The sequence below is a fragment of the Podarcis gaigeae genome (genome assembly GCF_964106915.1).
Source record: "Podarcis gaigeae genome assembly, chromosome: 15".
Taxonomy (NCBI): Eukaryota; Metazoa; Chordata; class Lepidosauria; order Squamata; family Lacertidae; genus Podarcis; species Podarcis gaigeae.
The window spans coordinates 30,539,009-30,648,337 of NC_139692.1; the positions used below are offsets into that span (position 1 = coordinate 30,539,009).

At 45.4% G+C, this 109,329-nt stretch overlaps 6 protein-coding genes and 1 long non-coding RNA gene across 11 annotated transcripts; 3 read left to right on the top strand and 4 right to left on the bottom strand.

Moving 5' to 3' along the window:
* Window positions 1-4,487: 4,487 nt before the first annotated feature.
* Window positions 4,488-19,420, bottom strand: NIPSNAP2 (nipsnap homolog 2). Its single transcript, XM_083714822.1, has 10 exons — window positions 19,290-19,420; window positions 13,320-13,459; window positions 13,187-13,232; window positions 11,329-11,423; window positions 9,846-9,916; window positions 9,439-9,579; window positions 8,784-8,815; window positions 7,092-7,186; window positions 6,520-6,603; window positions 4,488-5,644 (listed from the first exon to the last, which is right to left on the bottom strand). The coding sequence occupies exons 1-10, from the start codon at window positions 19,391-19,393 to the stop codon at window positions 5,580-5,582; spliced, it is 873 nt and encodes a 290-aa protein (XP_083570948.1). The 5' UTR covers window positions 19,394-19,420; the 3' UTR covers window positions 4,488-5,579.
* A 2,495-nt stretch (window positions 19,421-21,915) lies between these two features.
* MRPS17 (mitochondrial ribosomal protein S17) lies at window positions 21,916-24,181 on the bottom strand. The gene is made up of 3 exons (XM_083714903.1): window positions 24,086-24,181; window positions 22,529-22,669; window positions 21,916-22,357 (listed from the first exon to the last, which is right to left on the bottom strand). Exons 2-3 carry the CDS (start codon window positions 22,649-22,651, stop codon window positions 22,067-22,069), a joined length of 414 nt encoding a protein of 137 aa, XP_083571029.1. The 5' UTR covers window positions 22,652-22,669; window positions 24,086-24,181; the 3' UTR covers window positions 21,916-22,066.
* A 6,372-nt stretch (window positions 24,182-30,553) lies between these two features.
* Window positions 30,554-58,616, top strand: LOC310832559 (merlin-like). Of its 3 annotated transcripts, XM_083714541.1 has the most exons (18): window positions 30,555-30,865; window positions 34,355-34,505; window positions 35,124-35,249; window positions 36,649-36,771; window positions 38,537-38,620; window positions 41,115-41,183; window positions 41,994-42,076; window positions 42,494-42,569; window positions 44,579-44,716; window positions 47,070-47,144; window positions 48,770-48,883; window positions 49,400-49,522; window positions 49,854-50,071; window positions 50,738-50,843; window positions 52,144-52,271; window positions 53,704-53,863; window positions 55,726-55,908; window positions 56,685-58,616. In XM_083714541.1, the coding sequence occupies exons 2-18, from the start codon at window positions 34,416-34,418 to the stop codon at window positions 56,718-56,720; spliced, it is 1,932 nt and encodes a 643-aa protein (XP_083570667.1). In that variant the 5' UTR covers window positions 30,555-30,865; window positions 34,355-34,415; the 3' UTR covers window positions 56,721-58,616. The 3 variants fall into 3 exon arrangements, with proteins under 3 accessions (XP_083570666.1, XP_083570667.1, XP_083570665.1); XM_083714540.1 differs by having other exon boundaries at window positions 30,554-30,865; window positions 41,994-42,049; window positions 55,726-58,616; XM_083714539.1 differs by having other exon boundaries at window positions 55,726-58,616.
* LOC310832783 lies at window positions 41,767-47,215 on the bottom strand. Its single transcript, XR_014558437.1, has 2 exons — window positions 47,035-47,215; window positions 41,767-42,378 (listed from the first exon to the last, which is right to left on the bottom strand). It is a non-coding gene; the product is annotated as an uncharacterized lncRNA (long non-coding RNA).
* On the bottom strand, window positions 57,717-66,296 carry SBDS (SBDS ribosome maturation factor). 2 transcript variants are annotated; one of them, XR_014558359.1, is made up of 5 exons: window positions 64,884-65,101; window positions 63,746-63,875; window positions 62,989-63,189; window positions 59,821-60,545; window positions 57,717-59,680 (listed from the first exon to the last, which is right to left on the bottom strand). XR_014558359.1 is itself a non-coding variant. In XM_083714853.1 (5 exons), exons 1-5 carry the CDS (start codon window positions 65,009-65,011, stop codon window positions 59,323-59,325), a joined length of 753 nt encoding a protein of 250 aa, XP_083570979.1. In that variant the 5' UTR covers window positions 65,012-66,296; the 3' UTR covers window positions 57,717-59,322. The 2 variants fall into 2 exon arrangements, 1 of the variants encoding a protein (XP_083570979.1); XM_083714853.1 differs by having other exon boundaries at window positions 57,717-59,451; window positions 60,381-60,545; window positions 64,884-66,296.
* Window positions 66,297-66,553: 257 nt separating this feature from the next.
* LOC310832549 (S-adenosyl-L-methionine-dependent tRNA 4-demethylwyosine synthase TYW1-like) lies at window positions 66,554-89,999 on the top strand. The gene is made up of 18 exons (XM_083714521.1): window positions 66,554-66,681; window positions 67,918-68,057; window positions 69,203-69,343; window positions 69,974-70,075; window positions 72,314-72,508; window positions 73,856-74,116; window positions 75,643-75,777; window positions 77,183-77,297; window positions 78,898-78,950; window positions 79,238-79,356; window positions 80,797-80,906; window positions 81,212-81,389; window positions 82,746-82,881; window positions 84,039-84,149; window positions 86,177-86,344; window positions 87,003-88,211; window positions 88,717-88,921; window positions 89,121-89,999. Exons 1-16 carry the CDS (start codon window positions 66,678-66,680, stop codon window positions 87,222-87,224), a joined length of 2,190 nt encoding a protein of 729 aa, XP_083570647.1. The 5' UTR covers window positions 66,554-66,677; the 3' UTR covers window positions 87,225-88,211; window positions 88,717-88,921; window positions 89,121-89,999.
* Window positions 90,000-91,957: 1,958 nt separating this feature from the next.
* PIMREG (PICALM interacting mitotic regulator) lies at window positions 91,958-99,564 on the top strand. 2 transcript variants are annotated; one of them, XM_083714244.1, is made up of 5 exons: window positions 91,958-92,081; window positions 93,955-94,265; window positions 95,087-95,403; window positions 96,730-96,825; window positions 99,116-99,564. In XM_083714244.1, exons 2-5 carry the CDS (start codon window positions 93,981-93,983, stop codon window positions 99,267-99,269), a joined length of 852 nt encoding a protein of 283 aa, XP_083570370.1. In that variant the 5' UTR covers window positions 91,958-92,081; window positions 93,955-93,980; the 3' UTR covers window positions 99,270-99,564. The 2 variants fall into 2 exon arrangements, with proteins under 2 accessions (XP_083570370.1, XP_083570369.1); XM_083714243.1 differs by lacking the exon at window positions 91,958-92,081 and adding an exon at window positions 98,330-98,383 and having other exon boundaries at window positions 93,727-94,265; window positions 99,116-99,249.
* The last annotated feature ends 9,765 nt before the right edge of the window (window positions 99,565-109,329 follow it).

The window sequence follows — 109,329 nt, forward strand, 5'->3', positions numbered from 1 at the left end:
TTCTGAAGCAATGCATGTACCAAAAAATAGCCATCCTTTGAAATTATGCAATGCAGTTTGTCTGCAAAGTAATGTACAAAAATGCATATACTAGACTAGACCAACACATTGAAAGCAACATAAATAAAATTTCTTACATCCCCAGAGTTAAAACACAAGTTTTCAAAATGGAGCAATTATCTAAAGCGCCTGTGTTTAGAACCCTCACAAATTCACTCCATAAGTGGTAACCTTGGATTGTTGTGCTGAGCTTCTCACCACAAAATTTAGGTATCCCCTAGCCTGCTCCATTAACTCCTGGGTGCTACTGCCCAAACATACCATCTCCCAGGATGGGGAGCCCTTCTTTCCCTCATCTAGCCCCCATGTTTCCCAACAACGCCTCGGTTGGGGGATGGGGGAAACACAGCGTACATTATAAGTTCCTTTCTAGGACCACTTCTGACTTGATAAAAGGCAGCTATATATGTTCATTCACACACATCATATTGGATGAGCCCAATGCCCATTGGTAGAGCAGGGTGGAAGAGTGCAGAAATCTAAGTTTAGAGTGATGTGTACAGATTCCCCTGCAGTCTGTTCCTCAGGAAATCTGACAATTTGCTGCTGAACTTTGAAAAATAAGAAGACCCAACTTTTCTAGTGGAGAACAGCAATTAGTGGAGAATTCCAATTAGGGTTTCAGGGGATGCACCCCTCAACTCAAAAGAAGTATTTGGCAACTATATCCTCAGAGATATCCAAATCAGTACACTTTGGAATGGTTCATTCCGCCATCTTGAATCAAAATGCCATCCAACAGTTTCCAAGCAGAGATGAAAACCAGCTCCTCCATATCAGGAGGTGATGTGCAAATTGGGCAGTGATATCTCAAGAGGCGTCCAAATGCATACAGAACTAGCAGAAAGACAAACAGCTTTCCGAAACAGAGAGCAGAAGAAAAAACTATTGTAATCCAATAGTGTACAATAGCAAGTTCATAGCCCAGCCCATGAAGGGCTTGAGAGGTCACTGACTGCAAGGCACAAACTCTTGAAAAAAACTTCAGTTTTTTACAATCCACTCCCAAACCTTTCTTGCATTTCTACCCCTTGCTCTTCACCAACAATATTTGAGCAACAGTCACACACACACAACCAATACATATGCAGCAGCATGAATCTGCAAAGGGGACCAACCACATCTTCAGGTCCCAGAAGAATTCCTAAAGAGAGTGGCGGCAACAGTGACTTGGGGGGGGAGAGGGGAAACTCGCCCAGGGAACCGTCTCTTGCTGAACTCAAGGGTTCAAGGCAGAAACAATAGCCGTATTGTGCCAGAGCCAGGGAGCTCAGGACGTGCCAGGATTTCTGTTCGAGGGAATGTGAAAAGAGGCTCTCGTTCACTCACTCTTGCTCTTTTGTTTCCACACAATCAAGTACCGCAGATGAGTTTTAGCTAACAATTTCAATCAAAGCTCAGCCCCAGAACATGTTCTAAATGTTGGGGCTCAGTCCCAGAAGAAATCAAGTAGAAAAGCTAATTAAGAAAGCTGTTACCAAGCTACCCTGCTTCACTGCCACCCTGAGCGTAGCCCCCTAGCAAATAATAATAATAATAATAATAATAATAATAATAATAATACTCCATCCAGCTGACTGGGTTGCCCTAGCAATTCCAGGCAGCTTCCAGCAAATTATAACACTTACTGTGGTTTTATTACATTAAAAAAATCACTATACAGGACTGCCTTCAGATGTATTATTTATTTCATGAATTTTTACACCGCTTGTTAAAAAACAAACAAACCTTCAGTTGATTTTTCTTCTGAAATTTTATACCCCATCCCAATTTTGCTCCTGGGGCAACAGCCCCTCTGCCCCCCTCCAGGCTATGCCGCTGCCCTCAGGATCCCATATGATTCGAATCATAAGAGATTCTAATCTGATTCAGGAAGGCAATTCATATCTTCCTCTTCTGCTTGACCCTCACATCCATTGAACATTGTGACCCCTTTGGAACCTCAAAACCAGAGGTAGCTTCAGGTCAGAGTGTGTGTTTGAGGTCTAGTTAATCAGTTCCATCCAGCTTAAAACAGGGCGGTTGTTTTTTTAAGAAAGTCCATGCACATATTTGGCGGCTGCTGCTTTTGTGCCTCCTGCTGTTCTGAGAATTGTTTTGCCAAAACTCACAATGTTGCATTTGTGAATATATCCCTACTATGTAGGGGAAACAGCATCAGTGTTTACACAAACCTGGTGGTTTAAACTTTTCTTTATAGCCTCTAGCAACACCTCTAGGATTGCATCAGCTTTTTGTACGCAGTATCTTACTGCTTCAGATGCATGAACAGTGCAAGGGTTGGAGATTATACATGCATAGGTATATATTAAGACAACACTGAGCATTTATAGCACGTTCAAAGTGCTCAGTGCTTCATGTGCACTTAGTATCTTAGTAATTGTTACAACACTCACATGCTGGTCAGAGAGAAGTCCCAAACCATAGTTAGTATACTATCCACTTTGTGACTGCCCCCTGTGCCCCATGCCAGCCATTTTATGATGGTACCCATGATACTTGCTAAAAATTTCAAACAGGCCCATGGGCCCCCTAAAATTGCTCACCTTGCTCTCCTATATGTACTCAGAAGGAACTCCTACTAAATTCAGTGGGGCTTTCTCCAAGGTAAATGGGGTGAGGATGCCAGCCATGGCTGCTCTTTTGCAGAGAAACTTAATTTTGTGTGCATACACAAACACACATCCTGGTGACATATTAAGGAAGCTTATTTGTTTTCTCGGTTCATCCTCCTCATGAAGTTGCTTACAGTCCAAGATGGACAACAGAGAAAGATGAGGGATGTGGATGAAACACTGGCAAGTACTGCTGAGATGCAGTGCCTGAAGTGACTATTGAGTTGCTGGCAAATGGAAGGTCACCCCACCAAACATTAAGGCTTGGTTAGGGTTGAGGATGAGAATCTAGGGTAAACCAAGGCACTCAGGCCTTTGAGGAGGGTTTTGCAAGATAGATGGCACCAGGTGAGTTTTCACTGTGGGAGAATGGACAGTCTTCATCTACACAGCCTGCAAGGCCTCCACTGAAATGCCTCTTAGGACACCTATGACTCCATTTTCCCAACAGCAAATGTGAAAACAAGGCTGCAAAAGGTCTGTGAGAAATCTGTGAAGTTAGCTTATCTGAACCATCGTTATATATCTGATCTGATAATGAAGTTACCACTCAGGAAGAGGGAGACTTGAAAGTTCATGGGGGTCACATGGGAAAATTCCACAATTGACAAATAGAACAAGCAAACACAGGACCATCAGGGTCAGTGCAAAATGTGCTTGGGACACATTTCAGAGGTGTTGCACATGAATGGGGGTTGCTTCCTCAGATGAGGCAACTCAAAGCCTTATTTGAAGGTGGAAAATTCCCAGGAAAAAATGTATTTACAGACCTGGCTTTCAGCAAATACAAACTTCAAAGCAGTCTTTATTTTGTTGAGACAAACTGATCGGTCAGTTAGAAAAAAAATTACAGTGTAGATCCCATTTTTGAGAAGGGCAGGGAAGAGAATAGAAAAGTTTAGGAAAATTCCTTTCGTTTGCTATCTGACACTATGGAGCTGGCTGATTAGTCAATTCTGCCCCAGGCCCATCAAGACAGTCAAATTTGGATCTGAACAAACTGGATCCTTAAAGGCAAATATGGACAGTAGCATGGAACTTCAACTTCCTGTGTCTGAGCAGCGAATGAGTCTTAATTTGCACTGGAAGATTCCCACTTAACTGGAAACTTTACTGTGCAATCCTATAAATGCCAACTCTGAAGAAGTAAGTTCAGAATGTAAGAAGAGCCTTGCTGGATCAGGGCAAAATTCCATGTAGTCTAGCACCCTACTCTCAGTGGCCAATGAGAAGGCTTATTTATTTTTTTCATAAAATTCATACACCACATAATTGTAAAAACAACAACCCTAAAAGTGGTTTATAAAGATAAAACAAGGAAATCAAGGAAAATTCAGATTCATACCTGCTTGTTCTCAATAGGCAGGGGAAGGGAAGCCTGCAAACACAATCTGAGTGAAATGGCAGCACTCTTCCTATTACATTGGAGATAGAACACAGCATAATGAATAGTAACCATTGGTAGCCTTATCCCCCATGGATTTTTCAAGTTCTCTCTTAAAGTATTATTTTTGAGGTGAGGTAACCAGAACTGTACACAGTATTTAAACTGTGGTCTCATCACAGATTTGTATGACATCATGATACTGGCAGTCTTATTTTTCTATCTCTTGGCTAATGAATTCCTAGCAACAGAATTCACCTTTTTCATAATTGCTGCACGCTCATCTGCTTAAATGGGACTTTCTTCCAGGTAAAGGTAAACAGGACTGCAGCCTTAAAATCCCAGTAGACTTTGTGGCCATGCAGGCCATCTCAGCAGAAACTCAGAATTCATCATTATTGAAACAAGTCCAAAAACTCCCCAAAACATGTGAAAATCAATAGGATTTTATTGACACATTCTGCCAGAAAACTCACTGAAATGTATAAAGTGGATGTTTCTTAGGTAATCGGACATACAGTGTATTGCACTGATTTGTTAACTAACAGAATAATTGCTTCAACATACAGGATGTTCACAATGTTACAGACACACACACACATACAAATCCTCTATTTTAAAGTTTAATCAAAAACAGAGAATTGGGCATGGGAAATGAAGTGATTTGTGCCAGTCCTAAATGATTTAATGTGCCTCATCTTGATGCATCTTTTCAGAATTACTTTCTGCAGTTATGTTAGTTAAACCACACAAATGGAGGAAATCATGAATGCTTATTAAATAACAATAATAAAATCCTCACATTCTGTTTCACTGCATAATCCTGGAGTGCTTAACAAATGTTCATGACACTAACTCTTCTTTAGAGCTCATCCCAATGCCATTTATAACCCTTCACCAACCAGATGCCCTCCCAGCTGTTCTGGACTACAACTGCCATCAGCCTCAGCCAGCATGTGTTTACTGGGGCTGATTGGATCTGTAGTCCAAAACAGCTGCCAGTTTGCAAATACTGGCTTAGCTGATTGCTAAGATAAGTTTGGCTAGGCCAAAACAAAGGGCTGCATTCTCTAGCAACTGTTTGTGGCATCAGTGGAAGGCCTTGTAAGCTTGGCATGCCATAATGATTATGAAAGAATGGATAGGAGTGCATGTGACAAATCTCCCCATAATTAAATACTGCATCGTTTAAGGGTTTAAAGCTCGTGCAACTACCACTGAAGCTTGTGCGTTTCCAACAGGGCCTGCCAGCTCTCTGAATGCATGGCTGTGTTTGAAAAAGGCTGTTTCACAGAGAGCTAGACTAGATGGTTGAACAGTAAGACTTATGATGACTCCCAAGCCTCTCCTCAACACAATCCCAAGTGCTCCTGCAGGATCTGAAGAAATGAGGTCACATTCATAAAGCCCCAGCATACAGTACTTTTAGAAGTCAGAGTTTCCATTGTCATACACACATATCAAATTAACTAAAAGACAAATGCTTGTCAATGTAAATCTGCACCGATCAATCAGTGGCTTTACTGAAGGGGAGATATCTGCAATGGTATCATAATTCTGGATTCCATTTCCTGAATAAGGGGCACTGGAAAGGAGAAAGAAATTGTGTTAGCACTTTAAAAAAATGCTAATGCAAGATATTACAAATGAAACATGGGGGGGATTTTGTAGCCATCAAAGCATTAGACTAGGAAGCAGGACCAGTTCTAGGATTTGGGGGACCCCAGAGAAAGGGAAGCTCAACGGGGCCATCTTAACCTAGGAGAGGAAAGACAAGTCTCTCACATTAGCAGGTTTTTGGGTAACTGCCACTGCCACACAGGTAGTAAACTGTTACAGCAAGGTGTTGATACTTTTTCAAGCAAAGGGTTCCATTTCCAACTTGGCAATTTTCTGGGGGCTATATGCTTATGGTGGGTGGGCCCAAAGCCAAAGTGGGCACAGCAATGAATATAAGTTTAATCTTTGTATAGAAGGCAACTTTCTACATATACATATACAGTTGGAGAACAGCCTTTACCAAAGGTGTCATGGGCTTTGAAGACATTTGAACTCAATACGCAAGGGAGAAATGTGCTAAGAGGAAGGCACACTTGGCAAATCCACACCATGATCAACTCCCGCCCGGAAACCTATGTCCCCAATGTGGAAGGACGTGTGGATCCAGAATTGGCCTCCACAGTCACTTACGGATTCATTTTTAAAACCGTTTTTATGGAAGACAATCTTACTCAGCTACGAGTGGTCGCCAAAGAAGAAGAAGGCAATTTTCTACATATACATGCCCCTCTTCACCCTCTATTCAGGCAATCAAGTGTCAAGACCACATTCCAGCCAGGCAAAAACACTCCAAGGTAGTAGGACTGGTGAGGTGTGTGACTAGAAAGGAGTGTGGCCTGGGGAAGAGTTCTGAGGACTGTGTTTGGTCCTTAAGCCTGAGGATCACCACCCCCGTCTTACCTGTATAGTATACCAGCTCATCCCAACCAGGCTTGTGCCATGCGGCGTTCCTGATATCTTCTCTTGTCTGGAGATCTTTGTACGCTGGAAGTGTTTGGGGGGGGGGGGGAATAATTTGGAACTATCAGTGTCTTGATGTCCATCAGCATCCTTCTCTCAAATATAGCAACATACCATAAACAAAGCACCAGAGGGCAAACCTCATTAAAACCCTAAACTGTAATTTACTGCCATGGCTCTATCCACCCTGCTCTAAGGAGCCTTGGAAACTGTACTGCTATGAGGAGGCAAGGGTCATATCAGTTTCACACAATTGCTTGTCCTGTTGGAATGGAGAGCAGATTAAAAGGGAGATAGGAAGCTATCTTAATCCAAGTTAGATCAGTGGTCCACCTATGCTTAATATTTTCAACACTGGGATATAATATTGTCCAGGGTTTTAGGCAGGGGGATTTCATGTTCCCTGCCTGGAGTTGCCAGGGACTGAACCTGAGACCTTTTGCATACAAAACAGGTGCTCTGCCACAGAGCTACAGTCCTTTCCCAGATTTCTCAGGTCCAGGATGACCTACCCCAAAGGTGATGAACCATGTAAAGCTGCCCAATCTGTGAGAAAAAGCCACCAACAGCTTCTTTGTCATCCTGCCGGAAACCAATGGCACGAGCCCTGGAAGGTAGAATATATATGTATTACAAACAAGACATGAGGGCTGGAGCTGAGACAATTACAAAGGTAACTATCAGATGGAACAGTACTAGAAAGAATGCAGCAAGGATCTACTAATTCCATCACTGCACAACATTATAATAACATAACCCCCTTGGTATTCAGAGCTAGAGAAATATTTCAGAGGGCTAGAAGCCTGCATGAATTCTTAATATTACAGCATCTGATATAACTTCACACCAAGAGTAAAGATAGCCCATGTTGGCCCACAGGGAAAATGTGAAAAGGACATTCAAAGTTTAGGCCAATAATAATATCACAAAAAATATTACAAGCTTTTGAGTTTCCCTAAACTCTTTATCAGGCTAGATGGTAAACAAAGTAACAGAAAGAAATTATGATGGTAGTGCCATGTGTCTGTATCTGGTGATAATCTTAAAGACAAAATTTGAGACGAAGTAGCAGGCATTTAAATGAGACCCTTTAGGTGCTGTGGAAGTATCAGGCACTACTTTCCACCTTTGCCAACATAAAAGACTGATTATTTTCTCTTTATTACTGTTTTCCACCTATCAACGGTCCTGTGCATTTCACCTAAGGATAGAGACAGATGTGGACAATGGCCACTTCTTCTGTTTCCAGAGATGGGGAGTCAGACATTGTAATGCTTTACTTGCTCTCTCTCAGCAGATGCAAACTCAATTATCATCAGTCAAAATTCCTGGTGAATTCTCCATTAGATGGTAAATAAAACTTGACTAATGGCCACCACTGTCTGAAAGGAACTTATCAGAGATTATATTATCAGTCATGCTCATTGGGAGGCATATCCTCTGTCCACCCCACCATTTATTCCTGAAAATGTGGAGTCCTGTTTTGTTTCTCCAGAGTGCAACTCTGAAATTTTATTTTCCCATGCATAGGGTGTTCTCTGCCTCCTGGGTGTTCACTGTCCGTATGTGTCAACAAACACAGTTAATCAAACAACAGGCAAGATCGCTGAACAGGAGGACATGACCCTAAACTGGAGTTCCAGTACATCAACTTGCCCATCTACTATGAAAAAGTCCTTTGACTGGGTATGGTATTACAACAACAGTCCCTACTGCCTGTTCCTCTCCAAGGTCAAGCTCCAGGAAAAATGAGCTTTGCAGGTTTTCAGAAGAAGTCAGCTGCGCACCGTGCCAACTGGATGGCTGCTGTGACATCATGAACCAACCTCACCCCTCATCCCCAGTGATTTGAAAAACTTAAAAAACCAACCAGATTCTGTGCCTAGCTAGTGTACCTTTTTATCTGGCCTGCAGCCTCACCTCTTCTGCCCCACTCCACCCTGTCCTCTGCTCTGCCACAATTTCCTCTTCTGCAGATAACACTTTGAATTCAAGTTGGGCTGCAAAGGAAATATCTTCCTTTGCAGATGTGGCTTGAATCCAAACTGATACTGCAAAGGAAGAAATAAAAGAATCCAGAGCACACTTTCATCTGTAATCAACGCACATGGCAAGTCCAAGTGATTGACAAATGGGCAGCTCTATCCATCTCTCAAAATGGTATTTGGAATTGAGGGGAGTCCAGCATAGCAAGGGACACTTACCAGTAGTTGCCCCATTCAATCATTGTTCCAGGCTGGGGGGAATAAAAGAAATAACAGAGCAGGTGACTCTAAGAGAATGATACCCTCCATTCCCTCCCCCGTTGCAATTCAACAGGCTTTCTCTCCTGCCTTCAGAAAGGTTTTTGAATTCTAATCAATAACAAAAAAGACGACTCAGCCCAAAAGACATGGGGCAATTACATAATCACTTTAAGACCAGAATTCCCTCAAATACTTTTTTCAATGTCCCAATTTTCATTTCCATCACCTGTTGACAATGATAGGGAGCATTTCTGTCAGAAATATGATATATACACTGAATATATGTGATAAATACACAAAAAGCTTGCTTCTCAGTAAAAACATATAGGATTGCACTGTTAGTAAATGCAACCTTTTCTGTTCAAAAGGCAGAACTTCCAAGAGAAAAAAGGAAAATCAATGAAAAAGAGTTGCAATGTGCTCTCTGTTATCGATTTCTGGCAGGAATCAACCTGCCAACTTGTCTACCAGATGGATTCTCATAACAAATTTAAAGGCTAGCCTGACAAAGAGTGAATGCAGTCTCACTCTTAAAGGTCTCATGAACCCAAGAACACACACAGAGAGAGGGAGGGAGGGAATGACTATTCTATGAATACATAAAGACGCTCACACGGAGTTGATAAGACCTCAGTTCATAGATATTGGGCCCTGTCCTCGGAACAGGCTCATTCCAAAAACTGAACTCCAACAGCAGCTGATTCTTGCGGGAGAGAAGCATGTTTCCCCTCTCTTTGCGAAACTCCACAAACCCCTAAAAATAAAATGAAAAATCCTTACAATGACAAGGCAAGATCACATGCATTTATTTTTTAACTAGTTTAAGCTTCATCTGTCCAGATATTAAGAGCTTAATACTAGGAGGACACAAAACTTAAAGAGTGTATCCTGGTTTGATACACAAACTCTGGGAGTCCTTGACAATGGAGGGTTTTTTTGCAATAAACTGTTAAGTTTGAGAGGCAAAGTGACTTTTAAGGGTCAGGCTGATGAAGTCCAATCTTTTATGCTAGGACTTACCTTATCATGTCGAAGCTTGCTCATGACCTCTGTAAGAGCTGGATAGCCTCCCTCATACCGCCACAGATGAACTGAAATGAAAAGTGGCATATTTAAGAGTCTCCCTTCCCTACTGGAGATTCAAAACAGACTCCTTAAGCGTCAGCTTCTTCCTGGCCAAATCTTGTATCCCATTGTCATTTCACCTAGCTCTTTCTTTCCAATCCTGGTGGCCACCAGCACCCTTTTCCCAGCACACTTTGAGAATGGTTAGCCCTCTCACTTTCTCTCAGTGCCTAGGAACATGCCTTGTACTGAGTCAGATTATTCATCCATCTAGCTCAATACTGTTTACACTGACTGGTTGCGGCTCTCCAGGATTTATTCACTGGTCACTGTCCTTCCTTAAGCCTATACAGTGGTACCTCGGGTTACAGATGCTTCAGGTTACAGATGCTTCAGGTTACAGGCTCCGCCAACCCAGAAATAGTACCTCGGGTTAAGAACTTTGCTTCAGGATGAGAACAGATATCGCGTGGCGGCAGCGCAGCAGGCCCCATAGTGCTTCAGGTTAAGAACAGGTTAAGAACGGACCTCCAGAACAAATTAAGTTCTTAACCCAAGGTACCACTGTATAATTTTCTTTCTCCACAGCAGAAGTCAGAGGCCAAACAAAAAAGATAAATGACAAAGCCCTGGAGAAGATATCCTACACAAGCCCCACTGAAATGAATGTGTGTGTTTGGGTGGGGGCGGGCAGCAAAGAGTGGCTGTAAACCACCTAGAGGCTTTCTGTTGAGTAAGCAGTATATAAAGTTTGTAAAATGAAAAAAGAAAAGAAAGAACCATAGCTCTACCACGAGCCCACTTTCAAAGATTTTACCAGTCAGAGGAAGGCTGCAAACTGTCATCCAGTCGCTCAGGCCTTTCTGATACAGAATTTGAGCCAGCATCATCTGCCAAGAAGGTCGTGTGGACCATGAAATTGCCCAGTCCCCTGAAAGAACTGCAAGAAGACCCATCTGTGACAGGGAGTGTCTAGACTTGGGAGTGGCATGTCCAGACTTGGGAGTGGCAACTCTGAATGTGTCTGAACCTGCCAGCAATGCAACGGTGCTTATTCTCAGGAGCTGTTGTAGAAGGAAGAAGATGCAATCTGAAACCATTTGATGGTTCTGCAGTGCCTGGGTCTGTGCCAGAGCAGCACCTTTACATTCCCTGCAAGCTTGCCTGAAGGACATTCAGGCAAGGTTACATTGGTTACATTGGGGACATAAGGATTCTGTTGAGGCTCTGAGTTTTGATGGATAAATGTCCATTTTCTCTGGGAATCTTCCTGGGCTTGTTAGAGGCTCTCTGCTCACTGCTGCTGGTGTTGGTTGTCCACTGTCCCCAGACCTTGCCCCACATCCTGCAGGTTCCCATCCTGGCTGGAAGAGGGCCCCTATCACAAGCACACATCATTAGCGCAGTTGTGCATTCTGTTGTACGTCTTATCTCCTACCAGCCTGATCTTGCTCTCCGTACCACGTGTTCCACGTCCCCACCAGTGTACATGGATATTCCTTCCCTTCGTGGATCTTTGGCAGCACCTCTTGACTTTAAAAAAAGCAGAAGCAAAATGGAACATAATTACAATAGCCATTCCATCAAGCTGAAGGAGAGAAAAGAGATGGGATTGCAGGGCCTCAAATGGAACACCAACAACTTTTCCATCTACTTGAAATCTATCCATTCCAGTCTGAATTTGCTTTTTCCTCTTCCCAATTCCTTTTCTTTTTGTGTCATGTCTTTCAGATTTAAGCCTGAGGGCAAGGACAGTCTTATCACTGACATTCACAAGCTGCTCTGGGAACATTTTTTAGCTGATAAAAATGCTTTTATGAAATAAATAACATCCCCATGTGTTTCCTATGTTATGAGTCACCCAAGTGTCATCTAGTCCAACCCCTTGAAACACAGCAATGACAGCTAAAGAATCCCTGACAGATTGCCATCCAACCTGTTTAAAAACCTCCAATGAAGGAGAATCCACCACCTTCCGAGGTAGTCTGTTCCATTGTCAAACAGCCAGTGTTCGAAATCTGCCAGGCATGAGGTGCATTCTGCACGTGGCTATCAGCCATTTGCAACCAAGGACCATCTGGAAATGCATGCCTGTGGATCTTTTAGTCTTGACTGTTTCCAAACACTAGCAATACATCTTGTAGAATTCTATCCATTATATTTTATCTGGACAATCAAAGCTGTCTGGCCCAAAAATGGCAACTAGGCATTCTGTTTTGGTGCTGTAATCCTGATTTAAGGAGCCATTTCATGCCTAGATTATATATCTGAGTTTCTAACACTGTGAACAGCTCTTACTGGCAGGAAGTTCTTCCTAATGTTTAGTCGTTTTCTTGTCATTCAAATCCATCAGTACAGGCCCTACCCTCTGCAACCCTTGCTCCATCTTCCATGTGACAGCCCTTCAGATATTTGAGGATGCCTATCATTTCACCTCTCAGCCTTCTAACCTCCAGACTAAACATACACAACGCTTCTCATAATGTTGGTTTCCAGACACTTTATCATATCAGTCACCCGTTCCAGCTGGTCAATATCCTTCTTCAATTTATATTGCATAAATTTGTAGTACAGAAATTAACAACAAACCCAAGAGATGCACAAATGTTGGTTGGCTCACCAGCCAGCCCTTTTTTTGTTGTGGATGCTAACTTAAGGTTATAAGATGTCTCCATTTCCCGGAGACAGTCCCTGGATTTACAAATCAGTCCTCTGACAAAATCCATCTATTTAATAGGAAGTTGAAAAGTGTCCCCAGATTAATTGAAAAAAATCTGGTAACCTTATGCTAACTCTTCAGTTGCCCTTGAATAGTCTAGCATATATCTGGTGAAGAGGCAGACTTTTCTCTCATTTGCTTAAGGTATGGTATATAAAGGAAGTGAGGGACTGCCAGAGTCTTTACTGAGACTTGGAAGACCCCACCCACCACCGCTGTGTTCTCTCTTCTCCTAACCACAGCATCAGAAAAACTGCCAGGTTGGCAATGACCTGTGTGCTGCTGGGTAGTTGCCATCAATGAGCTTAAAGAGAGCTTTTAAGTACTGCCATCAAGATGAAAGCTACCATAACAAGATGGGCTTAGCAGCAGGGCAAGGGATATGGTGCCAGATTCACCACTTCCCCAGCCCAGTTAGGATTCCTCTGCCCCTTCCTAATCCTATGCAAGTTTACTCAGAAGTAATTCTCGCTGAATCCAGTGAACTGTATACTGAGGTAAGTTTGTATGAGTTTAGTAACTAACAAGGCTCCAGATTTTAACCCCCCAAATGTTCCAGCATAGTATTCAGACTTACCAAAGCTTGTTGTAGGATTCTAGGCATTCTGGTTTGACATTGTGAACTGAAACAGGAAAAGTCATCATTAAATGCTGAGAGAAAGAAAAAAAGAAAGACAGACAAAGGCGAAATATAAAAAACAGCAGCTCACACTGTATTTTATAAAGACTGCTGGTCTCCCGTTTGGCTAAGAGGTTGGAGTGAGCATCTTTCCTGGGATCAACTTTGCGGACAAAAAGTGATTTTAACCAGCTGTCTTCTGCGGATCGGCTGTTTGACGACACAAGGCCCCTGCAAGTGAGCAAGACATACATTGTTCTAGAACTTGTGTAAGCTTCATTCCTGTTTCATTTTTATCAGGACTGAGAAGTGGTGCAGCAAAGAGCAGATTCCTGATTAGCCTCCCAGCTACTGGAAGGTGTTTTTCACATTACTGTATCTCTGGAATACACAAGATTCACCTAGCTTTAATTCAACCTGACTACATTAGTCTTAGTTTACTAATCATAGGCGTTTGAGCTGACTCATCAGTAGATCAACAGACCAATCTTATGAAAGTTTAATCAGAATGAAGTCCCATTATGTTTAGCAGGACTTACCCCAAAGTTAAGATGCATTGGACTTCAGCCAAAATATTTAAAATGTATATATGATAAAGTAGTCATAAATAAAACCAAGACAGTATTTTTAAATAGTTGTTGCTTGCCTCCCCGCTTCTCTCATAGACAACCACGGAGGCCTCATCTTGCCAAGGCCATTTGCTTATACAAGAACTTCTATTATTAGCTACTTTTAAATTTGCCAACCAATTAATCGGGTGGCATCTTTTTAGTCAATCAAAATATTTTTAATCAAATCATTCAACCAATTATTTGAGTACTAAAAGGTAAAGGACCCCTGGACGGTTAAGTCCAGTCAAAGGTGACTATGGGATTGCAGCGCTCATCTCACTTTCAGGTCAAGGGAGCCAGTGTTTGTCTACAGACATGTGGCCAGCATGACTAAACCGCTTCTGGCACAATGGAACACTAAGACGGAAACCAGAGCACATGGAAACGTCGTTTACCTTCCCGCCATAGTGGTACCTATTTGAGTACATGGACTGCTTCTGACCCATATATTGAACACCATTGTCCAGTTCTTCTGACACCACACTCTGTACATGTCAGAATCATAAAATTGTAAAGTTGAAAGAGTTATCTAGTCCAACCCCCCTGCAATGTAGGAACATACAGTTGTCCCATATGTGGATCAAACCTGCAACCTTGGCATTAGCAGCACCATGCTCTAACCAACTGAACTATCCAGGCTGATATATGTAAGTGAGCTCTAGTTCATGAAAGCTTATACCATAATAAAAGTTTGTCAGACTTTAAGGTACTACAGATCTATTTTGTGTAACAGGCTAGCATAGTTACTTCTCTGGAAAATGAAATTAGAGTTTTTCCATTGTGTGGAGCTATGATATACCAGTATAAACTGGAAGTAAAAGTAATCTCAAAAGCTTCATTTTAATTAAGTCTGGGGCAGAAAACAGAGAGCAGTAACAGCTGTTGTTCAGGAGTTTTTGCTTGTCTACTGATTTACTGGGGAGAGGATTAGTTAAAGCTTTCAAGCATGATTATAATACCCAAATATTTGCAGTAACAAAACTGTACTGCGTGACACAACTGAAAATCAAAGATGAAACTGAAATCAAACCCACAAACCTCCAAACTACACTACGTTATCTTGAGGAAGACAGTGTATCTAATTTCCCACCATTTGTGTCCTGGAGTGCATGTATCCTTATCTTCCATGAAAGTCAGGGAGGATTATGTGATGGTTTCAGAGTTTGCTGAAAGTAAAAGTGTTAAGCAAAACCACATCCTTATTCACACGCTAGCAGAACTCTTCCCAAGGGGTGGGAAAATCCTAGGCAACTGAAAAAGTTGATATTGGAGAATAATTAATTTTTCAACCCTAAACAACATTTGCTTCTAGAAACCTAAAGCATTTTTCAATTTACCGGTAGTTTAGTTTGCTGTCTTGACCATGTCATGATACAGCTTTACAGATTGGTTGGAACAGCATACATCAGTTATAGGCAATAAAATCAATGAGCAATCATTTTAACAATTTGCCACATGAGTATTTAAATCTATCTGACTCAATTGAAAGGGCTCATGAAGTGGCAGATATCTCTCCACCTCCAATTAAAAACTTTATTTCTTTTGAATTAAGATAGGAAGGCAGCTGACACAGGAATATACAGTTCTTCCCTCCTGTTAAATGGTACACTAGAATAAACAGCAGGGATCATTATCAGCATAATTATTCATTTAATAACATATATATATATATATATATATATATATATTTGCTTTCGTAGATTTTCACGGGTACAGGAATGCAGGTTTTGGTGTCCTCGGGTGTCTTCCCGTGTAAAAGTTGGGGTGTCTAGGCGACGTTTCGACGAGGTCTCACTCGTCATCTTCAGGCTGGTGCTTTCGGCTTCTTGTTACTGGAACAGAGCGGGATCTCAATGTTTGAGTTCCTATAAATACTGTAGAGGGGGTGTGGTGTCTAGCCTCCAATGTTCTGGGCAGAGAGGAAGTTCCCAGGCTAGTGTGCCTTTTCTTCTTTTGTTCCTTAATTACTTGAGAGATACCTTGAGTGATTTCTTGAGTGATATCCTGAGTACCACTTAGGTGGGTCATTAGGTGTGGATTAGTTGCTAAAGTCTTTGTGTCTTGACCTCTTGAACTTTGTGAAGAGTTTTCCTGAGAAGATGGCTGTATTGCACTTAGTTGTGCTTTGGCTTGGCTTCGTGTATAGGGGCGAGCTGTGGTTTTGTGGCTTGTGTCAGCCAGATCTGTGTAGGGATTGCAGGGGGGTGCAGCATCCGGAGGTGCCACCATGGATTGGCTACTGGATGGTGTCAGTAATTCATCTGTGGAGAGGGTCTGGGTTTGGGTCTGGTGTGGTTGATTGGTGTTGGCGTTCTGTGTGCCTCTGGATCTGGTGTCAGTTTTTGTGGGGAGGGCTAATTTCCAGATGTCTGGCAAGCGGGATGTGTCGTCACGCTTGTTCATGTTGTGAGGGTGTTTCTCTATCTCGATGGCTTCCATGATTATTCTCTTGTGGTGATGTTCCGTGTTAAAGAGCAATTTGGAATCTGCAAAATTAATTTCGTGTCCTGTTTCTTTCATGTGTTGGAAAAGAGAGGAAGTTTTTTCTTCTTTTTTGACGGCATTCTTGTGTTCTGCGATACGTGCATTTATTCGTCTGTTTGTTTGTCCAATGTACGTGGCTGGGCAGACTTTGCAGGGTATTTCATAGATCCCTTGGTTTTCCAACTGGATTTTATCCTTGGGGTTTCTGAGGATATTGGCTATTTTTTGGTTGGTGCAAAAGGCTGTTTTGATATTGTGTTTATGGAGGATTTTGCTAATTTTATCTGTAGTGCCCTTGATATAAGGAAGGAGGGCCATGCCATTGTTTTCTTCTGTGTCTTGGTTTTTGGGGGGTGTTTCCTACTTACATGCACAATCACACCACCACCCTGCACAAATAAACTCCGTAGCCAAGACTCTCATCTCCAGAACCAAACGCCTGGCTGACAAAGACCACTTGACAACTGAGTTACAGAATCTCTCAAATGTGTTAATTGCCAATGGATACCAGCAAAACAGGATTACGAAGCTAATCCAAAAGGAAACACCCCCCAAAAACCAAGACACAGAAGAAAACAATGGCATGGCCCTCCTTCCTTATATCAAGGGCACTACAGATAAAATTAGCAAAATCCTCCATAAACACAATATCAAAACAGCCTTTTGCACCAACCAAAAAATAGCCAATATCCTCAGAAACCCCAAGGATAAAATCCAGTTGGAAAACCAAGGGATCTATGAAATACCCTGCAAAGTCTGCCCAGCCACGTACATTGGACAAACAAACAGACGAATAAATGCACGTATCGCAGAACACAAGAATGCCGTCAAAAAAGAAGAAAAAACTTCCTCTCTTTTCCAACACATGAAAGAAACAGGACACGAAATTAATTTTGCAGATTCCAAATTGCTCTTTAACACGGAACATCACCACAAGAGAATAATCATGGAAGCCATCGAGATAGAGAAACACCCTCACAACATGAACAAGCGTGACGACACATCCCGCTTGCCAGACATCTGGAAATTAGCCCTCCCCACAAAAACTGACACCAGATCCAGAGGCACACAGAACGCCAACACCAATCAACCACACCAGACCCAAACCCAGACCCTCTCCACAGATGAATTACTGACACCATCCAGTAGCCAATCCATGGTGGCACCTCCGGATGCTGCACCCCCCTGCAATCCCTACACAGATCTGGCTGACACAAGCCACAAAACCACAGCTCGCCCCTATACACGAAGCCAAGCCAAAGCACAACTAAGTGCAATACAGCCATCTTCTCAGGAAAACTCTTCACAAAGTTCAAGAGGTCAAGACACAAAGACTTTAGCAACTAATCCACACCTAATGACCCACCTAAGTGGTACTCAGGATATCACTCAAGAAATCACTCAAGGTATCTCTCAAGTAATTAAGGAACAAAAGAAGAAAAGGCACACTAGCCTGGGAACTTCCTCTCTGCCCAGAACATTGGAGGCTAGACACCACACCCCCTCTACAGTATTTATAGGAACTCAAACATTGAGATCCCGCTCTGTTCCAGTAACAAGAAGCCGAAAGCACCAGCCTGAAGATGACGAGTGAGACCTCGTCGAAACGTCGCCTAGACACCCCAACTTTTACACGGGAAGACACCCGAGGACACCAAAACCTGCATATATATATATATATATATATATATATATATATATATATATATCTTGATTGTTAAAAACAACAACAACCTCAACATGTTTTACAAACATAGGGAGTGTTCCTGTTAACATTTGTCCAGAACACAGAAGGCATTTTCTAGAATCTTTAATTGCATTTGTTTATTTTATCTATTAGAGTGATTTTTACCACCACCCCTTGAAGCAAGTTCCCAGGCCACATACGTAAATTTGGTTGAGGTCCTTAAAAAAATAAAAATCAATCTATTCCTATCTTGTCCTTCCTCCTCAAAGAACCCAGGGTGGCTCATTATCATTATTATTTAGGACCCAAAGGAAAGCGAAAAAAACCCCATTGAATAAATAAAGCTACCGTTATTATAATTTTGTTATTATAATTTCAATTGGCATTATTTCAGTCCCAAAAATAACCTCTTAAGACTAATAACCAACAATAACAATATATTTAGTCTCCAGGCAAAAACATTATTTTCTCATCAAACCTTTGGCTTTTAATTAATTACCTGAGGCCTTTTTGCATGGGTGGGATGTTTTAATCCATCTTAAAAAAACAGAATTGTCTTTATTTTTATTTTCCCCCATATGCATAAAATATTACAAGTCCGTTTGTGCGGCCGTGGCAAAAAAGCAGCTAATAAATTTAATAAATAACAATGATCATACAAGATGGCTTACAACAACAGTAATAATACAATGTGAGAAATGAAAAGGGGTGTGGGGGGTCTCTCCGTCCCCCATAATTTAGATGGGTGTGTGTAGAGGATTAGCAAAGAGATTAATGGAGTGACCCCCTACAATGGGGTGGGGACAAGGGTTAATAATAGGTGGCGGCTCCGAGGTAGAAAGAACACACCGTAAAATATGTGGAGGCGGATATCTATGAGGCGACCTCCCCATTATTAATAGTTGGGGGGCTTCTGCGTGAGGTGGGCTGAGCCAATGTACACACCCCCTCCTCCGTGTGGAGACGGAGGGTGTGTGTAAGTATATATCTATATTTATACAGTATATATGTGTGTGTGTAAAATACGCTGTTTATTGAATAATATGAACGGGGAAGACAAGAAACGATGAGACCCCCCCCCCCCATTCCCACAATTGATTACTCTGAAGCGCTGTTGGGGGAGGAAGCAATAAACCACCTGACCAGGCCGTGACCTTGAGCCGCGAGGGGGGGAGGAAAGAGCGCGCGCCAAAAAGAAAAGGCTCTCCTCTCCCCCTCACCCGTCGCTCGACCTTCCCGCCACTTTTCACCCCTCCCTCCCCGGCAGCTTCCCCCTCACCTGAGAAAAAAAAGGCGGGAACGGCCCCCTTGGGCTGGGAAGGCGCTGAGGCGGAGGCGGCCGCCGCTCCCCCGCCGCAGCAGCAGCAGCGCCCCGGCCGCCATCTTGACCACCTCAACCTGAGGGGACGGCGCGGGGGAAAAGGAAGGGGAAATGGGGCGCAGTGCCCCCCAGTAGCCACTAGAGGGAGCCTTCCCACCCCTCACCGTGAGGGAGGGAGTTGAGGAGGGGGACACGGAAAGGTTTCTCTCTCCCCCCCCCCCCCAACGCCGCACATTTCTCCGACGGTCTCAAAAGCGCAGCGCCATTAAGCTGAGGCGACTCTGCCCAAGGTGCAACCCCAGAACCTTGCTGGGGGGTTGAACAGTGTGAGGGATTGAAAAATAAACGGTTTAGTTCCCCTCGAGGGGGGCTGCCCTACGTGGATCCTAAAGTGCCATCTTGCTCCTCTTAGAACAATTTAAATGAATAGGCTCTAATAGACCTGAGGAAAAGCCCCTTCTGAACATGGGCAGAGTGCATTTTTTGTTCCCAAAGGGCACCACAGACTAGACCTACAGAGAGCTCCTGTGGTTGTGTAGAGGGCGCTCACCCCCACCAAAAGAAAGCATTTTTTAATGTAATTATTTTTCAAATCCAGTGCAAAACATGAAAACCATTGCAGATTAAGGAAGTGGCACTTGTATACCATTTGCACAAAAACCTCAGCCTGAGGAAGGTCTAAAGAAGACATTCTGGTCCAGAACAAAAGTTTGCATAATCCATAAATTTGGAAAGACATTGAATACCCTTCTGATGTCAGATTTATCTGTAGATGTAATAATAGATGCCCAACCAGCTGTAAATGCATGTTTTGTGTTTTTCTCCAGCCATGCACAATGTTTGCATACTTTTTTCAATTAAGGCAATTATCATACTGATGCCAAACATACTGCGAACACACGATCAGCATAGCCACAGCAGTCCACACTATTAAACTAGTACAGTACAGTAAGTCAAAATGGCCCCTTTTTGGCCCTTCCAAAATTTGCAGGTAGCTGCTGCAACAAAGAAGTATCATATTAAAGTCTTGCTTTGTAAACCTGCACTCTCCACTGTAATAAATTTAGTAAAAAGGAAGTATTTTTAAAACATATTTTGACAGATTTCCTCCCCACCTCCCAGAAGAACCCATTAGTTTTCTAATACATGGAACAGGAAAAAACCAATGAACATTTACCCACTGGTTTGCATCCAAGTTCTATACATGTGAATGAAACTCTGGCCAGAAAAATTATAGCCAGCTGGCAACTACCGGTAATTCTAAAATTTGGACAATATTGGTTTGGGAAATCAAGTTTTCTTTTTGGGTGACCCCCTGATAATCCACACTTTTAAAAAAATAAAAAGCAGTAAAAGCAATATTACTCCCATAAAATTAATTTTATTAGGAGTATATTGTATTATATTCTACAGGCCTACTTAGATGTAAATTCCAGAGATCAATAGGATTGCCTGTCTTTACCAGGGAGTAAATTCCATTGAGCTCAGTAAAACATTAAAGTAAGCATGTTTAGGATCAGGCAGTTGTTTTTGTGATACTTTCAGCCCAATTCTTGTATAATTATAATTATTAGGATTATCCTATATAGTTTTATGATTATGTAGTGTGCTGGGTTGGGAACATTTAATAGAAGAGCAGAGCATAATATATCATTTTTACCAGCAGAAAGTGCCCAACATTGCTTGGGAATTATAAGAAACCAAAAATATCAGTAGTTTTGAAACCAGTACATAAGGAATAGCCTGCTGAATTTACCCTTGGCACATTTAGTCCAGCATTCTGTTCTCACAGTGGCCAACGAGATGCCTATGCGAAACAAGCAAGCAGAACATGGATATAAGAGCCCTCTCCCTTCCATGAAGGGGCAAAGTCCTCTGGGATGTTTGCCTGTACAAGCAGCACTAACAGGAACTTGAGCTGTGCAAGAACATGGAAGAGTGTTTGCTAAGGTTACCAGATTTTTTTCAATGAATCCAGGGATACTTTTCAACTTCAATGGATTTTGTATGGGGACTGATTTGTAAATCTGGGGACTGTCACCGGGAAACGGGGACGTTTGGTAATCTTAGTGTTTGCACCATTTCCATTCTTGTGCATATCCCAGGGGACTATTCCCATGGATCAGATCAGTCTTCCACTGTTTTTAATGGTGCCCAGAAACTTACACCCAGAGGCAATTCTCACAGTAGTGCCTGATCCTAAACGTTGTCTGATACCAGCTGAAGTGTTTGAAAAGGTGGTGGGCTCCATCTACCCTGTGCCATAGGAACCAACTCCTAGAGGCCAAGGTCCCTTCGCCCCCCCCCATAAAATATTTGAGGGGGCTGGAGCCCCCAAAGTTAATGGGCATTGCCATTCAAATGGTGTGTGTGTGTGTCACATCTTGTGATCAATGATGTGGGGTGGGGCTTACCTGTCCGTCCGTCCGTCCCCCAATATTGGATTTCATTGCTTTGCTGCACTGTGAAGTATTAAACATTGTGTATTGTTTTTGGATACCATCAAGCAGAGAGGCCACTTATAAATATTGTAGCAGACCAACTTACACTCACTACTTGAAAGATTTTAAAAGTAAACTGAATGTTTCTGTTGTCCTGTGAGCAGGTTAATTCAAGTTTATTATGAATCATGACAATTTCAGAAAGAACACATAAACATTGTGTTACATACAAGCTCATCCACAGAAGCACATGGAAAGTCTCAGATTATGCTGCCTACCCTGTCCTCACCCCCATCATTTATCTGAAGAAGAAACAGTTAGTTCTTGGAGCTTTTCACTAAGGTAACTGGTATCTCTATCGGTCAGGTTTTCTGAGTCCGTTACACTTTCCAGTAGCCTACTGCCTGCACAAGGCTTCCCCGTCACTGGATCAATGATTTTCCCAACCTTGTACACAATCTCAGCCAGTTCGTGTTTCACGTGCTTGCTCCTCCGTTCAGGCAAAGCTTTTAAGAGAACGATGTCTCCCTCAATGCACTGCTGCTGGGGGTCATGAGCAAAGTATGTTTTCCGCTTGTTATAGAACTGTGGGAGAAGAGAGGAAAGAGCACATGGATTATTCAGTGGTAGGCAAATGATTCAGAAAAACCTGAGTGCCAGCAAGACTGAACCAGGATAGAATTTAGCTGCTCAGCCCTAACATTGACTGAAGTTCTCCATCATACTGGTGTAACTCAACCCCAAAGCAAAGTTTACCTTTAACAAGTAAGGATCCAGCACCAGCCGCGTCACTCTCACTTTGGCTGTTTTACGCATTTTGGTCCCAATGACTTTCCCTATGATCCATTTTGCGTGGACAGCACCACGCAATGCAGACATGGCTCAGTTACAAACACCCTGAGAAGCAAGAACAAGGTATCATTTTAACAGCCAGTGTCAAGGTACAGCCAAACCAACACACCTATTATTATTTATAATAACAAGCCTACCTAGATATTTAGAATGCTGATGTGTTTTTAGTTCATTCCTGGTTTTAATTTTCTGAATGTTTTAATTGTTTTTAGTAATAATTTTGTTGTTTTATTCTTTTTATAAACCTATCTGATGGGGTTTTTTTAAACAATCAAACAGTAAATAAATTTCATGAAATAAACAAATGAAACAAATAATAAATGTATCTGTTTGGCTTATTTCCTACCCTTCACCACCAAGTCCCAGGACAGATCACAGCAATTAAAAAATATAATATCAAAAACACTTTAAATCTAAACAACCTTCTTCAGAAATAGCATTTCCCTTTACATTCTAGCCATAAGAAAGGCAGAGGAACACCCCAGGTTTGCTAGTCTTGAAAACCCAGGCTCCCCAAAGTATTAATTCTAGATGCTAGTAAAAATGCTTTAAGCCCAGTGCACATCAACACCACATACTAATTGAGAAAGCAGGACAAAATTGTCGCTGTGGAAAAGCTGGTACTGCCAGTGTGTGATGCCTAGATCTTAATCATGAGAAAGGTGTGTTGCAGTTCTTTATCTTGATGGCTGTGCTCTGCTTCCACAGTCAGAGGCAGCAATGCTTCTGAACACCAGCTGCTGGAAACTACAAGAGGGGAGAGTGCTCTTATGCTTGAAATCCGCTTGCACGTTTCCCAGAGCCACTGTAAGAACAGGATGCTGGACTAGATGCCCTCCCCCCTTTGGTCTGATCCAGCAGGTGGTTCTTATGTTCTTAACATATTTATTGTGGTGTAAAATTTCAGACCTGGAGGACCACGAACTCCCCACCCCTTGATAAAGGAAGTATCTCACAAGCAGGGATGAGAAAATCCCTCTATGTCTGAGATTCTGGAAAACTGCTGGAGAATAGTGCCACAAAATGATGAACAACCTGACACTACATCCACTTTTGTTTTTTTAAAGTTACTAGTCAATAAACAAATAAGCATTGCAGCTGACAGTTTAGGGCGGCTGCACTGGTACACAGCTGTCTGTCAAATATATCCCCATTAAGTGACCTTGCTCCTGAAAACTTGGGGTGCAATTTACGCTTCCACCATAGGATGAAAAAAAAGGTGAGAGGAAATTAGGGGGGTTGCACGCGGACTGGATGAAGATAAGTAGCCCTCCTGCCTCCTAGAATTATAGGGGAGTTTTAGAGGAGCAGAAGCGGCCTTTCCCCTCCGCAGCCCTACGTGAATCTCCACTAGATCGTCCACCTCTGCCTTTGTACCTCAACCAGGTCTCTGCCCCGCAGAGACAGTAAAGCTCTCCACCCCCGCGCCCTCCGCCCCATAAATCCGTTGGAAACTCTTACTGGGTCTCTGTCTCCAGGCTGGAAACGGAAGCCGGGGCCAAGAGAAGGAAAAGGCGGAGTCAGTACCGGAAGTTCCGCGATAGCCCATCTAGGAAGGGAGAGTGGTGTGTGTTTGTAGCCTCCGAGGCCCTTCTGGGATTTGCCTGCGTGGTTTAGCGGGTAAAGCACCGGCGTGGGGAGCAAGAGGATTGTTGGTTCGAGGACCAAGCAGGGTTGACGCTAGTAGCTTCTTGTGTTCGGTCTCTATTAATCAGCCGCATATTTTATTCTTCTTAGAGTTGCATTAGTTCATTTGACAGTAGCATCAGAAATAAAATAAAATTAAAATGGTCATTCTTCACAATGGAAAGGGATAGGCTCTTTATGTTGGATTTCTGTCTGTTCTGTTCGGGTTGGTTTTTTACAGCAAAGAAGTTGTGCCAGGGTGGAGGTGTTGGAAGAAATGACAAACGTCTATACAAATATCACATCTGTTTTAAGGCTGCCATGGCAGGATTTCCCTGCCTTTCAAAGTTCCACAACAGGCAGAAATACGAAAAACGCAGCATTGCCGGCGCTGAGTTTTCATATTTGGGGGAAAAGCACATGCCAGATTTCTGTCGGCTGGAGGTGCAGTGATAGGGAAAACAGTACATACCTGCAAAAAAAAGGAAAGGAAATAGCTGCCTTCCTGTTCACTTTCCCACCATCTTAAAAACACAACATTAAACTCACTGGCTGCTTAAAAGGTTAGAAATTAAATGACTGCAAAGGCCTGTCTGCATTTTTTAAATGCAGATTTAGCATACTGTACGCCCCTTTGGTGGTTTTGTGTTGCAAAGTGCTTTTAAAATCTGAAAATAAATAAATAAAATATCCTCCAGCGTATCAGAGGATATTTGGGGTGCCCTGATGTTCCATGGGGAGGGGTTCGATGGGGAGAACTCCTCGTGCCCCTGCACCCCCACTAGCCCATCAGGCATTGCTGGGTGTTCTACTAAATCATGAGGTGGCCTCAGTATTGAAGCCTCAGCTTCAGGATCTGTCCTTCCAGTGAGCACTCGGGGCTGATTTCCTTAAGAATGGAGAGGTTTGATCTTCTTGCAGTCCATGGGACTCTCAAGAGTCTCCTCCAGCACCATAATTCAAAAGCATCCATTCTTCGGCGATCAGCCTTCTTTATGGTTCAGCTCTCACTTCCATACATCACTACTGGGAAAACCATAGCTTTAACTATACGGACCTTTGTTGGCAAGGTGATGTCTCTGCTTTTTAAGATGCTGTCTAGGTTTGTCATTGCTTTTCTCCCAAGAAGCAGGCGTCTTTTAATTTCGTGACTGCTGTCACCATCTGCAGTGATCATGGAGCCCTAGAAAGTAAAATCTCTCACTGCTCCATTTCTTCCCCTTCCATTTGCCAGGAGGAAAGAGGGGGAAAGCAATCCCAGGTTCCAATTCTTAAACAATTGTTCCTGTAATGACCACGGTGAATATTGGGTAGGAAATGCCTGCTGCAGCTGGTCTTTTAACAGAGCTGATGTAGAGAGCCCTGCTTCCCATCTCTCCCCCTGGTGGAATTTTAACAATCTGCATCAATGTGTCAGTACAGTAAATGGTCTTGATGGTTGTTTTATGTGTGTGTGTTTTGTAATGAAATGTTTATGATCTTGAAATATACTCAGAGTCGCAAAGTGATTTCATGCTCTTTATTCAGCTCATAGTGGTGAGGAGGAATGAATCAATGTCCCCTCAAAGTATCTGCTTTATATACATTATTTACACAATGGGCTGCACATGATTGGCTAATTCTGGAATTCTACTGTAAGCCAATCAGGTTGTGGATTCACTTATATCTGGAGCATGATTGGGTGGTTCCTGCCAACCAATCATATTGCTGCATTGTTCTAGGACCAATCAGACTGCTGCATTCTGAATCCTATTGTTCTAGGACCAATCAGACTACTGCAATTTGGATCCTATTCAACTCAGTACATAACAGATCTATTGTAATTCTATTACATTTTTGTGCACCTTTATATAATTGGATGTTTTGTATACAATTTGTTTTTTGTAGTTCTTAGTCCTTTTCTTTATGTGCATATTTATTTAATTACATAACTTAAAATGTGGACTTCTGATTGTAACTATTAGTAGCCGTTGGTTTTGAATGTGGAAATCGTGCTGTGTTTCTTTTATTGAATTACTTTTTGTTGGAATTTGTAAATTGTTTTGAGATTTCTTTTGAAATATGAAGTGGTACGTAAATTGACTAGCTGAAAAATTACCGGTAAATCTCTCATCAGGAGCACAAAATGAGCCTCTCAGGGCACACTCCTCATGGTGCCCTAATTTTTTTTTCATTAGCCATATTTTTATGGCAGCCCTGTATCACATGTTCAATGGGTGACTCACAATTTTTTAACGCTATAAAATACAGGACTACTACTATTATTTATTTGATTTGTCATTTGCTTACTACAAAAAATCTCCAAGTGGTTTACAGAAAAAGGCACTGCCTTGGTGACTAGCAGTGCCTTATTTCAGCTCCAGCTGGTTTTGCCACCAGTGACGCCTTTTGGACAGAGATGACTTGGCCACTGTACTCCATGCTCTGCTAGCTTCCAGATTTGCTTATTGCAATGTGCTCTGTACAGTGGCGTAGCATGGGTTGTCAGCACCCGGGGCAAGGCAAGTAATTTGCACCCCCTAACCCGTGGATTTGCGCCCCCTAACCCGTGGATTTGCGCCCTCTAACCCTAACCCCCAGATGTTGCGCCCGGTGCGGCCGGCCCCCCCTGCACCCCCCACACTACACCACTGGCTCTGTGTGCAGCTGCCCTTGAAGACAACTTGGAAACTTCAGTTGGTCCATGATGCACGCACAGCAGACAGATTACTGTCTGGGGTTCCATTTAGATCCCATATACAACCCCTGTTTTAAAACAGCTGCATTGGTTGCCAGTTTGTTTCCAGGCCCAATTCAAGGTCTCACGTTGGTCTTTAAAGCCTTAAATGACTCAGGCCCCAAATATCTGAAATACCACCTTCTTCCCTAAAGACTCTCGTAGGTGCTGAGATCTGCAGAGGGGCCTTCTTGGTATAATAATAATAATAATAATAATAATAATAATAATAATAATATATTATTTATACCCTGCCCATCTGGCTGAGTTTCCCCAGCCACTCTGGGTGGCTCCCAATCAAGTGTTAAAAACAGTACAGCATTAAATATTAAAAACTTCCTTGAACAGGGCTGCCTTCAGATGTCTTTTAAAGATAGGATAGCTGCTTATTTCCTTCACATCTGAAGGGAGGGTGTTCCACAGGGTGGGCACCACTACCGAGAAGGCCCTCTGTCTGGTTCCCTGTAACCTCACTTCTCGCAAATGAGGGAACTGCCAGAAGACCCTCGCCGCTGGATCTCAGTGTCTGGGCTGAACGATGGGGGTGGAGACGCTCCTTCAGGTATACAGGACCGAGGCAGTCACCAGTCTAGCTGCTGCATTCTGGATTAATTGCAGTTTCTGGGTCACCTTCAAAGGTAGCCCCACGTAAAGCGCATTGCAGTAGTCCAAGCAGGAGATAACTAGAGCATGCACCACTCTGGCAAGACAGTCCACAGGCAGGGAGGGTCTTAGCCTGCGTACCAGGTGGAGCTGGTAGGCAACCGCCCTGGACACAGAATTAACCTGTGCCTCCATGGACAGCTGTGAGTCCAAAATGACTCCCAGGCTGCGCACCTGGTCCTTCAGGGGCACAGTTACCCCATTCAGGACCAGGGAATCCCCCACACCCGCCCGCCCCCTGTCCCCCCAAAACAATACTTCTGTCTTGTCAGGATTCAACCTCAATCTGTTAGCCGCCATCCATCCTCCATCCTCCAACTGCCTCCACGCAGAACCTTCGCTGGTTCTGATTTAAAGGAGAGGTAGAGCTGGATGTCATCACTCCACCCTCAGAAGCTCAAGGAGAGGGCTTTCTCTGTGGCAGCTCCTACATTGTGGAACTCCCCTCCCCAAAGATTCCAGTGAATGCTGAAGATGCCCCTCTCTGTCCTGGTTTTTAACACTTGAGGTGTACGTTTTTAGGACCCACCTTATTTTTATGGTTGCAAGCTGTTGTAAATTGTTTTTAATACTGCAACCCATCCTGGGACTTGTGGGCACCATTGGTCCCTTCTCGGGCAAATAATGTGTGCGAGTCCAACCTTTGCATGCACCCACCCACTCTCCTCTTCCCTCAGGGAATGTTTGATCAAGACAGAACATGCCCCCTTTTAGATAAGTGTGTCTTCCTCCAGAAATTTAATCACTGAGGAATCTGTGATAAGCCTCCAAGGCGCCTCGGGATCCATCTTCATTTGAAAATCCACTGCTTTAAAGAACTGGGGTGGGTGGGCTGAGTTTTTAATTAAGCACAAACATTGGAAACTCAGTTCCGGCAGCTCTCAGGTGGGCTCCATTGCCATGATATGAGAACAAGGGAGGTGTTCATGGTGAGTTCTGGCACCTCTTCTTCTAGAAAAATGGCACTGGATAAGAACATAAAAAGAGCCTGCTGGATCAGGCCAATGGCACATCTAGTCTAGCATCCTGTTCTCCAACCAGATGCCCTTAATGGGAAACCCCCAATCAGGATTCGAGCACAAGAACACCCCCCTGTTGTTTCCAGCATTGCTGCCTCCAGCTGTGGAGGCAGAGCAAAGCCATCCTGGCTGGTAGTCATTGATAGCTTTGTTGCCCTCCATGAATTTGTCCAATCCCTATTTTAAAGCCATCTAGGTTGATAGCCGGGGATGCGGGTGGCGCTGTGGGTTAAACCACAGAGCCTAGGACTTGCCGACCAGAAGGTCGGCAGTTTGAATCCCCGCGACGGGCTAAGCTCCCGTTGCTTGGTCCCTGCTCCTGCCAACCTAGCAGTTCGAAAGCACGTCAAAGTGCAAGTAGATAAATAGGTACTGCTCCGGCGGGAAGGTAAACAGCGTTTCCGTGCGCTGCTCTGGTTCGCCAGAAGCGGCTTAGTCATGCTGGCCACATGACCCGGAAGCTGTATGCCGGCTCCCTCGGCCAGTAAAGCGAGATGAGCGCCGTAACCCCAGAGTCGGCCACGACTGGACCTAATGGTCAGGGGTCCCTTTACCTTTACCTAGGTTGATAGCCACCACTGCCTCCTGGGGGAGCAAGTTCCATAGTTTAACTGTGCTCTGAACTTTCTTTATATATTGATCACTGGCTTCCTCCAAGGGCTTTCTTCATCTCTCTTTCACACGACAACTCTGTGAGGTGGTGAATACAGCAAAGAGTCTTGAGGCACCTCAAAGCCTAACAAATGCATTACACAACATGAGCGTTCCTGAGCCAGGAAGATATCAGAAGAGGACAAACAGGACAAAGGAAATTGCCTTACACTGAGTCAGACCATCTAGCTCAGTGCTGGAATCAGCCCTCCAAAATTTGAGGACATTCCCAGCCCTACTGAGAGATGGAACCCAGGACTTTCCGCTGCCTTATACTGATCCATTCTGTACTGTTTCAGACCCTTCAGAATAATAGCATCCCCCCCGCAAAGTGCCAAACAGCCAAAGAACACCAGATATAGTACTACTGTGCAAAGTGCAACAAGATTGCTTTTGTTGTTGTTGTTATTTCTGCACTATCAATACACACGACGCTTCACACAGTAGATGAGTAGAAGAGAACAGATCTCTGCCCCAAGGACCTTCCACATTTCCCATGAGAGGAGTGGGATTGACAAAATACACATTTATTTCAGTCATGCATATTTTCTGGTGTGTGGTCAGGCTAAGGAAGATAGCCAGTGTCCAAGCTGAATCTCTAGTGGCAGCATGTTCCACAGGACTGGGCTAATGATATTAAGGCTCCACTCCTAGTTGTTGTCAAATGACCCTTGCCAACTCAGGGAATGACCCATGACGCTCCTTCAGAATATCTTGGTGACCAGGCTGGGATGTAAGGGTTCAGGCGATCCTTGGAACTAATTTGTTAATGGCTTTGTAAATTAATACTGTACAGTACTAGGACCTTAAACCCAGCTCAGTAGCATTCTGCAGCAGCTTGGGCTGGCAAACCAGGCCCAAGGACCGCCCCACACACAACACTTTGCAGTGGTACCAAAGAGAGCGTCAAAAAATAGCAAGCTTTTGAGATCTGCAGAGATCTTCATCACGCAATACCCTACACAGGGTGCTAAGAGAGTAGAGGAAAAATAATATTAATGTTCTCCCTTTCTACCTCCTGCTTTATGTTACCTGACGAAGAACTCTGCAGAACTTGAAAGCTTACGCATCGTCTTCTGATGTTTTGGTTAATACAGTATAATGGTGAAATTGATTTCTCCACCGCACAAATGCACTAGATCCCAGCGGGTTATGATGAGAGGTTTATGTTTTTCTCTCCCTGCAGTGTCTGCTGTTTAGAAATCCCCAGCGCGGGAGGAGGAGGAGTCTCGCAGGCACCCAGGCAGGAAACTGCTCGACGTCTTTTGCCATCACCTGGGAAAGTAAATTCTTCGCTTTCTCCCCGGCAGCTGAGCTGACATGCTCCAGCGTGGAGGAGACAAAGGGAAGGGAAGCCCCTTGCTAGATCAGCCCTTGGCTATGATTTTTGCAATGTGGTGATGTGAACGTGCGCTGTGCAAAATGCAACCTTTAGAAATAAACAAACAAACAAATGCTTCTTTTTAATTTTTTTTTAAAAAAACGTTGATTCCGAGAAGAAATTCAGAATCCGATTTGACTCTCCTGCTGTGGAATTGCAGCCTCCAGGAATAAGAAGAGAGAGAGGTAAGCAAGCGGCTGTTTGGATCTGGGAAGTCATTCAAATCGCTAAATTGTTTGCAAATCCTTGTAATTGAATCAAAGCAAAGCGGAAAGGAAAAGAAAAAGATTTAAGAAGCAACATAATAAAAGTGTAGAGGGGTGTGTGGGGTGTGTGTGTGTGTGTGTGTAATCATGTATTTTTCAGCGTGTGATTTATGCATTAAAAAAAATGTGTTTGGTTCCAGTTTAATCCTGTCCACGTCTACTTTAAAGTAAGCCTCATAGATTTCTATGGGTCCAACTCCGCAGCTGATGTCTAGGATGGCAGAGGGCTAGATTTCTCTGGGTTGAAAACAGGCAGTGACCAGCAATGCAGGAGGACAAGGAAATAAGTGAGGGAAGTCTAGCTGTGAAAGAGGCTGGTCACTGTATTAATTTATTTAAAATATTTATTAACCACTGTTCATTGAAGGATTTCGGGGTGGTGTACAGAACCTGGGAATAGAATCCACATGCCATAGAAATGCAACTGGTATTCCAGCAAGAAAACGTGGCAAAACCAAAATCTGCCTTACAAAATCACAATAAAACAATATATCTATCTATCTATCTATCTATCTATCTATCTATCTATCTATCTATCTATAGATATAGATATATATATAATAAAACTAAAAAGCACCTCCAGATGCTTTGAACTACAACTGCTGTTGGTTCTTGTCACATTTAGATCTTCAATATCTATTCTACTAAAGCAAAAAATAAAAATAAAAATCACACGTTGCATGTTTCCTCTTTGCATTAATACTCCCCCCTCCCCTGTGTTCTGGGTATTGGATGTGCTTGCACTGGTAGTGTTGCTGTTGCAGCATCTCTATTGCCAACCTGGTGTCATCCAGTTGCTTTGAACTACAACTCCCATCAGCCCTTGCAGCCAGAAAAGCCATGGAAACCGGCAGCCACTACACCTGGAGGGCACCACATTGGCTATCCTTGTTCCATTGCAAGCTAAGGCTGGTCCATTAGAGTGAACGGGCACTTCCTTACCAGTCTCAGTCTGCCCTCAGCCTACCTCCTGCCTGCTTTCCTGCTTACACCCAGCCCAGGAGATGGCAGGACTACTCTGAAGGCTGAGCCGAGCCATTATGGCTAGTAGCCATCAATAGCCCTCCATGTCACCTTCCTCCAGTCTCTGCATTTTCCCTGTAGAACTCAGCAGGGAGGAGGATGGGGACAAAACTAGGTTTAGTTGACTTTGTCTGTCGTTGGTTTTGGCTCTACCTCCTGTTTGACTCCCTGCCTTAGGTCCTACCAACTCTCACTGGGTACCAGACATCACTGTCCACTGCTTGCAGAGTTGGAAGGGACCACGAGGGTCATCTGGTCCAACCCCCTGTGGCGCAGGAATCTTGGACCAACATGGGGCAAAATGATTAAGAGCCTCACGCTGAACCAACTGAGCTGAGGAGTTTGTCCTTATCCTGAGATAGCTGTTCCAAATTATCCTTGGGAAGTCCAGTCCCCAGTGCCCTAGGGATGCTTGAAGGAGATAGATTGTTTACAGCTCTGCAATAATGTGTCATCTCCCCACCCCCAAATACAGTGGTACCTCGGGTTACAGACGCTTCAGGCTACATACACTTCAGGTTACAGACTCTGCTAACCCAGAAATAGTACCTCTGGTTAAGAACTTTGCTTCAGCATGAGAACAGAAATCGTGCTCTGGCAGCGGGAGGCCCCATTAGCTAAAGTGGTGCTTCAATTTAAGAACAGTTTCAGGTTAAGAAAGGGTCTTCGGAACAAATTAAGTTCTTAACCCGAGGTACTACTGTATAATTTTCTTTCTCCACCAGCAGAAGTCAGAGGCCAAACAAACGAGGTACCACTGTAATAGAAAACCTCCAGGGCAGCAATATTTTGGCTGGAGCACCTTTTTTCTCCCTCCTGTGGCTTCCAGCTACAGAAACATTACTTGCCTCCAGTAATGTGGAAGAAGAGCATAGCCAACATGGCCCAGATGAACACAGCAAAACGTTTTGATGCATTGTAATTCATGTTCATAGTTTGGTCGATGTTATTTATGTTCTGATTTTCAAACTTGTTTTTAACTTTGGCCTTTGCTGGCAATTGTAACAATGCATTTTCACAAGGACTCCCTCCCCCCCCAAACAAACAAACAAACAACCCACCCACCCTCAAAGTGATTTGGAAATGAGGAGAACTGATCTTAAGACTGGGACAATGAAAATGGGGGAAACTGACAGGCTCGCCCAACTTTAGTAGCAACAAGCAACTGGGGATGGGGATAACAGCCATGTCTCCCTCAGGCCTTGAACTCCTTTGGCAAAGGCTTTGACAAAAATATGTTTTCCAAGACTGCTCATAGAAAGGCAAAGCAAATGGCCCTTGGGGGCAAGGTGTGGTGTAAGAAGAGGTAGAGAAACTAAATGGCTTTCTGCTTCATTGAGCTATTCAGCTGTCCTAGCAGACTAGGGTTATCCTCTTCTTCATTTGAATAGAAAGGCAAACCTTAAATCAATCAGTTGCCACCACCGACCACACCAGGGGCTGGTCAGCTTGAGGGCACCGGGACAGAGCCCTCCCATGAAGTCATTTTAAAACCTGGCTCCTGGCAGCCCTTCCAAATTATAAATTGGGACGTGATTCACCTTTTGCCTACACTTGAAAGGGAGGCAGCATTGCTCCTATGGCAAATTCTCTGTGAAGTGCATCTGCTGTTCATCTCTCATTACCTTGGCCCACGGGCCGAGACATTTTGATGCTGAGAGGCAGAACATTTAAATGTCACCCCCTGTGCGGGCAAGAATAGGATAGGCAATTATTTCTTGCCTTATCGGCTGCCCTTTAGTGCTGCTCTGAAATTTGCTGCCTGAGGTACACGGATTTGCCGTGCCAATTTCATTCTCCCCCACCTTTCATCCACTGTCGCCTTCCAGAGAGGACATGATTAAAGTTTATAAAAGTATGCAGTGTGGAGAAAGGAGAGAGAAATACCCCCCCAAAAAAACCCTATTTATTTATTTATTTATTGCATTTCTGCCCTCCCTTATCCTCCAAAAAGCTCAAGGTGGTGTATGTGGTATTTTCCCTATCTCATTTCATCCTCACCACAACCCTCTGCGTTAGGTTATGCTGAGAGGCAGTGACTGTTTGTAAGAGCTGTTTGACAATGGAACGGACTCCCTCAGATAGTGGTGGACTCTCCTTCATTTAAGCAGAAGTCAGACGGCCATCTTTTCAGGGAGTCTTTAGCTGTGAATCCTGCATTGCAGGGGGTTGGACTATGACCCTGAGGCCCCTTCCAACTCTGTGATTCTGTGACCAGCCCAAGGTCACCAAATGTGCTTCATGACCCAGTGGGGATTCAAACCCTGGTCTCTGCCAGGCCCTAGTCCAACACACTAACCACTACAGTGCACTCTTATTAGGGAGTCAAGAGCCAGGCTAGGGCTGCCCTGATGTTGATGCTGTTTATCTGTTCTTTTCATGCAGCTGCTTGTTTGCACTGGATTGCAGGCATCCTTTGTGTGGCTTTCCCTGCAGGCATAAAAATATGTCCATCACGGGGCTGAAGAGGAAGCAGCCAAAAACGTTTAAGGTGAAAGTTATAACGATGGAAATCGAAATGGAGTTTAGTTGCGAGGTAAGTGGCTTTTCTTTTTTTTAAGGCCAAAATTAAGGTGCAGAAATGCTTCCATCGGTACTTTAGGGTTTGCATATAAAATTGGGCTTTGGAGAAAGCGGATAGAGATCCCCCCCACCACTTCTCCCATAATGCTAGAACTTGTGGAGAAGCTAGGTGCTGGAAGATTCAGGACAGGCAAAATAAAGGGTTTCTTCAGGCAATGTAAACTATGGAACTCACTCCTGCAGGAGGACGTGAAGGCCGCTAGGTTGGAGGGTATAATCTTATACACATCTATCAAGTCCCCCCCCCCTTGTCTTTTTTCTTCATCCAAGCAGCTCCAAATATTGTAATCTTTTCTTCTAAGGGAGTTGCTGCAGCCCTTTGACCAATATGGTTGCCCTTTCTGGGCTTCTGGCATTGGCCACACACTTTCAACAATAAGGGCTAGGAAATTGATCTTTCCACAGAGCTGAATTCTGCACCCCACACTACAAGATATGCCTCTTCTTTGCTTGCACAGTTTGAGTTCTCTCATCTTAGGCCAGCAGCGGAATGGGTCATCCCTTTCTGAAAACCAGGCTGTCGAGTTTCTCTTGGTTTTCCCCACTGATGTTCTGTCTTTCTTCCTTGTAGATGAAATGGAAGGGGAAGGACCTTTTTGACCAGGCGTGTCGCGCGCTGGGCCTGCGGGAATCCTGGTTCTTTGGCTTGCAGTACTCTATCAAAGGAATGAACACCTGGTTGAAGATGGATAAAAAGGTCTGGAGGCTAAACTTTAGCTTGCAAAAGAGCTTGCATGGCAATCGAGAAAGTCTTAGCAAACTTGATTCGTGCTGCTCCAGATGATAGGACCCGATTCAGTGGATTCAAATGGCAAGAAATGAAATTCCGTCTAAGTATTAGGAAGAATGAATAAAAAAAACTGTTTGATAGAGGAACGGACAACCCCAGAACATGGTGGACTGTTCTTTATTGGAGGAGGTTTTTAAGCAAAGGTTGGATGGCCATCTGTCAGGGATTATTTAGCTGTGATTCCTGCATTGCAGGGGGTTGGACTAGAGGACCCTAGGAGGTCCCTTCCAACTTTACAATTCTATGATTCCATACTTGGGAATGCTGCCAGGAAGTGAACTTTGGACTTTCTGCTTAGAAGGCAAATGCTCTGTCATTGAGTTACAATAGCCCTTTCCTGTTGCATCTCACTATGTAGCCATAGAAAAGCCTCCAAACTTTCTGACCTTAGCTGCAAACTGGGCCAGTATATATTGCAGAAGGGTGAGTGGGTTTCTCAAAGAGAGCAGGGCTTTGCCTAAAGCAAACAAATGTGTTCCTGGCAAATTATTGCCATTTCACAGTGGCTCAGCTACTCATCTTTCTTTCTGTCTGTCTGTCCATCTTTCTCTCTCAGAAAGGAGTTCTAATACTCTAAAATACTTTAAAACACAGAGAAGGAAAAGGAAGTTGAAAAAGCACACGTGTAACTAATTCTTCTCTCTTTCACCATGTAATGCTATATATATGTGCTATATATTAGGTCTGGGGCACCTTAATCCCTCCAGATGTAGCTGAACTACAGTTCCCATCACCTCCAGCAGGCAGGGCCAATGGGATGCTCAGGAACATATCTGATGATTCCCACACTATCTTTATCTCTACCTATAATCCCTAAAGTGGTAAATACATTAAATCTATTAATATAAAATGTTTAAGTTCATAAATATTCTAAATATTGGAATACAGTATTACCAACATTATCCTCTATAAATACAGTTGTACCTTGGTTTTCAAACAGCTTAGTTCTCAAAGGTTTTGGCTCCCAAACACCGCAAACCCAGAAGTGAGTGTTCCGATTTGTGAACTATTTTTGGAAGCTGAACGTCCGATAGGGCTATCATGGCTTCTGATTGGCTGCAGGAGCTTCCTGCAGCCAATCAGAAGCCACACTTTGGTTTCCGAATGTTTTGGAAGTAGAACGGACTTCCAGAACGGATTCCATTCTACTTCCAATGTATGACTGTATAATCAAACCCAATATTTAAAATACACATGTATACTAAAAGTCCATAAATTTACAAATATATAAACATTATAAAGAACAATATAAGATTTCATTTATTTTAAATGTTCTTTAAAACTGATTCCCTTTGTTCTTCAACAGGTTCTGGATCAGGAAATTCCCAAGGAAGATCCCATCAGATTTTGTTTCTTAGCAAAATTTTACCCTGAGAAAGTTGAAGAGGAACTTCTGCAGGAGATCACCCAACACCTCTTTTTCCTGCAGGTCAGAAGGTATTTCTTTTATTTTAAAGTTGACTTTTGAATTGTTGTAGTTACCTTCTGGGCGTTTGGTGTGTCTGGCCCCTAGGTTTTGGAATCACTGTCTGCTTATTCTTTCACACTGTGCCTCCTGTCAGTGGCGAAAGCTTGTGAAGAGTTAATTTTCTGGGTTGAGCAGGTTTCCTTGTGAAAGGTTTTTCTTCTGTTGCTGTTATATATTTTTTTCAAGATCACCTTGACAATTATTTGTGTTGAGCTGTTTTGTAAAGGCGAAGGCACTAAAGGCTGCCTCCCCCCCCGGTTCCTTTCATCTCTGAAAACCTGCACTTTCATTTTCTTCTCTTTCAAACCAGCCTTGGCTTGCCTTGACTTTGAGGAATGCAATTCGCCTATAATTTTTTTTTCCTGTTCGAAAAGAAATGCAAAATGGGGAGCAGGGTGAGGAAATCGACGCATTAGAACTTGCAGAGGTTCCTGACGGTTAAGAATCAGACATCGCACCTGCAGCAGAATAATTGGGGACTGGGAGCGGGGGCAGAGAGAGCGTGTATAGGCAGCTGGGTGCTTCAAGGCATTCAAATGAACAGATTAAATTAAAGCAGGGAGTGGGAAGTCTTGCCACACTTCCTCTGCAGCCACACCTCTCAGTGGGGTTTCCACCCTCCTCGAGTGTTTTCGCTTGGCGGTGTCCTTGAACTCTGATCGTGCACTTTTGAATGGAGGAGAAAGACTGATGTGTGCTTAGAGAAACTAATATTTTAAAACCGCAAGAAGTGCCTGCTGGATCAGGCCCAGGGCCCATCTAGTCCAGCATCCTGTTTTCCCAGTGGCCAGCCAGATGGCTGTTGGAAACTTGCAAGAAGGACACAAACATAAGAGCCCTCTGCCCTCCTGAGGTTTCCAGAAACTGGTATTCAGAAGCGTGGCTACCTCCGGCCATGGCCAATAGCCATTGATAGCCCTCTCCTCCTCCATGAATTTCTCCAATCCTCTTTTAAAGCTGTCAGAATTGGTGGCCATCACTGCCTCATGTGGGAGGGAGTTCCACAGTTTAACCCTGACCTGCCTTTCTTTGGTCTGTCCTGAATCTTACAGCTTTCAGCATTGTTTCATGTCCATGAGTTCTAATGTCCTGCGCGAGGAAGGAAAACCATCTAGCCACTCCATGTTGAGCTAGATGGACCCTTCTTGGTTTAACGCATGGATAGGCAAACTAAGGCCCGGGGGCCAGATCTGGCCCAATCGCCCTTTAAATCTAGCCCCTGAACGCTCCAGGAATCAGCGTGTTTTTACATGAGTAGAATGTGTGCTTTTATTTAAAATGCATCTCTGGGTTCTTTGTGGGGCATAGGAATTCGTTCATCCCCCCCCCCATGATAGTCCAGCCCCCCAAAAGGTCTTCGGGACAGTAGACCGGGCCCCTGCTGAAAAAGTTTGCCGACCCCTGGTTTAACGCTTCACAGGAGTGCTTATTTTCTAACTGCCAGCAGCTTTGTATGTGGCGAGAGGGTAGCATTTGAACGTTCCTTAGTTAGCAATGATGCTTTTAAAAAAAGGGTAATTGACAGCCTGAAATGTTCTTGGGTACAGCTCACAAGTCTGCAGTTGCTGCCAGAGATTCTTTTCTTTCCCACTTATAACTCGGCTAACGGTTACTTTTCATGTGCCAAGACAAAGTCTGGGCATGTATTGCTTTGTTTTCAAGCTTGTCTAAGCCTTGGATTTCTCTCTCTCCTCTCCACCCTCCCTCTTCCGCCTCCACCCCCCAGGTTAAGAAACAAATACTGGATGAAGAAATCTACTGCTCTCCTGAGGCTACAATTTTGTTAGCGTCCTATGCTGTTCAAGCCAAGGTGAGACTTTGAAATTGCTTGGTTGTCACCTTCTATTGCTTGCAGAACAACATTAAAAAAAAAAAAACCCTTTTGCTTAATCACACAGTGCTAATTAATGCAGGAAAGCACCCATTAAAAAGCAGTGCTGGAAAACAGGATTGGGTGATTTTGGCACCTTGTTTTCTTCTCTTTTGGGTGTTGGCTGGTTTTTTAGCTTGTTTATGCAAGAAGGTATATGAACATATCCTAATTCAAAGAGCTTGCAGGAGGGCGAAAAACAGAGCAGTTCTTTTTTAAAATTTATTTTCTTGGTTTACAAAAGTACATGCTTTGTCTCTTTTTTCAGGTTGTACGGTCTATCTTACAAATCATCTACATTTGTTGTGAGGCATTAGGGATGAATACAGGATAAGGTTGGGGAAGAAGAGGGGGGAGAGCAGGCGTGGGTTGGGGAGGCTTATATTCTTTTGCATAGTGTACTTGTGGGGTTTTGTGTCAGCGTCAACTAGGTAGGTTCTCTTTCTCTTCGTTTATTACATTTCCTTGGTCGTGAGAGGTGTTGGGGCAGGGTGTGGTTGGTTGTCTGTGGCTGGCTGCAGTGGGGTTTGTTTGCATTTGTGAGGGGGGGAAGACTTGTTGGGTCAGGTAACCCAGATTGATTCGTACGGTGGATTCTTGTTGTGTTGGGCTGTGTATGTGATAAAGGGGGGGCCATACTGGGGTGAAGGCGTCCTCTTCTGTTTGTCCCCGTGTCAGTTCCAGTTTGTTGGTTAGCTTTTCTAGTAAGGCCGTTTCCCATACAGTTTGATACCATTGGTCCATGTTTACTCCTGACAGGTCTCTCCAGTGTTTGGCTCTGGGGCTTCTGGCTGCTGAGAGTAGGTGGGTTATAAGCTCTGTATAATGTTGAGTGTTCAAGATTCTGATCTTGGAAGATGTTCAGTAGGGCCAGTTCTGGGGTGAGCTCTAATACCTGTTTAGTTATTTTGCATATCTCTCGTAGGACTGCTATCCAGAAGGGTTGGATTTTAGGGCATCCCCACCACATGTGGAAGTATGTGCATGTGGAGGTACAACCTCTCCAACATCTTGGTGAGGTACCTGGGCATATCAGTGCCAGTTTCTGTGGTGTTAAGTACCACCTGTGAGTTTCAGAGTGAGTCCCTTTCTTTTAGCTGATATGGACTTAAAGGGAGGTTTAGACCACATTCTAATCCATTGGGTGGGGTTTATTTCATAGGCTCTGTCATGCTCCCATTGTTCTTTGATTGCATCAAGGAGGTTTGTGGGGTTTTGGAACAGTATTTTGTATATTATGGATACCATCCCTTTGCCATGTCCCTCTGCTGTCAGGAGAAGGTTTTTGAAGGTGGTCAAGGGCCTAGTGGCTAGTGATTTTACTGCTGGATTGTTTAAGAAGGCATGTAGTTGATTGTGTGTTATCAAACTAGTCTCCTAGTTTGTCTTGTATTTCTTGTGTTGGTATGGGTTTGTTGTTTTTGTAGAAGAGCTTAAGGAGTTTTTAGGCTCCTGTTTGTAGTGTGGTGAGAGGGTTGTAATGTCTTGTTATAATTTACCAATTTTTGATGTTGGTTTTTTAAGGGATGCCCTCTACTTTATGCAGGCTCCTCTGGTGACGGCTTTCATTGTGTCCTACAGGAGGGGGGTTGTTATATCGTTGTCCTTAAAGTAGTTTTGGAGAGTTTTCAAGAGACTCTCTCTAGCTAGTTGGTTTGTGGCAGAGCAGTTCTTTTGCAGACACTTCTGGTTTTGCAGATAAGGATTTCTGCAGGCTCCAAAGACATGGAAGTCTGGTGCAGCCTCCTCTCTGACTGTGATTTCACTGGGCGTTGGTCACCTCAGCTTCTCTGAGATTAAATTTACATATTTTCTACCTTGATGTAGTATTTTTTTTTCAGTCAGTGTATTTAGGCCTCTACACTAGTCATTTAAAGCAGCATAATACCACTTTAAGAAGCCATATATCACTTTAAAAAGTACCATATTGGCCCAAATATAAGCCACACGTTTTTCCAAATTCAGACAGTAAAAAGTGTAGCTTATATTTGCGACCTTCCCTTTCCCCTGACAGCTGTGGGGAGGCTTGGGAGCAGTGGGGGACTGTGTTGTATAACCTTCTTTCTTTTGTTTTATTTTTTTAATACATTGTAAGAAACCTGCTGGATCAAGCCAAAGGGGACCCATCTATTCCAGCATCCTTTTCCCACAGTGGCCAACCCCAAAAGCCTGAGGGAAGGTTCACTGGAAGTGTGATGTCCTGCTGCACCAGTTCATATCTGTTGGGTTTAATATGCTTGCTGGGGAATGTGTTGGGATTGAAGATGAATATCATTTCACTTGTTGCCGTGAACTGCCTTCATCCTCTCCTCCTGCTGAGGATTCTGTTACCCTTTTGGCAAGCTTTTTCCTCCTAGCTGGCTACTTCCTTCATGGCATGTTCTGTGAAAGGGTCACCACCTTTCCTGATCTCTTTCTCTTCTTTGCGTTACAGTATGGTGACTACGACCCAAACCTGCACAAGCCGGGCTTCCTGGCTCCAGAGGAGCTTTTACCAAAGAGAGTAAGTTGCCTTTTTTAAAGAAAAAAGACAACCACCACCACCACCAACAGCAGCAGCCAGAGTAGGCTGGTGGAGTTGGGCAGGTAGGGGGGCAGACTGGAATTTCAGGACCTGGGACAGTTCTGAGATAGCCACTTGCTGCAACAAGAACTTGATCTACACGCTGGAACTCTTTGCCTATTGACACCAGGAAAGTGCCTTCACTGTACTCTTTCTAGCACCCGCAAAATATTGATTTATGTTTTGATCCGCTGTTAGTTTATTGCCAGAATTATTTTTAAATAGTTGCTTTTATAATTTTATTGTTTTATACTCTTTGTACACTGCAGACAAGGTCTGTCCCTAGTCACAATGTGGCTTTAGAGCTCAGAGGTCAATAGCCAACATGACTTTCTCACTGCGTCAGCTGCAGGAGAAATATCAAGAGCAGAGACTCCTCTTGTACATCACCTTCATAGTCCTGACGAAGACACTCATCTTTAACCAGGCCTTTGATTGGATTGATTGATTGATTGATTGATTGATTGATTGACATTCAGTGCCTTTTAAAATGTGTTCGGGTGGGATTATTGGGTGGTTCTTGTTTTTATTTTATGTCTTTTGTGTTTTTATATTGTGATTTTATTCTGTGAACCGTCCTGAGACTTGCTGGTATGGGGCGGTATACAATTATTATTATTATTATTATTATTATTATTATTATTATTATTATTGTTATTTTAAAAAGATGGGGATTTGGGGGCTCCTGAGAAGACCAGCTTTGGGATTTGGAGAAGGGAACAGCTTCACTCATTTCCTTTTCCTTTCCAGGTCCTCCGCCAATATCAGATGACACCTGACATGTGGGAAGAGAGGATTACAGCCTGGTACGCTGGGCACCGGGGCATAGCCAGGTACTGGGGCACCTGTGTCTGAGGCCATAGCATGGGGCAGGAGGAGGCAGCTGAGCAGCTGATGCGTCTTCACTGTCCTATCAAACGTTGCTGGAGCAACTGAGAAGTGATGCTGCTTCTTAGGTGCTTCTTTTTCGTACTAGAATGCAAGGGCAGGAAAACACAACAAGCAGTGGGTGGAGCCATGAAGATAAATTTTGCCTTTCTTACAGCAGGCTGGTTTCCACATGCCTTTTCATATAGTCTTGCTGCAGCTTGTAAGTTGTTTTGATTGGTGCCAATGGAAAAGCAGAATAGAAATCCTACAAAATAATTAAATGTTGCTCACTAGCGTGTTGCAGGGGGTTGGGCTGGATGACTCTTTAGGTCCCCTTTGACTGTAAAATTCTATGTTTCTATATTGTCCTCTTCTCTTAGGTATGAAGCTGAGATGAACTATCTTAAAATTGCACAAGACTTGGAGATGTATGGGGTCAATTATTTTCCTATAGCTGTAAGTGTCTATGTTGTTGTTTTTAAATGTAGCTATATTTTTCTGGATGCATGAAGTTTACTCCTTTAAAATTGGCAGCAGGGTGTGGGGAGCTGGGGGGAGAAGGTGGCTCAGTCTGCTATAGAGAAAGTCAGGGCAGAGCAGCAGTGGATTTGAGTGGATTTGAGCTGGGAGAGGCTTAACCCCATCTCCTCTGTATCTCAGGGTGCAGCTAGGACCCCTTTATAAAGATCTGAGGAATGAGATCATTACCCCACTCTTACTTACCATCCCAGGCCGCCCATCTGAGGCCACATTGTGCTTTCTTTTATCAGATCAAAATGATCAGACAACAGCAAAGGTTGCTAGGTTTATCGAGGGTGCAGTGAGATTAAGGGCCACTATCTGAACGATAATCTTGGCCATTTGATTGCGAATAAAGTTTATCTTATCTAGGACCATCAGACAGTTAGGAAGTGTATAGAGTAAATTGCCAGTATGATCCCTCTCCTCCAAATTGGATCAGGGCCCTAGAGTGGGAGAAATAGGGGTGCTTTCACCCTTGGCCTTCTGCTGTGGTGCCAATCCAGATCAAGCTTCCTGTGACTGTTTTGTGCATTTTTTTGCGTGGGGGCAGGGGAAGGCTCCCACTGGAAACGCAATTAGCAGGCCTGCGTGGGTCCATCCAGATCTGGATTGCAGCAAGGGGGCAAAGCATTGGAGTGTCTCCTGCTGGAAACCAATGCCCCATGTGGCTAGCTGCACAACTGCAGCTTCTTAGGGGAGAAGACCTGCTGGGACAGGCCAATGGCTGACCTAGTCTAGCATCCTGTTCTGACAGGGACTCTCCAGATGCCTTAATGGGAACCAGCAAGCAGATTAAAAGCACAAGAGCACTCCCCTCCCCGTGTAGTTTCCGGCAAGTGGTATTCAGAAGCATTGCTTCCTCCAACTGTGGAGGCAGAGCCATCATGGCTAACAGCCATCGAGAGCCCTGTCCTCTTTGAATTTGGCCAGTCGTCTTTTCAAGTCATCCAAGTTGGCAGCCACCACTGCCTCCTGTGGGAGGGAGTTCCATAGTTTAACTTTGCACTGCATGAAGAAGCCCTTCTTTTTATCTGCCCTGAATCTTCCAACATTCAGCTTTGATGGGAGCCAGTGTGGTGTAGTGGTTAAGAGTGGTGGACTCGTAATCTGGTGAACCGGGTTCGCTTCCCCGCTCCTCCACATGCAGCTGCTGGGTGACCTTGGGCTAGTCACACTTCTCTGAAATCTCTCAGCCTCACTCACCTCAAAGAGTGTTTGTTGTGGGGGAGGAAGGGAAAAGGAGATTGTTAGCTGCTTTGAGACTCCTTAGGGTAGTGATAAAGTGGGATATCAAATCCAAACTTCTTCTTCTTCTTCTTTGCTGGATGTTCCCAAATTCTAATGTTATGAGAGGGAGAAAATATTCTCTGTGTACACTCTCTCCATACCATGCATAGATATTTTGTCATGACACCTCTTATTTGCCTTTTCCCTAAACTTAAAAAGTCCCAAATACTTCCAGAATGACTCCACCTAGGCTGACCTTTGGCTCCCATTGGGTAGGAAGGAGCTTGTAAGGGATTGGCTTTGCCACTGAGCCTTGCTTGAACCGCCAGGTCTACCTGATCTCTGCTGTGACTTGTGTTCCATCGTGCTCTTTTGTACTGAATCTTGGTTTCCCTGTGATCTGCTCTGATCTAGATGCTTCTTCAGTTCTGACTCCCACTTCTAGGCTCCTGATTCACTCCCATGGCCCAGCCCTAATCTGGATGGAATCCCCAGCAATTTATTTGAAGAAGCCACTTGTGTGATTGCTAATTTTGTGTGTAGTGCCTCACTTAGTTTGCTATCTGGGTTCAGGCTCCAGCAGCCAACTTTCAGCCTCCTGCCTGGCCCATTCTCAGGCTGTGTCTGAGAATTGATGCCTGAGAATCAGTCAAGCCTTGGCTAAAGAGATTTTTTTCTTCACTCTGGACATTTGCCTCCAACATCTGTTCCTGCAGCAAAAGAAGAATTGTACAGACTTTCTGCTTGGCGTCGATGCCAAAGGGATCCATGTCTACAGCATCAACAACCGCTTCTCTCCAAACAAATCTTTTGAATGGAGCAGCATCAGGAACATTTCCTACAGCGAGAAAGAGGTAGGTAAAGGTAAAGGGACCCCTGACCATTAGGTTCAGTCGTGACCGACTCTGGGGTTGCAGCACTCATCTCGCTTTACTGGCCGAGGGAGCCGGCATACAGCTTCTGGGTCATGTGGCCAACATGACTAAGCTGCTTCTGGCGAACCAGAGCAGCGCACGGAAACGCCGTTTACCTTCCCACCGGAGCGGTACTTATTTATTTACTTGCACTTTGACGTGCTTTCGAACTGCTAGGTTGGCAGGAGCAGGGACCGAGCAATGGGAGCTCACCCCGTCGCGGGGATTCGAACCGCCGACCTTTGAATCAGCAAGTCCTAGGCTCTGTGGTTTAACCCAGTGTCACCCGTGTCCCTTAGGTAGGTAGGTAGGTAGGTGGGTGTTTTATTAAGGGGTGGCAGAACTGGAGAAGGTTGGGTTTTGCCTTTATGTTCTGGCTCCACTTATGTCTATGAAATTCATTTAATTTTCCACTTTTCCACAAGAACTTAACCGACAGCTGAGAAGGTATGGCAACTGATAGAAGGATCTCAGCTATGGGGATATGCACTTCAGGATAGTCTAGAGCAGTGTTTCCCAACTTTTTTTGGCCACTGTCCCCTTGGTTCCATAAACTCATTCTCAGAGCCCCCTACCCTATCCAATGGAAAAGCATCATTCCAAAAAGTGGTTTGCATGACCCACTAAGGAAGATAATAACACAATAAAATTCAGCAAATAATATATAACATGAAAAAATATTTTTATGCTTTCTGACTGATGTAAAAATTGTGTTATTCAATTGAATATTGGATATAGATAAAGATTTTGTTCTAACTCTCGCAATATTAATTGCATTTAACCTTTTAGGTAGAATGCATTAGGCTTGATTTTTGTGTGCATTTTGCGGCTCTCATATGCTGCATTCCACCTCTCCTTATTTGACCACAGAGAGGCACAAATGAAATGGTCACTCAGGAGGTTTGGCTATGCCTGTTTTGAGTTAGCACTGAGTTGTTGATCTCTCCTTGAAGCTCTTTGACATGTTTTGGGAACAGGGAAGTAAGACAGGAGATTGAAGTGTCAATAGCTCCTACTGAAGGCATGGCTGTCAAGGTAACAGAGGTTAAAGTGCGAAAGCTGAGAGCAGATGCTTTGGGGCACCCCAGAGTAATTGTGGGGGAGCATATATCAGTATGGAGCTATACGTGTTTTACATCCCATGACCTGCAACCTTTCCTAATGTAGGGAGAACAATGTTTTAAAGTTTATAACACTTTGTGTGCTATGTATATAAGTTTTCTTCTAATGTGCCTCATGGCAGTTTTTCTATCTAGAAGTTCTGCTGAGCAGCTGGTTAGCAGGGCTGGCCTATAGTTTTAGGCAGTGCTTTTTTCTAAAAATACCGTTTAGGGGTACTCTCGTTTTGACTCAAGAAAAATCACCATTTTATAGTTCAAATCGGGGAAAATAAATACAGTAAATGGACAAAAGTACAAAGATTAACAAAATGTTTAGGGGGATGCACTGGTTTTAGGGATATTTTTGCAATAGTTTTAATAAACCAGGTCCCTACAGCAGGCATAGGCAAACTTGGCCCTCCAGATGTTTTGGGACTACAACTCCCATCATCCCTAGCTAACAGGACCAGTGGTCAGGGATGATGGGAGTTGTAGTCCCAAAACATCTGGAGGGCTGAATTTCCCTATGCCTGCCCTACAGGATGCTGAGATTATTGTTAGTCTCTTGGTCTCATGTTTTATTTAAAAGGTGTTCCCTCACCTGTGTAACGAATTGGTGGTGTAGAAGTAAATTCTTATCACATGACTAACAAAGACGTAAGGGTGAAGGAATTTTATAGCATAACATATTTATATATAACTACTCACCAAACATGTGCAAACCTTCACCTACCACAGACGCATGGCAACAAAAAAATTAAGAAAACCAGTAGCTATTATTATCAATCTTGTGGCTTGTGAAAACTCAGCATCATCAGTATAAACGAATGTGACCAATGGAAATAGCTTGGAAAGCAGTAAGAAAAGTAAAACTTTATATACGAAGCGAGGGAAGTGTTTCGTTCTGGTGAATCATAAATAAGCGATCAACGTGTTCAGAGGGGCTCCTCTTCAGCCCCCCCCTGTCTCTTAGTGCCCCCAGGTAACCCCACTGAGCCGCCAGGGGGCAGTACCACCCACTCTGGGAATCGCTGGTCTAGCACTATGGTAAATGCTGTGTGGACCCTCTTTTTTATTATTCCACTTGCATCTAATTATGGGAAAGCAGTGCTTCAGCCACATAAAGGCTTTGCATGTGAATGAAGTGATGAAGATCACCTGTATATCCTTTTGCTCTCGCTCTCTCTCTCTAGCTCACAATTAAGCCCATTGACAAGAAGGCCGAAGTCTTTAAGTTCTTCTCCTCACAGCCAAAAGTCAACAAACAGGTGAGGGTTTCCTTTTGGCTGTCTCCTTCAGGATGGTTCCCTCTGTAGGAAGGAAGTTGGTCTCTTAGTGCCTATGGAAGGGTGGGAGGGACAGAGATAAATTCAGGCTCATCAGGGGAGTCGTGAGCTTAGAACTGGCCTGTAAGCATGTGGTCACATATGCCTCTGTCTCGCTGTCTCATCAGGATCCTTTAGTCCAGTGGTTCGCAACCTTTTTTTGGCCATGCCCTAGCTAAGCATCTTTAAAATCCTGACACTCCCCCCCATTGACATATAATTTTATTATTCAAAATGTGAACTCTTATTCATGTGGAGGGAGCCTGAAAGGCCATTTACTGTTAATAACTCATTCTTGAATTGCACTCCCCCTTAAAAATCAAATTGCCCCCCTGTGGGGCGTGTGCCCTACGTTGGGAACCACGGCTTAGGGCAATAAGAACTACATGCATGGTGAGGTCTAATGAGATGGCCATCACCTTTGAGCCCGGCCTGTGCACTTCCCTGAGGCATCAGGATGATGGCTGTTGGAAACCCAATAAATGCGGAATTAGATGGATCTCTAGTTAGGGTTGCCATATTTCAAAAAGTGAAAATATGGGCACAAAAGTTTTTCACCCAGACACTGTTTCCGATGACCGAATCCCAGCTATGCCCAGGAAATTACGAATGTATGGCAACCCTAGTTTAGCTCAACTGAGCTTCCAAGCACCTCTGAATGGTGGGGCTGTAGAACCACCAACAGGGTATTGTGTGCCATTAGGGTTGGGTCTCACAGGAGAAGCAAAAGCTGTCAAACCTGTTTCTTCTTCACGCAGTGCATAGTTAAACTGTGGAACTCCCTCCCACAGGAGGCAATGATGGCCACCAGCCTAGACGGCTTTAAAAGATTAGACAAATTCAGGGAGGAGAGGTCTATTGATGGCTACTAGCCATGATAGTTGTGTCCTGGCTCTACAGTCAGAGGCAGCCATGCTTCTGAATACCAGTTGTTGGAAACCACAGGAGGGAAGAATGCTCTTGTGCTCAAATCCTGCTTCTAGGCTTCCCACAATAGGCATCTGATTGGTCCCTGTGAGAACAGGATGCTGGAGTAGATGGGCCCTTCTGATGCTTTTACGTTATATTCTTCTGGGCTTGCTGAGCTGGGTAAAGTCAGGACCACAGCCAGCTCCCAGCGGGCCTTGCGAGCCGAGCGCTTGGGAGACATTGTCTCAGCAGAGTGTTGAGGCCACCTGGAGCCTGGAGCAAGCTGGGAAAGCCTGTCCTGTAACCAGAACAACACTTCCTCGGAGGAGCTGGCTATGCTGTCTTGAAGGGCCCTTGTCTGCAAGGAAGCCCTGGCTTTCATGATGTGGAAGGGATGGTTAGTGGAGACTCATCCTCTGACTGAGGAAGGCAGGTAGGCAACCTCTTCAGACCAGAATAGGGGGTGCTAAGGTTCGCTCACTGAATGGGGCAGCCTGTGGGGTGTGGTTCAGGGATCACAACATGGAGGGGGGGAGTCAGTTGCATTTGCACCCTGCTTGTGAGCTTCCCAGATGTATCTCCAGCTGGCCATTGTGAAAATCAGGATGCTGGCTGAGGTCGGATCCAGCGAGGGTTATACTTGCCTTCCTTTCCCACAGATCATGCAGCTGTTCATCGGAAACCACGACTTGTTTATGAGGAGGAGGCGAGTGGACCCCATTGAGATCCAGCAAATGAAAGCACAAGCTCGGGAGGAGAAAGCAAGGAAGAAGGTGAGCTTTGGGGGGAACATCTGCTTCAAACGTTGTCACAAAGCTTCTACCCACTGCCTCTTTGTGGAGATCTTTCCTGGGCTGGAAATCTCATTGGTTGACCATGAGAAGGTCACACCCTTCACCCACCCCTTCTCTCTCTCTCTCTCTCTCTCTCTCTCTCTCTCTCTCTCTCTGTTTTGCCTACCTCACAGGGTGGTTGGGAGGGTAGAATGAGCAGGTGGGAACCACGTGGGGCATCTTGGTTGGAAGAATACTGGAACAGAAAAACTGAAAGAAGTCAAATATGGCAACCACCTTTTGTGGACTTATTTGCAAGGAGGCTTTCATGATATATTACAGTTCATAGCATGGAATCCATTCTGGCATACAGACGGTATATAAATGAATAAACAATGTAGTGTTTGGTAGGGGAGAGGCAAGATTAAGATGGGCCTTGTAGCTGTTGGCTCAGGGGGCTGCACAGTGTTCCTGCGAAGCGGCTCTGCTCATGGCCAGCCTTGCCTATTTCCCCAGATGGAGCACCAGCGCCTGGCCAGGGAGAAGCAGCTGCGGGAGGAGGCTGAGCGGGCGAAGGAGGAGTTGGAGCGGCGCCTTTTTGAGGTGGAAGACAAGGCCCGGCAAGCCAATGAGGCTTTGGTGAGCATTGCCATGGCAATGGGGCCTAGGGTTGCCATATTTCGAGAAGTAAAAATCTGGACAATTGGTGGCTCAACGTAAGTTGTTGAGCTTTTTTCGGGCGATTGCCATGAGCTATTGACCTTTTTTGGGGGGGTGAGCAGGTATCATTGTCCACTGTCTGCCACCACTGATTCCCCCAATCGCCATGCCGATTGCCCAATAGGCAGAGGAGCAGCTATGGGCGCTTAGTGGGTTCAGGCATCTTCAGTCCCAGTGCGACTCCTGAATGCCCAGATCTCTTGTCATTACTGAGTTCATTTTATCTTTTCAATTCAAAATCCCTCTTCAGCGCCGTTCGGAGGCAGCGGCAGAGCTGTTGGCTGAGAAGGCCCAGATCGCTGAGGAGGAGGCCAAGCTCCTGGCCCAGAATGCCGCCGAGGCTGAACAGGAGCGTCATCGCTTGGAGATGGCCGCCTTGAAAACCAAGGAAGAGAAGCTTCTGATGGAGCACAAAATGCGGGAGGCAGAACTGATTGCCATGAAGCTGGTGAAAGAATCGGACCGAAGGTGATGAGGCCTGGGGTGGGATGCTCAGTGGGCTTTGGGGCTTCTGGGGCTGGCTGGACGCTGCTTAGAATGGCCTCCAACACGTTTTTCTGTCTTTGGAGGGCATTTCCTTGAGTCCTTCTTTCAGATTTGATCAGGTTTGTTTGTGATGGCCCCTTGAAAAGTACAGAGAGAGGAAGGAGGAAGTTGGAGGAGTGGCACTCTTTCCCACTTCCTCTTTCAGCTCGATGTCTTTCTCAGGATTAATTCAGCTGACCCAGCCTGCTTTTTTAAAACGAATAGTGCTAATTCTCACCTCCCAGACTAATACATGGATTGGAATGTCATTAGCCTTTGGATTTTGCACTTCTCCGAATTTTGCAACTCTCTTCCTGGCTCCAGGAAATGTACCAAAATGCATTAAAAACACATGTTTTTCAATAAAATACATCTAGAAAGGCATACATTCAGATAAAATATGTACTTAAATAACTTAGTGATAAAATCTGTATTTTGATATTATTGTTATTTCATACAAATTCTGCACCGCTTAGGCAGCTGACAGAATTATGAATATTTATCAATAAAAGCATTGAAAATTAGTTAAGGCCCGTGGCAATTTCCAGTGCATCAGTTTAGCATTATGGGGTTGCTTGAGCACTGATGGTGGTGGTTCTTGGTCGGCAGAGCTCAGGAAGCTGAACATCTGAAACAGGACCTGCAGGAAGCCAGAAATGCAGAGGAAAAAGCCAGGCAGAAACTCCAGGATGTTGGCAAGCTCAATCCTCCTTCTGTAAGTCTCTCTCTTGGTAGGGAAGTGTGGGGTTTGCTAAGGGGCCTGCAATGGCTTTTATTGCCCCCCTGGGCAGGTTCCCAAGATTTTGCGTTTTTTTTTTTTTTAACATTTCCTTTATTACCATTATTAACAATGCAAAAGTTTGGGTGCAGGGTATTGCATCATACCATATACAAAGCAAACAAGCAATAAATAATAAGAGAAAGAAATGGCTGTGCACTATCTAAATTGAGACATCCATATTTCCTGAGCTGGTGAAGACATTTGAAGCCAGCCCTATATAGGGAAGTTTTTAATGTTTGATGTTTTATTGAGTTTTTATATTTTGCTGGAAGCCACTAGTAAATCATCATCATCATCATCATCATCATCATCATCATCATCATCTAAGTCCGAAGCAGAGGAAATACAATCCCACCAGATGACATAAAAGCATTCTGGATCCTCCATCCTCCCCCTGGAAACATGCAGTTTATGTGCAGTTCTTTCCACAATAGCCACAAGTTCTTATACTACACAGAAAAATGCAGATTTTTTTTCAACGTCTTTCCTTGCTGGGCTATTGAAATACTAGCTGCAGCTAGCATCCATGTCAAAATCTCAGTGTTCTCATTTTTAAAAAGTAATTCTGTAGCCATATTAGCAAAATATGCAGGTAGCCCTCTAAGCAATTTTTATGAAACGAGCCAACCTGGCTGCTCCCTCTTATCAGTGTTTATAGCCAATGTATGTGCAAGAAGTTAACTTGTTCGGACAGCAGGCAAAAGGCCAGTCCTGCAGATCAAAGTGGCTGAGGTGCCTTGTATGTTCCTAAGCCAGTCTCTGTCCATCCAGCGGGTCTTAAGGCCCCTTTGCAGGCCAGAACTGGAGCCTGTCCCTGGACTTGGCACCAGGTTCCAGGCACAAGTGCCACAGATGGGGCATTATGAGTCTGAATCAGAATTTCCATCACCCAAGACTGTCTTTCCTAGAAGATGTTCTGTGCCCACTCGGTGTATTTTTATTTATTGCATTTATATCAAAACTTTTTTGCAAAGGAGCTCAAGGTGGGGTCCATGGTTCTACCTCCTCCTCATTTAATCCCCACCACAACCCTGTGAGGTAGGTTAGGCTGAGAGACTGTGACTGGACCAAGGTCACCCAGTGAACTTCATGGCTCAGTGGGGATCTGAGCCTTGGTCTCCCAGGTCCTAGTCGAATGCCATAACCCCTACTGTCCCCTTAACAACTGTTCTGTCTAAAAGCCTTCTGGGTTTCAGATGATGTTTCAAACCCTTCCTCTCTGTTTTGTCACCAGAATGCTGCCAAGGGCACCCAGCCCTCCTCCGCTGATGCCAGGGATGCCTGCCCTGACAAAGTATCCATAAAACTGGATTTAAGGGACATTGACTTGAAGAGGCTTTCCTTGGAGATAGAGCGAGAGAGGTAGGAACTGAAAATAATTATAATAAATAATAATAAATTTTACTTATACCCTGCCCTCCCCGGCCAGAGCCAGGCTCAGGGTGGCTAACACGAATAACATTTCAGTAAAAACATAATAAGAAAAAAAATTAAAATACAGGTTAAAATGCAATTTAAAATGCAGCCTCATTTTAAAAGTCAAAACCATAAGGGGAGGGAAACATAAGGGTCAGACTGAGTCCAAACCAAAGGCCAGGCGGAACAGCTCTGTCTTGCAGGCCCTGCGGAAAGATGTCAAGTCCCGCAGGGCCCTAGTCTCTTGTGACAGAGCATTCCACCAAGTTGGGACCAGTACCGAAAAGGCCCTGGCCCTAGTTGAGACCAACCTAACCACCTTGTGGCTTGGGACCTCCAAAATGTTGTCATTAAGGTCCTCTGCGGGGCATCCCAGGAGAGGTGGTCCCGTAGGTACGTGGGTCCTAGGCCGCATAGAGCTTTAAAGGTCAAAACCAGCACCAGTACTCCACCGGGAGCCAGTGCAGTTGGTAAAGCACTGGATGAATGTGATCCTGCAGCAAGGACCCCATAAGGAGCCTCGCCGTGGCATTCTGCACCTGCTGGAGTTTCTGGGTCAGCTTCAAGGGCAGCTGGCGAGGTTTTGTGAGCTCCCAATCAAGATGCTGCCACCAGAAGCAGAAGCACTCTGCATCAGCTCAACCAGGCCAAAGGGGTCCCAAAGGAAAGCTTGTGAGCATCAGCTGAATGCAACAGCAGCACTCTCCCCACTTGTGATTTCCAGCAACTGGTACTCGAAGGCATACTGCCTCCAACAGGGGCGGGAGAACACAGCCATTGTGTCTAGTTGCCTTGGATAGCAGTATCCCCTCCATGAACTTGTCTACCCACCTGTTTGAAGCTGTCAGAGTTGGTGGCTGTCACTACATCTTGCGGCAGAGAATCCCCTAGTTTCACAATGCTCTTTGTCAAGGAGTTCTTTTGTTTGCCCTGAAGCTTCTGACATTCAGCTTCACTGACTGCCCTTTATTTTATTAGAATCTATTCCGGAAGTCCATTTGACTTCCGAAATGTTCAGCTTCCAAAGAGCAGCTTCTGATTGGCTGCAGTAAGCTCCTGCAGCCAATCAGAAGCTGCGGAAGCCCTGTTGAACGTTCGGCTTCCATAACACTCAAGTCTGGTTTTCGATTGTTTGGGAGCCGGAATGTTAGACTCCCAAGGCGTTTGGGAGCCGAGATACAACAATTAGTATTAATTGCAGGGGTTGGACTAGATTACCATTCGGGTCCCTTCCAACTTTATGATTTTAAGAGTGGGAGTGCACTTTCTCCAGACTTTTGTCCTCCCCTTTTACTTACCAAATATTGTCAACCAAACAGACAGATGCAGGCAGTCCTAAACTTTTTGTGTTTTTCTATTCCCCTCCACCACCACCCAGATTAGATTACCTGGATAAGAGCAGGAAGTTTGAGGATCGGCTGAAAGAACTCAAGTCCGAAATCCACGCCCTGAAAGTCGAAGAGAGACACGCAGGCTTCCTCTCGCACTGGAGCGAAGTCCTTGGGTCGCTGGGCCGTTCCTCGGGGAAGATGTGCAAGGTTGGACTGCAGCCAAGCGTTTTATTTCCCAGATTTCTCTAATGTATAAGAGGTCTCTTGGGCCTGGTGCTTGGCAGTCACCAGTGGTGATGGTGGTGAGCTGCCTGCAGCGAGCAGGATGCCGGGCAAAACAGAAACAGCTCAGGCATCCTTAATTTCCAGAGGGGTAGCCTGTTGCAGCAAAATCAAGAAGAGTCTTGCGGCACCTTAACAAATTGTGTCTTGTGGACTAGAGTCTACTTTGTGCATCTTATAAAGCAGGGGTGTCCAACTTTCAAGAGACTACGATCTACTCCCACTATAAAATAACTGGCGGTGATCTACCTGTCAAAGTTGCTGATCTTTTTTTTAGGGGATGATGACCCAAAGTTGTTGAGCTTTTTAAATATATTTTTGGAATGGGGGGGCCATCGGGGGATCACAATCACTGGATCGCAATCACCCCGCGATCAATCACTAGATTGCAATCAACCTGTTGGATACCCCTGTTATAAAGTGTCGTTCATGATGTGGACATGGTTCTAAGAGATAGGATTGTGTGTGAGAGAAAGCAGTAAAACCAGGAAGGAATGAAATGCAAGATTATTTATTATTATTATTATTTATTACCTGCCCTTCACCCTAAGGTCCCAGGGCAGGCAACAGCATTAAAACACAGCATTAAAAACAAATTAAAAAATATAATTAAATTGTATGCAAAATATAGCACAGTAACTTGTTACCACAAGGCTGGGAAACCTCTGGTCTGTGGGCCAATCTTGGCACACGAAGGGGTCCAGCCCACGAAGGTTAGCCCCGCTCCCCAAGCCATGCTCACCAGTCCACCAGCTGGAATCACTGGGAAGGTGGAAGAATCCAGCTCTGAGCTGGTAATGTAGCAGGGACAGTGAGCGCTATTATCTGCATTCTTTTTGAGCTGCTGCTAAGTGAGCCCCCAGGGACAGTTTGGTGGTAGCTTATGGGGCTTAATCCCAGAATTTGTTTGCACTGAGGCCCAAATCGCCTGCACTTCCCCTGCTCTTTTTAACCATTTTAAAAGCTTTGCTTTTAAGAGTGACAGGGATGCACTGCAGAGAGCAGCGCCTGAGTCCTTGCTTCATACTGCCTTAAGATGCTCAGAGTCAATTTTGTGTCGGGTGACTTGACCTGAGCCTTTTAAGTATCTAGCAATGTCAGCTGCATTTATACTGAGAACTAATATTGCAGCCTCTTTATGGCACTTAGTGGCACTGATGTGCTTTTGAGAGAGGTATTCCAGGGAAAGACACCAACTTGGTCCCTAGCAGGACCTGGCTGAGACCTAACCATGGACTCCTTGAACATTGGGGAAGAAGTCATTTTAAAGGGACAGGTCCATAGCTCACTGGTAGAGCATCGGCTTTGCATGCAGAAGATCCCAGGTTTAATCCCCATTGTCTCTAGGTATAGTTGGGAATTCACTTCTCTGAAACCCTGAAGAGCCGTTGCCACATTGTCTGTGTAGACAATGCAGAGCTAGATGGGCCAAAGGTCTTATATTCAGTATAAGGCAACTTCCTGGGTTCCTATTTTGGCTTCCCTACTCTTTGAACACAGGAAGCTGCCATACAGAGTGAGATACTTGGTCCATCCAGCCCTGTAGCATCTACATTGACTGGTAGAAACTTTCCAGGGTTTGAACCTACTTGTGAAGGAGCTGAGCATCTCTTTTGTAGAAAATTGAGTGCTTGGTGCCTTCACGGAACTACCGTTCCTTGAAGTCTTTTTTTGAGCAGGGGGTCATGAGGATCAAACAGACTAAAATGGTTCAAAATGGATGCAGTATAGATGCACCCTGATTTTAGCAGGATGTTAATGGCCAATGTGTGTGTTGTTTTTCTAAGACTCCTTTGTGGATGAACCCCTTTGAAGCGGACTTGTTGGACAGCCTGCAGCAGCCTTTTGTGCCGTGCCCGCTCAACGTGACCAATGGCTCTCTGCCCAGAACGCCAGCGGAAAAACCCTCTTTTGAGATAGACGCCCTGGCTGCCAGTAATGTGGGCACAGGAATAAGGAAGCACATTAAGGTAACTGAGCTTGGCGACCTTCTACACTTCCTGGTTCAAATTGTGTCTTTTTTGCCAGCTGCTCTCTTGGGCTGCTTATGTGCTATTTTGACTTGAGATATTTACACAAAACCTGGTGCGCAGAATCAGAGCGCAAATTCCAATGGAGTGTGACACTATTTCCAATGAAAGCTTTTGGGCAGGTGCTGCTGAGTGCTCAAGTGTCAGGCCTGAAGATCATGGCTCACCCTCTTGTGTGGTTCCAGCACATGGGCACTCAGGTATATTGCCTCTGAACATGAAGGTACCACTTACTGTAGCTCTTGTGGTTAACAGCCATTGATAGGCCTGTCCTCTATGGATTTGGCTGGAGAACTTGTTGGTTTCATGAGATCAAATGTAGGGAACCTTTGGCACTCCAGATGTTGCTGAACCACAACTCCCATCATCCCTGGCAATTGGCCACACTTGTAGTTTGCGGATGTAGTCTGGCAACATTTGGAGGGCCAAAGGCTTCCCTCACTTGCTGTAGATGTTGCTGGCCTTCAGCTCCCTTCATCCTTAAACACTGGCCATGCCACCTGAAGAGTGATGGGAGTTTGAGTCCTACAACATCCAGAGGTCCCCAGGTTCTCCATCCCTCATCCATCCCTTCCTTAAAGCCATCTAGTGGCTATCTCTGTGTACATAACATTACCTGCGGCTTTCAAAAGTGTTTCTATGTCTTTTCAGTTCCAAATCCTGTCCTACACCTGCTTTTTCAAGCTGAAATAACTTTATTTTCTATCTCCACTCAGGTACAACAACACAAAACAGACGTGATCTATATCTGAAGCACCTTAAGGCGACTGTCTGCAGCTTGGTCACCATTTGTTTTGAGGAAGTCTAAAGGCTACTCTCAGATCCTAGACTGTTGTAGAAACCTGCCACATCTGTGCCCTACTTTGGTTCCCAGGATGTGTTTCTTGCATTCAAAAGCAGATCTGGTGATACTGGATGCACCAGAGGTGGGTAGGGCTCCCCACCACACCTCAGGTATCAACCTGAAGGTATAATAAAACTTCATGTATTTAGTGGTGACTCAGCATTTCAATAGGTACACTTACGCACAGTTTTATAATAATTAAGGTATGGCCCCAATTTGGCTAAAGTTAGTTGCCACTAAATCAGCAATTAAGCTTACTTGGAAATAAGTCCCACTGAACATAGTGGGACTTACCTTCTAAGAACTGAAAGCTGTTTGTTGTGACCAGCTCCGTGTTCCACTGAAAAGAAATGGGGCTGTAATCAGAACTTAACTGAATCAGGTCCTGTGCATTTAGGAATCTGTGTGGATGGTTATGTTCACAAGTATTGTGATGAATGTAGAGAATTCTGCAGCTATTATTAATGCCTTTTTTAAAAAAAATTAAAAGATGACAAAGGGCTTTGAATTAAGGGGCAAAACTTGAAATGCAAAAATCTCCTAGTTAACTAAAAGCGGTTTAAAACGACTATGCCATATGTATTCCCAAGCTGATGTGGGCTTTAACGTATGTTTTAGAAATCTTGCTTGGAATGGGAGTTTAAGCCCCTATCATAGAGGGGACCAGATTGTGAGAAGGCTGATCCTATGCGTGCCCACTTAGAAGTAACTCCCATTCTTTTCTGTGGGGCTTACTTGGGAGTAAGCATCCAGGATTATAGAAACACACCACGACCTGTCCTTGAGTAAACATGCACAGGGAACTGCTTAGTTAGAATCTGCGTATCAGCCATTCGGTCAAGGGTTAGGGTTTGTAAACAGTCACAAAGAAAGAGGCTTGAAACAAAAGACGGAGGAAGAGGAGTCAGCAGAAAGCTAATTTTAATGTCAGTATCCAATGTGAAGATTCTGCATTTTATATTTTGTAAAGGCCAAAATAACACAAGTCTCTCATCAGAAGCCCCCCTCTGCACTCAAACAATGCAACGTGGTGGAACCAGTTCTCTTTCTAGCCAGCGTCTGCCCCCCCCCTCCAAAAGCTGGGGAGCTGTGTCTGTGTTCCTTAAGAGCAGGCAGGGATGGAGAAACTGCAGCCCTTCAGGAGTCGCTGGACAACTCTCTGCATCTTTGACCTTACTTGGCAATGATGGCTGAGGCTCACGGGGACCAACCAGCACAGCATCATCATATGGAGGCCCGCAGGTGTTCCCTATTCAGCAGCACCCATAACAGGGATGGGGGACGGATGACATCAGGGTGACTCTTCCCTATTTCATGCATAAAACATAGTTTCATGGCATCTCATCAGTGCAACATTAGAAGGAAAAAACAATGTCTTGCCTTATAAAGTTCTCTTTCTTAGTGTCTAGTATCTGAGGTTAAAGGTGCAGCAGCTCCCAAAGAGGTGCCTGCAAATAGTCTGCATTTCGTTCTCTGCAGAGAGCTAGAGAACGACATGACCTCAGGCAGGAAATGCTTTTTTTTTTGGGGGGGGGGGAGAATCTGACTGTAACCCCAAACTTATCTACAGGAAATTAAGGGCCTCCTGGCATTTTCTACTTGGCACCTGAATTGTCTTCACCAAACCATCAATTGGTACAATGAATGGAAAGAACTCAAGGGAAGGGTAGAGAGTCACTGGAGCCCAGGCTGGGCCTTTTGCATAGATCAAGAGGCTGATCTATGAAATAAATACTGATTTCTATATTTTAAGTTATTGTAAATATAATTTTCTTTTTTCCAAAATAAATTATCTGAAGAATTATTTCTGGAGCTTGGCTTTTCTGTGTCTGGTCAGTGCTTTGACGGGTCCCTCAACATGAACAATGACTCCGCAGCCACTAAAAGCATACGGTGGTGCTGCTGGAACTCAAAACCAGCTGCAGAAGGCTGGGCACACAGATCTTCCTCCTGGCCCAGCAACCCACAAGCTGGTTCCAAGGCACACACACAGAAGACCGCGTTCAACATTCTCTTGTCACTGCCCTTCACAGCAGGCAACGAAAAGGCAACTGGGAAGGGGGGCTGCATACTAAGGCTGTGGCAGGATCAGGCCTGCCAATGCTTGCTTTTCCATTTATTTATTTTTAGTGGCTATGGTCAGTTTCTTCTCTGACAAGTGGCCATCCCAGCCCACAGCCTGCTGCAGTTCTTCAGTCTTTAAGGAAAGACGTTTTGGCATTTTGTGGACCCTCGACCCCCTGCAACTAAGCACTCAAAGAACGAGGAAATAGTCCCAGCAGAACCAACCCGACTAGGGAGGGCTTCCCACCTTTCGACTCAAATGAGAAGCTTCTTATTCTCCAAGTTGCCTTCAAATGCAACCACTCACCAAGGTTGGGGTGGGATTAACACCCAAAGAAAAGCTCAAACAAGAATTGGAAAAATAGCAAAGGTCAACCCACAAACAGGCGACATGAGGGAGCCTTTAATACAGTTCTTGCTGGGGTTGGGGTGGGATTGGTCGGTGGCTATTCCAGGCGCTCATCCCCTTCTTCCACATCTTTCAGGCTGAGCACTTCAAGGGTCCCTTTGCCTTTAGTCTCACACCGGATCAACTCGTCAATCTCCCGGAAGCAGCCTGGATCCACAAGGCACACCTGTAACATTGGCATTTGCATCAGACCGGACAGGTTGCATCTCATGGAGAAATGCTTGGCTGGGTCAGATCCAGGTGCCTTCACCTAGCCATCCACCCTGTGTCTGACAGCAGCCAGCCAGATGCCTCCAAGAATCCCACACAAAGGGCAAGAGGCCTCTGAGCAGAAGCTTCCATTCAGCCACCTGCAGAATCCTCCTCAAATATGTTTCAAAGGGAATTAAAGTCATCTAAGCCAGTGTTTCCCAACCTTGGGCCTCCAGCTGTTTTTGAACTACAATTCCCATCATCCCTGACCACTGGTCTTGCTAGCTAGGGATGATGGGAGTTGTAGGCCAAAAACATCTGAAGGCCCAAGGTTGGGAAACACTGATCTAAGCCACTAGCCATCCATCACCCACATTTAGCAGCCGTGAATTTCACACAGTATGAAGGACTAGATGGGGCTGATGGGAATTGTAGTCTAACAACACCTGAAGGGCAGGCACCAATAGTGACTTCGGCACCCAATGATGCCTCTGCTCTGCCACCACAGTTGAAGGCAGCAATGCTTCTGAACACCAGTTGCTGGAAACCGCAGGAGACGAAAAATGCTCTTGGGCTCAAATCCTGCTTGCTGGTATCTCACAGGCACCTGGCTGGCCACCGTGGGAATGGGATGCTGGACTAGATGCACCACAGGCTTGATCCAGCAGGCCTCTTCTAACATTTATTTGCTAAAAATCTTCACAACCGTTCATTGATTGGTATGGCCTATGGATGCAATCCTACACTGATTTACCCAGCAGAAGGCCCTACTGCATCCCCTGGGCCCCCTCACAAGCCAAGATGCATATGGCTAGGCTGTAAAGGTGACTCCTTGCATGTGATCAGGGATCCCAGAGGAATCACTCCCCTCCCCTCCCCCTCCAGAAAATGTCTCTGACTTACAATTTCCAGCTGCTCGTCAAAATCCTCACTCTCGATTACTTTGATCAGGGGCTTCAGCTTCTCTTTCAGCCTCTTCCCCTCTTTCCGGGGGAGGACAAAGCGGAGACGCATGTGCGCCCGCTCAATCTGCATAGTCTCCTTCAGCTGCTTGATTACCTCCAAGGCCTGCGGGGAAAATCAAGAGGCTTACTTGTCCAGCTGAGGGACGGTGGGCTCTGACACTTCAAAAGCAAGGCCTTTGCACAAGCCACACAGAATACAGTCATACCTTGTGTTGTGTTAGGTTCATGCTGCATCTTTTTGGCTTGCGAACGTGGCAAACCTGGAAGTGTATACTTCTGGTTTTCGCAGTGCGCACACACGCAGAAGTGTTCTGTGTGCTTTGCACATGCGCAGAAGCGCTCTATTGTGCTCCGTGCTTGCACAGAAGCACCGCTCTAGTTACGGACTTTTCGGGGTGCGAATGGCACCCCGGAACATATCGTGTCCACAACTAGAGGTACCACTGTACAAAATATACAGCAGAGATCACACATCCTATAGCAATCTGATCTGAAGCCAATAAACCATAATTAAAAACATGACTTTAAAATAAATACCGTATTTTTCGCTCTATAACACGCACCTGACCATAACACGCACATTGTTTTTAGAGGAGGAAAACAAGGGAAAAAACATTCTGAATGAAACAGTGGATGTATCATTTTTGGGCTTCATGCTGTGGCCAGAGACATGTGATCTGATGGTGAATTTGGGATGACCCAATGCAAAGATCCTGAGAATCCCTGTGGATCCATGCTCTGTAACCACGTTTTTGCACCATTGCAGCCCCAGGCCACAGTGGGTGCGTGATTTTTGGGGGGCAGGCTGTAGCCATGGACATGCTATGTGCTCTGATGGTGAATTTGGGGTGACCCAATGCAAGGATCCTGAGAATCCCTGTGGATCCATGCTTTTTAACCACGTTTTTGCACCATTGCAGCCCCAGGCAACAGTGGGTGCGTGATTTTTTTGGTGCAGGCTGTAGCCATGGACATGCTATGTGATCTGATGGTGAATTTGGGGTGACCCAATGCAAAGATCCTGAGGATCCATGTGGATCCATGCTTTTTAACCACATTTTTGCACCATTGCAGCCCCAGGCAACAGTGGGTGCGTGATTTTGGGGGGGCAGGCTGTAGCCATGGACATGCTATGTGATCTGATGGTGAATTTGGGGTGACCCAATGCAAAGATCCTGAGGATCTATGCTTTGTAACCACATTTTAAGTGGGGAGGGAAGGAAAAACACAGAAGGGACAAGGAGCAGGAGAGGGGTGTGCAGAGAAGCAGCCGGCTAAGAATGCAGGAGAGGGGTAGGGAGGAAAGGAAGGCAAAAGTTTTCCCCCACCCAAGCCAGCCAGCCAGCCAGCCATATCTCTCTCTCTCTCTCTCTCTCTCTCTCTCTCTCTCCCTCCCTCCCTCCCTCCCTCCCTCCCCCCTCTCTCTCTCCCTCCCCCCCTCTCTCTCTCCCTTCCCCCCTCTCTCTCCCTCTCCCCCAGCAGCACCGGAGCTTGCCTGGAGGGAAGGGGCTTTCCCTGCTCTTTGTTCCGTTTCAGCAAACACAGCAAGGAAACAGAGAAGGGTGGGCAGTAAGACCCTGAGGCAGAATGCAGGAAAGCAGCCGCTTCCTCTTTTCAAGTTTCGCTTCTCTGTGCAGCGTGCAGCCTCGCGATTTGATTTTTGCTTGATTTTTCGGCTCCAGGGACCACACATTCACTCTATAACACGCACAGACATTTCCCCTTCCTTTTTAGGAGAAAAAATCTGCGTGTTATAGAGCGAAATTTACGGTAACTTATATCAAGTGAAGAAACATTCAGTAATCCATTTAGAATGTAACCTTACACAATAAAATTCTCTCTCAAAATATCAGCAAATAATAATTAAACAGAAATTCATTCTAAGCAATTACAGTGAATCGTTACTAGACTGTAATCAATAAAAATAACAGCAAAGTTACAATATGTAAAATTCCACGATATATAAAATTACAAAATGGACTGGTTCCCTGGCCCACGTCCAATATCTCTTCCTTATGCTGCCCTAACTCACACCTGGCACCTGCAGCTCTCCTCTGCCCCTTTTCTCTTCCAATCAGACCTGATATAAAGGGACTGGCTGGCTTTGCAGGGAACTGAACCTGGATGTTCTGAGTCCTAGTTCAAAACTTAACCACTTAACCACTGTTTCTAGTTAAGCTCCATTAACTGTGACTACTGTCTGGCCCCCCAGGAAGAGTAGAAGGTAAATCACTTCCAGCGGGCTTCCTTCTCCAGCTCAGAAGCAGCAAGAGAGAGATCGCTGCACTGGTCCTATTCTTCCATTCTTCCAAAGGAAGCTGCTTTATACAAATTCAACCTTTGGTCTACAATGACTGACAGTGGGTCTCCAGGGTTTCTGGCAGGATAACTACCTGGAGAAGTTGGAGCAGGAATATGGGTACTTCCTATGGGCTTGCCCCCCCAAAGGCTAATATAAAATACTCTTAAATAAAAATAAAACTGATTCAGGAGCTTAGAATGGCACACCACTAGAGATAAGATGGTCTCCTGTGGGAGTCACTTACCTGCTGCTTGGTGCTTTTTCCAGGTTTGACTGAGTAGTGAATATCCTTCATAGCTCTTTCAATGAGGATGACTGTGTACGGCCTCTTTGTTTCTGGGTTCACGCATTTCTCTGCCACAATGGTTGCAATGTCACGAAACATCTGCTCCAGCTGCGTGTGCCGCTCTTTATCTGACACTTGCAGCTCTCCCTTGGCCAGAATCTGAAAGCAAGAGAAGTTTTGTCTTTGGATGCTGCCTTTTTTCTGATTCAAAGGATGCAAAAATCTGGTCCAGTCTTCTGAAATTTTCAGGTACAGCTAGACAGGTTACCCCAGGCAGCAGGCCCTGGAAGAATGACTAGCTTGAATTTTTTGAGGGGGAATTGCAAGTCTGTATTAGGGTAGTGGTGGGAGGACTTCTAGCCTATGGGCCTAATTTGGCCTACCAGTTCTCCCCATTTAGTCCACGAGGCCATTTCAGCCCTATACCTGCCACATACGATGTCAGATGTGGAACATGTACATGTACAGATGGGGCCTGGCTGGCTGAAAGTGGGGCTGCTGATGCCGCCAATTATGTGTTGTCAGGTCTTGCAAAACACGATGCCTTTTCGCACACAATTTGACTTGAAACCAAGTTGCTTGACATTACAGCTATCAAACTTGGCCTGACCACTGTGCGTACTCATTGTGGCATTAAAGGATGACCCAAAGGCATTTTAACAAGAGAAAGAGAGGGGAGGTTGTCTGCCTGCCAACAGACACCTTGAGAGCCTACCATCTTGCAGATTTCTGTCTGGTCTTCCATGCCAAAGGCTTTGACCAGCTCTTCCTTCTTTGCCACTTGGCCCTTGGAGACATTCACAAAGACGGTGTGTGTCTGCAGGACTTCATCAAGGTCCTTTTCCCTAAGAAATATTTTTTTAAAAAAATTAGTAAAGCACATTCTGGAATAATCGCACAAGGACTGGGGATGCAAATACTAAGAACATTATGGTCAGTCATTTGCCAGCACTTTAAGGTGGCAACTACTACAAAACTGCCTAAGAACCTAAGAGGAACTCTGCTGGATGAGGCCAAAGGCATGAGATCAGCATCTCGATCTCATCAGATGCCCTAATAGAAAGCAGGACCTGAGTGCAACAGGAGTGCTCTCTCCACTTGTGATCCCCAGCAACTGGTTCTCAGAGGCATACTGCCTCCAACAGTGGATACAAAACATAGCTTTGTGGCTGGTAGTCCCTGGCTATCTTATCCTCCATGAGCTTGTCCAACCCTCATTTAAAGCCATCCAAGTTGGTGATCATCACTACATCTTATTATGTATTTATTACATTTATATCCCACCTGTTTTTCCAGGGAGCTCATGTACATAGTTCTCCCCTTCTCCTTTTTATCCTCACAATAACCCTGTGAGGTGGGTTAGGCTGAGAGACCGTGACTGGCTCCCGCACAGTGAGTTTCATGGCTGAATGGGGATTTAAACTCTGGTCTCCCAGGTCCTTGTCCAATGCTCCAACCACTACACTACACTTGCGGATATAAATTCCAATTTTACCCATACCAAGATTAGGCATTTGCATATTAGGCTTGCTTTGACAGCACTGGCTGCTGTTACTTTAATTAATAAGCTGTATGTTGTTTTAAACTGTTTTTAATATTGAGCTTTAATGCTGCTAACCTGCCCTGGAACCTTAGGGTGAAGGGTGGGTAATAAACGATCAATGTAACAGTACACCACTATCGAAAAATTATGTGGGTAAGCAGGTACAGGAATTTAGCCTTGCACTCTGTGCATGCTCAGAAACCCTCTGTTTTAACCATTAGGTCAAGAAAACTCTGGGAGGCTGTTTATCTGCGAATCTCAATCTCTTCGTTTCCGGCCCATGCCCCGCCCCCGCTTCCGGTCAACTTACGTGCCGCTCCGCCAGCCCATGACCTTGTTCCGGTAGCAAGCGATCTCGAAGCGCTTCCCTGCCCTCTTGACCCGCACCACGGCCACATTAGTCAGGCGGATCTGGTTGGTGGGTGTGAAGATCGACATGATGGCGACGGATGAGCCCGCAGTTTCTGTCAGAAGCAATGGCCACTCCGCGCCTGCGCACCAACCGCTCTCCCCTTCCTAGCTCCGCCCACGGACGCCAACCAGGGCCAATGAACGAGCCTTTTCCTCCTCCGCCTTATTGTGGCGAAGGTAACGTCGGAGCTCGCGAGAGACGAGAGCGCCTGGTGTGGGTGCTTTCCGATTTCCGTCCGAGTGGGAAATCAAACCCCGTGATGACTTGTTCCGGCGCACCCTTCCTAGATGGGTTTACCTGAGAGTTTACTTGGCCCATTGAAACCAAAGGGGGCACTTCCTAGTTGATGCTGTTTCCTAGTCCCCCCTTTTAAAAAACCCAAAACATTTATTAACTTTACAAACCGGGACTCGAGGTGGCTTACACAAAGTAAAACAACGCAGATAAAATACCCAATGTTAAAACATATACAAGGCACTCCTGTCTTCAGATAATCCTTTAAAAGCAATTAAAACAATTAAAAAGAACTCTATTCAAACCGTAATTTAACAGATTTAGGGTTGTTGTTGTTATTGCTGAGACTCCCCGTCATAACATGCCCCAATGAAATCAATTATGTGCTAAAAGAATGATGTGCGGGAGACCAGGGTTCAAATCCCCACTTGGTCATAAAGCTCACTGGGTGACCTTGGGCCAGTCACTCACTGCCTTCCAGTCTATCCTCCCTCACAGGGTTGTTGTGGGAATTAACTGAGGAGGGGGAGAACCATGGTCGACAATGAGCACCTTGGAGAAAAAGACAGGATATAAATATAATACATAATAATAATAAAATAGACTTAATACTGATACAGAAGAGGAAATTCAGAAGGTGTGGATATGAAAATGTCAACAAGACCAGCTTTTCATCATCATACATACTTAGCAGGTTCGATGTGATTTTAATTTCTGAGTTTCATGTTTTGGCAAGTTCACCCTCCTCCCAATTGCCTTTTTACACGAGTGAAATAATCAGAAGTCTGACACAAGACCATAGATTCCGTCAGAAATTATAGACTTCTGGTTGTTTTGCTCTGATTGTTTTACATGTTTTACAATGACACGGAATTTCTCTGCTGCCTCCAAGCTCCGTCTTTAGCTAAAACAAGACATCTTCAGGAAAATTGTACAGTACTGAGTGTTTTGCTTTCTCATTCAGAAAAATGAAAACAAATTCCTTGTCAGGGACACTATCAGGGGAGCTTATGCTTTTATTGTCTTTAAATCGCTTTGCGTTGTTTCCTGGGAAGCGATTCGTAAATAAAGTGCAGTACAGTAAATAATAAAATTGGGTGGGGGAGGAGGAGGAGGGTATTGCAAAATTAGCCGCCCAAATCCTTGACACGATTTACTCCAAAGTAACCCCCTTCTGAGTTCAATGGGGCTTAAAGGTCGGGCGAGGTAGAGGAAAACTTTCCTGCCCGCGATCCGCCATCGAAATCTTTTAACAACCGTGGAGGGGAAAGATAAGGGGCGAGACGGTTGCAGAAGCTGCCACCTCGAAGGGGTTAATGCAACCTTCCCAGAATCCCGCGGGGTGGGCAAGATGGCCCCTTCCAGGAGCTCGTGGGGCTGCTCCTCGAGAGTAAACCTCTTTTCCGCCCGCTAGGCTGGAAGCCGCTGTGGTTGTTGCTGCCGCTCGATTGCCTAGAGATGGGTAAGGACTGCGTGCCTGCTCGGGAAACAGCCCTGAGATCGTTTTCAAGCTGAATTGGCATTGGGGTTTTTGGGAAGGAACCGAACAGATTCTGTGTGTGCTTAACCCAGTGGTTGCTATTATGGTCTGTTTGATTTTTTACCCACCCTTCGCCCTCGTGTCCTAGAATGGTCCGCAACAATTTCACATAATTCCTGCGCCGCAGTTGTGAGAATTTGATCTTTTAGTGTGGCAGCACCTGTCCTCCCCTCAGCACCTGAAAAAACTTTGTTTTTAGCCTACCCGATGTTTAAAAAGTTTATGCGAGCTTTAAGCTGTTTTTAGTTTTGGTAATTTTATTGTTTTATCTTTTTTGTAAACAGCTTTAAGGGTTTTGATTTGGATTTTTTACCATCAAGCTGTACTGTATATAAATTTTATGAAATAAACAATAAGTAAAGGTAAAGGGACCCCTGACCCTTAGGTCCAGTCATCCAGTCGTGGCCGACTCTGGGGTTGCGGCGCTCATCTCGCTTTACTGGCCAAGGGAGCCGGCATACAGCTGGTCATGTAGCCAGCATGACTAAGCCACTTCTGGCAAACCAGAGCAGCACACAGAAATGATGTTTACCTTCCCGCCGGAGCGGTACCTATTTATCTACAGTACTTGCACTTTGACGTGCTTTGGAACTGCTAGGTTGGCAGGAGCAGGGACCAAGCAATGGGAGCTCACCCCGTCACAGGGATTCGAACCGCCGACCAAGTCCTAGGCCCTGTGGTTTAACCCACAGTGGCACCTGCGTCCCTAAACAATAACATTAAAATAGTTGGAAACAATAATCACATGAATATTGATGGAGAAAATAGGGGGGAACTCTGTTGCAACAGAAAAATAAAGAACCGCCTTGCTTTCACTGCCTCCTGCCTCCATCCATCCATCTCTGACCCATCGTGGACTCAGGGGACTCAGTCCCTTGGGGAGTTGGGCAGCAAAAGCCAACTCTCTATTTTCTGTATATTATTGCAAACTGCTTAGACTGCAAATTGCAGTCTGTTTTGCAAACTGCAAACTGTTTTGTTTTGTTTTTCACAATCAAGTAGCATATACATTTTGTTAAAGAAAGAAGAATAGTGTGGGTCCTAAAATATATATACTGTACACCTCAAGTGTCAAAGACTGGGGGAAGAGGTTTGTGTTCCGCCGTGATCCTAAACAGGCCTGTTTAACAGGTCCACTGCATTTTTGCTTTCTTCCAGATATGACCATGGAGACGTGGGACAGCCTCTATGCTCACCTGGCCTTCTTGTGGCTGAACAGATTCTACTTGTACTCTGGAGCGGTGTTTGGGATCAGCCTTTGGCTCTGCATCCAGTTTGTCAGTAAGACCAAAAAGCAGGTACTGTACTTTCCCCCACTGTTCCAGCATCTTTGGTGTTCTTGGTGACCTTTCCTGAAGAAGGGGCCTAGCGCATGGTGGCTGCTAAAGAACATATATTATCAGCACTATTCAGTATATATATATATATTTATTAACAATTTTGGTTTACATAGAAGTTACAGTATAACCCCTTTGATCCTGATACTGTATGTACTGTAAGGTAAAGGTAAAGGTACCCCTGCCCGTACGGGCCAGTCTTGCCAGACTCTGGGGTTGGTGCGCCCATCTCACTCAAGAGGCCGGGGGCCAGCGCTGTCCGGAGACACTTCCAGGTCACGTGGCCAGCGTGACATCGCTGCTCTGGCGAGCCAGAGCCGCACACGGAAACGCCGTTTACCTTCCCGCTGGTAAGCGGTCCCTATTTATCTACTTGCACCCGGAGGTGCTTTCGAACTGCTAGGTTGGCAGGCGCTGGGACCGAGCAGCGGGAGTGCACCCCGCCGCAGGGATTCGAACCGCCGACCTTTCGATCGGCAAGTCCTAGGCGCTGAGGCTTTAACCCACAGCGCCACCTGCGTCCCTAATATGTACTGTACTGTACTTTCATAAATAAATATGTAATATTTATTTATATGTATAATATATAACATATAATATATAATATGTAAAATATATAATATTTTGTAATATGTACTGTACTTTCATAAATAAATTGGCACCTACATCCATTTAAAATTAAAAGTTATTAAGTTAGTACAATCCGCACATACATACTGTATCTAGATTGGGGATATCAAATGAAGAACATACACTGATAATCAAAGAACAAGTAAGTAAAAAATAAATATTATGTCAGTTTAATGTAAACATTTATTAAATTCTCAGTATCTCATGCATTCCAAATTGTTGCATACTGTGGTTTGTGGGGGGGGGGAGGTGTTATTTCATTATTTGTATTATACATATGTAATAAAATTAAGCCAAACTTTGACTTAATTAATTTCAACTTTGTTGAAAGACTATGTAAGCTGCAGATGTATAAATTAAAAGTGGAAATGTGGGTCCCATGTTGCAGCCTGGGAGTCAGTGATGTGTCTTGGGTCTGGACTGGTTGAAGACTGATGCTTTAGGACTCCTACAGTTTTATATTTCTTATTTTGCAGAATAGAAATCAACTCAGAAAATCAAGCCTTCCCCAAATTGCTACAGAAGGGCTTGTAGGAGAGCAGAAAGGCCCCAGCACTGACAAAGTCCATGTCACCGGGGTGAAGATTTTTTTTGGTTCTCAAACTGGAACAGCAAAGGTCAGTGCTGTGATAAAACCAGTGAGATTAAAAAGTGAGTCTTCTCCTTTGGGTGGGTGGGTGTGGTGGTGGCTGTTATTGTTCAGGGGAAGGCACTCTGTTTGTGCTCAGAGGAACTTAATTCATATCTTCATTTCTCCTTTGAAATAAAAATTTGAAATTCCTCTGATTTAGACCATGGAACCCCTTGCAACCATAGATCACAAGTTCAAATCCCCACTTGTCCATGAAGCTCAGTGGGTGATGCTTTGGGGCCAGTCACTGCCTCTTGGCCTAACTTACCTCACAGAGTTGTTGTGGGGATTATCCATGAATGCCACTTTGATCTCCTTGGAGAAAAAGGTGGAGAATAAGTGCAATAAATAAACAAATACAATAAAAAAGTATTTACTGAAGACACATATACGCACTGCTGTGCTACAAATATCATAGCAGTTTACAGCAATACAAACATAAACACACAGAAACACACTATTTAGAAGCCACCTTATTCTTGCAACTGTGATTCGTTTAAAACTGTTTTTAATTTTGTATTTTCAATTGTTGCAACCTACCCCAGGACTTTAGGGTGAAGTTCAGGTAAGAAATTGAATAAATATTGTTATAATTATTTTCTTTTTCTCCTTGCAGAGATTTGCGTCGATACTTGCTGACTCTGTTGCCTCCCTTAACTTGCCTGCCGAAGTCATCAACATGAAGGATTATGACCCCGAAGACTGTCTAGGAGACGAGGTTGGTGGTTCTCCTCCTCTGCTTCTCATTTTCTTTGGTGGGGGCCAGCATGGAGGCACACCTCAGGCATTGCCAGCTCTCTCCCTTAACTAGGCTCTTGTGCTGTTAACAGCTGTGTGGCAGGGGAAAGTTCCAGAAGTGCAACTTTTCCTGCCGGGTAGATGCAGTGTTGGATAAACAGCTTTCCAGGACAAAGTGTATCTGTAGAAGCCGTTTTCAATGTCCCATCTGTAGGAATCATGTATGGACTCCTCTTAGGAGTTGGCAACCTTCAAAGCTGATTCACACATGCATGGGCCTCAGGAAATGGGTAAACCTGATGAAACTCGTTTTCACCGACTCTGTCTTAATAGCATACCGTATTTTTCGCTCTATAAGACGTACTTTTCCCCTCCTAAAAAGTAAGGGGAAATGTGTGTGCATCTTAAGGAGCGAATGCAAGCTGTGCATCTATCGCGGAAGCCAGAACAGCAAGAGGGATTGCTGCACAGCAATCCTTCTTGCTGTTCTGGCTTCAGGGATAGCCGCACAAAGTCTCTTCAACAACATTTAATTAAGAATTTATTTTTTTCTTGTTTTCCTCCTCTAAAAACTAGGTGTGTCTTATGGTCGGGTGCGTCTTATAGAGCGAAAAATGCAGTATATTGCAGGGGTGTGGACAAGTGTATATGTTTATAACTCTAGTGTGCCAGTGAGGAACCTCTGGCCTGGAATGGGGCCTTGAATGGCTTGCCTGGATAGTATATTGATCGTATGTTGGAAGGGTTGCAGTGCAGCCAAGCTACAAAACTAAGAAGCGCATCCACTGCTCACTTTTGCTTCTGACCACACCCACTCTTTTTGTTGGTTCCCGCCCACCACTGAAGCACTTGATGAATCAGGCCAATGAGGGCCCATCTAGTCTAGCATCCTTGTTTCAAAGTGGCCAATCAGGCACCAGCGGGAAACACCACAAGAAGGATCTGCGTGCAAGAGCACTTCCTGCAACTGGTATTCAGAAAGCATTGCTGCCTCCAGCTGGGGAGGCATTGCATAGCTTTCGTTATGGATAGTAGCCCTTGATAGCCCTCTCCTCCATGTCTAATCCTGTTTTAAAGCCATCCAAGCTGGTGGCCATCAGTGCCTCTTGAGCAGGACTCTTGGGCTGAAAAGGATTCCCCTCTTCTGCTCTGGGCATTCAGAGATGCCACATACTGGTGACTATGGACCGATGGCCAAGAATGTACAAATTGAGTGATGATAACTCTTTAAACTTGCGAATATTTACGGTGTAATTTATTTAAAAACATTTCAATTGGCTTAAAAAGGTGCCCCTGGTGAAATGGGTCAGCAGACATAAAAACTCGAATATGATATTTAAATGCAAGTACAGTACTTCTAAATCTGTAGCTAACAAGGGCCTTTGCCCTGTGTGCAAGAGAAGCAGAAGGGTTTCCTGCAATGGATGTGAGCTTTGTTCAAAGACAGGTTATGCATTTCACTTTAGAAGTCTTCACTTATTTTCTGAGGTGCAAATTTATGCAGATCTAGTGAATTAATCACTTGGGAGAAAAGGTGCATTTTGCTTTAGAGGACTCACTTATTTTTCCGTCTGCCGTTTTATGCCGCTCTACTGTTTACCATATTTTTCGCCCTATAGGACGCACTTTTTCCCCTCCAAAAATGAAGGGGAAATGTGTGTGCGTCCTATGGGGCAAATACAGGCTTCAGGAAGCTCTGTGCAACCCTCGGGAGCCCGGTGCCAAGCCGTGCCGGGCTCCCAAAGATTGTGCAGAGCTGCCTGCATTCCAAAGCCTCCGGTGCGCTGAAGAGTGCGCCCGGGCTTCGTGCAGCTCTGCAAGCCTGGGGAGACCAGCGCGGCTCCCTAGGCTGGCGGATACCAGGCTGTTCTGGGGGCTGGGGTCGGGGGAAGCTCGGGCTTCCCTCTCGCCAGCCCCGTGCCTGGGGGGGGGGAAAATAATCCCCCCCTTTATTCCCCCCCCCCAAAAAAACTAGGTGCGTCCTATAGGGTGGTGCGTCCTATGGGGTGGAAAATACGGTAATTGGTTAGTGAACTAAAACATACAATTGAGAAAACCCATACTCCATGCAGTTAATATTTCTTAGCAGTGATTTCTACATTGCATGGAGTTGGACTCGATGGCTTTTGGGATCCCTTCCAACTTTACAATTCTATGAGGGAGAGGCGTAAAAATAATAACAGAGAATTTTTCCCCCATTTGGTGGGAATCTCTCCAGACAAGCAGCAAGAACATCTGCGTCTTCTTAGTTGCAACTTACACAGATGGGAAGCCGACAGAGAATGCCGTGTGGTTCTGCAAGTGGCTAGAAGAAGCATCCAGTGACTTTCGAGTTGGCAAAACGTACCTGAAGGGCTTGAGATACGCCGTCTTTGGCCTGGGGAATTCTCTCTATGCCGATCACTACAACACAGTGAGTCCCTTTTGTCATTCCTGCTAGAATTGATACTGATAGCTGGTGAGAAACTGAGATGCGGTGGGTGGGTGGGTCACAGGAGGACATCTAGTTTGACCCATTGCCCTCCAAGAGCAGATTCTGCCGCTATGTGAGGCTTCCCTTGCACTTGATCCGGAAGCTGCCATTAGTGCAGAATGCTGCAGCACAATTGCTTACAGGAGTGAGGCCACGTCAGCATATACCACCTGTGCTCAGAGATCTGCACTGCTTGCCACTTTGCTTCCAGGTCAAGTTCAAGCTGTTACTATTAGTATCTTAAAGCCCTTTACAACTTGGGGCCAGTTTACCCAGGAGATCGTCTTACCCCATATAGGCCCCCTTGACCACTTCGATTGGTGAAACTGGTGTTGCCGCAGGTGCCACATAATACCCATTCCCCATTTGGAAGAAATCCATCTTTTTGTGCAGCAGCACCTGCACTTGGGAACTCCCTGCCTATTGATTTCAGGTAGGCGCCTTTGCTGTACTATTTTTGGCGCCTGCTAAAAACGTTCTTGTTTAGAAAATTTACCCAGATGTTTAGAAAGTTGTTGCGAGTTTTAATCTGTTTTTAATTCATTGTTAATTTGACATTTCAAAAGTCTTAAATTATTGTTGATTTTTCTTAGTGAGAATTTGATCTTATTGGTAAACCACTTGGAGGGTTGTTGTTGTTTTTTACAACCGAGCGGTGTATGAATTTTATGAAATAAGTAATTAAATAGTCAATGAGAAACTGAGAAGAGGGGGAGGGCTCAAGGGATCATCTATTCTCACCTGTTACCCTCAGAGAGCAAATTCTGCCCCTAAAGAATCTCCAGGGGATTCCTGTCCAATCTTCCCATAATAGTCATCTTTGACTTGTTGCTGGACTGTCCTGGCTTTTCGGACAGACCTCGTCGTTTTTGAACTAATACCACCCCACCACTTGCATTTGCTTTTACAATATATTTTGTTCTTTCTTTTAAATTGGGTCTATAGCAGGATTCCACCAGCGGGCCAGATCTTTAGCTCCCTACTCCCGGTTGGCTATTTTGACAAGGGTGGCAAGGTACATATTGATGACTTTAGGACTCAATCACCTTAAGGTCTGCCTTCCCCAGGGCTGTATCTCAGTAATAGAGCCCCTGCCTTGCATGCAGAAGGTCCCATGTTCAATCCCCAGCAGCATCTCCTGGTAGGCCTGGGAATGTCCCCCTGTCTGAAACCTTGGAGAGCTGCTGCCAGTCAGTGTAGACAAAACTGAGCTAGACGAACGTCACGGTCTCACTCAGGCAGCTTCCTACATTGCTTACGTGCAGGTCTCTTGTGTTTCTGCCGCAGGTGGGCAGGAGCGTGGACAAATGGCTGTGGATGCTAGGGGCCCGGCGAGTCCTCTCCTGTGCCCTGGGGGACGCCAATGTGGTGAAGAGCAAGCATGGGAGCCTGGAGGCCGACTTTGAGGCCTGGGAGGCCAAGTTCCTGGCCAGGCTCCAGGCCCTCTGCAGAGGGGAGAAGGCGGCCTGCAGAGGGGAGTGTAAGAAGGGCAAGTGCTGCTCCAAGAGGAAGGCTGGGCAGGAGACATCGTTGGAGCAGGAGCAGAGGGTGAGTAGGACTAGGAGTGGACAGTGAGCCAACAGTGTGATGCTGCAGCACAAGGAGCTAATGTGATTCTAGGCTGCATCAAGAGAAGTCCAGTGTCCAGATCAAGGGAGGTCATCACGGTCTCTCAACCTTACCTGCCTTGCAGGAGGCAGGTGGCGTTGTGGTCTAAACCACTGAGCCTCTTGGGCTTGCTGATCAGAAGGTTGGCGGTTCAAATCCCCATGACGGGGCGAGCTCCCGTTGCCCTGTCCCAGCTCTTACCAACCTAGCCGTTCGAAAGCACGCCAGTGCAAGTAGATAAATAGGTACCGCCTTGAGAGAAAATATTATGAAAATGATTTATAGGTGGTACATAACCCCAGTCAAGCTTGCGAAAATCTATCATTCGCCCGAGAACAAATGTTGGAAGTGTAAAGAAAGGGAGGGAACATTCTTTCACCTTTGGTGGACGTGCCCAAGGATTAAGGCTTTCTGGGAACTGATCTATAATGAACTGAAAAAAGTACTTAGGTACACTTTCCCTAAGAAACCAGAGGCCTTTCTCCTGGGCATAGTCGGCCAATTGGTTGTAAAGAAGGATAGAACTTTCTTCATGTATGCAACAACAGCAGCAAGAATACTTATTGCAAAGTACTGGAAGACACAAGATTTACCCACCGTGGAAGAGTGGCAGATGAAAGTGATGGACTACATGGGCTTGGCAGAGATGACGAGCAGAATTCGAGACCAGGGAAGAGCAACGGCGAAAGAAGATTGGAAAAAATTTAAAGACTATTTAAAGAAATATTCAAAAATCAGTGAATGCTAGATTGATGTTGAATGAGAAAAATAGGGGTTAATAGCGATAATGGTCAAGTGGAAGAATTTGAACAATTTGTATAATCAATTTGAAAATAAGGGAGGGATTTGTTAATTAACTAATTCGACATGAGAATGCAGAAAGGGGAGGTATGAGGAAGTCGGGAGAGTAAGGATCATGAAATAGCCTGAAATTATACGTGTTGTATGTTTTCTTTATTGTCTTGTCTTCTTTGTTATGGATGGAAAACTGAATAAAAATTATTTTGAAAAGAAAAAAAAGTAGATAAATAGGTACCGCTTTGGCGGGAAGATAAATGGCGTTTCCTTGCACTCTGGTTTCCGCCATGGTGTTCTGTTGCACCAGAAGCGGTTTAGTCATGCTGGCCACATGACCTGGAAAGCTGTCTATGGGCAAACGCCGGCTCCCTCAGCCTGAAAGCAAGATGAGCGCCGCAACCCTGTAGTCGCCTTTGACTGCACTTAACCATCCAGGGGTCCTTTACCTTTTTTTTTTTTACCTCACAGGATTGTTGTGGGGATTAAATGAGGAGGAGGGAGAACTATGTATGCCACCTTGAGCTCATGGGAGGAGCAAAAGGTGGGATATAAATGTAAAAATAAAGAAATAAATCCAGCCTAGTGGCCTTTTGTGGGGGTGGGTGGGTGGAGGAGAGCAGGGTGCTTTGGGCCGTGTGGCATTTGCAAGCCCTCTTTTGTTTTCACAGGAGGAGGTGGCGGAGGAGGAGCTTTTTGAGACCACAAGCGAAGAGGATTCTGGCAATGAAGAGGGAGAGGGTGCGAACCAGATGGTGGATGTGGAAGACCTGGGCAGAGTCATGGGCCACATGAAGAAAGCCCAGGTAACGGTGAACTCTTATTTTCAGCCCTGTGGCCGTGTGTTCTTGCTGGTTCATTTATTCATTTATAAAAATACTTGTATACAGCTGTTCCTAAATTATTATTAGTATTTGTTAAATTTTAATACCGTACTACATCCAAAGATTACAGGTGGTTTACAACTTAAGAACACAAAATGCATAATATAACAAAGAATATCCCCCCCCCCGGCACACTTAAAAGAACATAGATTGTTTAACAGTCAAAGGTCTGGTTGAGGAGGAATGCGTTCGCCTGGCAGCTAAAGATATGTAATGAAGGCTCCAGGCAAGCTTCCTTGGGGAGAGCATTCTACAAATGGGGAGCCACCGCAGAAAAGGCCCGTTCTTGTGTTGCCGCCCTCCAGAACTCCTGAGAAAGGGCCTCAGATGACAATCACAGGGATCTAAGTCAGGCTTGGAAATCTAATCCTAGACCAGTGGTACAACACAGTTTGGCAGACTCCAGTATTAGAAAAAGAATCTGACAAGTTCAAAATGATGAGAGGGCAAAAGAAATGCGGCAGTTTTCATGCAATTTGATATGGTTTTATTGTTTACACTAATAACAAAGCATGTGGTAGAGAGGTTGTATTCAGTATATGGTGTGGTTTGGCTCATATAAATTTGTTCTCCTTGGTACTAATGAAGATCCGATAAATAAATATCACACTTCCATTTTTTTGATGGAAAGAGTTAATAGTGCAGAAAGCAAGAAAGCAGGCCCCAACACTTTGACATATCCCTGGGCTTGCCAACCTTTTGAGGGTCACTTGGTAAATTTGGAATTCTGATAAAGGGCCCTGGGCACCAGTCACAAAATGGCTGCTGTGAGAGCGGGGTATATCACAAAATGGCTGCCTTTAAGAAGGGTGTTGACAAGCTGGAATGTGTGCCGAGGAGGGTGATCAAGGGTCTGGAAACTAACGTTTATGAGGAACGGTTGAAGGAGTTGTGTATGCTTAGCCTGGAGAAGAGAAGACTGAGAGGAGATGTGATAGCCATCTTCAAATATCTAAAGGACTTTCTCAAGGAAGATGGTGGACTCTCCTGCATTGGGAGGGCTTCAATCAGAGGTTGGGTGGCTTTTTGTCAGGGATTCTCTAGCTGTGATTCCTGCATTGCAGAGGGTTGGACTAGATGACCCTTGGCATTCTATTCCAATTCTACAGTTCCATAACACAAAAAAGCCTCTCCTGATCCAGCAGGCTTCTTATGGAGAGCTGCAGACGTACCTTCATCCTTCTGCTCTAGGACCGACGCTAAAGAGAATGTTTGTGCCTTCCCTGAATTTGATGGGGCTGGCGTTCTGTTTGTTCTGTTGCTCATTAACACTCTGTTGCTTCTGCTAATGAAGAAAGTGAGGCCTGGTTTTGCCATCCCTCTGCAGAGAGAGCGTGAGCTGGACCGAGAGGTCGAGAAGACGGGGCGGCTCCAGCGGAGAGGAGAGGATGCCTTGAGAGAGATGATCACGCCAGCTTTGCGGGATGCCCTCACGAAACAAGGTGATGGGGACTGCAAGGAGGCCCAAGGGGCAGGAGACTCCAGGGTGCAAGGAGACCTGGCGGGGGGGGGGGAGTGCATCTGTCCTAGGCTGAGGAGCTTGCCACCTGTCCCTGGGCTAGAAAAATGGACATGATTGGCAGGAAAAAGCTGGGTGTGATTGGCAGGAATTGTCTCCAGGTTCTCCAGTCTCAGTTTTCCTCTCCTGGTGCTCGCTTCGGCAGCACATATACTAAAAAGTTTTCCTCTCCTGATCAGCAGCCCTTGAACCTAAGGGGAGCTCTGCTGCATCAAACCATCCAGCCCAGCATTCTGTTCTGGCCAAACTAGATTCCCTCAGGGAAGCCCACTAGGTAAAAGGTAAAGGGACCCCTGACCATTAGGTCCAGTCGAGGCCTACTCTGGGGTTGCGGCGTTCATCTCGCTTTACTGTCCGAGGGAGCCGGCGTACAGCTTCTGGGTAATGTGGCCAGCATGACTAAGCCACATTTGGCAAACCAGAGCAGCACACGGAAATGCCGTTTACCTTCCCGCCGGAGCGGTACCTATTTATCTACTTGCACTTTTGACGTGCTTTCGAACTGTTAGGTTGGCAGGAGCAGGGACCGAGCAACAGGAGCTCACCCCGTCACGGGGATTCGAACCACCGACCTTCTGATCGGAAAGCCCTATGCTCTGTGGTGTAACCTGCAGCACCTAACCAGGCACAAATGCAGTTGTGGCATCTTGCCCCTGTTGGTAAAAGGTGCTTGAAAATGGATCCTTTTGAGGCGCATGCCCTTTTCTGTTCTGGTTCTTGTATCTCTCTTTTCTCAAGCAACTGTGCCAACCTCAGGAAAGTGAGGTTGGATATTTGCAAATATATTGTGAGTTTGAGAGTTTCCATCCTAATTAATAAATAATAATAATAATAATAATAATAATAATAATAATAATAATTTTAATATTTGTACCCTGCCCATCTGATTGGGTTGCCTCGGCCACTCTGGGCGTCTTCCAACAAATATAAAAACATGGTAAAACACTGCACATTAGAAAGCTTCCCTATACAGGGCTTCTTTCAGAAGTCTTCTAAAGGTTGCTCATTTCCTTGACATCTGATGGAAGGGTGTTCCAAAGAGTGTGGGTGCCACTACCGAGAAGGCTCTCTGCCTGGTTCACTGTAGCTTCACTTCTCGCACTGAGGGAACCGCCAGAGGACCCTCAGAGGAGGACCTCAGTGTTCGGGCTGAACGATGGGGGTGGAGATGTTCCCTCAGGGATAATTCTACATTCCAGGGGTCACTTGGCAGGGTTGGGGTTAGGTGCTGCTGTTGCTGCCGATTCCCACACCCTCTGACACTGGTTCCCTTATGAGCAGCCTTCAGGGTTGAGCACATGCCGATGAATTTTACCTTTGTACGGTAGGTTCGTTTCTTCACATTCACCCAGCCCTCTCTGTTCTCCATCCAAGCAAGCAAATAGGCATTTCCAGAGTTCAAGGACCTGTTTCCAGCCAGGCTAAAACACAGGATGAGGGTTGGTGCAGGCTCCTTTAGCCATGTGTTTCTGCTAGATCTCCTTACGATCAATAAAACAAACAAATCTCTCTTCTGATTTCAGGCTACAAGTTGATTGGGAGCCACTCTGGAGTGAAGCTCTGTCGGTGGACAAAGGTATTTAATTTCCTTCACTGGGTGGATTCTTGAATCAGTGAAGAGGAATGTCTGTGGCCCTCCAGACCACTTTGGCACGGCCAAGTGGGCAGGAATGGCAGGAGCTGTGATCCATAGATGCTCCTCATCCCTTCCATTGTTCCCTACCTTTTTAAGAGATGCCTTTCCTCTTCCGCAAAGGCCTCCTATAAATAATCTCTGCTAGTTGGATGTGTTTTGATTCCAGTGCATTTTTAGCTTTGGGGATTTTTGTCTAACCGTATTGCTTTCTATTTGCCTCCCACCAGTCGATGCTCCGTGGGAGAGGCGGCTGTTACAAGCACACCTTCTATGGCATTGAGAGCCACCGCTGCCTGGAGACCACGCCCAGCTTGGCTTGCGCCAACAAGTGTGTCTTCTGCTGGAGGTGAGAAACTGGGTAGGGGTTGGGGACACAAACCAAAGCCCGCCCCATCCCCCCTGGTCCAGTCCAGCATTCTCTTTTCCTGCAGTGATCAACTGCAGCCAACTGGTTTTCAGTGGGTGGCCAAGTTTTATATGAGAGAGAGAGAGAGAGAGAGAGAGAGAGAGAGAGAGAGAGAGAGAGGATGTGATCGACTCCCCTTTGAAGAAAGGCTGCAGAGTTTGGGACTTTTTAGTTTAGAGAAAAGGCAAGTAAGAAGCAACATGATAGAGGCATATAAAATTATGCACGGCTTGGAGAAAGGGGATAGAGAAAAGTTTTTCATCCTCTCTCATAGCACTGGAACTTGTGGACATCCAGTGGAGCTGGATATTGGGAGATTCAGGGCAAATAAAAGAAATCCATTCTTAATGCAGCACAAAGTTAAACCGTGGAACTCACTGCCACAGGAGGTCACCAACCTGAAAGAGGATTGGACAAATTAATGCAGGAGGAGAAGGCTGTCAATGATTACTAGCCACAATGGCTTTGCTCTGCCTCCATATTAATGCTTCCGAATACCCGTTGCCAGAAACTACAGGAGAGGAGAGTGCTTTTGCGCTTGAATCCTGCTTGCAGGTTCCCCACAAGCACCTGCTTGGCTACTGTAAGAACAGGATGCTGGGCTAGGTGGGCCGTTGGCCTGATCCAGCAGGTCTCTTATGAATCTGTGGCCACATTCACACTATAGCTAGATAGCACTATGATACCACTTGAAACTGTCTTGGCTTCCCCCAAAGAATCCCGATAGCAGGAGTTTGTTAAGAGCTATTAGGAGGCCCAATATTACCTGCACACGGCTACAGTTCCCAGAATTGTTTAATCGTCCCTTTCCACGGGGAAGCCTGGGAATTGTGGTTCCGGGAGGGGAATGGGGATCTCTCCCAACAACTCTCGGCATCCTTAATGAACTACAGCTCCCAGAATTCTTTGGGGGAAGCCATGACTGCTTAGAGTAGTATCATAGTGCTACGTGAATGTGGCCTAAATCTTACTGTTCACTAATAGGGGCAGAATGCTGAAAACTTGATTTGATTAATTAAGGCTTTTCTTACAGAGGGAAGGAGGGGTGCCTTTTATGTGTGGGAGATAGCTTTGTACAGTGGTACCTCGGGTTACATACGCTTCAGGTTACATACGCTTCAGTTTATAGACGCCGCTAACCTAGAAATAGTGCTTCAGGTTAAGAACTTTGCTTAAGGATGAGAACAGAAATCGTGCTCCGGCGGCGCAGCAGCAGCAGGAGGCCCCATTAGCTAAAGTGTTGCTTCAGGTTAAGAACAATTTCAGGTTAAGAACGGACCTCCGGAACAAATTAAGTACTTAACCCGAGGTACCACAGTACAATCTATTCACAGTGACTATGGTGTGGTGTATATTTAATTCATATTGAATTATTTTCAGGCACCACACAAACCCTGTGGGCACGGAGTGGCGGTGGAAAATGGACCCTCCCGAAATGATCTTGCAGGAGGCCATTGAGAACCACCAAAGCCTGATCAAGCAATTCAAAGGTATTCCAGGGGCTGCCTGTGCTCTTGCTCAGTGGCTTGCAAGGCAGCATCTCCAAGCAGGAGTGGGAGAAACTGCCTGAAACCGCTGCCAGTAGGCCATGTTTGAAATTCCCCAGGTGCCAGGCGCGCTTTGCTAATGGCGCAGATCCAATTGCAAGTACGTGGAGATTTCTGGGTGCCAGGTTCTTACTCCCCCCCCTCCCACCCAGTTGTCAGCTTCTTTCTCCCAGTCCCTCAGTGGGTGGAGCTGTTTAGGCTACATCTGCGCAAGCCCACAAACACCCCTCTTCTCCTCCGTTTTGCAGGCGTCCCGGGCGTGAGGAACGACCGTTTTGAAGAAGGGATGGAACCCAAGCACTGTGCCCTGTCTCTTGTTGGGGAGCCAATCATGTACCCCGAAATCAACCGTTTCCTAAAGCTGCTCCATCGCAAGAACATTTCAAGCTTCCTAGTTACAAATGCACAGTTCCCAGAGGAAATCAGGTGAGGCCCGGAAGAGAAGCTGCTTTTCTCGTTATCCTTCCGTCTCTTTCCCATGGTTTTTCCTCCCAAGAGCTCAAGATGGCACGCGGGGTTCTCTGCCTCCCCGTTTCACCCTCACAGCAGCCCCGTGAGGTAGCTTAGGCTGAGAGACCAGAATTATTGGGGAAAGGTTCAGAAAAGGGCAGCCAGAGGGATCAAGGGGATGCAGTGACCCTTATGAAGAAAGCTTGCAGCGTTTGGGACTTTTTAGTTTAGAGAAAAGGTGAGCAAAAGGTGACATGATACGAGTTTATAAAAGGCATGCATTGCATGGAGAAAGTGGATAGAGAAAAGATTTTCTCCCTCTCTCCTAATACCATGTTGGAAGATTCAGGACAGGAAAAAAGGACTTCAGGAGGGGAGGTTGATCTTGTGCTCAAACCCTGCTTGGGAAGTTTCCTATTGAGGCATCTGGTCAACCACTGTGAAAACAGGATGCTGGACTAAATAATAATAATAATAATAATAATAATAATAATAATAATAATAATAATAAAAATTATTATTATTTATACCCCAGCCACTCTGGGTGGCTCCCAACAGAATGATGATGGTGATGATGAGAAAGATGAAAAAGTGGTAAAACATCAAACATTAAAAACTTCCCTAAACAGGGCTGCCTTCAGATGTCTTCTAAAAGTCAGATACAGTAGTACCTTGTATCAGTAGTATCAAGCGGAACGCAAGATGCGATGGTGCATGCGCTTGCCGTGTTTCGCCGCTACCACGCATGCATGTGACGTCATTTTGAGCGTCTGCGCATGCGCGAGTGGCGAAACCCGGAAGTAACGTGCTCCGTTACTTCCGGGTTGCCGCGGAGCGCAACTCAAACGCGCTCAACCTAAAGCGCATTCAACTCAAGGTATGACTGTAGTTGTTTATTTTCTTGACATCTGATGGGAGGGCGTTCCACAGAGCGGGCGCCACCACCGAGAAGGCCCTCTCCTATTGGCCTGATCCTGCAGAGTTTTTCTTATGTCCTCATGCCTTGCTGAAATGTTTCCTTGACCTGTGACAATTTCTCTTCCTTCCCTGGATATGTCCAGGAACCTTAGACTTTTGCATGTGTGGAATGTAGCTTACTGTACGAAGCATCCATCACTCCACCTGCTTTTTGCTGCAGGCGTGTGGCCCCCAGCAAGTTAATCAGGAGGGCATGTGGCCCTTGGGTTAGAAAAGGGTTCCCTGTCCCTGCTTTAGACTAGCTCTTTTTCCTTTTCGAGGGAGGGGGAAATGTATCTTGATTTTTCTTTGGCTGCAGCGTTCTAAACTCTCTTGGGGTCTTTCCCCCCCTTCCCTTCCCCTCCTGCCGAAAAGGAGCCTCGAACCCGTGACGCAGCTCTACGTCAGCGTCGACGCAGGCACCAGAGACAGCTTGAAGAAGATCGACCGGCCTCTCTTCAAGGATTTCTGGCAGAGGTTTCTGGACAGCTTGCAAGCCCTGGCAGAAAAGGTACCCTGTTCAATTGTTGTCATTCCCTCCCACCCTCCGTTGCTGCAATAAGGTAAGTGAAAGGTTGTGATCAAACTGAAGGCATTTGGATTCTCTAGGCTCAGGTTTTATTACTCTTATTATTATTATTAAATGATTATGCATTTTTATCCCACCTTTCTCCCAAGGTGGCTCAAACGAGTTAAAAGCAGCACAGATACAACAGAAAAAGCTAAAAACATATAAAAGGCAATCATTAAAATGTAATTAAAAATTTTAATACATAGTGAAAACAGCACAGCCTTGTTAAAAGCCCTTTCCTTAAAAAAATAACCAGTCCACAAAGGCCTGTTGGAATAAAACAGTCTTCACTTGCCGGCAGCAGGACAAGAAGGGAGCCAGTCTAGCCTCTCTAGGAGGGAGTTGCAAAGTCTGGGAGCAGCCACTGAGAAGGCCCTGCCCCGCATCCCCACCAAGCGTGCCTGTGAGGGTGGCAGGATTGAGAAAAGGGTCTTCACCAAATACCTCAGAGCCTGGGCAGGTTCATATGGAAGAATATGGTCTTTCAGATAGCCCCTCCACCTCTCCGTGTCAGGCCTGGTACAATATTTCATATTTGCTAGCATTGCCTTTTTAGATCCCAGGGCAGGCATAGGCAAACTCTGGCCCTCCAGATGTTTGGGACTACAATTCCCACCATTCCTGACAACTGATCCTGTTAGCTAGGGATGATGGGAATTGTAGTCCCAAACATCTGGAGGGCCAGAGTTTGCCTATCCCTACCCCAGGGTGACTAAGGATTCACCCCCCCTCCCAATTCTTATTTATGTTCAATTTTGTTTATTTAAATGTTTATCAGCTACACTCTCATATAAAACATCACAATTCTATTAATGTACCCTTAACAAACTATCATTCCCATAATTATTTGGGGGAAGCCATGAGTGCCTAAGTGCATGGTGTTAGTGTGACCTTAGTCTCCCTCTCTCACTTTGTGGCCTCTTCCACTGCGTGTGACCGAAAAGCTCACTATCTGCAGCTTTCGAAATGTGGTCAGATAACGGAATTCTGTAGTGCAAACAGTTTTGATCAGGGCTATACAGTCCTGACTGTCACCTTCTTTTTGTTGTTGATGTGGCGCAATTTAATTTGAACCCGCTTCCTTTTTCCCCTATCAGCAACAGCGCACTGTCTATCGGCTCACGCTGGTGAAAGCCTGGAACGTTGAGGAACTGAAGGCCTACTCTGACTTGGTGTCTCTTGGCAAACCGGATTTTATCGAGGTTAAAGTGAGTTGTTGATCATCAGGGTGGCATCGTCCTTCTCATAACAGACTTCGCCACCACCTCCACCCTCCCTGGGTGCAAATTCAGCCTACCAAAACAATGAAAGTTTGCATAGCTGAACACTTTGCAGGGATGGTTTGCATGGGCCTGGATCCAAAAATCACACCAAAATACCCAAAGGGCACGTTGGGTTTGGCTGCTCTTGTTTGGACTTCAGACCTGCCTTTGCAAAAATAGTTTGTGGGTTTGTGGAGGGGAGAGGGGGATCTGTCACTGCTGGCAGAGTGGAGTCTCCCTGTCCAACAGCAGTGTGGCTGACTTGCTTGTTCCTGGGTTCAAGGGATGGGAGAGGGCTGTCACCTTTGTGTCCCTGCTCATGGCCTTCCCCGAGGCATGTGGTTGGCTGTTGTGCTGGGCTAAATGGGCCTTTGGTCAAGGCTTCCCCCAAAGAATTCTGGGAGCCGTAGTTTGTTACTGCAATGCGCTCTATGTGGGGCTACCTTTGAAGGTGACTCGGAAACTGCAATTAATCCAGAATCCAGCAGCTAGACTGGCGACTGGTAGTGGCTGCTGAGATCATATAACACCAGTCCTGAAAGATCTTCATTGGCTCCCAGTACGTTTCCGAGCACAATTCAAAGTGTTGGTGCTGACCTTTAAAGCCCTAAACGGCCTCAAAGGTCCAGTATACCTGAAGGAGCGTCTCCACCCCCATCGTTCAGCCTGGACACTGAGTTCCAGCGCCGAGGGCCTTCCGGCGGTTCCCTCACTGCGAGAAGTGAGGTTACAGGGAACCAGGCAATGGGCCTTCTCAGTAGTGGCGCCCACCCTGTGGAACACTCTCCCAGCAGATGTCAAGGCAATAAAAAACTATTTTACTTTTAAAAGGCCACCAAAGGCGGCCCTGTTTAGGGAAGTTTTTAATGTCTGATGCTGTATTGTTTTTAATATTTGGTTGGAAGCCGCCCAGAGTGGCTGGGGAAACCCAGCCAGATGGGCAGGGTATAAATAATAAATTATTATTATTATTATTATTATTATTATTATTAAAGGGGGCTGAGAGGTGTTAGGAGACCCCATCCCAGAACAACAATTCCTAGAGTGGTTTAACCATCAATCCTTGTCCCCAGTGAACTCATGGAATTGTAGCTTTCTGAGGGGCCTCCTAACTTTCAGTGCTCTTCACAAACTACAGCTCCCAGAATTCTCTGTGGCAGGGAGCCAGGGCTATTTAAAGTGGTATTGTAGTGCTTTAAACGTGTCATGTGAATGTGTCCCCTCTTCTCCAGCCAGGCCCAAACAAGGAGGATGTGATGCTGGGTTGGTGAGAGGTGTGGCCTGGGAAGAGTGGGTGTAGTGGACCACTTGCGTCCCGGACTGGTTGGACACAGAGAAATGGTGGGAGGAACCAGCTGGGAAACCTTCAAGGGAAGAAGGCTCAGAGCCCGGGGAGTGGTGGTGGGACAACGATAAGTGACCAGAGGGAGAAGCCTGGGAGAAGGAAATGTCAAAAGCTGAAGAGGCAACATGGTTTAATGAGAAGGGAGAAAGAATCTGTGGCAGAGCGAAGCCCAGACTCGGAGGCAGAAGCTGAAACAGGGGAGGAGGGAGGCCAAGAGGCAGAGAGGAGTCAGGCTGGTGGAGAGTCCTTCTTCTGCTACAAGCTCTGCCCCCCCTCCTGGTCTCCCAGAACCATAAGTGGCATGAAGAGGGCGGAGGATAGTTTGGCTTCACACAAGTGCAGTCTCTGATTGCTAGGAAAAAGCCCTGGAGAAGAGGGAACTTAGACGGCTGTTGGGAGATGGGGATTTTGAGTCTTGGCAACTGATCCATGAGACAAGGTCTACAGGGACGAGCTGCTATGCTCCTTAGGCCTGCCACTCTACCAAGCCTGTGTAGATTATGTTCTTGCTAATAAAGAGAAGTCTAACTTGGAACGATGTGATTTAGTGCTGGCTCGCATGTGACCCCCAGACCAGTTTCTATCCCTTCCTCTTCAGACCTGAAACGTTTCCCTCTTTCTCTGACAGGGTGTGACCTACTGTGGAGAAAGCTCAGCCAGCAACCTCACCATGGCCAATATCCCGTGGCACGAGGAGGTGGGGCACTTTGTCCAGCAGCTGGTCGACCTTCTCCCGGACTACGAAATCGCCTGCGAGCACGAGCACTCCAACTGCCTCCTGATCGCCCACAAGAAGGTAGGCGGATCCTTATTTTGCCACCATTGATTTGAACTCTCGACCTCAGGTTTCTGATCCTTAAGCTTGCGAAGATGTCATCAGCTTATAATTTTGTTGTTTGCTCGCTGCTTTTCAGTCGTAACACAGTTCAAAACGCTTCATGGCAGTGACAGTAAATCAATATTTACACACACAAAAACAAACATCTCACCAATTAAAACAATATTGTAAAAACTACAGCAGATGCAAACGTCGGAAAAATGGTAATCAAACAATGGCACAAAAAGTGTTTAGAAAATGGTCAGGTGTAGTCAGGGGGGAAAGGAACTGATAAGACTTTATTTACCTCTCCAAGGAAGGGAGAGAACGTCTCACCCTGACCTTGATCAAAATCATCAAGGGGAACTCTGGTGTACCCCAACCTAGGCAATATAATTTTTAATCAGATAATGGAATTCTGTAGCACACACAGTTTTGATCAGGACTTTGCATTCATCATCGTTTTGCTGTTGATGTGGCAGAGTTTACCGTAATTTGTGCCAACTGACCTTGCTGTATCTGATTTGATATTTTGTTCTCTGTCCTGTTGTTTTTTTTAATTAACAAAAAAATCACTTTTTCTGGAGGGGGACGATCAATGGTTCATGGGTGTGTGTGTCTCCCTTTCCTTTTGCAGTTCAAGATCAGCGGGGAGTGGCACACCTGGATCAACTACGATCGCTTTCAGGACCTCTTCCGCCAGTACGAGCAGAGCAGGGGAGCCAAGACGTTCACCTCGGCTGACTATGTTGCCCCAACTCCTCAGTGGGCTGTCTTTGGGGCAAAGGAAAGGGGCTTTGACCCAACGGACACCCGATTCCAAAGGAAGAACAAAGCCAAGGACATCTCAGGGTGTTGACACTCTCAAAACAGCAACAGCCAGAACTCCTTTTAGAGCCACAGTCTGTAGACAAGCCTTCACCTTCCAGTTGATTTGAACTACAACTCTCATCATGCTGGCTGGGGGAATTGTAGTCTCGAGAATGTCAGGTTGGTTTAAGATCTTCTCAGGGAGATTTTAGCATTTACATTAGCCTCGGAAACCTTTGCAAGGAGGTCTTTGATAACCACCAGACAAATCTGAGGCGGGCTCTCATCTTCTACTCTACTCACTGATGAGCAATGTGCTTTCGAAGAAGCAGGCAAGAGCAATTTGTCATTTTTGAGCAAAAGGTAACCGTGAAAACTTTGTGCTTCTCCCCAAGTGGGGGCAATAACTGCGCCTCGTTCTGTTTGCAGTCCTGGAAACCCAGTGTTGCCTTTTTGCCTTCTCACTTGATCCCTTCAGTGTGGTCAGATTCCTGCCACGTAGTCAGTGGTTCCGTGGGTTTCTGTGTGCGAAATTCGCAATCCTAAACATTCCCCAATTGCATTTCCACAGCCGATTTTTGCTCCGTTTAATATAGCACTGTGGGATGGAGGGGAGGTAGGAAGATCACAGACCCCACCAAAATGACCCTTGGCATGCTTCGTTTTTCCAGACTGTGGATGGTGGAGTTTGTCCCAAAGGGGGCTTGGGAGTCTCTCCAGACTGGGGCCCTGCAGGAACATGAGGGAACTGTGTTTCTGGTGTCACGCCTGAAGCAAGAAGCCAAGCCCTTGAATTCTACGCTATCTTTGGGGTCTCTGTTCTTTGGGTAACCTGGCTCAGCTCTCAGGAAACGGAAAACAAAGTTGCCTTAAATTTGGGTGCTGGCAGCTTATCAAAGGTCTGTCTGTCTCGCTTAACTGGATTCTGCCACTTAATCTGGTTTAACCACCACAGTGTGCTTACACCAAGGCAACGTTCACCCCTTACATTTAGAGCAGCCCTACATATATAGCTATCTGATACCGCTTTAAACTGGCCATGGCTTCCCGCAAAGCATTCTGGGAGCTGTAATTTGTGAAGGGTCCTGAGAGTCCTTAGGAGATTCTCGTTTCCCCTTAGAGAGCTATAATTTGCAGAGTCCCCAGGGAAGGGGGAATTGACCATTAAACAAGCTCTAGGATGGAAAGCCTCAACACCCTTAACGAACTACAGCTCCCAGGATTCTTTGGGGGAGGGAGAAGCCATGACTGTTTAAAATGCTTTAAATATATGGTGTCAATGTGGTCTCAGTCCGTTGCTCCACTTGGAATTCTGGACATTGTAGTTTTGGGTGATCCTCTGCAGAAGCTTTCCACAGGACTCGTTTCTGGCTCCCATAGGGAGGCAGCTTGCTTCTGTCTGTGTTTCAGACAAGCACCGCCTGAGCAGGGATAAAAACGCTTTCCTGTGCTTCTGGTAGATGAGATGGATTTTGGAACATTTCTTTGTTAATGGAGGTCATTATATATTTCCTCATACAGAATTGTAATTGGCTGCACAGATTTCCCAGTAAGTTGCCTTAGGCTGTGCTGCATTTATGTGAAATTCCCCTTTTGGCCGAAGAGATCAAATATCTGCGGCTACAACCATAGAATCCTCATGTGTGGGTCAGGGAACGTTTTGAAACATTTGCTTCAGTTGCTCAGGCACTGGAAGAGGCGAGCAAGTTTTAAACGGAATAATAGCTCCTTGCTTGTTCTGCCAGGGCAGGGGTCTGCAACCTTTAAGACAAAAAGAGCCACTTGGACCGAAGAAAAAAAACCTGGGAGCCGCAAAACCATTGCGACATTTAAAACAGTGGGGAGTGTCGGGGCACACAATGCACCTCCTCCCCTCGCTAGTATCTGCCCCGGAGCCGCGACAAAGGTGTAAAAGAGCCACAGGGGTTGCTGACCCCTGTGCCAGGGGATGGGGCTACCACAGGAAATGTTTGGACTCTGGGTCTGATTTGTTCCACCAGGCCTCTCCCATTTACCCTATGAGGCCATTCTGGATGAGCCACACCCATATGACATTAGGAAATGATGCGGCTCCCTGCTGAAGGCGGGATTTGTAGGCACTGCCCATCAGCAGATCATCTGTAGCAGCCTGTTCCTTTGCTTGTGAGGTTTGATTTCAAACCACTCAGGCAAAGTAAAATGAGCCACCTGATGCCATTGAGGGGGTGGCTGAATCCAGTTCCTGGGGCTGCAGTAAAAACTATTAACCCATCTCTGGCTTGTGTTATTACTCTCCCAAATCTGAACACATTTCTGTCTAGGAATTGCGCCGTGCGAAAAAATGAATTTTCTGCAGCAATGCCATGTTTTGAGGTCCCCTTCTGGGTCTTGTCCTCTGTTGTATACCACTGTTTGATTTTATTACACTGGTCTTTTTAAAACAGATATTGCGTTACAATTTCCCAACCCTGTGAGGTAGGTTGGGCTGAGAGGCCGTGACTGGCCCTTCACGGTCACCCCCAATGAACTTAATGGCCGAGTGGGAGCCCTGCTCTCCATCCATCAGGTGCTCAAAAAAACTCGTTTCACCCCCAGTTCAGCGTTCATCCATGCTGTCTGTAATATGACGGGCATAAACGGCAACCCGGATTTCTTCAATAAAAAGTCTGTTCCTTACCCAGCAGGGAGGATATGGCACTCCCCAGGGTCCAATTAAGTTGTTAAAAATTACGCATTTGGCCTTTCCATTTTTTTTATCTGCCTTTAGCTAAAGCTAACTTTTGATACTGCTGTTGTGGTAAAATGATAAAACCTTTACAAGCTGAGATAAAAGAGGCCCAAATGCTGCTGCCTGTTCTGTGGTTCCTCTCGTTCCAAAGGCGTTCAGTTGGGAAGTATTCTTTGCAGGGGCGGCACGCCAGGATTTTGGCAGCGAAAGGCGCAAAGTTTCAAGAAAGGGTCTTTTGTGCTAGGGTGCGGTTCATACTGAAGGCGTGTACGTACACTGACATTTTCAAAAAGAAAACGGACAGGAAATGGCCTTATCTATATGGCGAGAAGCGTTTCCTGACACATAAACGCACAAGACCTCTTTACATTCCTGAAATGCCCTACAGTTCACTGTTTTCAAGAGAGTGGGTCGATGGGGAATCTGAGTCTGTTTCACAGCTGCAATTCCAAACATATTCAGCAATGAATAAGCTTATTTGGGGGGGGGGGCACCTGACGAAGGTGTATAAAATAATACATGGTGTATAAAATTCTGGGCCATCCAAGGAAGCTGAAGATTCAGATCTGACACAGGTAGTTACCCTTTTCACCAGGTACATGTGCAGAATTTTCTCCCATGAGATGCAGTGATGGTCACAACACTAGAACAGGGGTAGGCTGGATGCGGCCCAATCGCCTTCTCAGTCTGGCCTGAGGATGGTCCGGGAATCAGCTTGTTTTTACATGAGTAGAATGTGCATTTTATTTAAAATGCATCTCTGGGTTATTTGTGGGGCCTGCCTGGTGTTTTTAAAAGAGTAGAATGTGTGCTTTTATTTGAAATGCATCTCTGGGTGGGGCATAGGAATTTGTTCATTTTTTTTTTTTGAAATATAGTCCGGCCCCCCACAAGGTCTGGGGGACAGTGGGCCTGCTTTGGAACATAGGAAGGGCCTGTTGGATCAGTCCAAGTTTTTACAGCAGCCAAATAGATGCCTGTAGGAAACCATCAAGCAGAATCTGAACACAAGAGCGCTCTCCCATCCTGTGGGTTCCAGCAACTGGGATTCAGAAGCATTATTGTGCCCGACTGGAGGCAGAGCGTGGCCAGTGCAGCTAACAGCCTTATATCCTCCACAATTTTGTCTAATCCTTTTAAAAAGGCCATGTAGGTTGATGGCCACCATCTCTGCCTCCAGTGGGAGGGAGTTCCACTGTTCATGTGCTGTGTGAAGCTTCCTATGTTCCTTAATTTCTTTGAGGGAAAAAGAGATACAATCTCGGAATATTTTAAAATGAGGGGTGCTGATGGGGCCCAGGTCTGGCTGGAAGTCACACCCTCAGATTCTACCTGGCTGGAAGTCACACCCTCAGATTCTACCTGGCTGGAAGTCACACCCAGGTAGTCACACCCAGGTCACTGCTGAGAGGGAAAAGCACTTTGTGCCTGCTCAGAGAATGTTACTGCTAAACATGCACAGCAGGTTTGAGAGGAGCTAAGCCCTGCAGGTTTTTACCTCCCATTTTGTGCAGCGTTACCGGAAGCTGCATGTTTACTCAGGAGTAAATTCCATCGGGGTTGCAATAGCAAGGCTGATTCAGTGCTTATACATGTATATAGCCCCGATTTGCAAGCTCCAAAATTCCTAGGAAGCCACTGGCCTCCCGCTTGGAAAGCCTGCGGGGACAGGAGCCCTTCACACGTGCTCAGAGGCAGTGCTGCGTTTAGTTGCGACTCCTATCTCAGGGAGTCTCCAGAAAAATGAATTTCGATGTTAAGAGTCCCTCTGTGGAGCAGCAAAGCTGCTCTGAGCAAGTGCAAACTTGCAAGTCAGCGAATTTCAGATCGGGGTGTATTTCAAACCAGAGCACGTTTACGTCATATGGCCACGAAGCTCGATGATCTCCGAACATGTGCAGAGCGCCACGCTTTCGCCGCTTAAAAATCAGCCTTAGCAGCGGTGAAATCAACAGACCTCACTGGTCTGGTAATGCGTTTCAGACCAGAGACGCGGCCAGGAAACTGGGGCGCCTCTGAGCACGCACAGAAAGCCTCCCTTTGGGCTCCTGGCTCAAAACTCTGGCCCCGCCCCTTCTGCTAAGGAGGCTGCCGAGTCCAGCCAATCTGAAGAGGGCGAGGAGGGGGCGGCGCCCGATTTGAAATCTTTTCAAGGACCCGCAAAAAGAGGACCAGATCTCCCAGCTGCGAGCGGCAGAGGTGAGTTTAAGGGGGGCTCTCTGGGGTCCGGCTGCAATTATTATTAGCCAGATGCATGCATGCAAATATCGGGGCATCATAGAGGCTCCCCCTTTGCACCCCAAAGCAGGATGCGACGCGCCTTTCTTTACAACGAGTCTTACATTCCTGCAGGGCGTGGGCGAGCAAAAGCATACAAACGAGTAAAATACAAAACGACCGGGAACAAGCTCGAGTACACAAAACAAAACGTAGACTGGGCGTTTCCCCGCATACTCTTAAGCGTTGCTAGGAAAGCAAAATATTTGGAAATCGTTTTACACGGCCAGAGTAAAAATGGATAGCGCATTTGTCCTCGCGTGCTGTTTCCGTCTGAGTATCTCTAGTTTTCAAAACAAAATTTAAAAATTCCTTCCAGTAGCACCTTAGAGACCAACGTAAGTTTTCAAGCCAGCGACCAGTGATGTTTGGGAATGCTATCCAGCTACATAGAGCTTTGAACACAAGAAGATCCTGCTGGATCAGGCCAATGGCCCCCATAGTCCAGCATCTTGTTCTCACAGTTGGCCAACTGGATGCCTCTGCTGGGAAACCCACAAGCAGGATTTGAACACAAGAGCCCTCTCCCCTCCTGTGACATAGGAACTGGGATTCAGAAGTATTGCAGACAGAGCACAGCCACCCTGGCTAGTAGTCATCCATAGCCCTCTCCTCTATGAATTTGTCCAATTCTTTTTTAAAGCCATCTAGGTCAGTGACCCTCACTGCCTCCTGTGGGAGGGAGTTCCACAGTGTACCCATTTGTCCAACATACATCTTCATTGAATAGACATGAGTTCTACTGTTATGAGAGAGGGAGAAAAAAATTTCTCCATCCACTCTTTCCATGCCATGCTTTATTTTAAAAGCATTTATCACGTTGCCTCTTAACTCAGCTTTTCTCTAAACTAAAAATCCCAAACGCAGCAACTTTTCCTCATAAGGGACTTGCTCCATCAATGCTTTGATCAATCTGGTTGCCCTTTTCTGCACCTTTCTCATTTCTACAATAGATATAAAGCTAGATCAATTCTCCTGTATTCTGCTTCCCATTCCCCTACCCTAGCAAACACAAAATTACCGTATTTTTCGCTCTATAAGACGCACCAGACCATAAGACGCACCTAGTTTTTGGAAGAGGAAAACAAGAAAAAAAGTATTCTGAATCCCAGAAGCCAGGACAGCAAGCGGGATCGCTGCACTCCTGGCCGCTGTCCTGGCTTATGAGATAGCGGCACACAGCCTCTCCCAGCCGGGAGCAAAAAGCCAGGACAGCCAGCGGGATCACAGCACTCCTGGCCGGGGAGGCTGCGCGCAGCTAAACAAGAGGCCAGGACAGCCAGTGGGATTGCTGCGATCCCGCTCGCTGTCCTGGCATCTTACTTAGCCGCGTGCAGCCCCGCTGCTCCCTGAGCTGCTCTTTGGGGTTGGCGGGGGATAGCCACGCACAGCCTCTTCCAGACAAGGGGAGGCTGCACATAGCTAATCCAGAAGCCAGGACAGCCCCAAAGAGCAGCTCAGGGAGCAGCAGGCAGGCTCTGCTCTGCCGGCACCCGGGGTTTCCCCCGCCAGCCCCAAAGAGCAGCTCAGGAGAGTGCCGCATTCCAGCAATTTAGCTCCAGGGACCACATTTGCTCCATAAGACATACAGTTTTTAAGAGGAAAAAAGTGTGTCTTATGGAGCAAAAAAATATGGTAAATCTGATGGGAATTTGACTGACCCCTCTTGAGTAATCCAGGTGGTTAGCAACTGACACTAAATGCCTGCCTTTGTTCTCCCCTCCCCTCCCTGTAAGCCTTTTGTGATCTTATGGACTGGCAACCTGAGTGGGCTTATTTACAATACTTTACTTAGGGGAGCCTGGCACAAGGAAAGGGAAGATGGCATCTGTGTTCCAGAGTGTGGTGGGGTCTGCCGTCGGCTGGCGAAATCACGAGATCCTGCCTGACCTAGAGGAGAGTCCGCTTCCAGACAGGTTCAGGAAGAAGTCTTCTCGCAACATGACGTCCATGCGGATGTCTCTGCGGAAGCGGATGCCTTTAAAAGAAGTGGAGGTGAACATTGACGAGAATCCGACATGGGAGAGCCTGGAGGCCAAGGAGAAAAGACAGAACTTGCGGACACTTACAAGGACAGCTAAGAACGCCTTTGGGACAGTGTCACAGGTATGGGTGGCTGCAATGGGCAGGTATTCAAAGGAAGTTTAGATCCAGTTACTGTAATGCTAATTCAGCTTCCCAGAAGCCGTTTACAAAAAAAGATAAAACAATGACATTATCACTAAAGCAATACTGGTGACGATAATGTAAGACTTTTGAAACATTAAAATAGCAATAGAGTAAAAACGGATCAAAACTCGCACTGACCTTTTAAAGCCTTGTCTAAACAAAAATGCGCTGTGGGTTAAACCACAGAGCCTAGGACTTGCCGCTCAGAAGGTTGGCGGTTCGAATCCCTGTGACGGGGTGAGCTCCCATTGTTCGGTCCCTGCTCCTGCCAGCCTGTCAGAGTGCAAGTAGATAAATAGGTACCGCTCTGGCAGGAAGGTAAACGGCGTTTCTGTGCACTGCTCTGGTTCGCCAGAAGCGGCTTAGTCATGCTGGCCACATGACCCGGAAGCTGTACGCCGGCTCCCTTGGCCAGTAAAGCAAGATGAGCACCGCAACCCCAGAGTCGGCCACGACTGGACCTAATGGTCAGGGGTCCCTTTACCTTTACCTTTAAACAAAAATGATTTTAGCAGCTGCTGAAAAAAGTACAGGGATATCAACAGGCAGTGAGTTCCAAATTGCCATGTTAGAATATAAAGTTCTTACAAATGTTCATGTGGCTTCTGTAAATGGGCCATTTCTGCAGATTGAAGCAGTCAAGCGGGCAAGGCGATCTTGTTGCAGTTCAACATCTGGAGAGTAGCATGTTTTCTACCCCATGTATTCCAGAGCCTACATCCCAGACACTGCCTTAAATACATTTTTTTCCATTTCAGAAAATCCAGAAAAGCTGTCAAGGCCCCTCACGGTCGCTAGTCTCCTCCTGGAACAAAGCTTCTGTGGGTGGAAGCAGCAGAGGCTCTGCCAAAACCCAAAGCAGGCCTCCCCGGACCCCTCGCCGCAAGAGCAACAGGCTTGCCACTGTCTTGACCCCGACATCTGACACCAGGATTGTGTCCCCATCCGGCAAGAGATCCCCCTTTCAACCTGGCTCCTGCCGGCTTAACAAAGAGCTCCTCCCTCTCCGGAGATCCATGAGGGCTGCAGCCTTGAGAAGCCCATACGGTTCTCCTGTGTCTGTCCGACAAAGGAGGCAAGTGGAAGAGAAGCCTGCTGCTTGCTGAGCTAGTTTGCCAGCAAGGGCTTAGGAGGAAGGAATGGAGGGTTGGAGCCTTTCTTATTTTCAGGCTCAAAAGGTGTTTCCAGCGAGGCTGATGTTTTGATCGATCAGCTCTGTGGCTGGGCATCTCTCCTGCATGCCAAAGTTCCTGGTTACAGATCCTGGTCCCTCCATGTAAATTGCAGGCTGGGGGAAAACATCTTTGCTTGGAAATATAAGGCCACTCCATATGTGAGATCTATGTCAGCCTTTCCAGCAAAGAGGGGTATACCTTTTTCTGCCCAAGGACCACTTTTCTCTTTGGAGAAACCTTCTGGGGGCCACATAGCAATTGTGGGCAGGGCCAGAGGTAATTCCTGGAATTGCGATGTTTCCTGAGGTCAAGGAGCAGGGTTTTCATCTGTGTCTGGATAAAGGTGGACGCCATTTTGATTCAAGATGGTGGACTGATTCTTTCAAAACTGCAGTGACTTTATGGTGTCTTTGAACTCCTGAACTCCTGTATTGAATAAGAATAATAGATTAAGAACATAGGAGCCTTCTAGATCAGGCCAATGGCCCATCTAGTCCAGGGAGGAAGTTCCATAGTATGCATTAACTGTATGCATTAACTGGTTTAATGCTTAATTTTAAATTGTTGTAACCCACTCTGACACCTGCTGATGAAAGGCGGGGGATAAATTTAATTAACAACAACAACAGACAGAGCAAAAGATGTTACTCTTAACTTTGCAGAGTAGACTACATTCCTGCCATGGAGAACTCTGAGATTTCTGTACATACACAGCCTCTCTCTCTCTCTCTCTCTCTCTCTCTCTCTCTCTCTCTCTCCCTCCCCCGCCCCCTCCCCCTCCCTCCCTCTTCTGGTTCACCCATTCAAAGGAATATCTGTTATGTTCTGCAGAGGCTACTCCTGCTGATGGTCCTTGCCTGAATTCCCCCATAGCGCTAATCTTAGGGGCTCAACCTGGCTTAAGAGAGGTCAGTTTGAAGTGCTCTATAGATAAATCTATACGTTTTGGAAAGTTGCTTTCCTGCCCGCTGTGATATCATCAATGCTTCTTGAGATCAAAGAGCGGGGCTTTCATCTGTATTTTGGATACAATCGAGTGCCCATCTTAATTCAAGATGGCAGACTGCAACCTTTCAAAACTACACTGACTTTATGGTTTCTTGGAATTCCCAAGCGATGAGGCCGTTAGAATTAAATAAATAATAATGGACCAGGCTAGGAAGAAGTCCCCAGTCTCTTGCTCAAGACCTGATTCATGACCCTCCTTCGTTCTCTCTCCATTGCAGACAATTTGATTGCAACCTGGATCTGGTCTCCACCGGCATTCGCCAGTTGAAGCGTCTCTCTCGGGCCTTCAACGACATCATTGTCCAAGAAGAGAGGTGAGCCCATTGTGTGGGGTGGGGCTTCTTTCTCCCATTGGCCAGGCTACTTGCCTGCTATTTAGGGCGGGGCTGTAGTTGCCTTGACTCTGCCCTGTGGCGGGGAGTGCATTACTTGAAGGGGGCCTGTGTTCAGATCCTCCTGGTCAAATGTGCTTTTGTAAATGGAGGCTATTTATTTCTTCAGTGAGAAATTACCCCTTAGGTGTTTTTTTTAAAGTCTCTAAGTGGTTTACATAATAGTATGAAACAGTCATAAAAAAAAAACCCCACATGATTGAAAACAGGCTTTAAAGACAGCAGACAATAACATTATCAATATGTTTTTATGGGCACCCAAAGCAGTAGGTTGTATTCTACTTGGAATAAACTCGCTTAAATGATCAGACCTCAGCTGAGGATTGGACTAGAAGAACCTCCGTATCCCTTCCAACTCTGCAATTCTATGATACTAGGCATGTCAGTTAATTCTACTCTGAGTAGAACTGATACAGCCGACTGCAACAAAGGTGCCTGCCTAATGATTATCGGCAAGGCGTTGCCACCCCTGTCTGTGCTAAAAATTTAAAGCAGTACTGCCATGGCTTCCCCCAAAGAATCCTGGGAACTATAGTTTGCTGAGGGTGCTGGGTGGCCTCTAATCCCCTCCCAGTGTGCTACAATTCCCAGAGTTCCCTGGGAAGAGAGATTTACCACTTTGGGAATTGGAGTTCTGGGAGAGGAATAGAGGCTTCTCAACACCCTCAACAAACTACAGTTCCCAGGCTTCTTTGGGGGAAGCTACAGCTGTTGCATGGGAAGAGGGATTTACTGTTAAACCACTCTGGGAATTGTAGCTCTGGGAGAGGAACAGGGGTTTCCTGACAGCACCCTCAGCAACAGGGTTGGGGGTTCTTCCAGCCCCTTCAAAATGCATCATAAGGCACCTAAGGATGGAAGTAAACATCAGAAGGAGCTGGTGAAAAATGGCTCTGTTGCTTTTACAAGCACACTCCACTCTACAATTATTTAGCATTTCTATTTTTCCATGTATGAACAGACGGAGGGCATCCCATGTTGGTTACCCTGCATTAAGGTCCTTGGTTATCAAATGCTGCTCAATCCCCCTTTTAAACTTTTTTTTTTCCATTTAGAGTTGTTGCTTTTTAAGCTGGATGGCACACCTACCAGGGATGTTGTTGCCATAGATATTTCCTTCCTGCACTTGCAGGGAGCTGGAGGACTGGGTGATCTTTCTGGTCCTGTCCAAGCCCACAACTCTATGATTTTGTCCCTTGCCAATCCAGAGGAACGGAAAGAAGGTTGTGGCAATGGGGGTGGATGGCAGGTGGTGGAGCTCAGGAGCTTAGCCCTTAACTTTCTGTCCTGAGATATTCTAGAGGGCAGCCTGTTGCTGACCAAGGCTCTAGCGGCATCAAAATGGAACCACCTACGAGCCAGTTGAAAATCTCATACCTTTTCAGCTTGTAAACCCTTTGTTCCTAATATTCTCTCCATCTACTAGCGATATGAGAGATTCTCTCATTTCTAACTGAAGAGAAAAAAAACAAACACCCAGGTAAAAATGTGCTCTTTTTGTTTTGCTTGGAATATTCTCTAACACACCCGTTTCCTGCATGAAGAACACCAGCTTTTAAAGATATATGTGCATGCTGAATTAAAGCCCTCTTTGGAACCTTTACCCCCAGGTTTTCTATGACAGCTACCCCCCTGAATAATACCAGTCTTCCTTAAAGTGTGCCAAAATGTTAGGCTGCTGAATGAAAAGATAACAACAGGGCAACTGACTTTTGGGTTTGGTGGGTGTCCGTCAGTAAACGAAGGGAATTAAGACTAAGAGAGCTGAGTGGGGGGTGCTCATGTAATCTCACTGTATACAAGTTGTACAAGTGACAATAAAGTATTTCAATATCTGCCATGGATGAGACTCCTGCATCCCTTCCAACTCTACGATTCTGTGAAATGTGGTGCTGCATCACCAACCATGGCCTGCCCTCCGTCAGCCCTCACTGGCTTGCCTTCTAACTTACAACCAACCAACCCAGGGGGTGCTGGCACTGGCTGTCAGCTTCCACCCACACCAAACATTGAATGTGCTACAGTGCTCCTTCAATGTTTGACATTTTAATTTGCTGGCAGCTGCCCAGGGTGGCTGTGGCAGCCCAGTCAAATGGGCGGCATCTATTCCTTGGGATGTGTCTGCCCTGTCTTCACCGATCTAACTTGGAAGTCCTTTGTGTCTCCAACTCGACGTGAGATGTTCTTAACACACTTTTCTCCTTCTCTGCAGAGATCAAGCCATTGTCAGCTACTACCAGGTGATGGCGCAGAACCTGCGGGCTGCCCAGGTGCGGTCCCGAAACCTCTCCCAGTCTTCGCTCAGGAGGCGGGTGGCCAAACTGCGCTGGGAGCTCAGCAGCTGGGCTGAGAATAACTTTAAATAGTATTAATCTTCGAGAATATGAAGGGTGTGTTTGTGTGTGTGTTTATCTTACTTTTTTAAAATAGTGTTTTTTGTATTCTACTCTGAATAAGCTTGTGTTTTAAAAAAATCCACACTAATTTTTGTAACGTCTCAGTGAAACTACATGGATTTTTCTTCCTATATATGTGAACGTCTGTGCTAAAACTGATCATATTTATGGCATTAAGTCAAGCTTAACCAACCTGAATTTCATCTCTTTTTTATTTGAAGACTGAGGTGTAAGTGTATCGATAAATAAAAGAAAATAAAGCTACTATGCTGGCCTGCTTAATCGCTGGAAAGCAGGGATGAAGGACGTTGTGGTTCCTTCCAGATGTTGCCGAACTACAACTCCCAACAGCCACCACTGCCAGTGATGAGGAATGATGGGAGTTGCAGTCCAGTAACATCAGGAGGACATCAGGTTGGCAAAGGCTCATCTAAGCCCTGCTTTAGTTTTTTATATTAGGAAGACTTTACCATCTCATTTTTAATTGTTCCCTGTTTGGGGCTATGTGTGTCATTTAGCACTCTATTAAAAGCACCAGCCAAAGTTAGCTGGGGGTGTCTGTATGACACCCTGCCCCCCGCAAGCCAACTTGAAGGAGGCCCAAAGAAGAAGCGTAAAATGTGACACTGAATGCAGCTTCCTGGTAATTTTCGGCTTTGATTTAAAAGAGAAACACCAAGCTTCTAGTCCTTATGCATGAAAGGAGTTGGCTGAATAGGTTTTGACAACACACAACAAAATATTGAGCCTTTGAAAACTCCCTCTAGTTTGAGGGAGCGGGGCTTCAGTCCACCCACCCGCTGTCCTTCCTAGTCAAAAGGTAATAAATCGCCAAAAAAAACCCCAGACTATTTGCATAATTTACGTGTGGAGAGGTGAGTTGGGTCCCTTTTTTATTTTTTTGCTTAGCAGAGATGTCACACAATCCAGACCTATCAACTGCTACGTATTGCTGCTATCTACTCCCACTTGCTCCTCTCCTAATTTGGGGGATGCTGGGAATTAATCTAACATTTGGTGACTCCTCTGCAACTTTCCCAGTCATTCCTGGTTGCTGGCTCAGGGTACAAAATGATGCAACCAGAACTGTCCACAGAGCCAGTGTGGTGTAGTGGTTAAGAGCGATAGTCTCATAATCTGGGGAACCGGGTTCGCTTCCCCGCTCCTCCACATGCAGCTGCTGGGTGACCTTGGGCTAGTCACACTTCTCTGAAGTCTCTCAGCCCCACTCACCTCACAGAGTGTTTGTTGTGGGGGAGGAAGGGAAAGGAGAATGTGAGCCGCTTTGAGACACCTGAAGGGGAGTGAAAGGCAGGATATCAAATCCAAACTACTACTACTACTACTACTACTCTTCCTCTTCCTCTTCTTCTTCTTCTTCTTCTTCTTCTTCTTCTTCTTCTTCTTCTTCTTCTTCTTCCTCTCGATGGGCAAATTGCAAAGAAGACAGTCAGTTCCAGAACCAATGCTTAACTTCCTTATTGTGTGTGTTATTGATTTTTGTAGATAATGAGTGTAGATTATTTGAGGAAGTCACAATCACACAGGCTTTCACAGGGATATTTCCAGCCCTGGTCTTCCTCCCAATGCAAATTAACACCCTCAAGGGAGCAAAGTTTTGCCAGGCCTCACCAAGAGCCCGTTTTGGTTCAATCTTCAATCTTGAAAACCTCCATCCTTCTAGTGACTGCTTTAATTTTTTTTAAAAAATTGTTTCTATACCACCTTTTTATCCATGGGGGTGGCAGACAGAATTTGACCCCCCTTTTAAAAATACTGTTTATTTTCATGCTGCAAAGGATAAATTTTGAGAAAACAATTGTTACAACAGTAAACAACAAGTAACTTGTCCTGATATAATTTTACAGACTTTTATCACGCCATGTTGGCCCCTCTTCATTTAATCCCCCCTACCCCCCTGTGAGGTAGGTTAGGCTGAGAGGTTAGTGGCTGACCCAAAGTCACTCAGGGAGAGCTTCATGGCTGAGTGAATTATTTGAACCCTGGTTTTTCCCAGTTCCTAGTCCAACAATCTAACTCGTCTACCACACATGCTTTTTGAATGCAAACTCACATTGGGCTCTGCATCTTGATTTGGGACTCAATTAACCTCTGGAGACCAATTGCAGCTGGTAAAAGGAGTTCTGGAAACCAGATGCACTGTGTCAGTGGGTTGTCCTAAGCAGGCTCCAGATTTTAAACAGTGTCCCATTTCCTGATTTCATTTTCTAACTTGTGTCTGATCAGAGCAAGCCATTATCTCTCCCTGCTGCACGGCTGAGTATTGGAAAAGAAGCAAAGTGTTGTTTAGTTTTGTTTTGCTGAAGAAAAATTGAGCTTTTTAAACATCAATGGCCCCTGGCAACTGACTGAGGCTTCTCAGGGTTGGATAACTTCAGATGCCACAGGGGAAAGTTGCCCTTTAAAAAAACTGGTTGGGATCCAACATTCAAAACAAAGCTTTTCTCTTTAAAGTCTGTCTCCTTTTCATCTTCTGTGGGTCCTCCTTTGTCTAGAAGGAACTTAGCTTAAGCAATAGTTGAGATGTTGCTTCCAAAACTTGACTTTGCAGATGTTTGGTGAGTGAGGGTGGTTCTGAAGAAAGAGCAGATTTAAGCAGGAAACTGCCTTGTGCTGTGTCCATGTTGCTCAGCATTCCCGACACGGACTGGCCGAAATTCTCCAGTGCTTCGTATTTCCCACGCTGCCAGGGAGTGAATCCGAGGCCTTCTGCGTGCGAGACAGGTGCTATACCATTGAGCAGTGGTTGTTCTTCCCCATATTCCTTGGTTTCTGTGTAGGCCAACATGACAACAAAGTTTGGTTCTGTAAAGGCAGGAACTCCAGGGGCCTGTGCAGCAAACCTCTTTGCTCTCTGAAACTCCCCCACCACCAATTTTTAATTCTTTCCCCCATTTTTCCTTCTGGCTCTGTTATAGCTTGCCTATTCTTTCTCCTGGCTAACTTTCTGGTCAGAAGGACAAATGAAAGGGTTCCATTTCAATGCTGAAGGACTGCTTCAGAGGGATGGTCCCTCTGGCATAACCCTAGTCCTTACATCTTAAAAAATGTAGTATAAACACCGACAACTGGGAAACACTGGCCTGCGAGTGCCCCAATTGGAGAACAACCTTTACCAAAGGTGTCATGGGCTTTGAAGACACTAGAACTTGGCACGAAAGCGAGAAACGTGCTAAGAGGAAGGCACATTTGGCAAACCCTCACCGTGGTCGACTCCTGCCTGGAAACCTATGTCCCCACTGTGGAAGGACGTGTGGATCCAGAATTGGCCTCCACAGTCACGGACTCACTGTTAAACCTGTGTTTATGGAAGACAATCTTACTCGGCTATGAGTGATCGCCAAAGAAGAAAGAAGAAGTTCTTAGTGGTATGAAAATAGAACCTTATGCCTGGAAGCTGCACCTGAAAATCCCCTTCAGATGAACTTTGTTCAAAGGGGATTTTAAGATGCAACTTCCAGGCATAAAGCTACAGTATTGTTTAATTACGCAATGAGCAAAGGGCATTCCTAAGGAGACCAGCCCTTTGTTGAAGTCCTTCAGCACACAAACAGATCCAGCTTCTACCTCATAATGGCCCATTCAGCCAGCTGTAACAGCCAATGCTGTTGTGGTCAATGAGTCAAGAAGCAGAACAAACCATTCTGTAGAATGGGTGGGGAATGGGTGTTGCTAGACTCCAACTCCTGTCACCCCTGACCATTGGTGATGCTATAATAGGTATCTAGTGTAAAACATGGTGCTCTGCTCAACAGACCCAGAATCTGACCACCAGGGATCTTTTCGAAAGGGGATTAAGCAAATTTGTCGTGGATATGTCTGTCAAGGTCTAATAGCACTGAGATCTCAGTGGAAACTTCATATCCAGAGGCATCTACCACTGGGTGCCAGAAACAATAGAACAGGGGTGGAGAATGTAGCACCCTCCAGAAGTTTCTGGAAGGGTTATAGGGAGTGTGCGAATAACATGTTACAACAGCTCCACTGGCTATTGCTCTGTTTGTGGGCACAGTTCAAATATTGGTCATGAAAGCCTTATACAGCTTCGGCCTTGGCTATCTGAAGGACCCTATTCTCTCATAGAATCATAGAATCATAGAGTTGGAAGAGACCACGAGGGCCATCGAGTCCAACCCCCTGCCAAGCAGGAAACACCATCAGAGCAGTCCTGACATATGGTTGTCAAGCCTCTGCTTAAAGACCTCCAAAGAAGGAGACTCCACCACACTCCTTGGCAGCAAATTCCACTGCCGAACAGTTCTTACTGTCAGGAAGTTCTTCCTAATGTTTAGGTGGAATCTTCTTTCTTGTAGTTTGGATCCATTGCTCCGTGTCCGCTTCTCTGGAGCAGCAGAAAACAACATTTTCCCCTCCTCTATGTGACATCCTTTTATATATTTGAACATGGCTATCATATCACCCCTTAACCTCCTCTTCTCCAGGCTAAACATGCCCAGCTCCCTTAGCGGTCCTCATAAGGCATTGTTTCCAGGCCTTTGACCATTTTGGTTGCCCTCCTCTGGACACGTTCCAGTTTGTCAGTGTCCTTCTTGAACTGTGGTGCCCAGAACTGGACACAGTACTCCAGGTGAGGTCTGACCAGAGCAGAATACAGTGGCACTATTACTTCCTTTGATCTAGATGCTATACTCCTATTGATGGAGCCCAGAATTGCATTGGCTTTTTTAGCTGCCGCGTCACACTGTTGGCTCATGTCAAGTTTGTGGTCAACCAAGACTCCTAGATCCTAGACTCTCCTATGAACCTGCCCAGGCTCTGAGGTCCTGGAGGGAGGCCCTTCTCTCTCTCTCTCTCTCTCTCTCTCTCTCTCTCTATATATATATATATATTCTATTATGAGTTTAATTACTTTTTATCTATTAACTTTTATACGTTTTTAGCCTTCTGTATTTTATCATTGTTGTTTCAATTTTTGTAAGCTGCTTTGATTCCCGCACTGAGAAAAAGGCAGGATTTAATACTACTACTACTAATATGACCTTTGGTCCTGCTGGCTGCTGAGGCTGCTGGGAGCTGGCATCCATCAACATCTCCACCAGAAGGCTACAGATGTCCCCCACGTCACCTGCCTAAGTTTGCCACAAGAGAATAATATTACGGGTAGCCTTGGTATTGTGCTGCTTGCCTTGGTTGAACACAGAGGTTTTCAACCTTTTTGTGTCTACGACTCCCTTGACCAACTACATTCCTTCTGTGGCCCCCCATGTGGGGCTTAGGAGCCCAGTTATGTCACCCTTTGCCTGCAGAGCTGGCAGCCTCTCACCCTTTTCCAAACACCCTCCCTTGTGGAGTGTTCCCCCAGCCTCCTCTCCCCTCTCCTTGGGAGTCTTCTGGGCAGCTGCTGCTGCTGCCCCTGGTCTCTGAGCTGCCCCCCTCACCCTAAAGAGAGATACCTCCTCATACTGCCTCACAGGGGCCTGGGAAGAGGATGCCCCCAGCCTTAGTGGCCCAACAGAGGCTGGCCAAAGGTGAACATGAGACCAACACTTTATCTTGGGAGGCAGCAGCAGGTGCTGCTGGGCCTGAATGGCGGAAAGGCTCCCCTTTAGCACTGGGCACTTGGCTCCCAGGTAGACCTTGCACACAACAAGGACAAGAAAGGCCAGCACAGTGCCTGCCTGTCCAGCCTCCCACTTATCTGTCAATTCCCAACGGCAAGGACTGGCAGACTGGCTGGCTGGGCTCTCTCGCCCGCTTGCTTGCTTGCTCACTCCAAAGCTGCCTCAGCTCCTGGCAACCAGCACCGCCTAGCCAGCCCCAGAGGCACCATTTGCCTGCGGAACTTGTAGCCAGGGCTGCTGCAACGGACAGCTGTGCAAGCTTTTGGGAGACAGAGACGTGAGAGGGCATCAGAAGAGGGAGAGAAGGAAAGAGGGCCAGAGGCCAGAGTTGCCCACAGCACTCCTGACCACCATTCAAGGCACCCCAGGGTGCCATGTGTGGTAAACAAAATTTGCCCTTTTTCCCTTATGGGGTATCCAAGAGCCCGTATAGAGTCCTTAAGTGGGTTCCCTATCGGTAGGAGAAAATAAAAGAGGCCAACCAGAGAATATTGGGAAGCAAAGCAGCTAGTAAGCCTGATCTTTATTAAAACTGTTGCAACAGCGTGCTCCCCTCACACGCAGGAGGACAGAGGAGGACTCAGAACAAAGGTTTGCCCACCCTTATATAGACTTTGAAATTGCCCACCCTCAAAATCCAGACCACCCTCAGAAACAACATACATACACCACAGAAGTGGTGTAGCCCAGGACCACCTCCTCCAATACATCATACATACATCACAGGGGGCTGATCTAAAACAGAATCCTGAGTGTGTTGTTTATCTCCTTCTGCCATTTACCTGATTGCATTATCTGGGTTTTGGCCACTCTTTTGTTATTATAACTACGGTACTTAATTCCTGGATCCAGGCATCCTCCTTTCAGAGAAACATTTGGTCAGTTTGGGAGAGTCAAAATGGTTTCAGGACTGTCTTCCTGTACTGTTTCAGACATGTGGTGTATATAGTAATGTACGTGTTTGCCTTGTACATTTAATTTATATATTTGAGACCTGAAATTCTTATGACACACTGCTTGAAAACCACTGGTTTAAAGAAACATTAACCTGTTCATTTTGTTTCCTCCTGATTTGATATCCCCTCCTTGTGTGCTTTGTCTTAGTCACACCAAACAAGGCAAGAGGTGAAAAACAAGAGTTCTTTTATAGCATTTGATGAAGATGGTTCCTTATGGCTTGCTTAACAGCCCCAAAGAAAGCAGTCATGTTGGCACTCAAGACATCTGGCAAGTAAAACAGCGTAATAAATTCTCAGTCCTTCCTGCTGGCTAAGGCTGCAGATTTTAAGGACATAAGCAAAACGTACAGTATTATGGATCAGGCCCATGTCATCCTGCTCCCACAGTAGCCACCCAGTTATCCACATGGGAAACCTGCAAGCAGGACTCAAGCGCAAGAGCCCTCTCCCCTCCTGCAGCTTCCAGCAATGGGGATACAGAAGCATTGATACATCCAGCCGTGGAGGCACAGCCATTGAGGCTAGTAGCTGTTGATATCCTCCATGCATTTGTCCAATCCTGTTTTAAAGCCATCCAAGATGATGGTCTTCGATGTTTCCTGCGAGAGGCAGTTCCACAGTTTAATTCTGCACTGAGAAGAAGTCTTTCCTTTCATCCGTCCTGCATCTTTCAACATTCTGGATCACAGAAGAACAGCTTCTAAACTGGATCGGGACTAACTGACCAAGCTGTCTCAGAGGGTGTGTGAAACAGCAGTATCTCCATTTATCAAAAGCAAACATGTTCATAAGATGGAGGAGTACCAGGAGGAATGGAAAAAAATTAATGATTATTTAATTAAATATGTTAAGTTAAATTAGTTGGAAAAAACTTGCAGATAACTAATAGGCTTAGGATTTTATATAAGTTAAGTGATGAATCAATTTGTATAATTTGAAAAGGTAAAGACTGAAAGATGTTAAAGCTAAAGGTAAATTTTATAAGAACTGTGATTTGGAAAACTGTTAAATGGATATGCATGGAAATTCAACCAAGGGGAAGCGAGGAAGTCACTTAACAATGTTAAGGAGTATAATTTCTAATAAGATTATGATTTGTGTTTGTTTGTTTGTCTTGTTCGTTTATAATTTTGTGAAAATTAATTTTAAAAATTGAAAAACACCACCAGCAACTGTAAAAAAAAAAAAAACCGAGTAAAGAAAAGTGAGGAAACCGTCAAAAACAACAACATATTCATGGGTGCCACTGACATGGCGTGTAAGCCAGCATAGAGCTCTGTGTACAGATCAGAGCTTTCCAGAAGATTCTAGACTCTGGAACCGGGCCATCAAACATATTTGCCCAACAGACCTCTGCAAAAAAAAAGGGATTATTGTTTCCACCCCACCCAAAACTCCCAGCTTTGGTTTGTCTCGAAGCAAGGGAAAATCCAGCAAGCAAGAAGGCACACAGCCTTCCTGCTTCTTCAGTTCTGTGGGGAATTTAAATTTCCACTGTACAATGTAAGTCAACAGCTGAACAGGAGCAACTTTTCAGGGTCGTGAGTTCAAGCCTCACGTTGGGTTGGGCAAAAGATTCCTGCATTGCAGGGGGTTGGACTAGATGACCCTCCTGTTGTTGTTGTTGTTTAGTCGTTTAGTCGTGTCCAACTCTTCGTGACCCCATGGACCAGAGCACGCCAGGCACTCCTGTCTTCCACTGCCTCCCGCAGTTTGGTCAGGCTCATGTTTGTGGCTTTGAGAACACTACCCAACCATCTCGTCCTCTGTCGTCCCCTTCTCCTTGGGCCCTCCATCTTTCCCAACATCAGGGTCTTTTCCAGGGAGTCTTCTCTTCTCGTGAGGTGGCCAAAGTATTGGAGCCTCAGCTTCAGGATCTGTCCTTCCAGTGACCACTCAGGGCTGATTTCCTGAAGAATGGAGAGGTTTGATCTTCTTGCAGTCCATGGGACTCTCAAGAGTCTCCTCCAGCACCATAATTCAAAAGCATCAGTTCTTTGGCGATCAGCCTTCTTTATGGTCCAGCTCTCACTTCCATACATCACTACTGGGAAAACCATAGCTTTTACTATATGGACCTTTGTTGGCAAGGTGATGTCTCTGCTTTTTAAGATGCTGAGATGACCCTCATGGTCCCTTCCAACTCTATGAGTCTGTGATTCTATGAAACCTAAAAAGTTTCATAGAATCACAGACTTATAGAGTTGGAAGGGACCATGAGGGTCATTTCAGCATCTTAAAAAGCAGAGACATCAGAGAACCACTTTAGAGGACCAGCCCTACCACTGGACACAAGGAGGCTGCTGCCTCAGGTGGCAGTAATTAGTTCTCACGGTGGCCAATCAAATGCCCCTTATGGGAAAACCCCCATTAGGGAGGACAAGAGCATTCTAACCTCCAGAAACTGGTATTCAGAAGCATAGCCTTCATGGCTAGTAGGCATGGATAGCCTTCTCCATGAATTAGTCTAATCCTCTTTTCAAACCATCCAAGTTGGTGGCCGTCACTGCCTCCTGTGGAAATGAGTTCCATAGGTTAACAATGTGCTGTGCGAAGAAGAACGTTCTTTTCTCTGTTTTGAACCTTCCAACACTCAGCTTCATTGGGTGTCTGTGACTTCCAGTGTCATGACATAGTGAATGGAGGAAAGTTCTTTTCCCCATCTCCCAAATGTCATGCATAATTGTATGGACTTTTGTCTTGTCTCCTCTTACTTCCCTTTTCTCTAAACTAAAAGTCCCAAATGCTGTAATCTCGAAAGGGTTGCCCTTTCACGGACCTTTTTCCAACTCTACAATAAGTGGCATAAATTTGCTTTAAACATTTGGTGTGGATGTGACCCAAGTCTGACTAGATTTGTTGGGATCCACTTTTGAGAAAACACGCATCACATCAACCTCTGTTGCTGGTCGATATTTTCAAAGTCTTTTCTGAGCCCGTCAATGGCCTGATGACTGATTCACAGAGGCAGTTTTGGTCCTCAGGTATAGTGAGAAGCAAGGAACTCAAACTGCCTTGTTTAAAGGCAATTTTCCTTTGCGGGGTGAGGGGGAACAGGGGAGAGTTTTACTCTGAATATATCAGGACTAGGGATTGAGGAGAAATGCAATCCAGTTTGCATTCAAAGGCCAACCTACCTGATTTGCAGTTTTTGAAACAAAACATGCTGACAGGCAAAATCGTCCTTCGAAATCTGCTGTCCTCCAAATTTCGCACATGCAGTACTTTCCAACCCAGTAAGGTGTACAAAAAAATGCATATATTAAGATGTGCCTAAAATTGCAGATATTACTTAAATACATAGAAAATGCATTGCATAAGGTAATTATTGCTTTTCTTTTCTTTTCTTTTCTCTTTTCTTTTCTTTTCTTTCTTTTCTTTCTTTTTTGGCAGAATAGTCAAAACTGCATTCAAAGACAATGTGCATGAAAATTCTGCTGAATTTTCTCAAGGACTTCTTTTTAAAAT

Coding starts and splice junctions, on each gene's coding strand:
- NIPSNAP2 (XM_083714822.1), bottom strand. CDS start 19,393: ATGGCGGCCGGGGCGCTGCTGCTGCTGCGGCGGGGGAGCGGCGGCCGC. Junction 8,816..9,438: donor TGAGGTCTTATCAACTCCGT/GTGAGCGTCTTT, acceptor TATTCCCCCCAG/CCTGGAACAATGATTGAATG. Junction 7,187..8,783: donor ATTGAATGGGGCAACTACTG/GTAAGTGTCCCT, acceptor TCTACCTTCCAG/GGCTCGTGCCATTGGTTTCC.
- LOC310832549 (XM_083714521.1), top strand. Junction 77,298..78,897: donor GGATGCCCTCACGAAACAAG/GTGATGGGGACT, acceptor TTCTGATTTCAG/GCTACAAGTTGATTGGGAGC. Junction 82,882..84,038: donor TGCAAGCCCTGGCAGAAAAG/GTACCCTGTTCA, acceptor TTCCCCTATCAG/CAACAGCGCACTGTCTATCG.
- PIMREG (XM_083714244.1), top strand. CDS start 93,981: ATGGCATCTGTGTTCCAGAGTGTGGTGGGGTCTGCCGTCGGCTGGCGA. Junction 94,266..95,086: donor CCTTTGGGACAGTGTCACAG/GTATGGGTGGCT, acceptor TTTCCATTTCAG/AAAATCCAGAAAAGCTGTCA. Junction 96,826..99,115: donor ATCATTGTCCAAGAAGAGAG/GTGAGCCCATTG, acceptor CCTTCTCTGCAG/AGATCAAGCCATTGTCAGCT.
- LOC310832559 (XM_083714539.1), top strand. CDS start 34,416: ATGTCCATCACGGGGCTGAAGAGGAAGCAGCCAAAAACGTTTAAGGTG. Junction 42,570..44,578: donor TCAATTATTTTCCTATAGCT/GTAAGTGTCTAT, acceptor CTGTTCCTGCAG/CAAAAGAAGAATTGTACAGA. Junction 48,884..49,399: donor AGGAGAAAGCAAGGAAGAAG/GTGAGCTTTGGG, acceptor CTATTTCCCCAG/ATGGAGCACCAGCGCCTGGC.
- MRPS17 (XM_083714903.1), bottom strand. CDS start 22,651: ATGTCTGCATTGCGTGGTGCTGTCCACGCAAAATGGATCATAGGGAAA. Junction 22,358..22,528: donor TGGATCCTTACTTGTTAAAG/GTAAACTTTGCT, acceptor CTTCTCCCACAG/TTCTATAACAAGCGGAAAAC.
- SBDS (XM_083714853.1), bottom strand. CDS start 65,011: ATGTCGATCTTCACACCCACCAACCAGATCCGCCTGACTAATGTGGCC. Junction 63,876..64,883: donor ATGGGCTGGCGGAGCGGCAC/GTAAGTTGACCG, acceptor AATATTTCTTAG/GGAAAAGGACCTTGATGAAG. Junction 59,452..60,380: donor TTGACGAGCAGCTGGAAATT/GTAAGTCAGAGA, acceptor CCAATGTTACAG/GTGTGCCTTGTGGATCCAGG.